The 144179-nt window shown below is 38.2% G+C and overlaps 1 protein-coding gene across 1 annotated transcript; it reads right to left on the bottom strand.

Annotated features, from left to right (window-relative positions):
- Positions 1-33670: 33670 nt before the first annotated feature.
- Positions 33671-111702, bottom strand: cdh2 (cadherin 2, type 1, N-cadherin (neuronal)). The gene is made up of 16 exons (XM_014989009.2): positions 110897-111702; positions 108486-108594; positions 64246-64454; positions 60001-60168; positions 57218-57373; positions 55764-55908; positions 55323-55495; positions 54156-54293; positions 53524-53709; positions 52248-52501; positions 50154-50296; positions 48956-49189; positions 47799-48032; positions 47420-47559; positions 39522-39686; positions 33671-35304 (listed from the first exon to the last, which is right to left on the bottom strand). Exons 1-16 carry the CDS (start codon positions 110954-110956, stop codon positions 35098-35100), a joined length of 2721 nt encoding a protein of 906 aa, XP_014844495.2. The 5' UTR covers positions 110957-111702; the 3' UTR covers positions 33671-35097.
- Between the last annotated feature and the right edge of the window lie 32477 nt (positions 111703-144179).

Genomic DNA, 144179 nt, shown 5'->3' with positions numbered 1-144179 from the left:
TCACAGCAACAAAGTTCTAAACTGTAAAAATTCATTTTTGTACAAATACAGATATTCTTGAACATGTATAAATTTTGTTAGAGAAAATTAGTAAATAAACATCATCAAAAAAGTCCAAGGGTCAGGAATAAAAGTGTGAAAATGTTTAATACAGGTTTAGGTTATAGGATCATATTGCAATCTCAGCTGGAATACTAAAAAATAATTAGTGATCCATCTTTGGAAAGAATATTGCAAAATTGCAAAGTTTTATAGAAGGTAGTGAAAAGCAGTTCAGTCAAAGTCCAGATGTAAATCTAACTTAGAATCTGTAGCAAGATTTGAAAAGTGAAGCTGAGTTCAAAGGTTATCCATCCTGAGCCTGAGGTATTTAGCAAAGAGGGTTGAGCAAAGAAATTAGTCTCTAGATGTGCATAGTTGGCAGAGAAATATGTGCAGCTGTAACTTCAGCAAAATGTGTTTTCTTTACTCAGGGGGAGCTGAATGCAAATGCACATCACACTTCCCAGACTGTTTTGTTTGCAAATAAAAATTAAAACCCATGTATCAAACTTCGTATGTGTGCGTGTGCTTGCGTGTGTCTGTCACATACAGACACACTAATAAATTACACTAATGTTTATAGCTATAATGTGAAGAACTGCCAAAAAAGTTCAAGATTTGAACAACGATGCTTGGATATTTCTGGTTAACATCAGAGGGAAGCATTGTGCTTTCAGTCCACTAGAACGCTTCTTCTCAAATTGTCACCCATGCTGTGCTCATTACATCACAAATAATTCAGTCTCCCATAATAAAGAACAATCTAATAAAGCGCTCTGAAAAGGTCCATTGTAGAAAATTTATTTATTTTTTTTTTACAGTAAAGCAGATTTTTCACAGTCCCACTATCTGCCCTTCAAATGGCTTCAATATTGAAAGCATTATCTCCTAGCTTTCAGTGGGACAAAACCACACACACTGCAAATGCAATTATAAGGTGTGACTGTGCCAAGCTTATCATTTTTTCTATGCATATTCTGACTCAAAACTGCGTACATTTGACTGCCTGTTATATTCAATAATGTGTCAGTTTAATAGTGTTTTTAACACATTTAACTCATAAAAGCTTAGTGCTTTTAGCATTTTTTATTTCAAAATAGAGAATTAACCTAAAAAAAGATCTGGCAATGATTATTGAAAAGCTTCTTTTAGATTGATTTCACCGTGAAATGGACTTGTTTCAGAAAAAAAAAAAAAAAAAAAAAAAAAAAATATATATATATATATATATATATATATATATATATATATATATATATATATATATATATATATATATATATATATATATATATATATATATATATATATATATATATATATATATATATGCAAATTACAAATGCAATCAATTAAATATTTTCTACATTGCATACTTTAAGAATGTTACGGTTTAGGAGAACTCAGATCTGCCTTGACAATGTCCAAGACTTATTCTAAACTCCTTTCAAGTTGTATTCGGAAAATGGTTTGGAACTCAATAAGCAAAAATATGAATGGAAAGAGAAAAGTTTGTTTAAAAACAGAAGGTCAGAAGGACAAATTTTTAAAACCAATCCCGCTTCAATTCACCTATTCTGGAGACGAACTAAATAGTTGGACGACAAAAGGCACATTCTGCAAATTTTGCATCTAACGACTTAAGCCTATTTTGTACAATAAATAAAATGAAATATAAATGCATAAGAAGGGAAATAAATAATTAATTTCCTCTAACTGCCTAACATGCAATAACATAGCATTCCTCTAATGCATGTGAAAAGATGCATTTGTAGCAAAGAAAAAAAAAATTCTTCTAACATCGACATGTGAAAAGCTCTGCTCTTTCTGCTTGATTTAACATTAATACAGTGTAGGACTAATCTGGTGACAATGTTTTTTTGTTTTTGTTTTTTGTTTTTGTAACCAACTAATAATTAAAAAACAAAAGGTACCAAACAGGATTGTTCCTTTTTTCGAGAATCTGAACCAGCAGAAGTTAAACTGTGCCCCTTGAGGAGTTCTGTGCAAAGCATTTTTACAAAGATTGTTATTTTTTTGTTTTTTTATCATAAATGCAAAACATATATATCTTTCTACAGCTTTAACTTTACTGCTCCGTGGTTGTTGTTCTTTCAGTAAATGCCATGTTTCAGACTCTGTACAATTCAGTTGACAGTTATTCTATTACGAAATTACTTGATGATAATTTCCATAATCAATTAGTCATGATTAAATGGATTAATTGTCTCAGCCATAAAAGATTCACAAGATGATACTTCAGGAACACTGCAGAGATGAGAGTTTAAAGGTTTCCTGGCTCGAAGGAAACACAGTGAGGTTTGTTCCAGCAGATCGATCAATAAAGGACTCAGAACGTCTTACCTCACCGATAAGAGGAGAACAGTTTGGAAATAGCTTAAAAAGATTTTCCTACATAAATATTGTTATACTGTCTGTTGTACGCTCTGGTGATTATGTGACAGTAACACTGAACACATCAGGGTAATGTGCCAGTTAGAGCAGGTTTAGCATAAATATTGTCCTAAAGTTTTCTTTACCACAAATTTGACCTCTCCTCTCATGTATTATTGTCGGAAGTTCAACAAAAAATGAGAATAAATAAATAAAATAAAATAAAATAAAATAAAATAAATAAATAAACAGTGAGCAAATTTTAGGAAAAAGGGACAAAAATTCTTACAAAATAATTTCCAATATTTAAAAACTGAAGAAAAAAAAAATCATTGTATCCCAAACATTCTAACTGTGATGTATTGGCCATAGCTGCTGCAGAGAACAAAGAAGAAATACTTTAAGTACCAGTGGGTTCCACTTCTTTATTTCTGCCTGGCATTAGTTTCAGTGGCAGCCGGTGATCATGGCAACGGCTAGTCTTTGGCGGGACTGCTCAGGTCTAGACTAGTCCAAGCTGGAATAGTAGACTATTGGCTGCGGTACTGAGGCACTGTGTTTAATTAGGCCCATGCTGCTGAGCTGCTGCTGTTTATTTCCCCTGTGACACAATGCTGATCTCCGCAGACCGGACAGGGAGCGCTGGATATAGAGTCATTCTGCACACATTTCCGTGCCTTCACCGGCGGTTCTATAGGCACGAAAGCTGCTGAATACATACACTTAATCTGTATGCTGTGCCAGCACTTCTGTTTGTGGTCATTCACATTTTGTTCACACGCCACCCTTTAGCAGAAAACAACAATTACACCTCAGCATGTTCAGTCAGTGTTCTCTTGGTCTCAGCTGCATTTTCCAAAGTATCACCTTGTTTCACTCTGCACTCCTTTCACATCTCTTTGGAAAACTTCCAAACTTCTTGAACTAGAGACAGTTTATTCGTTATATACGATTTTTTTTTTCTTTTTCGTTATTTTGACAAATGATCAATGATTAAATTAATTGACTGAGTGTCATGCTTCCTCTGAGGAAAGAAAATCATAAATGAAAGGTTTCACATTCTGGGGGAGTTTTTGCTTTTTAACTTTCTCTCTGCGATTTAGGTGACAACATCAAAACCACTGGGATATGAGTACACTTTGTGAAACTGTAGCCTGCAGCCACTTATCTTGGATTAGTGCAAAGACTTCAAGGGAAAACGTCAGCCTGAGGGGTGTACTACAAAGCGAGATTAATAGGTTTGTGGGGAAAGTTGAGCCTAAAACCAGCGCTTTCGGTGTCACAAAGGTGGCTCTCTTTTAACCTGGCTTGAGAGCCACGGCCATGCTGGATGTACAAAGTCCTCTGTGCTCAGATTTTTGGATTTGAATCAGATTGAAAACACATCACTCTCTCAGTGGTTCTTTCTTTTTAAATTATTATTATTTCTAAACAACATAGGTGCAAAGATTTATTCATGACCTAATTTAAAACTTTTAGTTTGTCTTTGTTGCCAATGACAAAACATTGGGCTTGAAATTAAAATACTGACAAATTATCTTTCAGATACTAATTATAATGATGGTTACTGCTTTCCAAGTAGAAGTGGCAGAATATTCGAATATTTTATTTTCCTTTAAGAAAAAAAAAGGGTTTGTTTGCTTTGTGTAACTGGCTTATTTTCAGATGCTGCAGGCCAAGGTGTCAACGCAGTGTGAATGAACTGACAAGAATACCTAGCTTCATCGGGCTGTCACTATATCAGTACCAGCGAGAAAAGTTCTGACACTCTATAGCTGATGTGTGGTCTTACAGTGTCCATCAGTATTTCCCAGCAACTCTGAGCTGTCAGTCTCTTTGCATGGGTTTTACACAGACATACTGTAGCAACAGTACTGACGATGCTGAAATTATCTAACTGACTTCTTCAAAATCATTAAATAATTTAAAAATATCAAATGGAAGTGTCCATACGCGTTTTGTAAAGAAAGCAAAGAAACGCTTTAAGGTTTAAGGAGGATGAAGATTTATGCATTTTTAAAGACATCGCTTATCATTTGCTGCATGCATTGAGTAGATTCAACCTCTGACATTTTTATGAGGCAGTCTGTGGTCTGCTTCCATCTAACCTGATGATGGGATCTGACTTAACCATAAAAAGCTACAGTTTGATTTTTGTTTTTTGTTTTTTGCTTGTTCTTGGATGGGTCACACCCCATCAACAACAGGCTTCTATTGATACTGTGATCACCAGGACATGGAAATGACTACATAAATTGATTTAAAAAAAAAAATAAAAATAAAAAATCACAATAAATAAAATATGATTTGCACCTAATTTGTTGACCACAAAATGAAGTGGAAGCATTTTTTCTTGCCTTAAATTTCCAGTAATCTGATGCCTTATGACTTACATTTCTGAGCCCACTAAATGTCTATGGATGCAGGTCTGCTTGTCCACAGAGGGATCTTTTTTTTTTTTTTTAACTGATCCATTCATATTGAAAACATGGGTCCATGGGTGTTTGCCAATTGTAGATGGGATGGCAATATCTTTGAACAAGAAAACAATCTTATGATAAAAGATTTAGACCAAAGAGCAGAATATCTGTCATTTCAAAATGCAACCTTGACGTAAAAGACAAAATATGAAATGTGCTCAAAAGTCTGCATGCAAATATGATAATCAGATACCTGTAGTGGTAGATAGAAATATAAGAAAATCTTAGCAATATTTTTCATCAAACTTACTTCTAAAGTTTGAATTATGGAGGTGAGTCCTTTATTTATCTTTGAGACTAATTTTAAAGCAAGGCAGGAGGTAGTTTTTTTTTATTGTTTTCTTCTTGTATGTCGGAAATGACAAATGGAATTGCTTGTTGGACTGACTGACACTAAAAAAAACAGACATCTTTTTCTCTACCCTGCACAGTAAAGAAGCCTCAATCAACTTTAAATTGTGTTTAAATTTAAAGTTGATTTTAAATCACTAAATCACTCTTTTAAATCACAAAATTTATTTAGTGATTTTAAATCACTACATTTATTTAGTGATTTAAAAGAGATGGAGCAAAATAAAAATCTCTAATGGTACATGTAAAGGATGTGAAGCAATCAAATTCATTTCAAGCTGAAACTGCCTATGTTTTGTGTCTTGTGAACAGTCAGGTTATGTGTAGCCACCCGTTTGTGTTCAGTATGTGTCCATAGTTATGATAACAACACTAACTTGGAGCTGCAATCCAGCAGAATCGCGTTTACCATGTGGATATAATAAATCACATTCTCGTCTATATAAATCCAAGGAGGTGCGGAGATGAGCTACATCTCGTACTGTTTGTGTGTTGAATATTGTATAGATTTCAAAATGTTTTAAGGGCATATATCATGACATCAAAAATGCAACACGCAAACTGAAAATTGAGGGCATGACACCCGGGAGAAGAGTTTCCACATCTCCTCAGTAGCCTCTAAAAATCAATCCTAGAAAAAGGCAATAATGTTGACAAAAGTTACGTCGAGTCTCAAGATCGTTGTAGGGCATAAGCTCTAGTGAGTTCTTTTAAACAATATGTTTAATTTAGAAGTGAATTCAGAGAACTGTTTCTTATTTATTCCTCTCAGTGGAGCAGAACAGAACATCAGGTCAGTATAATACTACGGCCAAATGGTGGCACAGAGTAAGTTAGACTGTCGAAATATGTCAAAAGCAAACATTCAGTTTAACAATTTTAGCCTAGCAAGTCTGAGTGAAACTTCGATGAAGGACAAAGTGCTTCTACTTTTTTTATTTTATGCCTTCAAAAGCGGTATTTTAAGAACAATCCAAGCCCATGGCATGACAGAAATCAGTTTGACTATCCTGGCACTAACTTAACAGTGAAAGTAGGCCTGGCAGACAGACCATATGGCATGCGCCAGATTTTGCTTTTTTTTTTCCACACTCGCAACTACACAAACAGATGCACAAACGTTGAGGAGGAAATGTGATTCATTTCCTGCTTTTTGGACCTTCACTGCTGAATGCCCTCAAGCTTTAATGTCAAGCAAATTGCTGGGTTCATATAGATTGAATAACGATGTAGGCCCTTTCTCGCAGTCCCAATATCATGGCATGATATCAATATCAAAGTCATTTAGGTCCTTTCTGTTTAGATGAGTAGCCCCTCAAATCCATATTTCAACACCAGACACATAATTGTTGGCATTTTAAATTACATTCCTGTTTTCTGCCCTTTTGCAGACATTTTTCCTTTCTCATAAAATGAGAGGGACTATTTTTCTTGGCAAATGCCACCGTGTGTCCTCTTTGGACTGAATATATTCAAAAAATAATTCATGAGACACACTTTTACAGTGAGAATCCTCTTTGGCTTGTAATTCTTCTGCCATATGGATCCATTGTGTCTGAATGATGAAGTGAGTGAGTGCAGCCAAAAGGACACCCAGAAACTCGTTTTGAAGTGCACAGCTGTGTGCATATCAGTAGTTTGTGAGGTAGGTAATGAGGGATCTTCTTGTCACAGCCACCAATAATAAACTCAGCTGCCTCCAAATCACAGGACTAATGGAGAGATTCTCCATTTGGATGCAGAAGAGAAATACTGTTGTTCGAGGTTACACTAGTGGCATGAGAGTAGCAAAATGGGATGCATAATGGCAGATTTAGTCGTGGTGTTAATGTATCTGAGAGGAGCTCATCTGTCACTGTGTGTAATGGGCTAAAGGAGATGGAGATAAGTTGCAGAGTCAATGTGACATTTCTGTCTGTTTTTCCCTCCTTTTATGTTGGTATCTGTTCTGTTTTGTTTTTTTCCCACACATTCTGTACAGGGTGGCCATGAACTTTTACATTTAGCCATATCTGCATTGTGCCTCAATGCTGACATTCGGAGTAAAAAAAAAAAAGAATAAGGTACTCAATTAAAAGCAGTTTTTTTTCCCTTTAATGTTTACCTAAAATTGATAAAAACTTTAGCAAATGCCAATACACCTTCAGCAACTGTCCACTTTATTAAATGCATCTATTAAATTGCTTACTAACAGAAACAACAAATCAGTCAATCACAGGCTAACAACTCATTGGATTGAGATATCTTGACATGGAGATGACACCTTGTTCAAACGAAGCATCAGATTGTCCAAGAAAGGAGACGGTCCTTCGTTATGCAGAAAATGCTAATCACATAACTGCTGTCCATAGCAGTATCCATCATGTCTTTCTGGGTAAGGTTGGTATTACAGTAATGGTGTCAGGACTATTCTTCTTGTAACACTTCTGGGCCCTTAGTGTCAACTGAGTGTCATCTAAACAGTACAGTATTTTGGGGTTTTCTGTGATAATGCTCCTTCCTTTATGAACTAAGTGTACCCTGATGGGTACTTCCAGAAGAATGACAAAACTCAAGTAATCAGGTAATGGTTTATTAAACATGACAGTTTCAACTGTACCCTCCACAGTCACCAGATCTCAGTCCCTTAGAGCACCTTTGAGATGATGGAGCAGGAGATTCACATCATAGATGCCAATTAATCTTCTTCGATTGAGTAAATATGAACCAATATCTCTGATAAATACACTCAACGTGTAACAGAGAGAAAAGCTTGTGTGTGTCTGTGTGAGTTTTGATCTAAATGATTGTAGGGTTGTATGTGTTTGTGAGATTTTTGATCAATGCGTTTGTTTGGAGCCACCTAGTGGTGTGATTAGTAACTGCATGCAACGGGTCCATCAGGCACTCTCGCGGCCCCACCAGAGCGCTGGTGGAGGTAGGTCCGAGAGAGGCAGCTCTTCACTTCTTTTTTTACTTAGGGTCATATTTTTCTAATTCAACAATTAGCGAAGTATTGTAAGAATATTTAACATCTACAAATATAATGTGTAAAGCCACATTGTGAAGAGTTTTTTATTCTGTATTGTACTAGGTGACCGACAACTAAACAAGAAGACTTACAAATGCCTTTGCATCTGTTGTTATCTCAGAGAGAAAACAACATGTATTTATTTAGTTTGAAATAAAGGGCTTCTTGTGTTTTTTAGCGTTAGCATGTGAGTCAAAGACAAAAACCTCACAAATGTTAATCTTAGTAGATTATTCTCTTTTGGATGTCATCATCAGAAATCAGCATTGATTCCAAAGAGCTAAAGTAACCTGTTCTTAGTGTTAATTTGGTGTATTTTGTGGTTTCATCCAATGCTGCTTCAAATTAGCTTAGTTGAACTTTGGACAGTTTTGGCAGTCTTTGTGTTTTCTCACTGTCCAGCAGACAGACACACTAATGATGATTGTCCTTTCTCAGTTTTCTTCTTGGCAGCAAAATAGTCCAACATCCAAAGCAATAAAACGATAACCAGACGCCCAGCATATCAATGTTTACATTATGATTTGGGAAGACTTGCGTTTTGGAAAACAGACTCTAGAATATGAAGCCAAAAGAAATACATTACTCAAAGCTGTGGAGCCAAAAGTCAGTTAAGCCACACTCCAAGGAACATCTTATTAGCAGCTCCCACTTCTTGGTTCTCCCTCTTTAGCAAATGCAGTCCATCGGCATTCCTTTTTGTCTGTTTAGTACAACTCTGTTGGGTTGGGAATGATTGGAAGACAAAAAGAGAGCTGTGACAGATTAGGGCAAATACTCACAGCAAGATCAAAGCTGCTGAGTGGAGGAGAACACTGTGTATGATAAATGGGGAGGGGCCAAAGGAGGGTACTGTATGAAAGATTTCACTGACACTGCAGTTCATGGACTGGAATTGGGGGAGGGCACAGTTACAACCCATTAATCATAGCAACTAAAAAGCTTTGTGTTAGCATTAGTGTTTTTATTGGCTGATATAATACAGCTTTGAGAATTTTAACTGTTTACAACAACAACAAAAAAACACTTCTCATTTATTATCTCAGAATACCATTATCTAAAGTCAGACAACAGGCTGTCATAGGAAAAAAAAAGACTGTTAAAAAATTATATTAATGTTGGCAAAGTAATAAACTCTATTCTGTATCAAGCTCAAAACATCCCAATTTAAATATATTTGTCACATTTTTTTTTTCCTGTAGGGACTACAACAAGTAGTCTGTGCGGGAATCTAAACATGTGATACCAACCACTGTAATTACACATCAAGATCAGCGTATAATGTCTGGTGAAATAATTGTATGTAGTGTACGGGCAAAGTATTGATAGTGATTGTTGAACAGCACAAAGTTGGAACTGATTTCCACTGATTTTAATGCTGAAAACATTATCTGTTGCCCCAGTATTAGCTTTTGATCAAATCAGCTACGAAATATATTTTAAACGATCATTTTCTTATGTCTCTTGTTACCAAAAACTGCCTGTTCTGTAAACAACCATCCTCCACTGGCTTGGAGTTGTTGAGCTGAATGAGGCGGCTCTTAAAGTTAATTTAGTATTCAGAAGTGAACGACTTTGTTCACTTCCTTCACTGTGATTGCTAAAACTACAGCAGGCAACAATTCTAAAACAGCGTAGAAAATCAACGTCATCGTTCACAGCTTCTCCTTCTGTTCACTGATTGGTCTGGTAGAAATTCTATGGGAGGAATTCAAGTGAATGAGAAAAAAGCCCAAGCTGTGCTGTGCAGTGAGATTTGAATCCAGCATAATAGTGTAGGAAGGCAGTGGTCGAGCTAGCTAAGCACCTTAACAGGGATAATTATGCTCCCAGTGTAGCGGTGTTGCAGAACAAAGTGGATGAAGAAAATGATGTGTTAGATGAACGGTATAAGAAGAAAACAACAAAACTTGTTTTAAAGAAATACAGGTACTATTTCTGTTTTGTGAAACCTATTAAGCAGTGATTTTAATTTGGACGAGCACTTACTTAAATTACTTAAGCCTGTCTGGACATCGTCGCACCTCCTGATCTTTGTTTACCCTTAGTGGTAATGGATAAAGTCAAGATGCACTGATTGGATTTTGTTTTTTGTGAAATACCTCTCTGCTGTTTTCCCTGTGTGGATAAGTTAACTCTTTAGAACAAAAAGGATATAAAGTTTAATTTGATGTAGAGTGAGAAATTTCTATTCTTTCTTCTTTTTTTTTTTTTTAATTCTTCTCTTCTCAGTAAATTGCGTCTGACCCAGTGCATCACTGCTCCCTATCAGGCTGTAGAGAACACAGTAATATACATTGTGTTTATTTGGATGACCTGCTATAACTTGAGAGGATATTGGGAGTGACATTATCCCAAAGAGGTGTAGTTTAAACTGAAATAGGAGCTACAAAGGATCTGTACAGTCATCCTCTGACATTACATTACATACAAACAAGATGTATTTCTTTTAAATATGTTTGTTGCTGTATGTTTTTACTCAGCCTGTTAAAAAAATGATAAATTGATACGTATTCCTGTAAAGTTTAACTGTGTGTAAAAGTTGTTATGTATGCATCCAAGCAAATGGTGGACACTTCTGGGTCAATTGTAATTTGAATCTGTTCCCTCAATGTACAATTAAAGCACTACTGAGGAGCGGTGTGCTCCAATTATATTTTCCCTAATGTTCAAGCATTTCAACAGTGTGTACTTCGCTCCCACTCAACATCTAGAGTTGGGTGACAGGCCTTTGGAATACTTCATCTGTAGAGCCTTTCAGAGTGCCCCAGATCTATCATCGCAGGGCCATTGAGGCTCATTGTGTGCATCCATTAACTGTATCTGTGGCAGACCTTTACAAAGGGCCAATCTGAAGGGGGTCACTGGTGCATGGGCCCCAGCCATCATAAATCTGGTGCAGACCAGAGATGAACCTCCCCTGTGTTCGACTGTGAGTGGTCTAATCAGTGCTACCACTTCTTGGGTGGGATGGTGGGGATAAAGTAGTTGATGGGAACTCAGGGCACAGAAGGGGACAGGGTCCATAAAGCATCACTCATTTTTTTTTTTTTTTTTTCAAAGTTCATAGAGTAATGACTGCAGACTAATCATTCAGCATGTGTGTACTGCTTGAAGGTCAATTAGATTTCAGTTCTGCTGGGCAGTCCCATTACCCATACAATCTTAATGTACACATTAATACAAGAAAGGCTGTTGGGAACTTCTGCAAAATTTCCATTATCTTTGCTTTCTACATATTTTAATAGAGTGTCGCAATTTGATGTACCATAAAGTAGAAGATGGTACAGAATGTTTTGCACATGACAACCAGAATCTTATTTGATGTTTTCCATATGCAGCCCCTTTTAATTTGATAACCCCAAATAAAATTAGATAACCCAATTCCCTTCATATGTCATCCGATAAGTAAACATATTCCCCCTGTGGGTAATTTAATCTCAGTATAATTTCAGCTGTTCTGTAAAAGCTTCAAAGGGAGAGAGCATCATCAAGAAACACACCAGAAAGGTCATTGATAAAGTTGTGAAAAAGTTTAAGGCGGTTAGAAAACAATATCCTGCGCTTGTTTTGTGCACTGTCCCATCAATCATCTAGAAATGGAAAGAGTATTGCACAACTGAAAACCTTCTAAAGTATGGTCCTCCACCAAAACTGACTGACTGGGTAAGGTGAACATTAATCAGAGAGGCCAAGAGGCTCACTGTAACTCTGGAGCTTTACAGTTCGGGTGGGGAAATTGGTTGATAGGACAACTATTTGTCATGCGCTCCACAAATGTGGTCATCAAGGAAGAGTGGTAAGAAGAAAAACACTTTGAAAGAAAACCAAATAAAGTACTTTCTGTAATGTCTGACAGGTCATGTATTGGATACGGATAACGTGGGAGAATGTGCTCTGATCAAATCAGACCAAAATGTAACTTTTGGAAAAAAGCAATATGTGATAGAAAACTAACACTGCAAATGGCCCTGAATAAACCATCAGTGGTAAAACAAGGTAGTGAAGGCCTGAAGCTCATGTGGGGAGAAAAACTGGTCAGAGTTGATAGGAAGAAGAAAGTGGAGCTAAAAAGAAAAATAAAGTAGTATGCTTTATTTTAGTTCTATTATGTTTTATTAAAGCTCTGTCAAATTAAAAAGACTTGTGCCAAAAATCACAACCACCATTTGTAAAATTGGCATACATTGTTGCCTTGCTAGATTTGCTTTCCTGCTCTTGGAATGCAGAGCAGTATTCCAGAATGCTTTGGCATGCTTATAAAAGTGTCCCACTAATTTGCATGCAAGGCCCTGGGAATAGCTAATTTCTACATGCAATAGATCATTGTTTGAGTTCAGTTGTTCTAAGGAAAATCAGCAGGATGAATTTTCCTTAACACTCGCTATCTAACAGTTTGAGGCCAATAATTTACATTTTATGGCTTTGCCTTTCTTTCTGCTCGCTACCTCCAGATTTGTAGGCATCTCAGTCAGCATATCTCCCACTGGAGTCTGTGGGTGTCCTCTTAAGCGAAATGAGCTCCTATTGGTCTTCCAACTGCCTTCTACCCACACACATCAAAACGCTCCCCTCTCATCTCCAATCGGTTCCTTGTAAATCCTGGCAGACATTACAGTGTCTGAAACACAAAAGAAACGTTTCTACCTTAATACTGTCCCCGGGTGCACAGAGATGAAGAGCGGGTATTGGCAAAAAGAGGAGAGTGCCTCTGCAGAAGCCCCTGTCCTCCTCTTTTTTTCACATTGTGAATGATCAAGCCTCAGAGGAAGATGCGAGTCAAGTGTTTGGAAGTCAGTGGCTTCTTTTGCTTCCAAACACTGTGGGGTTATTGATGAAGCACCCAGTGAATTTCTCACATCGGTTACACCATTCATCATGTTTGGTGGTTGATGTCAAATAATGGTTTAAATAAAGCTCTAATGAGATCGGTAATAAATAAATGAACAAGACCAGGACTCTATAAGCATTGATGCTAAATTCAGGTTAATGGAATGTGGTCACCAAACCGAATCTTCTTCCCAAAATATGTGCTCCAACAAGCATGTTTTATCGCTGCTTTAAATCAGTCTTAACTCTGAAATTTGTAGACGCAGAACAAGAAGCAGTTTACCAACAGATCATTCTGGGTGACACTGCGAGTTGCATGCAATTTTCTAAGAAATTAGCAAAATGGGATATCTCTTTCTTTTCTATAACCCAAGTCCTTCGATGAGTCAGAACATGTTGCCATTGCTGCTGTGCATCGCAATGGATGGATTATGAAACAGTAAGCCTCAAGGCACAAATATGTAAAAACAAACAAGACCCCACCTCTTGTCCCCCAATACACTTGACCAAGATGGAGGCAAACAATAACCACCATGCATGCAGATCTGCTACGTGGTATTTTCTTATTTCCAGGAGTATCTTGCAGCTGTCTTCCAACATTATGCATTCCTTTGTTGTCAATTTAGATCTTGGTGTTTTTGCATTTTAAACATTTCTTTGCCACTCATATATATTAATCTTGTATCTATGAAGTTAGTTTCCATTTCTTAATGTTTTTTTATCATTTGTTTATTTTTAGAAACATTTTATCTAGCCAACCAAACTCTTTAAAATAGTTTTTATGCTTGATTCGTGTTATTGTACTGTCTCTTTTTTTTCTGATTCTTCATTCTTATGCTCCCCTTGATGTTTTTTTTTTTTTTTTTTTACATTTTGGGTCATATTGTTTTGTGTCTTTTTTCCTAATTACTTTACTGATATATTTTATGTAGTTTGTAATCCTGCCTAAAAGAAAAGAGAAAAAAAAGACACATGATAATATGTTTTGTTACATTTGAATTACAAAAAACTGCAGGTATTTTTGGATGTTGTAGAAAAATTCCACATTTAGACAAGACCGCAAAGACACTTTTATCTGCTGTAGTTGTCATGGTACTGTGATTTTAGCTTCTATCTCACAAGTTTCCAATAACCGATCTCAGTCTCCAATGAAGTTCTTATGTAACACATATGTGCTAGGCTGAACAGATTAAGCAGGGCACACTGTAAACTGGTGTACTGAAGTAGTTTATTTGAATGCAAGTATATTCTAATTTTCAAAGTAGGCTACTGGTTACTATAGGGATTTTATCCAGGGACAAATGTATTGTGAAATAGACTGATGAAACTCCAAATTTTATTGTTATCACAATAAATGCCATTGTGATAATTAATGTCTAGGTATGTAGCACTAGGTATTGTCCATACCTAATGCTACGTACCTAAGCATTGTTGAAGAGCATGTACACTTTCATGGGATCTGTATTTTTGAAGACTGACACATCTTTTAGCAAGATAATCTGCCCTACAGCAAAGCTAAACTGGTTTAGGAATTATTTGAGGAGCACAAGAACAAGTTTGAGGTCCCAGCTTGGCCTCCAAATTACCTAGGAGTGAATATAATGGTGAATTTTTGGGACGTGCAGGATAAAAAGACTGACACATGGATGCCCCACTTATCAAGTTACAGGACCTAAATGATCTGCTGCTAACATCTTGGTGCCAGATACACAGCAGTGTCCATGACCTAAAAACAGCAGTAATCAAACCACTGCTGAAAGACAAAACAATCTGGACTAATCACTGCTGAAAATTGCAAGCCAGTCTCCAATATCCCATTCATTGGCCAGGTTAATGAAACAGCTGTGCTCCAAAAAGTTAAATATCTTCTTAACAATGACCAACCACTTTCCTGTCTTTCATCCTGGTTTTTCCAGACTGAACCCAAGACGCTCAATCTTGTGTTCCAGTCTTGTCAAAGAGTTAATTGACATTTGCATAAGTACAGGCTGTTACTGTGTGATTTCAGTGCAACATTTGATGCTATTGATGGCATATTATTGAAGTGACTGGAGTGCTGGATTAAACTCTACAGTAAAGTATTTATTTGACTGTTCAAGTTTTACCTGAAGAGGGATTTCTTTGTGTCTTCGTGAGAAAACATTCCATTGCAATTTACAAAAATCACAATCAGAGTATCTCAAGGTTCCATCCCAGGGTCTCTCTTTTTTTTAATTGTAATTGCAAAGAACATTTTCTTTGCAAAAGAAAGGCAAAGCAGTCAGCTGACCTGGGGTTATTCATCCCAGTTCCACAGCAGCCAGATTTTACCTTCTGGTGATGCGGAGCATAAATTGGACAAAATATGATCTGTTTGTACAGACGACTATATTTTTCCCATTATTCATTTTTTGTGTTTGTAACATTTATGACTTAATAAGAAGAGGCAGAGGACATAACCTGCACAGAAGAGAAACAGACATTATGCTTCTGTGGAAATCAAAAAAACATACATAAAGACAAACCCAACATGGCTTCCTGTTTGTGATTGTTTGGTATAAAATTTAGCTTCACTCATGCATAACAATGTGTTTTATTAAATGGGAGTCATATCTGGTGTAGTTTAAGGAATTTCCCTGTGTGCATTCAGTTGGTGATAAGATTATCCCTACTGGTGTACAATGGCTCATTTTACAGCTAGTAGAGATATTGTCAAAAGAGATTATACATGTAATCCCTTTTCAGACTCTCTTCTGTAAGATCCACAGAATATACATTGTGCGCTAAAAAAAATGAGCAAACAGATTCAATTTTTTTTTCGGCTTAGCAACTTAAATTTGAATTACACTGCTTGCTTACATGCTGTTGTCAGTGATATTTGGAATCTTCATAAGAAAGCTGAAGTGATTCTCTCCCTCTCTCTCGTTCTTTGTGTCTCTTCTTGTGTGTTTTTTTTTTTTTTTTTTCAAATAAAAATGCTGAGTGACATCTTTTCCCTCAGGCTTTTACTTAAAATGGACCCGCTATGAAGCTACGCTGGGTTTCAAAAGCTGTACAGTGACAGGTCTGGGTCTCCAAAATGACACCAGCTACAGCGGAGAAGCACTGTTTGCAAGAAAAAAAAAAAAAAAAAACGTATAGTGAAACAAAGCAACTGGAAGAGTTGTAGTGCATGTAGGAGAGCAGACAGATAAACAGCAGAGACGTCTCAAAGAGGGAGAGCCAATCATCCAGTTTTTTTTTTTGTTTGTTTTTTTGTTCTTTGCTGTGCTGGTTCGCAATGCCATGCCATTTGCGATGTTGGAGCTTAGATCTAGAAATCCAGCAAAACAAGGTCATTCTGCAGCACTCCCATGCAACTCTGCTCCATGACAAGTTGGGGACATAAATCGTTGAGAAGAAATATTGCCTTCTTTTTTTTTTTTTTTCTTTTCTGTCACACTTTTAAATTTTAGTCATCAAGATAATTGTAAGAGGATAACTTGTGTAATTACAAAAGGTTGTTTTTAAATGATTATTTTATTTATATTTAAGAGAAAACACTTTAAAATAACCCCGTGTGAAAAAGTATTTGCCCCTCAGCTTACTGCTGTGTGCTGGGTTAACCGGTATGTTTATATAAAACAATAGTCTGTTCAGGGATTTACAATTAGCTCCCTCTTGGAAGGTGAGAGGTCACCGGATAGCAGGCTGGGCTGAGAGCGCTGCTAAGATAAACTGACGGCCACTTTCCTTAAATGAAATTCTGGTTTCTAAATGTAGTTTTCTACATAATCTATGGATCTGTGCTGATGGTAGACACATTTAATGATGAGCAGATTTAGCTTTAAAACACCAATTAATTTGGTGCAACTCACTAAACAGAACTACAAACTTAAAAACACAACAACATTAAGCAAGCAAATTACATATTAAGAAAACATAACACTATAAATGAGCACAATTACAAATCAGGAAAACATGACATTTCCATCACCGGTAGCAATCATATTTTCAACAAACACGCTAAACCCTTACATTTTGTTCATGTTAGTGTGATTATTTTTTGGTTGTGTTAACACTGTGTTGGTTTTTTAATTTGTAATAATTTGTAATTGTGCTTAGTTAATGTTGTTATGTTTTCAAAGATGTTGCTGTGTTTTTAAATTTGTCGCTGTGTTTAGCTAACTCTTGAAGTGGTTCGCACTTCCGGCCCACCGTGAAATAATCTGAAGCGATGCTTGTTGCTGTTGTACTGTGCGCGGGTGAAAACCAGGCCTGAGTGCGAGAGTGCAAGACGGTGTGACTGACATCATTGTCTGTAAATGTTTTTGGTTTGCATTAACATGGAGATGATTGCAATCTAAAAGGTTTCACTTGAAAGCCGGGTCAAAATACCACTGCCATGTAAATCATGTTGTCCAGGTCGGTTTGGACCTTCTTTTTCCTTTGAGAAATTTGAGTCAGTTCTTGGCTTCCAATTTAATGATAATGAACTTTGCTTAAAAAGGGACAATGTACAACTCAAACATAAATGTCACCATTTGGCACACTTTACTAGATTACAGCTCGAGCTAATTCACGTCTGCAGTCCTCTGACTAGTCATGAAAACGGATACTCAATACAATAAAAACAAGAGAGAACACACACCACTACAAATTCCTTTCCAATCACAACACGCACACAGTCATGCAGTTAATGTTTGCACTTTCCATTTTACGCTGTTATAAAGCAGACGTGCATGTTTAACTGTCACCGTACACCAAGAAATTAATTGGCATTGCTCATCCAATTATTGATTAATGTGTCCTAATGATGTCTCACTGTTTTCTATTTAAGGCACTAATGGATAGCAACAGAACCCAAACTTAGCATGTTGATTTTTTCATTTCAATACCAGAGAATCTGCAGACAATTAAATAAATATCACCCCTAAAAAGTAGCCTAAAAATGCAAAAACAGACAAGCATTTTCAAATAATTAGGGCCAAAATTGTTACTGAAATAAATTAAATCAAAATGTTTTATCCAGTGTTGAGCAACTCTTGGTGTTGAAAGGTGGAAAAAAAAAAAAAACTAAACTTCTTGTGCACTCCATAACTGGTTGCCATATTTTCCCCCTCATCAGAACATATATGTGTTGTTGTTTAGTCTGCATTATTGAACAAAAAAATTGTAGACATGAAGGCATTCATGAGGCCGAGCAGCTTCTCATGACATTTGCAGTTTAGCATTAAACTGATGACTGCCTGAATCAACGGCCACCTCTTTTCATTTAACGCTTTCGCTTCCCACCCAGGAGCTGACCCAGTTGGCACGTCTGCACTCACTGCACTTCATCACTGTGCATGTCCGCACCTTAGAGACAACAGCACTGAAAATGATTGGGCACACTGCAGGCACGGTCTCTTCTTTGACGTGTTATATTGTTCTTGTTTGTGTCCATGACCGCTTCCCGTATGCAGAGAACACCGATAATAAAGTCGCTTTGGATGTCTGAGCTCTCTGTTTGGGGCTTTGAAAGCATGAAGATGAATTATTCTTAATTGGCAGCCCTGCATTTCTGCTTGCTTATAAGCCGAAGCGTTTATAGGTTTCTTAGTTTTGGCACCTCTGTCCTCATCTGTCTTTTTTTGTTCTGCTTTTCTTTACGCAGATGAAGTGATGCTTATAAGAAGGGAAACATCACAACATAACGCCAGGGTATTTAGGGGAACATTTTTGTATGCCCTTATCTTAGAGCAGGTGAAACCAGTTTTTCTGTCTGGTCCTAACCGAGCAATTGCTCGGTTAGGACATTATAGAGCAAGACAAAAAGAATATATGACTTGTAAGCAATGGAAAATATGCTTTCAGCTGCAAAGCTCTGTGCACGGAAACACACTAGTGTGACACAGGAGTCGTAGACAGGTCTGCAAAACAGAACTCTCGTGACATATTTTGCTGTCATGCCTCCTGCCTCTTATGGATGTTGTTAGTTGCTCACAAGACACCATTTGCTCTGGCATCAAATGTTGCTGTAGTCAGTGAATCACAGTTTTTGCACCGAAGGACACCTTGTACATACCTCAGAGACGGTACCAGCTGTGAGAGAACAGCAGTATTTATGCCCTTGGGAATGAGAACAAGTTGGCCTTTAAATGTCTTGAAAAATATGTGAAAACAACGCCGCGGCTTTAGAAGCTTCTGACAGGCTCATCAGCATCATTTGAGTCAACCTAACTTGACCTACATAAGTCTGGTTCAACTTTGAAAACAGTTTACAAATGTCTCGGGGTACTACGTTTATCATTGCAAGCAGCAGCGCGTACCACTGAACTGTCAATTTCAAACACATCTTGATGATATATGTGAATAAATCACAAACGCTAGGATAAAGGAGTATTTGAATGGATTTTATGTCTGCTCAAACCCAAAAGCAGCTAAACAATATACCAGTGCTTCTACCTGCAGAACCAGTCTGCACCAATTTCTGCAGCAACTTATACAGAAAAAAAAACCTGTTTTCACTTCCTCTTTCTGTGAGCACAAAGGTCTTTTTTTCCTAAGTCAAAACAGAAAATATTCACACCTCAAAGGTCAATTATTGCAGGAATAATTATTAGTTATGTATAGATGTATGTTCTTGAGACACCAGCCCACAAGTTGGAACTCTTGAAAGTGGCTTTGATATACAGTATAATGACTCCTTGCACACTGTCAAAGCTGTTGCAACAGAAGCTGAAGATATCATGGTCACGTTATTGAATGTGACATTTTAAAGCCCCGACTCCAATTCAAATTAAAATTTCTGGTTGCACTTTGAAAAAAAAAAGGACCTGAGAGTGAAGATGTCCTGCTTTCAGACTGGCTGAAAGAACTGACCCAAATGTCTCATCCACAAATGGGTTAGCAAAAAATGAGTTTTTCATTCTTGTACTTTATTTTTTTTTTCCATTCTAGACTTAATTCAGTATTTGTATTATGTCGTCATGTCACCGTTTTTATTAAATTAATAGGATTTTAATGTTCATAAATCAAATTTTATAATCTAAAGCTATGCAGCAAGTCTGGTCATTTTAATTTTACAGCTAAATAGAATAAGTGGAGTATTAATACATTTAGATGTATCTACTAGTTTGGAATTGTTTGAACTTGTTAAGACAATCGTGGTTGCTAATTCTCAACTGAATAGTAGACACGATCAGTAGGAAAACATTATGGTCAGGCAAAGATAGCCATAGTAAAAACAAAACAAAGTTTTCATGACATGGTTTCATTTATTGATAATAAAAGGGATCCAAAACAACATGATTGTATCTAAAAAAACATACAATTATTGTTAAGCCATGAATTAACTCATCACTGGAAAGCTAAGTTCAATTATACACTGCCAGCCATGATTACTGATAGATATGCAGAATCAAGAAATCACTTCAATAGTACCTGCATGGCAACATGAAGCAGGCTAAAAGAAAGCAACACGTCATGCGTTGATCTAATGAAATGCAAAAACAGACAACAACCCTGACATCTCCAAAATCGGGAAAATTTCGCAAAGCTGTTTCTATGGGTTTGGGACTCCAGTGAACCACACTGAAAGGTTTTATCCACAAATAGAGAAAACATGGAACAGCAGTAAACCCTCCTAGGAGAGGTCGTAAAAGATCCCAGAAAAACACCCAGAGCACTGCAGGCTTCACTTGCCTCAGTTAAGGTCAGTGTTCATGGTTGAACAAAGTAAAATAAACTTTTCAAAAGTGGCAAAGTGGCATTCATCTCAGAGTTCCAAGATGAAAACCACTGCTGACCAAAGAGAACAAAGGTTTGTTTCATATTTGATGAAAAACAAACAAAAAAACAAAAAGACATCTAGATGATCCTGAAAAAAATATATTCTGAGAACAAAAGTGGAAAGGTTGTGCCTCCCATTTTATCAGACCAACTTGGTGGTCAACATGCAGATGTCATAGAACTGGCCACGGGGTGCTTTGGGACTTGAGCAGTGTGCGGGAACGTAGCAATGAATGCTGCTCTCTTCCACAAAATTTTGTCAGAGAATGACCAGTCATCAGTTTGTCACCTTAAGCTCAAGCACACTGATGTAGTGTATCAATTTTTGGAAACACCCTCTGAATGATGATGATTAAGCTTTTGGATTGGCCTTTTCAAAGTTTGCACTTAAATACAAATGAGTTGCTATGATATGACCTGAAGGAGACTCATTTTGAGTCTGAAAACCTTGAAAAGGACCTAAATCAGTTTTGCAAACAAGAATGGGTCAGAATTTCTCCCCAGTGACTCGTAGTCGGATACTGCATACACTTGATGGCAAATGATGCCACAAAGGTGGCACAACTAATTGTTAGGTTTAGGGGAAATTACATTTTCATATAATTCAATTAAATTCACTTAGCGCCAGTTTACATCAGATCCTGTTACTATGCACTTTACAAACATGCAATTTCAATTCAGTTACACATACATTGCAATCTTCACAAAGAACTTTATCTATTGCAAATGTAGTAAAACATGTTTACAATATTAAATATGGTTATGAGTTTACAACGCTCAGAAGCTCTGAAAGACTGTTTTTTTTTTTTTTTTTTTAATTTTGGTACTAATACTATTCAATGCTGAGCAGCTGTCTTGCCTCCCAGCTTTGTGAAATGGGAGCTGTTTCAAATTTATTTGTGTTGTCGATGAGCAAGCAGCGTCATTCCTGGAGGTCCTTCAAGGGCAGGTATGTCGACAGTTTAAACAGCAGCTTAGCTGCAATTTTGACCTGCTGAAACTTTATTTAAATTACCTGCTCTCTGAGCTTATGTTTCTTTAACTAATTCTGCGTTAATTGGTTATTCATAATGTTCCTAAAAGAAACCTAAGGTAAACTTCTCCTGTTTCATTTTTATTCTGCTCTACAGAAACTCTCTGGTTCAGCTAACCTTCACGGTACAATGGAGATGAATTGGAAAATAATAAGCCGACATGTTTTCCAAGTTTTTACCTTTTTTTTCTTTTTATTGAAAGCTGAAGTTATTCTGTTGTCTGTTGTAGAGTACTTCAGAGCTGTTATGCTGTTATTGATTTTTTATTTATTTATTTATTTATTTTTATGTAAAGTTTTATCTTCCAGCAAATGTATATTGCAGTGACGTGCGGTGAGGTTCATTGCTGGTGAGGCACTGACTTATGACTTAGACACCACACATGTTATTGGACGTACGGAAATTTCGCACAAGCATACAACGCTGGAGGGCAAAAAGACTAATCAACTTAGAAATGTAGGTATTGATTTCGTGCTATGATCCACAGCAAAGTGATCTGTATTCGTTAAGCTACGCAGATTTGTTGCCATAGCAACTGACAACAATGCCACTTCATGTTTTAGGATTTAACACCAAAAAACATTCAAGAATTTTGCACACAGAACAGAACATTCAGTCTGTTGTTGTAGTATGTTTTAGTCTTAATGTTTAATTAATAAATAATTGCTGTGGTAGATTAGCTACCGCTTCTACTTTACTGAATTATTTAGACATACAAACTGTAGCCCACAAAACGCATATTTCATAAAAAAAAAACCATCTTATTGCTGTCTTACCTTTATCTATCAATGAAATCCATGCACCGCTAATTCTGCACAAAAATATCCGTTCATCCAAAGCCAAGTTTATCCTTGGGATGTCTTTTCTACTCCGTTTGAGAATCGTCAAACTCTCGAAGCAAAACTTTCAGCTCTGGTGCTGTTCTTCCTTTAGTTATTATCTCATGCTTCAAATGAAAATCCACTTTAGAAAACTGTTTAAGTGTAGAAATGTAGTCTTTCATGTTTACGTCGGAAGAGAGGAGAAAACAAATATATCGCTGTACTTTACTTATTTACTGTATGGCTAGCTCCATGGCTAGCTCACTGTGTCTTGCTCTACAGTTACTCTACAGTTGTGCAGTCACAATATCTGGGATCATGAGCGCCCCCTGCCATGAGGCAAGAGAACTGCCTGGCTCCCCTGGAGTCAGTTTTCTGCCCTTTCTGATCGCTCCTCCGCACACAAAACACGATACACACACAGTTGGTGACAAAAAACACTGTACATTATATACATAAGTGAAATTATGGAAAATCAGTCCATATATTAAATGTTTTTTAGCCATTTTATTATCTGCGTACAGACAGGAAGACATGCTCTCATAGAATGGCAGCCAGTGCAGATAGCGAGAGGTTGCGCAATCCCAGGTGAGGCTCAGCTTCCTGCTGCCTCACCGGCTTCGCTTCTGAGCATTTGAATGGGAAAATGCGAAAATCCAGCGATTTTGAAGAAAAAATCAGCAGAATTGGTTAAGCTAAGTAAAAAATACTTTATAGTACAAACCACAGGGTGAAAATATCAATATGCATGGTTTTATTATTATTATTTTTCCATGATGACAGTGAGGCTCAGCCTCACCTGCCTCCCCTGACCGCATGTCACTGGTATATTGGATGTAGATTTGTCAAAAACCTTAAAGTCATCCAGAAACCTAAAAGTTTTGTAAACTTCAGTTGGTAAATTGTTATTCACTGCTTTGTAGCTTGTCCAATAAATTAAGCAGAATAACATTTTTATTTTTTATTTCCTTTTATTTTTTGGATTAACTACAAGCTTGATTTGTTTAAGAAACCAAATTGCTGCAATTAATAGAAAGGACCCAACTGTAAAATGTGTCCTGTAATTTCCATTGTCTGTGTATATTGTTTTTATTTTTTCCTATGAATAAATTTCTTTAACGTCATGCATTTTTGGTTAGTTTGCATAAATTCAGCTGCAGCAACATGCAACAAACCTACATCAGCCCTGTCGTACGGAGCACCAGCTGGTCTCTGTGTCTCTCTGTGAGTATTTGTTTGCCCATAATAAAATTTTTCCATGGAATAAACAAGTTGAGCAGAGAGTCCTCTCACTGTTTCGGGAGAACATTTTCCTTTGTGCTGTAAGCCACTTTTACTCTTTGTTCTTTGGGCTAAAAATACTCACTTGGACAAAAATGGGGAAGGAAAAAAAAAAAACAGGAATTAAAATTATTCTGATAAAAGAGATGAATGTTGTATGGAAAAGTTACTGAAGATTTATTATAGCTTTAAAAAGTACAAAAAGTGTGTTTGACTTTTAACTTTGAAAGTTTTTTTAAGTATAATAATATTAAGTTTCTGGTAACATTTCTTACAAGAAAAAAAAGCTAGAAATCAGTACTGAATTGTAGAGGTATTTCTTTTCACATTTAGAGTCTGAATATTGTGCCCTTTACAAAATACTTCAAGTTTAGACAGATTTGAAGAAGAGTGTCTGTGTAGATCCAGTGTTTGTGTAGACTACTCTAACACGTGAATATTGTTTAACCTGAACCATTCCAAACGTAGCTCTGGCTCTTGACTCATGTCCTGTCAACAGATTTTTCCCCACTGAAGCTGTAGTTCTCTCCAGATCCTCCAGCTTTGCTAATACCCTTTTGGTCAGGTTTAGTCGACAGCCATATTTGCTAGCAGTTACATTTCTTTTTTAGAGGGATTTAAACTTCTCCACAATCCTAAGTCTGACCTGTCTGCTGCGCTCTTTGTTCTGCTTGTAATGTTTTAATGTTTGATCACTAATTTTCTTTGACAATCCTCTGAGGCCCTCGTGGAACAACTATGCTTGAAATAATATGGGTCCTTAATACAAATGCAGTCAGGTCAGCAGTCAGGGGCTACTGTGAATCTCCGTATGCTCGCGTGCTTTGATTAAGGAGTTCAAAAGGACACTAAACCAGGAGTAAAACTAGCCCCACTGTAAGCCGCCCTGCTTTTGAAGCTTGTCTCTACTCAGCACCGAGGGCAAAGAGTGAAATCAAAAAGAAGCAGGCATTTGTGAAAATGTTGATCTGAGGAGGAATTAGCCCGTACAGGGTAAAAACTAATTTAACATCATCCAGTCACGGTGCAAATCTGCTTTACACCTTCTGAGAGCCTTGGAGTCAACTTCAGCAGAGGGGAAAAAAAAAAAAAAAAAAAAAATGAAAATAGTTAAAGCTATTTATTAAATTATGGGAATTTGTCGAATTAAATTTTAAAGTCAAGCAGACAAAGGGAATCTTATAATTACCAGTTTATGACTGCTTACTGTTACCAGCTGACATTTGTCAGAGCTGACTGATGATTAGTAGTTGCTGCTTTACAGCAAAGAGCTGTTATTCACTCAATGACAGACATCTTACAGATGTCAAACTAATAATAGGGTGATTAATGCCCAGTAAAATTGATGTATACCCTGCAGTATTTTTGACAATCTGCGAGTGAAAACTGATGGTTCTTTGAACTGACTAAGCTCTGGAGTTTTGTTCCCCACTTGGCTGATGGCTCGTCTCTCCGGCTCTGAGCCATCCGCATAAATGGCTGACTACAATGGAGTCAGCAGACGGGAAAGTCAGGACAACCTAGTGCCCTCTTTTCTCCTCCGTACAGACAGTTATGTCGCTAACACCCTGTGTAATCAGCTGCACATTGATCTGAGAACCATCTCCCCCATCAGCGCATTTATAAACCACCGATCACGGAAGTCCTGCACTGCAGTCGGCACAAGACACCTTAGCCAATTTGTTACCGGTTGCGAAAAATGATCCGGCTATTGTGAGAATTTGGCCAGGAGGGACTCAAAACCATAACGACAGCAGGGTGAGATGGGATGTCAAGTGTTTAAAAGCATGAATAAATCTCGAGGCTCTCACTTGTTTCACCACTATGGCCTCCCTGCGTTGACTTGCCTTTTTGCATATTCAATTTCACAGGAGAATAGAAATATCAAAAGTGTTTCTTAGGAGCGAGCAGCTGCTAAATGCGAATGCTTTGCTTTAGCCGTTTTCAGCTGTGATAAAGGAAAGTTAGTGAGTTTGTGTGTGAGTAAAATTAAATGAAGAAAATAGATGGTCTGGGTGTCTTTTAATGCGTTTCCATGGTTTATGATTACACATCCTTTTGTGGAGCAGCTCAGCCATTCATGCAAGAGAAACCACAGCGAGATGAGAAATGCCTGGTGAGCACTCACAGGCGGCAGAAAATGACATTGAACATTGGCGTACAAGCTGAAAATCCCCCCGCTTCGCTGATATGCATCTTTTATCATCATATCATTTTTTTATTTATTTTTTTTGTCTCAGAGTTTCTCGCACCGTCAACCTGTGCCCTCTCTGCTAGCTGTGTGACCACACCGACAGGGGCTGTGTATGCACGGAGACTAATGGCGGGAATGGGTGGGCCCTGATAAACGAGAGCTGATGAATCAGAGAGAGAACAATATCAGCTGGAACGGAGGGTGAGCTGCTGGGGAGACATACGGCTGAAATCTACAACAAGACAAAGCAACGGGAGGCAGCACAATGCCCTGAAAAAGCATTTGTCCTCCAAGGATTTATGTTTTTTCCTTTTTTAGTTACTCTTAAATGTTCCAGATGATCAAACAAAGATAATAGGATTAAATCCGCAAAGTAGTTTTCAAATGATGATTTCATTTACACAGTAAGTAAAGCTGCCCAAGCCTTCTTGGTCCGCATGAAGAATTATTTGCCCGTACACCATATATCTGGTTACGCCATAAAATAGCTGGATGTTTTCCGATGGAATTTTTATGCAGAGATCAGAATTCATGGTTTCATCATTTAGCACATTTTGCCCAGGTTCTGATATAGAAATGCAGCCTCAAACCATCATACCGTCACACCACCATCGTCTTGTGATCTATCTTATGTTAGTTTTGCGGCAGATGTAAAAAGAAGCATTTCTTCCAAAAATGTTCAGCTTTTGTTTCGACACTCCATGGATGCCACTGACTTCCTGGATGAGTTGCTGATATACAGTTGTTTGTAGACCATCCACTCCTTAAAAGCTTTTCCTCTGTTCCGTGTTTTCTACATTTGTGGATAATGTCTCACTCTGTAGATCTCTGCACTTGAAAAAAATCTTTTTAATCAAGTCCAGAGGACCCCAAAGTCTTCTGGACTCATCGATCCCTCATCAAAAGCATACCTGAATTGTTGCTTTGATTCTTTCATGCACGTTTGAAGAATCCTTGGGTCTCCCATGTCAGACATTCAGAGGTGCCTAAGCATTTGCTCATACACAGCACCTTTTTCTCCAAACCTCCTCCTTGGAGCTGCATCCTCCAGTCGAGCTTTCCACTCCACACGACCCCCCCCCCTATACCCCCCGATCTGCACTCAGATCCACTAGTGGCAGCAGCAATTAAGAAACACCTGGTGGAACTGTGCTTGCTGAGCTCCGCATGCAAACTACTTCTCAGTCCAATGCTGCTAAAAACAGTTTAATGAGAAGCATTGTTGTGATGACACGCTGAAGGTGGAGCGTCTCAAAGAGTTGGCACTTCTTAAAGAGATAGAGGCCCAATATCACGGCGTCAAATTTCAAGGTCAAAATTCTTTTAAGTCATTTCTGATATCATTTTATAACAAATGAAGTTTAAATTAGCTATTTTATTGTGTCTAGAAAGCCATTCGGGAATAGCTTTCGAGACTGATAATCTCAGTGACTTTGATTGTCATCGGTTCCTGAATTTTTAGATACATTTAAGACTTCAAAAGTGGTTGCATTTATGTTTTCACATACAGACAGGCTGCTTTACCTTGTTGTTTTTTTTCCTCAATAATTTGAACTCAGACAATTTTTGTGTGGTATTAAAACTGAAACATTTTAGTGTGACAAAAAAAAAAAAATCTTTAAGGGCCAAAATGCTTATTGACAGCACTGTCGATCAAGGATGGATGGAAGAAAAGCTTGATTGAAGAACAGGCCTCCTTTCACTCCTTGTGCAGAGGAAATGCAAACACTCTGATCTAGTATTACACTTGGAGGACAGCTGTGTAGAAATCAAATTGATTGATTTTACACAAGTGACTGGGTCCATGCACAAATGCATTAAAGAGTGCATGTGCCCTGGTAAGCACTCGCTGTCATCCAGACTACTTACTTATTCATTCAAAGGTAGCACGCAGGGGCTGAGAATTCATATGAAATATGTTCTCGCTGCTCAGGGCCAGAAATTTCTATCGATGGCCTGGGCGGCATCCATCTTTTCAAAGTCCACCAAAGGTCACAGGCAGCATAACTCAGAAGCTGGTTTGCATTGGACTCTGGTTTGTATTCTGCATGTTTACCGACACCCCCACCCTCACCCACCGAGGCTGGGTGGCTCTCGCTGTTGTACTTGCTCAGCCTTCCACGCACTCACACTTCCTCACAGACACACAGGCCGGGTAGCCGAGGATGGCTGTCTTGTAAATCTGCTGCGGTGAGGAGTCGCCGGTGGAAGCATTGTTTCACAGTCAATAAAAGCAGCCCTGGGGTGCTTGTAAGAACAGGCAATCTGCAGCCATTTTCCCCTGGAGAACATCCCCGGAGTGCTCCAAGCATTAGGAGCCGACTTTTTTCTCGCATTTGAAGTTAATATTTTGAATAAAACCTGGAAAAATAATAAAAAAAGAAATATCTACCAGCACATATTGCAGCATCTAATGAAAAGATAGAGGAGTGAGCACCAGAGCCAAGTTTCACTCTAGGAGAGACAACAAAGCACAGAGAGAGAGCCAGCAGCTGATAACACATTTATTATTTATTCATCGTTTTGTATTACTGAGGTGTTCGCTTTCTTCTTTTTTTTTAATTCTTTTTTATTATTGTGCAGTTTGTATGTAGAAGGTATTCACAGATATTGGCTGAGCAAAATGGTGTCATTCCTACCCGACTTAATTAGCTTGGCAAATAATTTTCTGCCTATTTAAACATGCTTGCCGTTTACTATTTTTATCCGTTCTTCAGCGGGCTGAAATGTGTAAATGAGACACCGTTTTGTGCAATTATATCACCCGACCTCACTGCACCATCTTGCAAATACACAACGAAAACATGCCTCTCACACAATGGTCATTAATTACGGCTCAGGCTGTCAATTTCAATGATTATTATCCACAAAACATTCCACATTGTCCCTTAATTTCCTATGTAATGCTTTGAAGCAGCACTCCTGACTGAAGCAGTTTCCACTCTTGCCTTATTACAGACTCTCCCAGCACATATCTGTAAAAGGTAGAGAGCTGTATGTTTTCAGTGCGGATATCGGGGGAGGTGTACAGCATTCGCCTTTATGTCCTGGACTCTCTCAGATTGCCGGCGTACCTTCGGGGATAATCCATGTTGTGAAATTGAAGTGGGGGGCAGGAATATCAATTCTTTTTCTCCATCCTCAGCAGGTGGAGAAAAAGAAGAAGAAAGAAACAAGACCTGACTGCCTGGTGGATTTGAACCAGTTGGGGCAATCTCAACATCATGATGACAATACAGCGGGGCGGGAGATCTCAGAGGCGAGTTACAGCAGATGGAGTTTTAACCATGCTGCGTTTCTTTGCATTTCCACGAAAAAAGTTTAGCATTTAACACTGACATCAAAAGAAAAAAAAGATTCTCACATGCAATTTTTTTTTTTTTTTTTCATAAGACCATCTCATTGGTCAGCGTTTGTTTCCATGTTTTAAGGAAGATTCTGTATTTTTAGCCGGTACAACACCTGTTGTGAGATTATCTTTTCAATTATCATGTTCTGGGTTGCAACACCTTTCACATTGAACCTATTTGGTATGGGAATGCTGGATAATTATCACAAACCTCTCTGTAACCCGAAGAAAGTGACAGCGATAGGAAAGCGGACTTTGCACAAGCTCGGTGCAATTTTAAAATGAGGAGCAATTTGACAAATGTTTTCTTTAGAAACCGAAGCCTACGTAGCAAATCCTTCTCAACGCAGGCCTGAACTTTTTCTTGTCCTGCTCCAATTTAGGCAGGATGGATCTCCTCGTTCTCCAAGGCAGCATGAGGAGCTGAAGGTAGCTCCCACTGTAAGCCAAGAGGGAATTTAGAGGCAGTGAGTTTGGTGCCACATTATATCCATTGACAGCAGTGTTGACGCCATTTGTGTAAATATGTACAATTGGGGCATGTGGGCGATGCAAGTAATTGGCTTGTAAAAGAGGGGCATATCTTTACCGCCATTCTGTTGTAGAAAGTCACTGAATAATGTTCTCTGCAGGAAAAATAACGCAGGGGACGGGCTTTGTGACCAGGTGCATTATCCTTCTGCAGCTAACCATCAGAAAACGGATACACTGACGCCATAAAGGTATGAAACTTGCAAGCCTTGATACCTTGGTAGGCTGTGCATTTACAGATGTTAGATCAGTACTGGGACCCAATATGTAGCAAGAAAATATCCCTACTGCACTGAAACTCCAGGTACAACCTAATCCATCCTGCCTTGTATCATGCAGGATGGATCAATACTGGTGGATCATTACGTTTACATCAAATTCTAACTATGCAATCTGAAAGTCACAGTGAGTGTTAGAGTCAGGGAATGCCTTTGTACTCAAATATATTACAGTTTTGGTGAGCCTGTGTGGATCAAAGGCCCAGTTTTCCTCTCTTAGCTGTACTTCAATGTTCTGTTGCAGTTGCTTATCTCCTGTTCATGAATATTGCAGAAGATCAACAGTTTCTGAAATACTCAGGAAAGCCTGTCTGGCAGCAGCAACCACTTATTGTTAAAAGTCATTGCGCCCCATGTCTGAGAGTCGCTTTAAACGTCAGCAAGTTTTCCTTTCCAGACCTGGATTCGGAAGTGCATTAGGTTGCTGCATTGGATAGGCTGATCTGCTATTTGGGTTATCAAGCAATTAAACAGGAGGCATGTGACTATCCTCTTCTCTGGAGGATGTTAAGTATATGTTGGGGGATCAAGCTACAGGTATTGACACTTTGCAATTACATCACTTAATCATTTGAGGAATCATGACTGACATTGGAAGTGAGTATTGAACAGTCGAACGACTGAGATTGTTTTCCCCAAGTTGTTGGTAGCCATGGTGTCTACTTGTTGAAGTCAAGCTAATTTGTCTGTGAATGTAGCACACCTAGCTAGGGCCCATAGATGGCGGAATTTACAAAAATTTGAAATTGCTAACTTGAAAATGGACTCATACCTCCTCCCTCCTGATATGTTAATCAAATTACCGACTTTGTCTGAATTCACACCATGATTTATGTCACTATGTCATAAACAGTGCTAAGATGACACGCTAACCAGTTTTGTGTTTTGCACCTGAAGGGCATTTTCTCTATGGTTACTAATGATTAGGCATGTACCTTCTCCATAATGCAATATTTGATATCTTTGTACACTTACTTATAAAGTAGGCGAACATTAATCTTCATACCTTGTAAAGTGTTCACTGCAAACCCTCGATTACACTGAGAGCTGTCAGCCATTATGATTGACTACTGCTATCTATCACCCCCATATCTTTCCTCATTAAGTTATACAACAAAATGACAAGTTTGGTTTGGATCCTTATCTATTTGAGGAGCCAATGGCACAACAAACTATGACCATTTTAAAAAGGGAAATCAACTAAATAAAAGCGACATTAGGCTACCAGATGTCTGTCTTTTGACAGGCTTTACAGGAGTGCATATGTTGTTTTGACGCATGTCATGGCGAAGTGGGCAGAGTTCTGAAGAGTGAGGCGTCACGTGCAAAGGGTCAGCGAGTAGAAGTACCTGCCACTGCCTTGGATGCTCAAGGAGTAGGGGGTCTTGGATTAGCTATGAAATTGACTCCTTGGTCAGCATTGTCTCTATCAATCTTAGTGGTAGTGGACAGCTATACTGGCTAGCTCATGGCGATAGGTCCTACCACACCCATTTTCCCCTTACATCAGGGGTCCCCAAAGTCGGTCCTCGAGGCATCCTGCATGTCTTAGTTCTCTCCCTGGTGGTAGTAACAACCTTTTCAGCATGCCAATGTTCTTCTTAGGCCTTCTAATGAGCCATCATTTGATCCAGGTGCACTAAACCAGGGAGAGAACTAAAACACACAGGATGCCGGCCCTCGGGGACCGACTTTGGGGACCACTGCCTTACATGTTGGCTGTAAGGAGATGTAAGGAAGGATGGTAATTGCTAATACTGCTAGTATGTCCACCTGCATTCAGAAAAAGCTGCAGTGAACTCAGTCAAAAACAATGTCTATCTTGGCATACTATGTGTCGGATGTGTAAGTAATCAATTTTATTAACCAAGGGACTAACATTAGCATTGAAAACTGTCTACATCCATCTACATCTACATTCTTCTTGATATTATCCTGTATCATCTTCCACATATCAGTAAAGGTCCTCCTAACCACCACTTCAAGATAGAATAAAAACCCTTTAAAATGCAATAAATGAAACATTTTATTTCCGGAGCAAAAGAGGCTGCTGTGAACAAGAACGTACCACGAGAAGATACTGGTAAACTAATAATAACTCCAGGTTAAATAATTTTCGGTATGACTTCAGGGTGTTAGAAATGTGATCCACATTTATTTTCTTTTCCATTTCCACTTTTTGTGTGTTCTCCTGCTGCTGCCTGTTGTTCTGCAATGGACAGATGTGTGTAATTTAATAGCCCCCCTTTACTCATCTAGGCCTCACAAAGCAAACAAGCAGATGTCTAAAAATGTCAAACTACTTCTTTAATGGTGCGCAATCTACTCAAAGTATGTCCTGCTTCAGTGCACACGTTGGAAACTTCATTAAAATGTTGAATCACTAAACATGTCTGCTGGCTCAAGATCAAAGCCAGCAAAAGAGGTTAGTCAAAAGTTAACCCCTTCCATTAAATGAGTGGAGACAAAAGGAAAGACAAAGGGAATTGCTTCTGTTTGAAAACCTCAAGGTAAAAATGGAAGTGGCTCGATTGAGCAAATGTGAATCGGCTGCAGTTGAAACAGAACCTGCGGGTCAGACGGTTTGTTTTTTCAACATTAAATCTCACTCTGCAGTGTAACATTTTGTGTCAACTATAGGAAATGGAGTGCAGAGCTGTGGACACTCAAGAGATAAGCTCTGCACACCACAAGGTCACTTGAAAACAAGGGTTCAGTGACTTTCGGAGGAGTCCGATGAGGATCTTTAACAAAAAAAACAGCAGGATTTGCTCAGTCTCATTTTACTTAGTCTTTCACAATTGAACATAACTAAATGTAAGAGAACCTAAAGCCTGAAAAGGAAAGAGGAAGCAGGGGATTTTCATCATCCAACAACTGAAACGATTTCTCCAAGTGATTCTTGTTTTCTACCCCAAGAAAATACAAATGGAAGTCTTAAGAAGCGGCGTTGGGATTAGCAGACAATCTTCATCTCGAGGTCAAGTTTAATCTGACAGTGCCCAACAGAACAAATCCCATATAGCAGGTAGGTGCGGGGTGAGTTTGTTTTCAAGTTTCTGCCCTTGACTGGGGGACACACTGTTACATCTTGAATTTAACGCTTAGTTTATATCCCCAAAGCAACAAAACTTCCATGCAAAGGTTTACTTTTTTATTTTTCAGTTTTGTACATCTCTGCAAACAAGAAAAAAAGGTATAAATGATTTATCTGCGCCTTTGGGAAAATGTCTTATGGAGAGCCACTTTTATGGAAAGGCTATTGTTCTCAGACTACACAACTCAAAAAGTAATTAAGCCTCTGAATGCTGTGTACAAGAAATAAAGAAACAGGGGCTCTTAGCTCCAAAATCAGCATTTTATTTGGATGATTGGGGGTCAGAGATGTATAATTTGTGTTCCAGTACACACCGCTATCCACAAGGCTCAAGTCCAAAACCTTTTCCAGTCTTAAAGCTGAATCATTAGTCAGTGCCCATTAGCATGTTACCCAGCCCACTCTCCCTTTTTTGGTACAAATTCAAATGTTGTGCTGACAAGATCACTACTTTGATTTTTTTTTTTTTTTTGTCATTTTATTTTTTTTTATTTCTTTTTTATACAAAAAAAAAGATACAACAAAAGAACGTTAACTTCTACACATGTAATGTCACCCAGAATTGCATTTTTTTTCACTTTTAAATAAATTTGGAAAACATTTTTTTTTCTCAAATTTGTGTCGTCATGAAAAGATAAAAACATGCAAAAAACTTGAATTTGTTATCAAATTATACATTTACAAGTTTGGAACTTTTGCACTGCTTCATAATACTACATCCAAAGGAGAAAAAAAAAAAAAAAGAGAAAGTAAAACAAAACAGTATGTACACACACACAACTTTTTACATTGAAGTAAATGATGAAAATATGAGATCATGACTAAGGCAAATTAAGTGTACATAGTTCAGACCAAAACAGTTTTTGTTGCATTTGTAAAGTACTACATCACCTCAAAAAGAAGAAAAAAAAAACTTGAAAAGGAAAAAAAAATGCTACAAAAAGTGTGATTTATAACTCCCTTTATTTGCAACCAGCTGCATGATTTTAATTTTTTAGTGAGAAACTCTAAAGGTCTAGCATACTGTACAGTGCTGTTCTTAATTATTTTCCTTCCAACTGAGATTTATTTAAATATTCTTCAAAACAGGAGCATTGGGTAATCAAAAAAAAATAAAGAAAAGAAAAAAAAGCACGTAGAAGCATACCAGAGTGTAACATAATTTGTCTGAAATCACTCCAAAAGTCAGTACCATTAAAGCCTTGAACATAAAACTAATCATTTAGATCCAAAAAAATGTACAAAAAGGCACATTATATCCCAGTGCTTCTGTACTGTGAAATTCAAGTTTAACTGAGCGCATTCAATACCGACAATCCGAGTGGCGACAGTCCACCGAGCGTTATCTCCTCACATCCTTCACACTTGGAGCACAGGCTATGCCTAAGCTTTCGACAAGCATATGTATGCGTAGACTACAACAATAAGCCTAGGTTGGTTGTTGTTTTTTTTTTTTTTTGTATGTGTGTGTGTGTGTGTGTGTGTGTTTCGTTTTTAGAAAAAAATTCTGAATCAATGTTTATTATTTGTATCTTTTCAGTCACAGTTCTCTATCACTCATGGGAATATCAGAAGCTGTATGTGTCCTTCAGTGGGAAATCTTTCCTTCTCTTCGTTTAAAAAAAAAAAAAAAAAAATCGTAACTTTTTATCCGTCAAGGTGAGCCTGCGTCTCCTAATCGTCGCTTCCGCCGTACATGTCTGCCAGTTTTCTGAAGCGAGGGCCCCAGTCGTTCAGATAATCGTAGTCCTGGTCGCCCCCGCTGCTGGAGGAGTTGAGCGAGCTTAGGGAGCCGGCCGTGGAGCCGCTGCCCTCGTAATCGAACACTAGCAGGGAGTCGTAGGGAGGAGCAGTGGGGTCGTTGTCAGCTGCCTTCAGACCCTTTGCAGAAAAAACAACAAAAAAAACCCCCATCAAGATTTATATTTAACATACAATGTATGAAAAAGACTTTCCTTATCACTGCCTGGTAACGCAACTAAATAATTCCTGTTAACATAGCCAAAATTATTTTTATTTGCTAAATGTCAAGACCAATTTGTTGAGGTATTTTATTCCAGTACACTCACAAGCTTATATACATTTCCATAATATTTGATATATCTGCTTTAAAACTGTATGACTTGGGTTAAATTGTATGGTTATGTCTCCAAAAGCAATTTCAAATGTTTCTTAAAATATTTCCACACAACCTTTCCTCATGATGCCGTCTATTATCACAGCACTAGTCCATCCAGCACAAACACACACACGCACAACATAATGTAAATACGTCAACAGATCAATTATTGTGCTGTTCTCCGGCTTCAACCTTGTCAAATTTTTCGTCCAAATGTCAAGAAAATCATTATGATTCAACACTTCCAATTTCCTTTCATCATACCACGAGACATGTGTCATTTATTTCAATTAATGGATTCTTCCTCTTAGAGTGGCCTTGAAGCTCATATTGGGGTGGAAATCATTTCACTGTAGACGACAACACTGTTCTTGCTGCACAGCTTTTGATCTGTGCAACACTAAACCATTCATCCCAGCACTATAATTGCTGGAGAATTTCCCCCTGGGTTTTTATTTTTGCATAAAACTGTGCCATCTTTAGGCATCTTTAGGAAATCAGGCATTTGTTAAATTCTGATCAGTAGGGCATTTTAACTCCTAATTTACAGTAATACAGTTTTAGAGGCAGACTAGATTGCTTGGATTTCATTTTCAAAAATGCTTATTTTAGTCACATGAGCCTTAAGTTGGCCTTGTGGACATCTCCGGGTGCTGGAAGTGAAGATAAGACCACAGAACCGCCTGCACCAAGGATTGAGGCCACATAAACATTGCGCTCTCTCTCTCCCTCTCTCTCTCTCTCTCTCAAGTGCTACTTCTCACAAACAAGCCAATTTACCGTAAAACCTTTCAGCGGGTCTCTCCTCCTCTTGTTTAGGAAATGAGGTTCTTGCTAAGATTCATCAGACTCGCCTGCTCCTTTGAGAGCCCTCTGCTTTTACTCAGATCAGACCCTGATGTTTCTAGGATGTAGAAAAATCTGCTTCTTGATCAAAAGCATGACTGGCAGCTTCAGATGCCTGGTGGAATTTTTCTCTCTCTCTCAATAACCCCTGTGACTGAGCCCCTTGCCCTCCTCTGCCATGTCAGTACAGCTCTGATAGGATGTCATCTGCCGTCTAGCTCAAACATCTTTAATATTTTATAGATACCCAGCTCTGTAAACCATAGACCCAAGCAGAGACGAGGGAAAGTGGGTTGTTTGCACACGCATGCGCATATCCAGTGTCATCTCGAGGCTCGCGGTGCTAGTTGGGAGTGGTCTCTGTTTTGAAGATTGTACTTGACATTCCCAGAAATCCTCATAGCAGCACCAGAGGTCCTTATGGATTGTTATTGATTTCCAGCCTCATTCACTAACAGGACTCTGGAGACTTGATGGATTGCTAATCTAGGAGTTGAGATGTGCTTTGGCCATGAATCACTTTTGGATGCAAGCCTGGTTTCTCCCTCTTACCACTGGAACCGAGGACACTCGACAAATAATATGTGAATTAAAAGAAGTACATGAACATAACAGAAACGAGGCCTCAGCTCATTGGGCCTTGTCAAAGATTTATGGTTTCCGCTATACAGCCACTATAGTGCTGAAATGCCCTCAAATAAAAAGATGGAGTGTATTAAAGTGCCTGGGCACTTAGCCATTATTTTCCACTTGTTAGCTTTGGTTAAGTATTTGCTCAGGGCTGTGATGCTGATCATTTTGTGAAAAAATATGACAGATGGATAGTTCATTTCAATTACAACCGTAATAGCTCTGCGGGATATAGCCCTCTCCATCTAAAAGTGGCAGTTTCATAAAGTTAGTCAATAACTGAACTCAGCATTCTAATAAAAGATTTCATTATAACAGAGTTATTCCCTGTTGTAGAAACAATCACAGCCCGTAAGTGTGAAATCATGAACTGCCCTCACATTTTGGAGCAGCTCCGTCCTGCAGATAAAGAGAAGTGCAATCAAACCCACTTCTGCCACAGAAAACCTTGTGAGGGCTGAAATGAGCCACTGTGTGTAAAAAAAAAACAAAAAAAAAACCATGAGTGCAATCACTTCAACTTCTCCGCCTGTGTACACCTGTGAGCTACAGAGATCTGAGCAAGTTTGCGCCCTATGTTTTTAATTTTGCTCTCCTCTGTGAGACCAGGCCAAAAGTTGACTAATGGAGTACTGTTTGTCCAGCTAAGGAGTTAACGTCCTTATGGTAAACATATGCTTGATGTTTTTCCCTGTCCTTCTAATTTAATTAAGAGGCCTGAGGTCTGGGGGAATGTGCACGATTCAGGATCGAGATGAGACACTCTCCCCCTCACTCCCTCCCTCCCTTCCCGACTCCTCTTCTCCCCTCTCTCTTGGCAGGCGGCCCTATCAGTTAGGTCATTCCAGCTCAATGAGTGTGCCGCAGCTACCATGGACTTAGCTTTAGGAGCTGTCAATTTTGAGACTCTAAACCGACCAACGCTGGCTGGTTCAAGTGAACGCTTCTTACACCTGAATATGCTGTGATCTAAACCGGCTCATTATTGCTCTGGCTATGTGGTTCGGGCTGCTGTCCACCCATGAGGTAAACATTCCTCAGTCTCGGGCTTTTCCAGCATTGATATGCATTTAGTGCCATCAATCATCTTGCATCAGCTCCAATCACCTTCCCTTTCCCTGCCAAAGAACTACAACTCCACAGTATGATGCTGCCACTACCATACGTTATGGTGGGCACTGTATTTTGACATCGACAGTTTTCATAAAGGCTCACAAATAATACTTGACCTGTAAAGAGATAATATTTACAGGAAATCTTTGCAGCTCCTCCAGAGTCATCAGACTTGTAGTTTTGCAGTTGTGCCATACACTTTCTATTTTTAGGTGATGAATAAAACAGTGCTCTGTGAGAAACTCGAAGTGTAGGATGTTGAATTCAAACCAAGCCTGGTTTAAAGTTATCTAAGGTTGGACTCTACAGTTTTTACTAATTGGGAGAATATATATATATATATATATATATATATATATATATATATATATATATATATATATATATATATATAAAATGTCATTCTGGATTTAGAGGAAATAGGGGGCAGAATATATAAGCTTTCTGCACTTCTGATTTTTATTTGTAAAAAATTAAAACCAACATGCACCTCTCCCTTCACAATGATTCACTACTTTGTGTTGACACATCACATTATACAATACCGAAAAGTTTCCTGTTGATAAATTAAATCTTTGGGCCAAGTAAAAATTGCTTTTCTCTTTATATGAGCTGTTAGGACAAGTTTATAGCTTGTTTTCATGACTCACACCCGGTTGGGGGGGGGGGGGGGCGAACGGCGCCCGGTTAAAGGGAACCGAGAGATAAATGGTTAGGCAGCAGAGCCGAAAAGAATGAGCTCTAATCTAAAAACATGGGCGCCATCCAAAAACTAGGAGCGAACTTCATTTGTAATGCAGTGAAACTCTTGTCTGTTGGAGCTTGTGAAAAATATATGACTCCTCTTTTCATTTTACATTCTCCCTTCATGCCGGAGTCAATGATGGCCTCAGGCAAACGAGGGCACTCTGAGCTGTGCATGCCGATAGAAAGCCGATGCACTGCTGCTCTCATCTTCTATTACTATGCTGACACATCTCTATCTCCACTTTTCAGGAGGAGGAAAACAATTATGTCCAAGTGTGTTAGTATCATATACATTTTGGGGTTTATAAGCGGCGCAGCGGTGACAAAATTAGAAAGGTTTCTTGGTCTCTGCTGGGAAAACAAACAAACAAACAAAAAAAAAAACAGCTCTAATAACTGAATTCAAAATATCTGCTTTCCAGCTAAAAGGCAGCCCTTGATGCTCACTCATAAAAAAAATAAATAAAAAAAGTCTGACTGTTTACCTAGGAAGAAATGTCATAGGAAACTCATTCAACTCGAAAATGAAATTCAAGCTTTTCGACTGCATTGCCATCTTTGGTCTCTTCCTCGGATTTAATTCCACCTCGGAGAGACCCGGGCGTCAGTTGTTAGTAACTGTATTCAGCTAATGTGTTTTTACCTCATTGATGAAGTCTCCGATGTCTCCTGGATGGGGTGCTGCTGACCTCATTGGATACTGCGGCTCGGGGTGGAGGGGTCTCTCGTCTAGACGGCGGATTCCCACCGGCTTGATGGCATCGGGCTCTAACGTGTCTGGCTGCTGGAGCTGACTCAGGTCATAATCCTGGGGAACACGCAAACAGATGGAGCTTAGCTGAGCTGTGCGACAAGACCCTGAACTGAGTGAGATTATTTAAACAGATAAACACATCCTGTGCTGCAAAGAGCGTGAAGAAGTTCAACTCGGGGGAGGAAAGATTTTAAAGTTAAATTGCAGCATGGAGAGTTGAGAGAACATGAGGGGGGACTTTAATCTTCTTTTCTGTAAAGGAACACGCCAAGGAACGACTTGACACATAAGAGCAGCCAGCACTGAAGGGGTTCAAGCTGAGGAGCACATCATACGCCGCAAACTCTCTGTACTCGTGCACGGTGCAGCAGGAAGGATGTGCAGGCAACTATTTCGCTCTAATCAATGCCCAGACACGGGATGGTGGATATGCATAAGCCACTGCTAATCCTATTAACATTACCAAGGCAACCTGAATGGCTCGCAGTTTGTGCAAAGTCATGGGCAGCAAGACAGGACGAGAACAGAGGGAGGTAGGGGGGGAAAAAAGTTGGAGAAAGAAGCTGTGAAGGAGAGCAGAGCGGCTGAGCTGAATGACAGCTGGATGGTATGAGGGTGACGGCAGATATGATAAAGATAATACCATTTGAGAGGCAGTGTGTGCCTAATAGGCGTGCATGATGGATTGTCCCTCTTTAAGAGATTTTCAGTAATCCATCCATCTCTAATATCCCACTTGAAAATTATCTTTGCTCAGTTGCAGACGTACATTCTCACAGTCACTCCCAACGGAAACAGGGATGTTAAAATAAACATGAGTGCCGATAAACCTTATGCAGAGGAAACTCAAACAATGCTAAGTAAGTATGCACCATTGATCATTATATTCATACATGAGGTTCACTAAATTATTGGATGAAAAGCTATTCCCTTTATAAAAAAAATAAAAAAAATGTGATTGTTAATACTGTTTAGTTTGTCTCTTGGATGTGTTACCAGCTTGGCAGATTTGTGGACTACTTAACTTGTAGCCAAAGGTCAGCATATACTCAGCCGGACAGCCAAAATAAAACTGGGATTTATGCCTGAAGCATTTTAATAGGTGTCTGTTTATTCAGAACGATCAGTTGGGTAGATAAGCAGGTACAGCATCCTTCAAACCCTCTTCATAAGAATGTAAAGCTTATAAACAATTCTCTCTTATGAGAGATTGCGATAGAACCTGTAGCGACATATCCTAATGTGTATGATAGCAAACAAGTCAGGAATGGTACAGTTTAAGCACTTCTGCACATTCCTGCTCGGATACGTTTTAATGTTTGGTGAGTTGTCTTATCGGATGATGTAATAGTTCTGTTAAGATGGGGTCTTGCATGTCAACAAACCCTGCTCTTTTAACCTGGAACATGAAATGGACACTTCTTGTGAACGAACACTAGACCTCAGAGATTGAAATGTCATGATCTTTCTTTCAAAAGCCCATTGTACCCCATAGGTTAAACGCCAATGAATAAATAACACATGACATACCCTCTCCGCCATCTTGTAATACATTCCTTTGTTTCAGCTGCCATGTTGAGAGAAAACTAGGGTGGTCACATGGATATGAGAGGCATTTGGAAAAATCCTGTTTCACACACACCCTTATGCCCCCACAGTTTCTCACAGAGCTGATCATCTTGTAAAAGAAAATGTAGTTAGTCTTTGTTGCTCTTCATTCTATTCTGCTTTTTTTAAAGAAGTAGTTATAACATGCCCTGTTATCTATTTTTAAAAAGTCCTCGAGTTCAAACATCAATTAATCTACCAATAGATGTCGGGTCTGTTCAGAATGTCGCACAGAGGCCAATAGACATGCATTACTTTCTAATAGCTAGACTTGATCCTTTGCTGCACAGCATTAACGGTGCTCTATAAGAAGCATACATATGTTAAATCTGAAGTACCATAGCTTCAGCATTTTATTCACTCATAAAAAACAAAAAAAAAAAAAAACAGAATTAATGTAATTGTTCTGTGACATTTAATGTAGGGCTGTTGTCAAATGTGTTCAAATTATAATTCCCTGCTTGCAAAAACAACCTCAATACTATTGATGAGTGGTGAGTAATGCCCCGCAGACAGAAATTAGGCAGTTACTATGGGTGTGACGAGATCTTTTGGCACACGATCTCACAATATGACATTGGTTTTATTGCAAAGCTCTATTTACTTGGTGTCAGCATGTAACTTCCTCTGGTGAATTAAGTAAGTGATTATCATGAGCTCAAGTTATTTCAGAGTAAGAGAGAGTAGTTACAGCTTTGCCCCGGTTGTGTGGATAGATCAATTTCACACAGTCCAAGCTGACTGCAAGGAAACAGTGACTGACCGACCATTAGCTGCTAACAACACTAAATGTGGAATGTGGTTCAGAAATCATCATCTGAACTGAAGTGCTGATTCCTTAAAAAAAAAAAAAAAGACAAAACTGCTTACTGCTCTGGTTTGTAATAAAAAAAGTAGACCTTCAATAAGTCTACAAGGAAAAGCAATTCCAAAAATTGTACACAACAATAAACTCTATTGTATTTCTTACATCAATCATAAACATTTGTCTATGTAATGATGATGGAAAACTGAGTAGACATACACTTCAAGAAACTACAAGAACTTCAAGAAACTACAGCTTGTTTTAGTACTGTCCAGTCATAATATTTCATTTCATAATCATGTTTTTAATAGTTGCATTCCAGTTTTCAATGTCCTTAAGATATTACTATGAAACGGTAACATTATTTAAACCAAACAATTTGAATTACTGCCATCTTCTACATCTTCCTGAAGCTATTTTACAGCAACTGAAGTAAACATCATAACTGTACATTTGAAGGTGCTAAATTCTAATATCCAAGTTGCATACAAATCTGCATTCATTACAAAATAATTTAAAATGTTATCAAAATCAATAACACCAGGGATTTAGTTTTCATTGGGAAGGAAAATGGGTGAAGATAAGTTGGGAAATCCATTTGTCTAAGCCGCAGTAAAAAGCTGGTTGTCAGCGGTGCTCAATCCACCAAACCAAAAATGACATAATGACATAGTAACTCTCTGTGGGGAAGTGGCGTCTCAAACATTCTGTTCTGCTGAAATGGTTGCCCATGGCACTCATAAACCACACTGAAACATAAGCATCTAAACATCAACATTCCATAAACATCATTTGTGGCGAGACGTATTTAAAAATGGGATCAAGTTAAGTGTTATGGGCTGTTATAGCAGCATGAGGTTAATTTCAATAGAAGTTTACTGAAATGCAATTAAAGCAAGCTGCAGAAAGAAGTTAGCATTTGTTAGTTTAATTTTAATGTGTGCCCAAAAATACAACATTTATGAGCAATTAGCCATATTGATTGCTGTCATCTTAGATTAAGTGCATACAAAAGGCTTAGTGATCATTATGAGAGGAAAACAACTTCTATGCCGTCAGACTTTCAGATCCAACATAAACCTTACAAAATAATTTTGGATGTATCCAACTTTGGATGCTATTTGTAGTGGTAATATTATAACACAATTTGAGGAGAAGCAAAGCAATTGGTGGTCATGGATTTGTTAAGAACTACCAAGAGTAGAATTTGATACATTACTGCAACACAGCCTTATATTCATTCATTAAACATGCACTGTTTAAAGCTAAAGCTCAGCCATGACATCAAAACCTCAACAAGCACCACCATTTCTACTGTTTTATGCACCTCTAAAAAGAGGCCACAGAAAGAACTGGTGTGACCAAAGCCATCTCCTGATATATGAAACCCGTAGTAATGACCAACAGATTCCTTGTTACTGCGCATAGGCACTAAGCTTTGCTGAATGAACAATGCTAAACATTTTCCTTGTTTTTTAGATAAGCTACTTTGGCTGTTTGGAAAAATGTCCAATTAACACACTATGAGTGATATCCAACCCATTGTAGGCAAGCAACCTGGAGGAAAAAAAAAAAAAAAAAAGCCCACCAACACCATTTTATTTCTCTTTAAAGAACGAATCCACCAAAAGTTATAACCACTTCAAAACTACTTAATATCATGGGTATTTTTGCCTACATTTATGTAAAATAAAATAAATTCATACATATTACTCTTGTAATATTCTTACCAAGAGTAAGAATAATTGTTCATTGTTTTGAAATGAAATTAATTAGATCATTAAAAAGTTATTCCAGTGTTGGGTAATAATATCCAAAAATAACAATAATATCACTATAGTGATAGTACTGTTGTGAAGAGCATCAATAATATTCATTTACTGATATTTAAGGGAGTAAATAAATACATTTCACAAATGTTTTGAACATACTTTTGTCTTTTACAGGTTTATCAAAATTACTAGAGCTATATGTTGTCGTTTGCCTGGCAATAGAAAGAAGCCTGAGAGGAAACAGCTGTGAGCGTGTAGGACAATGGAGAGGCTGAAAGGACACCATTATCGGTACAACAACAAACTGCAAGGACTATCTTTCAGCAGACAACTGTGGACTCATATCCTGTTTAATCTGCCAGCCAAGTAATTTCATCACTTTACCAACGTCGCAAATACACATGAATGCTGCTTATGCCTTCAAAAGCTGAAGAAAACCAAAAAATAAACTATTTCATCATAATACCATTCAAAGTTTTTGCATGTCTAGGTAAAATAGATTTTGGTGTTATACACTATACGTTATTTGAGCATCCAGCAAGGCACACTTTTTGCGTAGAATGACAAATGGAAACATATGTGCCGGTCACCAGATAGTGTGTCTTTTGGCAAACTGCTCCCCCTTTTCATTCTGGGGTTAAGTAGCTTAAATACACAGTACCACCTTTCTCGTTTAAGTTTCAGTAATAACATTTGGATGTGGACGAGGTAATTACTTCCTTTGGTTCAGTGCTATTAGAATCAAGTCATGACGACTGCGAAAAGCAAATCTTGTGTTGAAGCAAAGTAAGGACGATTTCTTTTAAAATATTACACATGTAATGACACGGCCTTCTTTTCTTTGAAGGGAGAAAACACTTACAGAGAAGATTTTGATTTGATTCACTTGTTGCAACAGAAAAGGGGGAGCGAGAAAACTCTGCCTTTTTCACAGCATGTCTCCCAGAACCCTATCAAAGGTAAATATGAATCAAATCAATCTGAGGTCATTTTAAGGAGATGAATCACCTGTGTTTTTTTTTTTTCTTTTTCTTTCTCCTTTCTCTAAAGGGAAGCTGTGCACAACCACTTCTCATTTTGCAATTATTTCTGTTTTTTTTATTTATTTATTTATTCTTTTTTACCATTTCCTGGGAGCGAAAGCTGATCACCTGTCTGCCTTTGATGAAATGAGGTCTATACAAAGCCGTACAAACCGGGACGATGACAGCGGCAACTAAAATCACATTCTGTGAGAGCACCCAATGGTCTGACACTTCAATTTCCTCCCCCAGTGGGAGATAGGGAGAACAGAGGTGGGCATTATAAAGACTACATCGCTGGGAAAGTCGGACCCATTTTTTACCCAACACTGACTCCGCTTCCCATTCCACAGACAAGACCATTTTCTCCTGACGCCCTGGCCCCTCTCCGCCAAACGGGAAGCTTGTTTTCCCTCAATAAATCGCTGCACCCACCCATTTGCCTTTGAGGGGTGTTATGTGCCACAGTTTCCCTTTTCAACATGTTCTGGTCCACAGGTTTGTGCATTTTATGAGTGAGACCGAGAATGTTAATAGACAAATGGGTGTTCTCCCTCCTGCCTAATCACCGGCAGATGTGTAATGGCTTTCCAGTCATATTGTTACCTTAGACGGGGCTTCATTATTGCACCCCAGCAGATGTCTGTCTCTAAATGACATCAGCTCACCAATTACACGTCTCTGAGGCTAATTTGGCACTGCGATGGGTCAGGCTGGGGTCTCCCGCACATTTCTGTTATACCTAAGCCACCAAAGCACTTCAGCCAGCAGCAGGAAAATAGCCCATTTGGTAAAATCCTGCCTTTTTTTTTTATGAAATGATTCCGTTCTGCTAACAAGGGGTTATTAGGACAATTGAATTCTGTGCGTGTCCGATCAGCACAGGAGGATACAGAGATGAGACATTATTGATGCCTGTGGCACTGCATTTCTATTGTTTGTGTGTGCATTAGGGCTGTGAAGCGGGTAGCTGTTCCAGTTGACAAAACATTTCCAATACTTCCAGAACCAATTGGATCAAAATGTATTTGCCTTATTGATTCCAGCCTTTGATTCCCAGCTTCCTTTGAGAGAGGAGGGAAAAAAAAAAAAAAAAAAAGTCTTCCATTTTCAATAAAGAAGTATTGTACAATAGAAAAATGTTCTTCGATGTGAGTGATTCAGAAGTGCATCTTGGAGCAAGAATAAAGCAGAAATATTACAAGAAAGAAACAGTAAATGTAAACGTGCTTGCAGAAAGTTTCTAAGAGGTGTTCTTTGTTCCCGTGCCGATTCAGCCTGACTGCACGTGTGTGTCAGAGATGGAACTTGAATCATTCTCTTCAACAACAAGAGAACATTTGCCTTGTATTATCTTTTCAATAGCGGTTTGAAGCGTTGCTTGGAATGGTATGTTCAAAGAAAACACTGAAATAACCTTACAAGCTTTCTTATGCCAATTTCAGATTAAAATCAATGTAGGATTAGGATTATCATGGATATATGTTAATCTTGAGTCTTGTTTAGGAGCGACTCCTGAAAAGCTTAGTTGTACTAAAACTTTAAGTGGAAGTGTGTGCTTTTCTCACATAAGACTTAGATTTAGCTTTTTAGTAACAAACAAGTGATGATGTCAAGCGTGCATGACATCATAAATTAAATTGCCATGATATTTTATATGAGCTGCTGGACTCTGCCACTAAATTGAAAACAAGTCATCAATAGGTAGGAAGATAGCTATGCAAAGTTTTTAGCCGCATCAACACTGATCATCATTCTTCCATGGCCATCTTAGTCCCAGACCTTCATCTTAAAGGGGCATTGCTATAAAATGGCACTATGCAAGCAACTGTGTTGCCTTCAGTTGTTACAAAAATGACATGTATACCAAAAATGACTTAAACAAGCCAATTTCAAGGTGCCAAATTTCTTTTAAGAAGCTCCTGCTCTGACACTCCACCTTCAGAGGAGTGTCAAAAGTGTTTCTCTATTAACCCTTTGACAACATTTTTACCCAATGATTTCACCAGAAACCAGCAGCAAACTTCAAAATCAAAGTATGTGTATTTCCTCTTCATTTTTTGACTGATGCAACAATATGTAGAGGTGTGCAGTCTGGAAAATACAATATTTTTATCACAATACATTTAGTCTAAACTCCTTTAAAATCTTTATCAGCATTGCCAATAAATTTTGTCACCTCCATTTTTTTCAATGCAAGTTATATACAATATGTGTTTGTGTCTTTCTGTAATTTTCAAGTGAATTATGTAGATAAAATGCATATGGAAAAGGTCCTTATAAAGAAATCACAAGCTTTTATCAATAACTGCAGCATGTTTGGCCATATATTTTATGGAGAGAAAAAAAACGAATAAATCAAACAATTTAATATAAGTTTCATCATAAGCGGACTCAACTTTTATTCAGTTCTTGCTAAATTTTTTTATTTTTTTTACTTACAGATTCAAGACCATGCAGCAAATGTTTCTGTATCAATAATACATTTTATTTCTTGTTTACTACCGACCGAGTTGAATAAAACTGATCTAAGAATCAACCACTAAGAGACTAAGAATAAAATAGAACAGTTGTCCTTACTTGATCCTCTTCTCCACCACCTTCTTCGTCATACTTGAGAATATTGTCCCTCACGTCGTCTTCGGGGTCGATGAGCAGCTGTTTGGCCTGACGCTCTTTGTCACGGCGCTTCATCCACACCACAAACATTAGCACGAGAACTGAATGATAAAGCAACAGAGAGAGGTCTCATGTTACAGTAAGGAAATAAACAATTTGCAAATTGTTGTCAAAATTTAAAATCGGATCTGGTATTTCAGGACCTTGGATGTGGGCCTGATCAAGGCCATCTATTTGGTAATCCGACAGTAATCTAGAGATACTGTGGATATCTTCCCTCATAATCCCTGTGTTCGCTGGTGTGATGTGCAGTTTGGGAGGAAGACGCAGGGATACTCACTGAGAAGGATGATGATGCAGAGGAGGATGGATATAATGGCTCCCGTGCCCAGACCAGCGGCCATGATGTGCTGCTGGTCAGTGCAGTCTCCGTTCATGTCGCACTGACACACTTTAATCCGCAGGTAGGAGGTATTAGACATGGGCAGGTTGCCCGAGTCTGTGATTATGATGGGGACCTCATAGATCCCACTTTCCAGGAAGCCAATCTTCAGGCTCATCTGAGCATAGTCACCTAAAAAAGGAGGAAGAGGAAAAAAAAAAAAAGACTGTTATATGATTCTAAATGTATCCTTAAAGGAAAAACATTTGGAAAGGTGACATCCAAGATTAAGCAGCTCAGTGCGTTTTAATATAAACTAATATATTTGTTTCGGAGATCAGGTTTTTCACAGGGGATTTACTCCTAAACTCAGAAGTTGTTTGTCTAGATGCTGTTCACACCATGATTACACTCCTTTTATCATAAATATGCAGCATAAATTCCTACCTGGAAGTTGCATCAGCATATCTAATCCAAAACATGGTCAGGATTTGGATTTGAAGCTTATAAATCTTCTGAATACCTTTTGATAATGCTGCTTAGGCTAAATTCCCAGCTGCGATAATCCAAATGCCATTATCCTATTAAGATTTATTCACTGCGTTTCATCTCCCACTATCTAATAGCTGAACACATAACAAATGAGTTTGTCTGCTCATGGTTTTGTTTTAAATTAGCATAAATAATTAAAAGCCTATTTGGTAAGATTAATAAATTACTAAATAGGTCTGACACCTCCAAGGTATGCTTTTACAAACGGCTAAACATGTTTCCCAAGTTTTGCTCAGGCTAATTGAAGATTAAAATCTTAAAGCTTTAGACTGAAACTGCTGAGCGATCAACCTTGTTTTTTTGTTTTAAACTTTTATGACACACACATGCCACTTATTGAAAAAAAAGAAGAAAAACACCACATTCTTTTCTGCTTTATTGTAACGACTTCAAAGAGCAAATGAAAAAAAAAAAAAAAAAAAAAAAGCTGACTCATCATGTCTGACATTCTGGGAATTGCAATTTGAAGATTAATTTAATCTCATTATCCCAGGGGGGTTTAAACTAGCATGAATGGCCCCTATATGAATCTGGCCAGGATTTGAAATGGTTCCGTATCTCACCGTTGAGTCTCGTTAGGGTCCAGTTCCTCTTGACGTCCTGGGGCCTGTGAGGCAACTCGAAGGCGAAAGGGCCCGCATTGGGGTTCAGGTCTCCATCCAGCGCAGTGATGTTAATGGCGTTTGGCTCGGGCTTTTCACATATCTCTGCTTCATGGGGGTACACCTTTGGCGCATTGTCGTTGATATCCACCAAGTAGATCTGAAGGGTCCCTGTGCCGCTTGCTGGGGGTTTGCCTGGATGGACAAACACATCTTTAATCAAATACGGGAAGGATTTCTGAAAAAATACCTAAAACTTTCCCCATTTTCAGATATATTTGTAAACAAACTGGCACCTCTCGTTATCAGCAAAGAAAACTAAAGTATAGGGTTTCTTCATTGGCACATTAAAGCACAGTTTACTCCCATAGCCCCATACAAACATCTCAGAGTTTAATCTCAAGTGAGGAGGTGCAGAGACAGAGGTGGATATCAGAACGTTTGCTGTGTGTGTTTGTGTTCCTGAAGAACGTCTTCCTGACGAAGGACTCGGATAGGAATACTAAAGCATTCAAACAGAGCCCACTGTCGCTCCTCTCAGGCTCCTCTATGTATTCACCCAGCTAAGAGGCTTTTTTGCCATTCAGGCCACGCTCAAAGGAGCTAGTCATCCAATCCTGACCCATTAATGCTGAGAAACCTCTTTATTGGTAGAGTTTTTAAGCCTATTGGCCTAAGCTATGCCCCATAGAACAGGGTAAACCTGAACAGAGGTAAATCCTGCCAGTGCAAATAGAAGGTGAAAACATCCACATGGTGGATGATTCTGGGGATTGCTAACATATTAACCTCCAGCTAAAGCGGTCAGTGCTGCTGATACGCCAAGTGCCACGTTCATGATAGTGCTTCAAGCTTGGAGAACATCTTTGGGGCTTGTAAACAAGGCAGCTGCTCCAGGTGAAAAGCATTACAAAAAGCAGTCAAAGGAATGCTGGGTGGAAGACTGACCCTTGAGAGCTGGGCTACATTAGACATCCACTGGGCTTCTGTCTGAAAAAAGGAGGCATTAGCTTCCCTTGAACACACTGGCAGTAATGGCCTTAAAAAAAGGTGCTTGTGTAACAGTCTGAGTAAAACATCCAGACCATAAAACCTGTGCATCACATAAGCTCAACAAGGTATTTTTGGCAACTGCAGAAGCACTTGAATGCTTACATACCGTTGTCTGTGGCCAGGAATGTTGCGTTGTATAAACTGTTCTTCACATAGGGCGACTCTCTGTCCAAAATGGCAATTGTTGAAATCCGACCAGTGCCGGGGTCAATCCTCAGCCAGTTGGCCAGATCTGAGAGCTTGGAATATCTGAAGCAAGAACAGGAAAATACACAGATGTTTCATTTCAGTTTAGCCATCAGCTCTCATCTCTTAGTGTTGTAGAGATGCAGGTTGCACAATTTCTCTTGTAGAATGTTAAAACAGTTCAAATGTTTTTCTTAAGCAAAATACTTCAGACATATTTTGCATCAAGTCTTCCAGCAACTTGCAGCACCCAAACAAAACAAGCTTTTTTCTCATTGCAAGAAAAACTTAATTTCCGGTGGACTACTTTTAAGCTGAAAAAAGAAAAAGAAAAACTTGAGGTGAGAAGTTATAAACAATTGCAAAAAAAGAAAAGGCTTATTGAAGAACAAGACAAGCTGGCTGTCCAGTGTCCTTTTAACCAGAATCACAAAAAAATTTAAACACAAAATACTAAACACTGTTACTGACACATATTTCGATTATGGTGTTCTAGCCTATAGTAAGGAATATATATATATATATATATATATATATATATATATATAATATGACCAATACTATAACATTTGCAAGCAAAGAGTAAAACATGACATCCGGTGCCAAGAACACAAATCTACTATTTTTTTTTTCTTTTCCAAATTACAACTTATCAAATATATAGATCTAGTACTATTTTAAACCATACAGTGATCTTCAAAGCAAGAAACAATATTTTTCCCCGAGCGATGTTCAAAATTATTTAAAAATAGATACGGTAGGTATGAAATGAGAGGGAAATGCAATTTAAAGCATATGCACATCAATTTGGGGAATGACTTTGTGGAATGACTTAGACAAAGAAACTAAGCAAAGTAAACATATTGCACAAATCAAAAATATACATTAGGAGTAAATAAATGTTGGGCAGAAAATCGGATGATATGAAAAGCATTTTATGTACTCTACAATAGCTGAAAATGTATTTCCTATTTTTTTTCTATTTTTTACTTAAAAAATTAAAAATGTCAATTTATTTTAATCATATAAACTAACTTTGCTTCAGAAGACCATATGAAGGCACACATATGGTCTGCTTCCTACATAAACAGACTTTTTTTTTTTTTTTTTTTTTTACAAATCATTATTCTTTGCTATCACAAAAATAAAGTGGTCTTAACACTGCATCTCATTTTAAAATTGGGACAAAAATCATTAAATACATGATATAACAACTTTGTGCAGATTTCAACCAATTTCACTGTAACAACATTAGAAAATGATGTCAGCTCAATGTCAAGCTCGCTCAGAGCCGACACATTACACAGTGACACATGAAGCCATATTTCTAATGGAGAAATTATTAAATCATTTCAGTACATCCAACCATGCTTTAAAAAAAAAAAAACTTGACTAATTGAATTAAGAGTTTTAACTGAGAAAGAGAATTGTAATCAATCTAAAAAAATATATGCAATATGTAATAAGCTTGTTTTCCACCAATGAACTTCCAGCTCTACATCAATTAAAGGCTGAGACTTTAATTTAACTCAACTGCTTAGCATAAAAAAAGCTTAGAAAAAGACAGAACTTTAATTGCACAGCAGATTTTATAAGAAAAAAAATAGGATTCCAACATAAGCCAGAAAAGGCCCAATATTAATTCCATTTTAATTGCATAACTGATTAATGCTTAGTACAGAACAAAAGAGTAGTTGTATTTTTTAAGGTTGAATTAGGAGAAAGAACTAGATTTACTTTCTAAAGCCTCCTTTTCTCAGAAGAAAATATTAATTTATCATAAATGGTGCAAAGTTGGTTAAAGCAGAGACAGCATTTAAGTCAATTTAGCTCCTGAATTATACCGAAGCCCAAACACAAGAACAGTTTGAGAAACCCTGTTAATAATATAATGGGTAGTCTTAAGCATTTAAAGCTGATTTTTATTTATTTATTTTTTTGGAATTCAACGTCTGTGGAGGCTTTTAATGACATTTTAACAGTGCAGGCTTTATTTTATCCGCATACTGCCTACCTAATGGTTTGCTGCATGTATCGATCTGGATCTTGTGCAGTGAACATGGTCAGCGTCGACTCGGGCAACATTCCCTCTTCCAGCCTGATCAGCTTGGGGTTGGGATCAAAGTAAGGACTCTCATTGACATCCGTTACTCTGATGGAGACGGTGGCAGTGGACTGCTTGGGAGGGTGAATGCCTCTGGCCAGGGAAACCTCATTTCTCGCTTCCACTGTCAGCACATACATTCTGCTGATTTCATAGTCAATGGGCTGGAAAACAGTGAGGAGGAGAATAAAGACTTGGACTTTAGAGAAAAGTTATCACATTAGAGTTGCGTTTGTGTGATATGAAGTACAGAGGGGGACCTACAAAAGAACATTTTCATCAAGCCTGAAAAATATTAGGACAGCCAAGAAATGTGAAAACAGATGCTATATCCTGTTATAATTAGTTCAAAGAAACAAAGCTGATACGAGTTCAACCATGTCAGCTTGATACGTGACCCGACCTTCAAAGTGCTTTACATGATGCATGTTTAAGGCTTTAAAACTGTAACGTTTTAATTCTTTCTTTGCCTTGAAATTGCCACTTAGAGCTGACTGAAACATTTAAATGAAAAACAAGGATAAACCATTAAGAGCTGGATTTTATGTATTTACAGGTAAGTCCAAAACTAATCATACCCTTATAGAGATCAGATTTACACAAAATATATATATATTTTAATTATACCAGCATGTTTCTTCCAATTGCACAATGTTTTGGAGGGACCTAGCCGAAGTTTTGACTTGAATCTTATGGGGAATCTGTAGAGGGAGCTATACATTAGGGTATTGGCAAGGAGATATTTTGACAACAAAGATACGGAACCTATTTCTAAACAGAAATCCTCAAAATACCAGTGGAAACATGCAAAAAGGTGATTAGCAGTATAATCTCTGACGTTACGTTCCTATAACGTCAGAGATTTCTCCACCGATTATGAATAATTTGACATGACATGCGTAAAACACTTTTTTTTTTTCTCAATTTATATTCATATTTTTACAATTCAAGCATGTCTTAATGTCCAACCATAAGACATAACTTCTGGGTTCAATTAAATTCATTTTAAATTAAAACCTGTCAGGGGTAGGGACACTTTTAGCATTAACTGCAAATCCCTCCACATATGTAAAACACGCGCATGAAAAGATGCTTTACTGCAATTATTTAACCATCAACATTCTTGCAGCAAAATATTCAGTGCATCGATAGGCTGAAAGGGTAGAAATATGAAGATGTCGCTCACCTTAACAACTGTTACCAGACCCTCATTAGTAGTTGGATCGGTGGGCACCGAGAACCTGCCAGTGGGGTCGCCCCCGGTGATTTTATACACCGCATTCCAGGCAGGTGTGTTGGGCTGGTCCTTGTCAGTCACTGTCAGGTTGGCCACTATAACATTCACGGCATTCTCGGGCACCTCCCCAAAAAACTGCATGAATAAACCATAAATGTAAAGGAGAGAGAGAGCTGTTAGCGATACTATGCTGTGCCCTGGCTCACGAAGTACAGCAGGACCAATCAAGGGTAAACAGACATCTAAGGTAACTTATCATCCGGTCACGGTGTTCTCATTCCCTGTGCTTCCCTGATAGCATAACAGCAGCATTACAAATTTCTGTGATTTGCGAGCCCGGTAAGTGCCTCTTTCACTGAGGCAGACATCCCCGTAGTTGTACGTGTCAACATTTGGAGTAGGATATAACACTTTACACATGGCTGGCGACTTGCGTATGTGTATGGTTGCAGAAGTGCAAGGCAAGCAAAACCAGGTAAGTGAGCAGAACTGACGGCTGAGTGCATTCACCCAACGCTCGGATGAAACGGGGGACCTTAAGTCTATTCTAGTGGAATCTCAGATAAGAGCTTGTTTCTTACCGTCTCAGCAGTAAACTCTGGCGGATTGTCATTGATGTCAGTGACTCTGATGACAGCAGTGGCTGTGTTGGACAGGCCATACATGGGGTTACCCTCCATGTCAGTTGCCTGGATGATCAAAGTATACTGAGGCACTTTCTAGAAAAGCAGGAAAAGGAGAAATAAGGAGATAATTGGACAGTTGGCACAAAACGATTTCAAATTAAACTGTATTTATAACTTTACAAAGACATAATTTCCATATTACTGCACTATGTTTTATTCTACCTCACAACTATCCTTAATAAGATAGTACTAGCAATGTACATTCGCACCGTGTTAAATTATTTCTACAAAGATGAAGCAAATGTGACTCGTCCAACATCTTAATTATGATGATAAATGACAAGTTTTTCGCACGAATTTGACTTCATCCTCTGGGGCTAATGAGCGTTTGTGTGCGTGCGCGTGAGACGCACAATGAACAGTACCGTAAAGGGGACAAATGACTCTCTTCACATTAAAAACCACTCAGGTGATGGACCAGTTGCTAGGTAATGAGAGCCAGGCAAATTACTTTCATGGTGGCGACTTGCGGACATAAAACGGTGGCCCCAGGGTGGGAGTGATTGAGAAGCCACCTCAGCCAGATTGCCCTCACAAGGCTGCGGCTACCAAGCTCCAGCTGTATACATCATTTTATTTATTTTCCTCAAACAGGCGTGCAATTCCAATTTATAGAGAGAGCAGCAACCTTTGCAACAGGGGTAATGGAGAGAATAAAATGCAAGAATAAAATGTTTTTCTGGGAAGAGAAAAAAATAGATACAAGTAAAACAAGATAGGTGGATAGAAAAACTGTTAGTTGCTTAGTGATGCATAGTGCCTCCTTGTAAGAGTAATAAGTGTGAAACAGCCAAGCCAACTTCTACTTCTCATTTCGGTGGTAATAAGCAAAATTTGCTGTGGCTCATTAGTTCCTAGGCAGTTTGAATATTAACAGCTAAACTCTAACAGCTTGTTTAAAAATGCAGCCCTTTCATGCAGACATATGCACACGTTTCAGTGATAAAGAGCGAGAAGCAATTGGAGAAAATACTATCCATGATCACTGTGAGCAATATAAAAGATATGGATTTTATCATTAAATGATTTAGCAAAAAAAAAAAAAAAGAAAAAGTTAAATACCTCTCTGTCCAGGCCTGCGGCCACTGTAATGATGCCTCCAGTTTTATTGTTGATGGTGAACATATTTGAAGACGGACTCTCTGGATTCTGAGACAAGATCTTGTATCGAAGCATGCCATTTGCTGTTTTGGGGTCGTCTTTGTCGATAGATGTCACAGTCATAACAAATGTTCCTTTGAGACAGAAAAAAAAAAAAAAAAAAAATTATATATATATATATATATATATATACACACACACACACACACACATATATACATATATATATATTTTTTTTTTTTTCCCATGTGACCTTCTAATGTATTAATTGTCAAAAAAATCCCAGTGTTCATCTTTCAAACTTTAAAGTACCAAATGAATAATAGCTGCTCTGATAATACTACAGCAACATTAGAGCTGGAGGCACATGCATGGAGGGGGGAAGATGTGCAAAAGCCTCACCTGGTTTGGAGCCCTCTGGAACCGTTCCATTCCAGATTTGGTGAGTGAACTCTGGTCGGTTGTCATTCATGTCAATTACGTTGATCACAATATCTATGGGGTTTTCCACCTGGTTGCCATTCAGGTCTACTGCATGAGCTCTCAGCTGAAGGAGAATAAAAAAAAAACACAAAAAAAACATATGGATTGTAGAATAGTTTAAACAAGCATTTTCCAGGTGTAAATCTACTGATTGGGAGAAAACAAAAACAAACAAAAAAAAAACTACATTATATATTGCTAAACAAAAACAATACAAGTATTTGAATCTTAACACGCAAATCCTGTTGTGTTGTAATCTCTTATTTAGGTGTCACCTGCTGTGTTCTTCACACCCAACCTTTTTAAAACCTACACAATTTTACTGTGCACAGCTTGCAAAGTTGTAATTCAGGATGTGCAGATTAACGTAATATTGTTGATAAAACAGGTTTTCCCAAACAATTCCTTTCAGAACAATTTACAGTAAAAAAGACTGAATTAGGTGCTGCAGCTCCCATTCTGTCATGTGACCCATTTTGTGTGCAGCATTCATATATCCTGGTTTCCACTTGGAGAGCAGTGGAAACACTAACATTTCACAGCAATGTGTCGTATTTAAGCTCAAGAGATTTTAAACCTTTAAATTTTACATCCACACGAATTACAAAGTATAATCTAAATACAACTGCTTGAGCTGTGTAAGCCCCTCGGATTTTTTACCTTGCCATATGACTTAAGCCATAAATGTAGTTGTCATTTTAAGTTGCTGTTTTTAGATTTTGGCAATTAAATACAGAGTTATTACACCTACATGTATCCATCTTTAATGTCTTGAAGGTAATCTGTAACAGGTTTTGGCCGACCATGAAAACCCCTGTAGTATAAAGCCAAACCTCACTAAATTATACACTTTCTCATAAGCTAGTCGTGAATAATGTAATGAAAAACATGAAAATTCAATACACCAGTTTACTGCAAGATGGATGAACATGCCAGCAACTATAGATCACAACCAAGACTCATGTCCACCACTTTGTCCTGAAGGGCAATTTTTGAACATTCTGACAACATGGAAAAAAAAAATCCCAATAAAAAAAAAAAGCAGCTTGGGAATTACAGGTCATGTTCAAGTATCTGACTAACGTTTCTTTTTTCCCCCCACTTCAAAATCCTTCAAATTCTCAGACGGATAAGAAAGATTTTCCTGAGAGAATCTGGTTTTTATTGAGTCTGAGGAGATTGTTTAGGCTACACATGACCCTTGAGCACATGCCAACTGGCTGGAATGTACAGCATGCTAAGGAGAGAGAGCAAGAAAGACAAAGAAAGAGAGCTCACATTTCTCTTGATAAAGCAGTCTGCAAAAAAACATTGGTAAATCACATTGAAAGTCTCCAAGATGCTTTTTTTTTTTATTGCCTTGTCTTACTTACATGAAAGCTAGGGATGTGTTCTCGATCAAGTGGCTTGTTGACAGATAGCTCTCCAGAAATGGGATCGATGGTAAAGATTCCAGTTGGGGGCTGGTCAGCACCTGGACCCGTCACACTGTATCTTAGGGACCGGTTTTTATCATGATCTGAGCGAATCTGTTGGCACAAGGACACAGTTTGAGATTCATTACTTGAGAACCATTCGACATGCATTCAAACTCTTCAACATACTGTTGTGACATTTTACATTTCCAAATTACAAACTTTTCCAATCTCAGTTTCTTTAATTACATTCTTGACGTTTCAGAGCAGCTCAACTTTCAACTGACACGTTTAACACATTTTGTTCTTTTTAAAAGCAAACAAAAACAAAAAAAAAATAATTAAAACTAACATAGTATCCCACACCAAATACTTTTAAAGCATAGTTTAAGCACTTTTTCACTAGACCACCTCAAACCGGTTCGGTCCCGGTCCGCCCCGGTCAGGTTCATTTTCCATTAGCAAATCCTGCCTGGCTGTTCTTGGATTTTCAGCATCGAAACGATATGATTGACAGCTGACCACATTTACTGATTGGCTCGTGTTTTACGTCACTGAAAACTGCAAACAGCATTTAGAGTTTAGCTGTGAACCGGGGCCATGCCGTCTGCCAACAGAGAGCTGATCAGCACGGAGGAGTAATTATGAGTTTAATAAGGAGCAGCAGCAGGAACGCATGTGGTAAGTTTTGTAGCAGAATGACCATGATGTAGCAGCGCTGCTAATAGCACTTTGCTTCGAAGAACGGACAGTAATGAAGGAGAGAGAAACGGTGCAGCAGTGGGTAGCTTTTCCACCAACAACGTGAAACACTGGAACTACATAATATTAGCTTGTGATGTTAATTTTATTTTTCATTTGGATTTTAAAAAAAATTCAGTTCTGGTGACTGGTTTACATCTTTTGACTGGATTGCGTAGATCCAAAATGTTGCACATTTAAAAAAAAAATAAAAAATAAGTACGAGAATGTGATTGTATTTATATGTGTAGCAAAATAATCTGCTGTCTTTATCATTATGCTTGAGCCAGTGATAAATTTCTAAGACAAAATGAAGTATCTGGTTTTATTCGAGTTCATCAGAACCACAACCTCGAGGTTCTCAACTGCTGACGCTGCTACTGCTCATGTCCCGCCCACAATAATGAGGAACAGACATTATAATGGAAAAGCTCGCTACCTGGGGTGAAACTAAAAAGCACACCAACCAGTTAGTGCACAACGTGCCAGTGGAAAAGCGCCTTTTGCCAACAACCTTTAGGGTAACAACTGTTTTAGCGATTTGTTTGTTTGAACCAGACCCATTTTAAAATCCCAGGTTCGTCCTTATTCACCCCACGCTGAATAGCATAAAGCACAATAAAAACCTTGAGAAATAGTATTCATCTGTTTTTTTTTTTTGTTTTTGTTTTTTGTGTGTGAATGAATTTTGCCAGCGAATAAAAAAATACATTAAAATGGGTCAAATAGTTGTGATGTAGCAAATCTAGATGAACCATGGTATTTCAATATAAATCAAAATCAGCTGCATTTATTGAGCATCAACAAATTGTGTCAAGTTTGAAAAAAAAGAAGAAAAAAAAATTACTCTAAAGCTGAGATATGTTTGTACACTTTTTTTCTCGCCCCCAGTCTTACTCAGACCTGGAAACTGATAAGTACAGAATTATCTGGGACGCATTAGAACCCTTGTTAACATTGCATTAAATCCCAAATAAAATCCCTTTTAGAGAAATAGTTTCCATACTAGGTCAGTTTAAAGCTAATTGCTGTTTGAGAACAAACATGCATGAACTGGAGAGTTCTTCCAATAACGGACTGCTGAATCCTAGGTGCACAAGAGAGCGTTACTGGAGATCCTTGTTCCCAGCAGCTGTTGGACTAACAAAAATATAGTTCACCGCTCCCAAAAAAAAAAAAACTGAAGTGTTTGCATCCCTGCTGGTATTTGCACATTTTTATTTTTCAAATGGATACTGTAAATAGTCTTTTTTTTAATGCACAAATACACATTTAAAAAAGCAATTGTATTTTTTTTTTTTACAATTATTCTACACAGCTGTCACTTTGCTGTTCTTCCATCAGACAATTCCCACTTTGGGACAATAAAAGAAATTCATATTTTTTATTTCTCTAATGAGTTCCTACATAGTATTGAAGTTCTGTCATAATTGGACTTTCTACCCTGTTTTCCATGTAAGCTGAGACCTTGTGTGCCTCTTGAGCCAAGCTGAGCAAACCCTTTCCTCCTGCTGTTATCAGCAACTCCAGCCCAGAAACCTCCTTCACATACAGCCGGATTAAAAATAAAAACTTACATATGGCAATCTCAGGATTTTTGCACTGTGTACAAAGTACACTGCTAGAAAAAGGACTCCACTCCTAAGCTGTCAGAGTTGTTTGTGCAACAGCTAACAGAGGACTGAATGGTTGATAAGAAATTCGGCTGAACCTGTCCTTGAGATGTGGAAAAGAGGACTTCAGGATCACAACAGTCAGCCAACAATAATTATCATTTTGAGCTCTTCAGATTATAAATGCTTCTAAATAATGCAATACTTCACCAGTGCAGACTCCTCTGTGCACGAAAAGATGATACAATCAAAAAGATGACAAACTTCAGAAAGTTTGTCATCTTTCTTTGCAGGAGTCTATGCAACCTGCAAAGTTGACTTATCAAAAAATTACAGCTGAGAGACTGGCGTCTGTGTGCATGCATCTGGTCGAGTCAAATACATTACCCGGACAAGCTCCTGCGGGAATGGGCCTCTGGAGTTCTCAGGAACATTGATTGGAGGGATGACCCAGTCTCTCTTTATGCGTTTCAGAGTGCTGTCCGCATTTTGTGGTGGAAAAACTATTTCCTCGAAATTTTTGGACATGACTGGAGGGACAGCGAGTTCCTGGACCTGTCAAAAGGAAATGATTTAGTGATCATACATATGCAGTGGAGTGTGAGTACAGACATTTTAAACAGCCAGGAGGAATAGCTATGAGGCTGGGAGTGCCGATCTGTGGGTTGTGGCAACAGACAAAAATAGTTCAACAACATTTTCACAGCTGACCAAGGAATTACTAAAGACTTTGGTAATCCAGTGACTAATGCCACTTCTAATACCAATATGACATTTGTGGTCTGATAAAACATTATAAGATATACACATTCATGTTCCAATCACAACGAACAGTAATTTTTACGCTTTAGATCTGAGCAAAAGCTGGCGAAAGAAAATTAATGGAACAAGGAATCAGTTGGAAAATGGAATAGGTTTTCAGGTTTTCAACTCAACTTTCCACATACAAACTCACACATCCTGTACTCCTTTTGAAGAGCAGTGAACACACCTTTCAGTGTTATTAGAGAAAGTCAACCACTTTCACAATCAGTGAGGCGTTTAAATAAAGTTAGAAGCAGAACAAAAAGTAAGAAGTTGATTAAGGACATTACTTTGTAGAGGACTCTACAAAGTAAAGCATCTTGGCAACAAACAGGCTTGTTTTAAGAGTTATTTGGTAGTTATTAATCCTCATTTAATCAAACAAGACCATCTGTTCTGGTTTTCTTTGAAGTCTTAAATTCAAAACAGCACATATGTGAGGGTATGCATTGAAATTGCTTCTGTAGCCTCACACTGGACTGTTTTAAATGGCAGATCTCTTCTTATGTGCTGATAAAACACACCCACACAGATATACCAGCTTCCATAATGGATCTGCCATCCTCCCTCAGCAGTAATGAAAAAGATTTGAAACAAAGGAGGGTGGTACCTGAAAGCCAGACACTATGCACGCACATAGCTCAAATTGCCTATGCTGCTCCAGGGACTAAGACTGCCAGAACAACAACAACAACAAAAAAGTTTTAATACCCTTGAATTGAATAAGATGGGACAGAAAACAAAAACAACAAAGTGAATGTATAAAGTCTGAAAAAGAACACCATCTATTAACATTAAAAAACAAAGTCAATACATAAAGTCTGAAAAACAACATCATATCCATTAACATTGACAAACTGTCGCTCCCTCTGAGCAACCTTCCTCTGCATCGTCTTAATATCTGAACACTGACAGCTTGTTAGGTAGTCAAGTATTCCAAACTCCAACGAAGCGCCTTGTGCAAACACGGAAATTAATTACCACTTTTTCACCTTATAACATGAGTCACGTCCCACACTCCCCCTCCTCTAACATCTGGGGAGATGTCACAGAGCTTCCACTAATCATGTTTGAAATCCGATTATGCCGCTTTCACACACTGAAAACGCAGAGAAGGCAAGCGGACAGATAGCGAAGGAGCATGCCTCCGAAATATCTATTACCCTATTAAAATGGCTGCAAGTGAGACCAGTAATTATTTGGAACTTGCATCTGGAATGATGAATGGCGTGGAGGATGTGTTCGGCCCAACGCACAACAGATCCATCTCTGGCGCACTGGAGGTCTGCACCCATCCACACTTAGCCCGCATTCTCCATCTTCAGATTAAAAGTCTACTTCAGACTCCCAGAGAGTGTTGGGCTGAGTGATGGCCTGAATGTTTGTGAGTGTGTAGGAAGGATTATGTGTGTGTGTGTGTGTGCGTGTGTCTATTTGCCCTTTAAGAAAAGGGAGGAAAAAAAAAAAATCTGTCTTCCATTTCCTAACCCAGCCTGTTTTCTCAGAGTGTGGTAGAACTAAAGTTTAAATAGCGATGAGATAGAGGGCAAGGAGGTATGCACTCATATTAATGAGGATATTGTTTGGTTGCCATTGATTAAAATGTTTCCCAAGGCTGGCAACATTAATTGCGTTATTAAAAAAAAAAAATGCAATTGCCGATATGATTAAAAGATGTGATGATTTATGACAATAATAAGAGTTTGGAGGTGTGTGGGGTGGTTATTGAGGAGAGTAACTTCTTATAACCTCAAAAATGGAAGAGAGGGAAAAGTTAGACCCCAATTTCATTATTAATCAGGGTATATTCAAAGATACAGACTACCACAAAGTCAGTTACCACATGCAACAACAGTGGTATTTTAAATGGTAGGCAAAATTCAGAACTTGTCTCTGGCATAAAACAGTCAAATGTAGAGACGGGACTAGATATAAATCAGAAATGGTCAAATTTCCCTTAATTGGTCCCAGTTGGAGTCTGGTGGGTAAAATAATGAAACATCAGAATTTCCTTTTCATTTAATGTGTTAAAAACTACGAACTCTGAAAAATTCACCAGCTAAAAGCTCATACCACCATGCCTTTTATGAGTTAGATGAATTCAGATAGAACATTTGAAATTATCTTAGAGTTCCGTAATTTCAAGTTTCACTCAAAGCTACATACAACCTCTATTAAAAGAAGATGGAGCTTATTTTCCTTTTTGCAGTCATTAGACAAAAAAGTGCATATACAAATCCAAACTGTCTGAAATTGATATCAGCAGATTCAGACTTCAAAGAAAACCAGAAATTTGCATCAGCCAGAGATAGCTTGACTGAGGCAGAAATTCACATGACACTTACCAATAGGAATGCATAAACTAAATCCTTTTCATAACTAATGGGATAAAATCCCAACCTGAACCAGTTTCATTTTTCGTCAAGCAGAGTTGTGTCTACAGCACTAAAACAAACCATCAGTGTTGTTTTTACTTTCACATCAATGTAAAATTGGCACCCATTTTTGGAGATGATTTTATTACAGTTCAAACAGACATTTCTATAAGCAGCCTGACTTATAGAAATGTGTATAAGTTGTTCCTTTAAGCACAACTTTTGATGTGCTTTAAGGAAAAGTACATTGAAAGTTTTAAAAGAAAGCAAGATTGTTAGGACACCACATGGCCAATAATTTAGAACCCTAATTAGAGGTGTACTGATTTATTGTCCAGATGATTTATTGGCGCAGATTTTCTTAATTTTGGGAGATCAGTGAGCAACTGATAGTTACATGTGAAGCAGATATTAACCCCGGATCTTATCTACTTCAATAAAGGTTTAAAAATCAGCCACTGTCCTCTTCTGTTCTCCCCTTACAAACTGACAGACCTGCCCGCTAGGTTGTGTCTGCAATTAACAATAATTAATTAATAATTAATCAATAATTAATCACCGTTACCAACTCTGCGACTTTATTGCTATATTTGGCAACCAAAAGAAATTGGCATCAGCCAAAATCTGAATTGGCAGGTCAGGCTTTTTAAAAGATTGGTGATCGGCGATCGGCCAGAAAACTGTAATCGGTGCAGTCCAAAATCTTACAGCAATAATTACTTACTTATGCAACTTAATGCCATCTCTTTCCTTAGAAGGAGTACGAATACAGCAACACACAAATGAAAACATTATGGCTGTACTTTTATGTCTATCATTGCTTCTATGAGCAGCAGAGATTGTTAAATAGGCATATTCAGATATCCACCATCTTTAAAGAGAGGTTAAATGTCTGGAACGGAGCCGGCCTTTAGCTGCAGCTTTCTTTCCAAGCTTCAGCGCAGACAGACATGACATGTGCTGGGCTTTTTTTTTTTTTTTTTTTTTTTGTCAAACTCCACTCATCCTCTGCCAAATACAATGCTGACATGCGGAACACATGGTCACAGAAACTAACAGATGAGCTGCTTTCTCCAGCTCACACAGATGCTTCCCATATTGCGCTGCTTAAAAAGAGGCGTGCCCTCCTCGGGAATACAAAGCTGTGACCTCAGAGTTAAACTTTACTTAAAGCTATTCTGCATCTGATCTTACCCTTCACTGACCATGCTGATATAACATTTGTGCTTCTGGTAAATTGACACATTCAGTTCTAATTAAGCAAGCATCCATCCTGTCTCGTGGAACACCTGCTGCAATTCAGGGAAGCAGTCATCTGTGAATGTACAGGAGGCGTAAAATGCATTATTTATTTGCTGTAAGAGCAGGAATCATCGTTTTGCATTTCCAGAGCATTAATATCAGGCACGGAAAACAAGTGACAGAGCATTACAGACAAGCTAAGATTATTCACCTGTGTGGGAGGCATCATTTTGACTTGTGTCACCCATTGCTGCTGAGTGGTGGTGTCTACAGCCTTGATCAGCAAGGGCGAAGCAGGGGCTGGAGTGCGCTGAAGAGTCCTTGCAGCGTAAACTACTCCGTTGTCCTCTATCCGAAAGTCAGATGGATTGCTGCATTCAAACCGCACCAGACCACCTCTGCCACAGCTGACAAACTTCACTGCAAGAGAAAGCAGCACAAGGATTTTGGTTTAAAATTAGACAAACAGAGGGAGAAGCTGGGAATATAGACAAAAGGACTGAAAGAGAGTCAGTGAGACAGAAAGCCCACAAAGGTTTTCTGATTCTTCTCCTTGCTTATACATTATTCACTTCAAGCTGTTGCCCAAAGGTACAGATCCAAACGGGTGAAGTGGAAGAAAAACAGAGGAGAACAAAGTTAAGGTAAAACAGGGAGTGTGCTGTTTAAGGTCTATTAAATGTATACAAACTCCCCCTCAAAACAGTATATTTAAAACATGATGTGGACAACGCTAAATGCCTTGTAGTCTTAAGCTTTGTAAAAAAAATAAAGTTTGAATATTTTAACATATGAAATGCTGGAAAGGTTTCAGTTTTTTTTTTTTTTTTGCTTCAGGAAAGGCCATCGCATGCTAGTTTTATCCCCTGTGACATACAGGGACGACTACGATCCTCGACTCTTCGAGATACAAGATTGGAGTTTGATGTTTATTTCATAAAGAGCACACAGAAATCTAAAACTTGGGGAGCACACATCCAGTCACAGAAGACAGGTGGCTCACGGGGGGCTCGTGTCCCACAGGTGCCACGGTAACAGGGGTACATTGTTGTTTCATGTTACGACTGAGTGACAGTGCAACACATGCCGTGTACATACACACACACAGCATCCAACACACACAAACACCTCAGCAGCAAAGAGCTTCATTTACATGTACGGAAATGTTTTGTTGTGTTGCTTAGAAAGATTATAACATGACCATATATCATTTATATCAAGACTACACTGAAACTGTCATGAATTATTAAACAGATATGAAACTACTTAACAAAACAAAAAAAAAAAAGAAAAGAAAAAAACAAAAAAAAGCGGTGAATGTGGGCGAATCATCTTCTTGGGGCCAATACCTTCGGGACCCAGTGATGTCTACAGAGTATCATCTGCGCTTTGAGAGCGTAAAGTTTCTCTGAGCTCCAGGAAAAGATGCAGCTGACCAGTTTGGGGTCGGAAGAAAACCACAAGTACACCACATCCTGGAAGTATTACATTTTTCAGTGATGTGGGCAACCTTAAAGTCTTTGCTGAATAACAACCTGCAGGTTACACAAAACTGCCATTCAGCCAAAACATTGCCTTACTGCACACAGAATAAACTTAATAAAGCTAAACTTTCGACAATAGAAATGCAGGGTGGCAGCGTTTTTATTTTAGACTTTAATACCGGCCGTCTCCTTTCTGCCCATTTCAGTTCAATTACCCTTGACCAATTAGCTTTTTTTTTCCCTCCCCCCTTTGAACTCGGCAATGCTGACATCAGTTAAATGACTCTCTTTCTGATGGTTTGGCTTTTAAACCAGGTGCCTGTAAGCTCAAAGCCCTCAGGCAATCACCAGCCATCTCAAGTCAGCAGCAGATACTCAGACGGAGGTAGAATACAGAGTAAGGGACTGTCAAAATAACTCAATGCAGCAGAAGGCTGTCAGAAAATTTAGGAAACTTCACAATTCTCAAAGTGGGCAGAGTCTTAGACAATTTTGACTGGATCCTTAAGAGCTTACTGCAAAAAAAAAAAAAAAGAAAAAAAAAAGTGAGGCTGGCAATTATATAACATTAACATCCCCAAAAAATAACGAGACACATTGAAATCAAATAGTTACAAATGGCATTAATACTGACTTTTTTTTGTTAAAAATTGAACTGCCTGCTTGGATTTTAATTGATTCATTTTTTAATACAAGAAAATACAGAACAGAATATAACTTGTTTGTTCTAGCCTACTTGCTTTGACTGGTAATTAATTCTTTATAAGAGAAGCAAAGAAAAAAAAATCACTTTTGTGACAGCAGTTTTTTCTAAAACAAAACACAAAACAAACAAGAAATCCGCATAGATAGCATTCTAAAAAGGGTATTCATCCATCTTCCAATGGAAATAAGGATAATTAAACTCAAAGATTTCCAACACCCCATGTTCCTTCACCACCACCTTCCACTGAGGAGTGTTGCTGTTACTGCAAACAGGACTATTTTAAGTACTGTGCATTAACTGATTGCAAAATTAAACTCTTTAGGTGTTCCGGCTTACGAGACATGGGCCAAATTAGCTGATTTCAGTCATCAGTCAATATCACAATACATTTCTATAAGGAGAAATATCAATTTTAATTTTCTGTTGCCATGGTGATCAAAAGCTAAATATTTAAACGACAACATATGTCCATCGGTCTTAAATAGGTCAACCAAAAGAAATGGCCTCATTCTGTTCTTGTAGTTTTAACTAGATTTTGACAGTGTGTTCAGTTTACTTGCTTTGAAGAGGCTGCTCTATAGCCAATGTTAACGGTAAAAGCTACAATGATAATGTATAGGAATGTTCCACGTGCAATTATTCGTTCCTTGGGCTCTGGTGGCTTAAAAAGCCACATAAATGCCAAATGAATGATTCAACTGCAGGTTATCCATCTCCAGATGAATAGGCTCCCTAAGGTAAAGTGTGAGAAGAGATCTTGGTTGCCACACCCTGTTACACATGTCACCATGGGCAGGACGATAAAGGCTCGATTTGGGCAGAAATGCCGATGCAGCACAGAGAAGAGCTGGGGGTTGGGTGTAGGGAAAAAAAAAAAAGAAAAAAAAAGAGGGAGTAAGAGGGGGAAACGGGCACGTCAGCAGAAAGGACTGTCCAACTAATGCCCTGAACCAGAGCCCAAAATTACCTCCAACTCAATGATCCCATTCACAGCTTGGACGCACCCCCCTCCAAAGCCCTCCCTTTGCTGGACAACACAAAAACCCCCTGTAACCTCTCCATGGTCCAAGAGTGCCTCTCTATTGTCCGCACATCACGTGATAACGCTAACTCAGACAGACACAAATAGTTTGCAGAGAAAAGGAGAGGGCAAGACATTTAATTTGGGGCACAGAATGTGAACTCTTCGGCTCCACAGAGGCAAAGAAAATGTTCCAGAATCTCATCTTTAATTCCTGCCTGCCAACTGCACTCGCTGGAAGCCAGCATACTCAACTTCCACTAATGTGCCGTTAATGCGACAAGACTGAAACCTCTCGTGTGAGATCATCGCAGTATGCCATCATTTCATCTGAGAAGTGAGGTCACTGACAGTTGAGAAATACCCAGCCTAGGTGTTTCATCAGCAGCTGCAGATATACGTGTACCAGTGCAAATACTCCGGTGTCAATCTCCTGACCTAACCCTAGCAAATCGCTCTACACTCCTGGACCGAATGCATAATTCACAAATGAATTTGACCAGGGTTAGTAGAGTCGGTCTGAACCTGGCAGTGATACAACGGAATATGAAGCAAAGGCTCACACTGAATGACATCTAAGCCAGCACCACTGTTAATTCAATCCTGTTGAGCCCCAATGGAGCTTGCTCTGTGCTATCTCAATTCAAACTGCTGTGATATGAAATTCTAAGCTGCTCCTAAACTGGGGAGAACACAGCAAATTAAGGTCAGCATTCTCCAGCTATGCACAGACTTTTAGTGCAAACCACAAAAAAAATATCCCCAACAGCATATTCTGTAATCGGCCAATTATTGCTTGAACTGCTAAAAGCACAATGTGCTAATGGAACACAAAGCAAGATTGCTGCTTGCTATGCGTAATTGCTCATGCATATGTTCTTTTTTAGCATGGTGTTTTTTTTTTTAGGCTATCATTATGAAAGCATATTTTAGGGCTGGTAAATAAGACCACTGTGCAACATAATTTTTCCTATTCCTCTTAATTAGAGATGTTTTTCTAAAAGCGCTTCAAGTATGCTTTGTTTGTAAGATCATTCCATCAGAAAAATACTGGAGTGACATTTGATTGAATACAAGTCATAATATAAGCCTCTCTTATGAAAGACTCTGGTATGAAAAGCTATGATGAAGGTATGGTCGCGTTTTCCATAAATAACATTCTTCAGAGCCAGTAAACAGTTTGTAGTCCAAGCTTTACTATGAGAATGATGATGGTTAATTTTGCCAGTCTAAACACTTGAAGGCAGGGCCTTTCATGTGCATGCATTCATAAAATGACATTCAATATGCAGGGGGATTTGCATGAAAAAAAAAAAAAGAAATCTGTTCTTTGTGCAATGCTGCTACCAATTAAGATAGCTGAAGAAGAATAGCAGTGCTTACAAAATATAACGAGCACCCAGCTCATTTCTCTAGCTTGATTGTAGTGACCAATCCTCAAGCACGTCGTTTCCCTCTTATTGCTGAAAGATCAACTGGTGAATTCTGGAAAGGCTTTCAGAAACATATTGGTACTGTACTGCTTTATCACCAAACACACATGATTATCCAAACCGGGGAGAATAAGGCCATAAATAAGAAATGTATGTTTTATACCAAATACAGATTTTTTATACTTTAAGGGTACAACAAACTGGCTCTGAGGATAAACAAAGATTCCTAATTTGCTTGACTGATACGTTTTTTTTTCAAATGACATCTAAAAATGTACACAATTTTTCTCTGGGTTAAAATCGTCTAATTTTAATAAATGCCTTTTTTTTTCACCCTCAAATTGTTCCTTAGATTTGCTACACATCTTTACTAGGCCATCCTAAATGCTAGAAAAGCTATTTGACCACTATAATCTTCCCATACATGTAGTTTCCAAGTACATTTCATTCCCGCTCGCTTAACAGAAAATGTGTTTTTGTTTTGTTGTTTTTCTTTTTTTTTTTTTAATAAGCAGCATTTGTCATTTGAAAATTAGCAGCCTCTTTGGGTTTATAGTGTATATAAACATCAGAGGAAACATTTAAGGGCTTTGTTGAGTAAACAAAATGATTCTGTGTTTTCCATCACGCTGACAGTCGGGCATTGTGTGGATTAACATGCCACTGGAGCCAAAAACAGATAAGGTTAAGCAACATCCTTCTGCAGTTATCAGTGCATAGCTACCAGGAATTTGTTCTGCAGGTTATTGAGATCAGCGACTTGATAGAGAGGCTTTAGAGAAGCATAATGATCACAATGCCAAGATGTCAACCGCTTAGCAACTATGATAGTCATTTTTACTTCTTTAAGTCATGCATTCATGTGCGCATACATATTTATACCGTTACTTCACTGCACTAACTGGGCAAAACTATTATACAGCATACGAGTTTAGAATAGCCTTAATACAGTAATACACAGCATAATCAAAATTCACATGGTTCTATTTTATCTCCACAATCTTTTATGCTTTTTTTAACATTCCAACCTTCTTTATTCCTTCAACCAAAAATACTTCTAGTTTTTAAATTTGAATTTGTCAGCGTAAAATGGACGGTATAAACAATATTAATATGAGAGGTCAATGGCCAGAGAAGATTTAGGATTAAAAACTAGAACTTCTTAGGTATAATAAATGCATACATTATAAATTGTTTCTGAATTTCAAGAGTAGTATCTGTAGACCAGTGTTCACGGTCACACCCACGGTGGGATTCAGGAAGATGAGGGCTCCTGGTCTAGTGCTTGTTAAAGTCAACATTTTTAAACAGTTGAACTCAAGACACAAATATATGTCATACAAAAAAAAAAAAAAAAAAAATCCTGCAAACTGTAAACTGTGCACTTCCATATTAATCAGGACCTTCGTTCATTTATATTTCTAGCATCGGTCACAGACATCTCCACTGAAGTAATCACTGTCAGTCTTTCGGTGTAACGCTCATGTTCTTTTTCTTTTGCCATGGCTGACCGTTTTTACTCTCTGTGTGGAGAGGAGAGCCAAGTAGACCCAAACGTCCCCTAATTAAGTAACGACCGGTAGGTGCTGTAAAGCTTTTCCCGTTCTGAAATATCAGCAAGTTCTGGGAAATTCCACGTTTCATTGTGGACTCCATTGAGTCACGATGCTCCATCGTGCATTTTGTTTAAATTGCACCATTCCATCTGCGTTGTCTGCATCATGGAAATCATAGTGTCCTATATACAGTCTTTAGTAAGTTAAATGGGTCATTCATGCAACTAGCATCACAAACAGTTTCAGGAAGTATGTTATCTGCTGGGTGGGATAAGACTAAGAACTAAAGCAAAAATTCTTGACCCGGATTTGAACTCTGGCTCGGATCAGCAGTGCAAAAGGGCCGTTAGTTTCCAACTAGTAAGTCACAACTCTAGGCCAATAAAACTAAAAATGTAGTCGTCAGCCAATATGTGGCTACATCTCTATTTTTCCAAAACACTTAAAACGTACGTCGAACAGTCTTAACAGAGTAAAAACACATGTTTACTGTTCTGTTAGTTTAGATGCCTTAAACAATTTCCTTACACTCATCTAAATTACATTATTTCAATCAACATTGAAGATTTAATTTTCTGAATTAAATCTTTATCCAAGACGTATCCACACATTTTCTTATTCAAACAAAAATACGACACAAAATGTAATGTTAACCATTTCAGGTCAGCATTATGTGATGCTTAATCTCAGGAACAAATAAAAATGGACTCCACAGGAGCTTATATAGAATAAATAAAACATTGTAAGGCCCGTAAAACCTCGAGGCTCTGGCCAAAGTCCAACAGAGGTGATAATGCTAATTTTAGAAAATGCTCCTGTGCTGTGTACATCCATCACTGCAGTGCCATGGGGTTGTCGCGGTGCCATCTCAGGCATTTTCAGCAGGACAAAAAGTTAAACCTCATTCCTGAAGTCCTGAGGGGAGGAATATGCAACCATAAATCACTCACTTTCCTCTAACAAAAACTTAGAACTGTTTAAATAAGAGGAAAAGCCTTTACTTTCAAATTATTCAGATTCTTAAAATAATCTGCAAGAGCACAGGCCGTTCCATTTTGATAGGGTGACGTGTGGAATACATTAAAATAAATGCTATGCCTAAATTAGATGACAAAGTAGGTGTTACATTACTTGATCTTTTATTTGGAGGTTAATACTAAAAGGGCTAAAGACAAGTCTTCAAGGAAACCAGCCAGCTGGTTTATTAGCTTGTCACCATGAGCCCCCATGCCTGTGGTTTCAAGCTGAGCTGATGTTTTCAGAGGAGGCTGATCATGAGGGCCAGGCTCTAAAAGTGCCTCAATGCAACCTGTAATGTCACATTATTGGGCTCTTTTGATCTCCAAAGCATAGACTCAAAGCTATTTAGTGCCTCCCCTTGATCATTTGTGTCAAAATACCATCACCAAAATCAAAGAGGCAGAAAAACATTCGGTGACCAGGGATGAGATAACCTCTACTGGCATTTTCACCGTGTCTTGCAAGACTTTTTAATGGCAGTAAGAAGATGTTTTTCAGACGCCGAGTTGTTATGGAGTGGAAATGTAGGGATGGGCTGCATGTTTGTGCTTAGAACTGTACCAATTATTGTTTCTTAGAAAGCAAAAACACAATAAGTGAATGATGCTGCATTTACTGCTTGCAAAGTGTGTATATTATATATATATATATATATATATATATATATATATATATATATATATATATATATATATACACACACACACACACACACTTTAAAAAACACAAGAAAAGTAAGCGTGTGATTAGAATGTGGTGGGTTGCAAGACAGATGTGTGTGCAAAAGCATTACAGGGTTTAGCTGAAGCTTGGAACATATTGTATCAATCAAATCCTGACCACTAACATATTGGCTGTGCATGCAGCAAAGAATTAACAAATGGCCTCATTTTGGGATTAGGCAGCATGAACAGCTGATGATAAATTATTCTACAGGAGTGGCTTAAGAGAACGTGGAAAACCTCATACCACTATTATATGTGAAGAAGAAGCTTACCAAGCTGTTGTAACCGTGGCTGCAAAGACGCAAAATTTCCCAAACGAAAAGTGAAGCTATTAAAATGTTTGAGGGTGGGGAGTCAATTTCATCTCTTCAAGGTAAATCAGTCTGGACCATTTGTCCATAAAAGAGAGAGAGAAAAAAATGGCCGAAATAAGACTTTGACATTGAATAAAGACAGACTGTGTTGCATCTCTCTATATGCACATATTAAATAAAATACGCCGCACACGTTCCAAGACAATTAACAGACAGACAAGACCTTTACTGGGAGACAACAAGCCACACACTTAATTAAAACTTTGATTTGCACTGGACAAAGGTTTCCACAAATGAACGTTCAAGAAGACAAAGCTATTTCCCAGGAGATTGACCACAGAGCAACCCATTTGTACGTTATCAGTTTTGATAAGATTAGCACAGTTGTTTATTAGAATGTGATTAAATTCTGACAAATTGCCTAACCTCTTGTGTCAGCACTTGACAAGGAGTTCATTTAATGCTGAAAGGAAGCGGATTCAACCAATGCGAGTAATGACCACAGGGCATGATGGGTGCCGGTGGCCTCTCTTCGAATGAGACACACCCCCCCGTACCGTGTCACTCTGCCCCCAAACCTTTACGCATTCATTACAACAACAAGAGTAACCAGCCAGAATAAACACGATGGTGAAGATAGGCAAAAGTCAATACGGTGTAACGGGACAAGAATAATATTCAGTTTTATATGCACCACTTCCCTCAGCCTCTTTAATGAGTTGTGTCTACTAGGGCTGTTGTAAACGAATATTTTAGTAATCGAGTAATCTATCGATTATTCTTACGATTAATCGAGTAATCGGATAAAAAAAATTATAAAATGAAATATTGGTAAATCTGGCATAATACCAATGTTACTATCAGATATCAATATCAGTCCAATTTTTCATATTTGAGCATCCCTAACAGTTGCTTTTTTGTAGTTTAGAAAACTAACCTGTAACAATAATAGCTCACTTTCTAAGTAAACCAGAAGAAAAGTTATAGAAAAATCTGAAATTATATTGAATTTAATAACAAAGAGGCAGGCTCACAAATATGCTTATAAAAATGTCTACAATCCAGCTTTTAGTTTATGTATTCATCTTCAGTGAGTTTAATAGATTAATTAAACTCACCTTGCCACCTAACCTGTCACGCTTTGGGTTTGAAAATACGGGAAATGCCGCCTGGAGTGGAAGGAGAGGGCGAATGAACGAACGTAAGATGGGGTGGAGGGGAGGAAATAGACCAGCGGACTGACGAACCGTTAGACCGGGGGACGAACACGGGGGGAAGCAATACGGGATATTTACGACACCTTCACTGGTCACACTCAGAAACTCATCTACCAGCCATGTACGATGCGCTCCGCCACCCGTTTCTTCAGACCGGGATATGAAGTTTATTGTGCGGTTCGTCGGTAAAGCTACATTTACACGGTAAGCATCAGCTACTCAGCCGCCCGCCCTGTTCAGGCTATCCGCTCACCTCAGCGCTCTTCCCGCCGTTCGCTTTCAACCAGCAGCCCCGGAGGAGAAATGCTGCCGTACTCCAGGCATTCCCCCAGTCATTTTAAGGATGCTTATTGGTTCCCCAAAAACGATAAAAAGTCGGGCATTATCATCAATCAATAAAATCCCCACGGGCCAATCTTGAAGATTGGACTTTATGCCGCTGAGACTTAGCTTTTGTCAACAACTCAGAGGCGGAAGTGAGAGCTCCGCGCAACGCAAATGAAGTCCCGGCCGGAACACGGTGCGCTAACTAATAAAACATAAATTAACGAAGCTTCGAGTCAGGTAAATTTTCCTCGAGGAATTTTAGTAATCGAGGTACTCGAACCATTCGAGGAATCGTTTCAGCCCTAGTGTCTACACATTCACACGTGAGTGGAAGTTAAGATGGCCTGCACAAATAGGCACAAAAAAATAAATGAATACAGCTAGATATACGGAAACTAGAACAACTAGGCATAAGACGTAGTTGAATTTTGTTTATATATAGAATAGAGAAGGCTTTCTATTCCAAAGTCTCTATTTTCATTTGACCATTTGCAATGTTAACTTTGGTTGGAGAGATTCACGCTAGAACACCTCAGGACAACTGGACACACTGGGAAGCAGTCATTATTCACCGTTACAAACCACTTCCTAATGCACCCACAATGGCTTAAGAGCGAGTCACACAAAACTCTAGCCCCTTGCAGATGTCCTGAAACAAGAAAGTGGCCACAGTTACGATAAAATGGGTGGTTTCTGTTGAGTTTGAATTTTAATACCGACAGTCTCCATTTTAAGATTCCATACTGCTCCACATGCAGGTTGCTGAAAAAGAAGGGATTTTCTTGTTTGCCTCATTAAAAGAAAAGCAGCCATGCTTTGCTTATTATTTTAGGCTTCACTCGCAGGAAACGAAAAGTAAGGGGTGAAAAAAAAAAAATCATATAGTCAGTAATAGCAGGATTTGGGTCACACACTCTAAAAAACACTTGCTGTATTTCGCCAAGTTTAAATAAATTAATAATACCAAAAACAAAACATAGATGCATCAAAGTTTGCTATCGAGTAAATCCCACAAGGAGATGTGGTCCTATTTACTGTAAAATTAAAGCCTGGTGATTAAAATTCAAATCCTTGGTGGGATGCCAATCAATTTGTCTGTATTAATTTTGCAATTTCAGAAAAGCCTCCATATGCATCAAACACCTGTGTTGTTGACCATATTTGTATCATTCTTAATCTCCGCTGGCATAAAAATCTTTCCAGGGGCAGCTTATGGCCCCCAGCCAGCACTTAATAAATAAATAAAAATTTACCTACATGTACATTTCATCATGTGAGCATGTTCATAAAAATATTTCCTAGAAATCTTAAGTCTTAGATAGAAGCTCATAAATGCTCACTAGACTTGAAAAGTGTTAAAAATCAAATTCAATACCTTTTCTGACTTTTCAACACTGCATACAAACTTTATACAGAAATCCAGTTAGCTTGATTCTCTTTTGATCCACTCCCAATAAGGATGAGCAGGTTTTTTTTATGTACATCTCTGTACTTCCAATTGTCAGGCAGGTTGTTGGGGTCATCATTGCCGTTTAATTGTTTGTCTCAATTTTATTGAAGTTCTCTCCAAGTTTCTTTAGTTCTTAAGACGAAAGTTGAGAATTGGTACCCATCCATGCAACCAATTAAAAGTGTTCGACTTCAACTCGCCTGACAAAACATGTATTTGCTTGCTTTGTCATAGTATTATGCATCGTTTGCGTTATTTTTGACAGTTAACCTCAAAAACCATAGGACTATTTTTCAGTTGTCATTTTGGGTCTTGAAAGCAGAAGAATGATCTACTTGGTAGACAACCTACCATTTTAGATATCTTGATTGTTCATCTTCACCTGCTTACATTTCATGTCTGTTAAATCATTTTGTACTCCAAATTTGTGAATTTGTAAAATATTTAGCTATTTTACAGTAATTATGGAGATAAACCTTTGTATAACATTTCTTGATGGAGTTCTATTCCACCCAATTTCCATAGATTTGTATTCTAATTTCTAAAATGATAAAATAGCATATATAAATATAAAATAAAAAATCTTTTTGAAGACATTCTGGTCTTTAATGAGCTGTTTGTTGCCATTATCATTTTTAGTCCATCTTGAATGGCATTCATAAAATGTATTAAGACAAATTTAGAAGTTCATTCATTCAACAGCTGAGATCTGCTACATACAAAAACTTCCGCACTTTACCATATGCACCCCGGATGAATATGATTAACATGTCCTTAGGCAAAATAAATTGCAACCATATTCCAGTCAATGATGACTCAATACTAAAGTACATGCAAGCGACTGCTGATGAAAAAGACCTGATGTATGCTCTCTGTCTTAATAGGAAAGAGAAGTCTGCCTGTTTTGCATAGCTCTGTCAATCAAGCACAAATGCAAATTACGAGCTCAGGTAAAGACTGACACAGTTCACTGCATCCAATCACAAACGTAAGCACACACACACACACACACACACACACACACACACACACACACACACAAACATCTTGCCATCTTTAATTTCTACTTTTTTCTTGAAAATAAAAATGGATTTGAACATATACTTGTAATTCATTCATGCAGCCAGCTAACATACTGGGTTACTGCATTTAGTTTGGATAGCCCATGAAATTCCTTCTCTGCCTTCTCCTTTCAAGAAGTCAGGGTATGGAAAGAAAACAAAGGGGAGGAATGTGAATCCTGCTTGGCCAGGAAACAAAAGCGGCAGACAAAGGAAGATGAGGCTGGCAGTCTCTGGAGAAGACTATAATGCAAGATCTATGCTGCTTTTGTGTCTCTCAAGCTAAAGAAAAATGATTTGAGTTGCACACAACAAAAAACATACTGAATTCTGTTTTTTTTCTTCTTCTTCCTTTATACCGAACTGAATTGTTCAGATGTATAATGATTTGGAAACTGGTTTACCTTCTAAATTTAAAAAACAAAACATTAATGCATCTAGGTGCATTTTTCAGAGGTGTGAACCAAACAGTGTGACAAATGCTTACCTATTTTTTTCGTTTTACTCGCATGTCCTACACCACTCATCACAAAGCACATCAATCTCTCAGAAGCACATTTATAAAAGCAAACTATATGCTTTTTTTTGCCCTATTTTTTGAAATTGAAAGTTGCAGCAATACAAAGTCAAGAAAAATCCATCATCGGAACACTGATAAGGGAAAAAAATTGCACAGAAGGGTTAGGCTGCCAATATTCAGAGAATCTACATCTGTAATTCCACTTTTGAATCAATATGTGCCAGATTCAGTTTGGCATGCAATTATCAAATACTTAAAGACAAAAATGAAAAAAAAAAAAAAAAAAAATCCAAAATAAAATAAAACAACAGAAGGAAGACTAAGGCTGGGTCCAACACTTCAAGCAGAAGCTTTCACATCGGCCCCTGCATGGGTTTTCAAATATGTGACAGCTTGTTACTAAAGGAAGTAAGCAAACACAGGAGTATTCAATTATTTGTATATTCATACAATCAACGTCTTAATATGTTAAGCAAGCTGATTTTTTTTCTCCCATCTTTGTACTTGGTTGATTTCTGAAAAGATAAAGCCAGTATTTGATGCTTCTGACCGCTAACTCACTTTGACCTGAGTGACCCTCCCCCCACATGTAGTTTGTGCTTAAATAGATAAGCTAAGTAGACTAAAAACATGGTTTATTCTTTAACTGACTGCGAGAGTGATATTGATCTTTGGCAAAGCAAATAATCTGTGCTCCAAGGCTGAACATGAAACCACAAAAACAGAAAGAAAAAAAAAAAAAGAAAAAAAAAACTGCTTTTAAAATGAGATCTGCCAATACTTAGGTATGGGGTTGTCTGTACAACGTTCAGAGCTTGGCCCACAGTCCTAAATGATTAAAGATTGTTTGGAAGATGATTATTCTTAAAGGTATTGTCCTTTTATAAAAGAACACCACCCCAACTGCTCTACCACTGAACGGAGATGCATGGGAGTTATCAGTAAGTGGCTCATATTTAAACAGACAAAATTGTTCTGTCTCACCCAGGGGGATTTAATACTACACTTCTGTAGACTCTGCAACTTACTTGACCTTTTGAAATTCCTCAAACAGAAGGATGGCTTCAGATGCTTCAGCAAGTTTGCAGTGCACTGCCTGACGTTTCGGCTCTCACTCTGTAGGATAGCTTGCCTAAGGACCTGTGGATGTGCGCTGGTACTTTTCTATACATCTGCCTCAGTCAAAATACCTCCAAACCATGTTTTTGTTTTTCATCTAGAGGGTTTTCTCCAGATGCACAGTAGTTTTAAACAGGCAGCACCAGCTGATGTTTAACCACTTTTCTGATCAGCTTTCACTGTTCAACTAAGCCGCCACCAGGGCGGAGAGAAGGACCGGCAACGCTGCAGTGTAAAGTTGTGTGCCTATTCAGGAAGGTGAAAAGAGATAACTTAAAGGGTTTTGGCATAAATGACTTTACAATAGATGCACTTTTTAAAGAATTGATTACATTGAAATAGATTTTGACATCGGTGGTGATATTTCTTAATTTAAATGTTTATATACTGTGAAATTCACCATTAGAACAAGAGCCCATACATAGCTGCAACGTCTCACACTCTTATAATCTGGTTTAAGCAGCATTAATATATTTAGCATTTTTGAGATCCTAAAGGCAAGAAATACATTTTTGAATGTTTCAAATATCTGTCTGAAACACAACCTCTGTGCTGCAGTAGCACTTTCATGTGTTAAAGAACAAGCAGGATTTTTGAAAATCTGTAAACTGATATTTGCAGTCTTTGCATCATGACGCTTCTCAGACTAAAAACATCAGATGGCAGCGATTAAGCTTGGAATCAGTCCAGCACGAGAATAGTCTGTCTTGCGTGCATGTTGTGTTGCATGAGCATTACCATGTGTGGAGTGAGGCTGTGCGAGTGGACTATGTGAGCCGAGAGGCCTCTTACTTCGATGTAATCAGCTGAACTGAATGGCTTTAGAGAGGGGATCTGCGCAGCTGTGCTTTATTCTAGACACAATGACTCCCAGATTAAGGAAACTGGAAGGAGAGAGGAAGAGAATAAACGATCACAGGGATGGAAGGAGTTGGTGGTGGTGAGGGGAGGGGAATCCAAGCACATCTGTCCTCAGTTTGTATGCAGCTATAACAAAACCACAAGTAGGCCCATGTACAAATCTGTCTGTGCTTGGAAAGGCCGCCTGCAGAAATGTTTCCAGACTGTGGCTTTTTAACATGAGGGCTCGTGGGAATACTCTGTCGCCTCTCAGTGATAGCACTGTTAGTCAGGGTCACACTAACATTGACAGTGGTGGCACAAAGAAGCAGGTGGCGCAACATGTGAATCAAGGGAGGCAGCTTTCCATGCTACCATGAATCAGATTCAGCGTTGTAAGATGCAACAGAAATATGTGCTGCCATCCAGTTTTAATGGTTTAGAATGTCAAAACAACGCATTACAGAGCAAGAATATTCTTGTCCAAATATGCAGCTCTCTTTCAAATCTTCCCTTTTGTACACGTTTCGGGCTGTGAATTGGGTTTTTGAACTTTCAGTGTGCAAGCGATCATGTTGCCTCCACTTGTCATCCTTACCAACCAATTCAAAGATAATAGGAGACTATCTGGAGGGAAGGGAGGTGTTAGGTTTGCTTCGTGGCGTCCCATCATTCTGCTTCGGTGAAACCTTTCAGACTAACAAACAACGTGCAGGTTCACAGAGTGTTATGCAAACAGAGCAGAGATTCACCAGAAAGACAGCCCACTAATGCTGGGAGTCATTCAAAGGACTGTGTATTCCCCACAGAAAGTAAGTGATTAAACAGTGAACCACACTCAATCACCCGAATCCACCGACCAGTTCTTTGGGCAGCCTTATTTTCTCAAAAAGAATGTTCATTTCTATGCATTCAATAATTGGTTGAGAATCCCTTAATGTATCAATGCGACGTGGCATGGAGGCAATCAACATGCGGTTCTGCTGAGGTATAATGGAAGCCTAGGCTGCTTTGATACTTGCCTTTAGGTCATCTTTATTGTTGGGTCTGGTGACTCATCTTTGTCTTGACAATACCCTACAGATTCTCTGTGGTTTCAAGTGTTCCCGCCTTTTTTGAATAAGTCTGAAAAGTGTGGGATGCACCTTTTTCCAGCCCTGCCAAGACAATTTCATGCAAAAGTTTTTTTTTTTTTTTTGGCTTCAATTATTACTGCAAGGACTTTGGTGAATTGTTTCTACAAATCTGGAGATCAAAAGGTTTCCATCTACTTTCTTTGTAAAATAGATCAAACACAATCCAACTAGAAGGAGCGCCTTTATAAACATCAAATTTAAAGTCTTCAAGTAGATTTAACTCTGGACTTTGATTCCCATCAAAGAAGGTTTTACATTTAGGGTCATTAATCTGCTGGAAGATTATCCTCTGTCCTAGTCTCAGATGTCCAACAGGAATCCACATTTAGTTGAACCTCTTGGCCTACATGTGTTATCTATTAACATAAAACTTGTTTGTGACGCATAAAAACTTGTACATTTTTCATCTAGAGAGGTTACCTTTTTTTTTTTTCCTCATGTGCAATGTATGCTGGGTCAATGATGCAGGTAGGTTACAGTGGACCATCACTTTGAAGTGGTAGTTGACGAGAGCATTCCATAAAATATCTGTATTGAGGCAACCAAGAAGATTCCTTCTGTGGTTTTAGCGCACAGGAGGATGATGCAATCATTGACTTTTCTTGGTGGGCTATTAGATTTATTTTAAAGCACCCATGTTACAGGTGTGCATTTCAAAGTTTAAAATAATATAAAATAAAAATCTGCAAATGTTACAGCACTGACACCTGCAGCTAATAGACCAGCGTAGCCTGTATGTAATTTTTTTATTTATTCAAGATTAGTGAAAACAGCTTATATTCAGGTGTGTTCAATAGTCTGGAAACTGGCAGCTGTGCCATGGTTTATTGTTGAAGGCATTTGGTTGCACTGGATTTCATTTAGGGGCATCAGGATAAAACAGTCAATACAAATATACAAAACTATTCCGATTTATTTGTTTTTTAAACCGCTGTTTTTTTTCCCCTTCTTTTACCCATTTCATAAGCTACATTGTTTTGGTCTTTCACACCAAATCCCAATAGAATAGAATAAGGTTCATGGTTGGAATGTGTCAGAAAGTGAAAACATTCAAGGATGTATGAATATTTTTTTTGCAAGGCATTCAACAAAACAGGAACAATATTTTACTAAATATTTCCAGTTCTTTGTTGGAAATAATTTATTTTTTCCAGGTGAGTTCCTGCATTCTGTAAAACTACATCGCTTGGCCTGCAGATACAAGTATAGCAATTTTCAAGACTTGAAATTGATCCCATTTTTTTCAAGAGCATGAACAGCACAAGAGGAGTGATGGTGCCCGCATCTCCTGGTCTGCAGTTTTTTTTTAAATTATTATTATGATGTGCATTGCTTCTTATGTGAGGTTGTTCTCTTCACTTATCCGCCTTCCTTTGACTCAGTGCATGAATTAAGTTATCTTACCAGTCCATTCCCCATCAACTTAATCTCATTATTTTCATCGGCTGAGAAAAGTCTGTACAGATAGGAAGATGGTCATCTATTGTCTTCAAATGATGTGTGCGAGTGTGTGTGTGTGTGTGTGTGTGTGCAGGAGATGTGTGAGCATGCTCAGATGAATCTAGCAAATTAGGAAAGCTGACCAGGGGTGATAATATACACATTCATTTATTCATCCGTTTCATATCTTCAATGGTGAGGACACAGGTGCCCATGAACTGATATTATCCTAGCTTCACCTTCATTTTCTCTTGGACCAAAGAGGACTTATGTGCCAATATAAACAGACAATCAAGATGTATGACCTAATATCTCAGGTTATACGAATTCAATAGCATGTGTCTATTGTGCTGCTTTGCTGCAGATGAGGGGAGTAAAACAAACTTTAATATCCCAGTGTGTTAAAACTGTTAAGGATGAGAACGGAGAGCATTTAAGGTCGTAACTCACTGTGTCTACCTCTCTGTGGTTGTGCGCTGTAATTCTCATGCTAACTTCGGATGAGGGTCTGAAAAAGGCTGACACAGCAACAATAAATAACATTCAGTTGACACTTTTACAGCTATGCTCATTGCCACAATGCCAGCACAGAATTCGCAAATCTCAAATCCTTCCCACAAATACTTTTCTTTCTTTTTTTTTTTTTTAAGCAAAGCATGACTGTAACCAATTTTGAAGGTTATTCATCAGCAATAATAATTGTTAGAAGAGTTGAGGTTTTGACAAGGGTGATGAAAGCAGCAAAATATGGCAAGTATGTCATGCTATGAGATCACAGGCCGCTGGCCAGCTGTGTCTGTTGATGTGGGAGGTGAACTGCTCAAGCCTATTCAGCATATGGTTTGAATCAAGCAAATCTGAGACTTTCTGAGTTTAGAAAACAAAAGTCTCATGTATTTGCAAATACGCCGTTCATTAAAACAGTGAAAAATCCATCTTGAAATCTATTTCGACGTGGAACAAAAAAGCTGATTTACTTGTGCAACCACATAGTTTTAGTTAGTGGAATAAAGAAAAGATGTCATGAAACCAAGCAACCATTTTGACCTAAAGAAAAAAAAAAATATATATATATATATATATATATATATATATATATATATATATATATATTACAATGAGTGCCACGAGCTGTATAGTCCTATGAATATTGAGTTGTTTGCTTGATTTTACAACTTATGCATCATTCTTGTGGCTTAGATTGCTTCCACAAGATGCCAGAGAACTACAGCAGCAGCTTTAGGATATCCATCTATCTATAATATCTGAAACAAGTACCAGAAGAGCAAAGCATCCAGTCACCTTTAGATTAGTCATCCGACCTCAGTTTTTATGTGGCAAGACACGTTTTTTTCATATCTAGAGTACATATATTAATTGGTACAAGAGCAACACTTCAAAACTCCTTGCAGAGACTCAAAGTTAACAGGGTGCTTATACAAGAGTGAAACATTTCTCTATATATGCACACAATATTTAAACGACAGCCACAGATTAGAATAAAAAATTACTCCGTGTATAAATTTAAAACATCAGCCAACAAGCTAAAACATCAACCTGGCAGCTGCCAATCACGAAGAGGTAAAAGCTTCACTTATTGAGCATGAAGGCCATTCTTACTTTAAAGAGCATTATTCTGTTAATGCTTTGCACAGAGCAAAAAGCAACACATGTGCAGGAAAGAGAGGTGTTGAACTACTCAAAAGGTGAAAGCCATTATGTTCAGCTGTCCAACCTCCATTACTGAAGTGTCGCAGAGGGTTCTGCTATGTTCATTAACACTACACGTAAAAAGACACGAGGTCAGCTGATTAAAGCAAATAAATCTCATACTTCAAAGTCTTTGTGTTGGTCTTTGAGAGGAAGGAATCCTGGTTTCCCTTACACATTTGCAAATTTGTTTGCTCTAAATCCTTAATATAGGCCATGTTGGAGTCAGTGTTGAACTACTTTAACCTTTAAAATACACAAAAAAAAAAAAAACATATATATATATATATATATATATATATATATATATATATATATATATATATATATATATATATATATATATATATATATATATATATATATATAGGCAACTTGTTGTGACCATTTTCTTCATTTTTCTCCAGAGATGCCAGCAGTCAAGGTAATGCAGCTAGCGGGTTATTATACAAATAATGCTAACCATTCCCCGTCTTAAATGATGAATGGGAATGCACTTAACTAAACTACTATGCAAAGTAGTGTTTATATCATTTATAACGACAGAGTAGTTGTCCGAATGTGACCATATACATTAAAGTTCTGGTGGAAAATACAAAGTATATAAAACCAGAAAATGTTAACATACGGTTGGATGAAATACGGGAATGGGTGTTGCCCATGAACCTCAATGTGTTGCTTCATCTTACAACACACATCCCCCAGCCTTTGTGCACAGGGACAATAACATCATCTGGGGGTTTCAGGGGGGTTTGCATGCCTGAATGGATGGCTCTGGTTACCTTCTCAACCTCTGCTGTAGCAACTTGTAGTTGCATGCAAACAGGTTTATTTTCTTACACCTGACCTAATGTCTCAGTTGCATAAATATCTCAAAGTACTGCCAGTTTAGATGCAAATAGAAAAACATACAAAAAATGTCAAAGTATAAAATTCCACTTTATCATATCTGGAATAAAATATATATATAGATATATATTATTTTTAATAGAAACCAAAAAGCAAAAATCTGCAGTGTTGGTATGGAACAAAAAATTAAATCATGTCTGTTTTTTGTGCACTAATTTACATGATGTGGGTGTAAAGAGGTCAAAGATCATCCACATCACAAATCCCTTTGAGTTCAAGCTCACAATGGGCAAGAGCTGGATGCTTTTAGCCTAGCGGCAAAGGGGAGAGTGGCGTTACTCCATCCCAATTCCCTGCACCTCCACAACATCCTGTTATTCACAGTGGTTACCACTTGAAAAGAATCTCACAGTGTGCACTGTAACCTGAAGCGGTCTGCCGCGTATCAGGTTTTCACTGCATAAGGAGAGATGGAGAAATCGAAAGAGAAGGAGGGGGGGAAAGAAACGTTCTGAAACAAAGACAAAGGGATAAAAGCTGAGCTCGGCTTGTAGTCGCTTTATTGTGTTGTGGTCCATAGTGATCTACTGTGGGGCTCTTTTCAGGTGTTGCACTGAAAAAGCTCATCCATTAAAAAAATAAAAAATAAAAAAATATGTCCTGTTCTTGCAAAGTTGTAAAGAAGGAACATTTTGCTGTGACTTGTTTAAAGAGTATCGGCCAACACAAGCATTCAGGTTAATTGTTAGCTAAGGGGGTGTTGTATGCAAAGCACTGAAGTCAGAGGCCAGAAACTCCAGGTGTCCCTCAAATGTTCAATATGCTGGTTTGTAGTTTTTTGTAGTTTTCTTTTTTAATGGAATAGACATGCATGGCTTATGCAGATGGACAACCAGCAGGATAATCTAATGGTGACGCTTCTACTTTGTGTTATGTGCAGGAAGGGGATAAAATGTCAGCTGTTGAAACCATGGGTACCAAGAACACCTGTGGGCAGTGTCGTGTATGAAGCAAACATAGAAAAATATATATTTGTTCCTTCTTTTTCAGTTTTTCTTTTGAAAATGTCTCATTATATTCGATGCGAAAAATGTAACAAATGCGTTATTCTCATTTTAACTTTAAGAAAAAAAAAAAGAAAAGCAACTTGTGACTTAAAAAAAAAAATAAAATAAACATTTCAAAATTCTAATTTTACCCACATTTGAATTTATTCAGCGCAACTAATTCAGTGGGATACAGTCTGCTTGCAATCTCAGTCACACAGCACACAGCCATGGAGGGAAACAATAAGGAACCAAACATGAATTGGGTGTTATAAAACTTATAAATGTGTGGCATTTCTCATGCTGGTCACAAATCAAGCTGGACAGAAGAGAAAACTTTACACAGTATCCCACTGTTCAGGTGGAAACTGCAAAAATATTTATCCATTCATAATAAAAGGTCCCTGCAGGCCGCTCAAACCTCATCAGCTGGAAGCAGTGATGGCGGTGTTTGTGTGGAAAATGCGACATTTTTTTATTAACCGTGGATTATATGAACTGCATCTCAGAGACCTTTAAGCTCAAACAAAGGTTTAATAATATCTAAATATGACGAGGGAAAAAAAAAAAAAGAATCTCACCTTGGATTAATGAGTGAAGCTCAATAGGAAAAACAAGAAAACTTAAAAATTATATTTATTTTGATCCAAACTAAGAAAATGTTTCACAAATCAGCCAGGCGATTCTAATGCAGAAAAATATTTCTATTTATTATTAGGAAATCAATATCTGTTTAAAAGTTAATGTACTTTTTCCTCTCTTAAAATCTCTGTTAGTGAAAAGTTATCCACTTTATTATTGGCCAGTCTATATATTTTGGATACATTTTAATCCAGATTCATTAGGACAACTAAAATCCTTCATTTTTATGATAGGAAGATGTAGATGCCAACTTTAGTATTAGTGGGCAGAGGAAACCTAAGGGCTTATAAATGCAAGTTCATCTAGATTTTACGTAAATCCACTATCCTTCCTTTTCCAAACCATAAAACTGATAGATTGAAAACGCCACTCAAACATAGTGGGTTGGTTTTTTGAAATAAGTCCACACACCAACTCACATTTCCTAAACATGAGTTTTGGGAACAAAAAGTTGCTAGACTTTTGTGCCCATATTTACCAGTCTGGATGAAAAATACAGTGAAGACAAAAGAATGACTTTGCCTCACCAGTTGAATCATTACTTCATGTCAGCTGCTGGAACGTTTTGCTGTCATTGCTTATGTCAAATCCAATTACGCTCATTTTCCTGTTAAAGTGGCCCAGTGAGAGCTGAGTATTTTACATTAATGCAACATATGGAAAACACCAAACTGAGAAATGGCGGCGCCCAAGGTCTGGATTTAAAACAAGGACAGACAGCTGGCCTCTTGAGGTGTGACGGCAGCAAACTCGTATGGAATTCAATTCCCTTTTTATGGCAGCAGAATTGTGGAAAAAATTGTCGAGCTTCTCTGGTAAGAACATTAAAGTATTTTTTTATGGCTCCGCAGGCAGAGAGCAGGTCAGTTTAATGAGAGGCAATGTCCAGCCCTTGCTCCTCCTCATCTTTTACTGCATGCTGACTTAGAGCACACATTGGACCCTCAGCCACATTAGGCACATCTGGCCCCTCCATCTACAAACATGGCTCTTAATAGGCAATTACAAAGTCCAGAGGCAAGGAATATGCTTGGATTTATAGTTCCAATGTATCAGAACCAGGAATCCCCTGTCTATCAAAGGCACATTAGGTTATATGAGACAGGAGGCCACTCAGACCTAATAAGCCTTATCCTTTGTAGAGAATGGCCATTACACTTCCTCCTTCCATGGAAGCCTAGCCATCAGCTCCCAGTCCAGGAATTTAAACAAATGACTGTCATCTTCAGTATTACAATTAAAGCTTAGAATAACATGAATACTCAAGCTCGATAGAGCTAAACTTCCTCGGCAATTGAAAACTGAATTATAAATGATTTATAAGGCAGACATCTCATGTGTCTGTTTTGTTTCACCCTTTCAAAACGAAAGCCATAAGTACAGTCTGACGGTATGAAGCAGCCTTCTTTGTTTGACAGGGCTATTTGAGTTGCCCCAGACAACCTAAAGCCTTCGTCAAGTTGAACCCATTTTATTTAAGTTCATTTCACTCTTCCCTCTCTTTTGTTTGCAGTTGGGGGTCCTGGATTTTATTCTTTTATGTACCCCCCTCCCCCCTTGGGTTTCAAACACAACCATGTTATCTATGTCAAATCCATTGGCAACAGCCCGAGGGAGTCAATATGGAGCCATTAGATCCTCCACTTCTTCTGCAGAGTTCACAGGCAGAAATGGCTTGAACAATCGAAGAATGAAGGGGAAATATAAGAGAAAAGGCAAAAGAGGGTTGCTAATACAAATAAAATCAAATGTTTTCAGCCTGTATTAAAACTTGGTAAAAAAAAAATGTGTCTCAATGGTTCAGTGTGATATTTTTGGATTCTGAGTCCATCTTAATATAGAAAATGTTTGTTGGTACTTTCGTTTTTGGATCTAGAGCATTTTTACTGAAGAGTCTTGGTGTTGAAAGAAATAAGAAAAAAGATATTACATAAATATTATTTGTATGACACAACCCTACCCCTACCTTTAGTTGTATTCCTGTTTTTAAATTTTGATAATTGCATGATAACCTTCAGAATGGCTCTTTTACACCAATACTAACATTATGCTACAAAGCTGCTAAATCTGTATACAGGAACCTGAAGGGAGGTGGGGGCAGTAGTTTTTAAACAGCATCTTAAAAAGGTTCTGAGGGGGGATAACATTAACACTTGCTCAAACAATGCACCGCCTCTTCACCCAAAGCTCCGCCTTGGAGCTTCAGTCCTCAGTCAAGCTCCTGCCTCTCACAGAGCACCCATTAAACAACTCAGGACACAAGTGTCCAATTTTAGATAAAAAAAAAATGCATTAAAAAAAATAAAATAGGAACACATAAACCCATTAGGAAAAAAGAAACTTAGGACTATTAGCCTCGTTTACTAACAAGAGCTGCTCCATAAAATTACAAGATTGAATATATTCAAATCGCAAGTTGAAACCTTCCAACAGGCTATAAACAGTTTCTTAAATATTAATGCTCCATGACAGAAAGAGGATGATTGATGTTAGGAATACATTATGCTGCTCTTTTTGTGCTTTAGAATTTGGTTATTTTCATCAGGTGTAAGCTTGAAAAAAAGCTAAAGTGTGTCCAACTGGCAAAGCTCTTGAAATATTTTAACCAACTAAATGCTGCATCCAAGCTGTCCATTCCAACTGGAATATTACACAAACTGAACTTGCAAATGACTGTTACGAATGACTGTGCAGCTCTAGTTAAATAAAAATCTAAATAAAACTTTTGTATTCCAGTTAGCTCTCCTGCTGAAGCTGCTTACTGCTCCTGTGTATTCTCCCGAGTTTCTACTTTAAAAGGTTGATATAAGTGCTCCAAGTCTGCATAAAGCACACATATTTATTTTGTGTTTTCTCATTTTCAACTCTCAGATATCTCTGAAGATGGCGATGCAGAACGGCAAAGTGCTCACTCTACAGCAGCCGAGTTCACTGAGAGCAGGCTTCTGCGACAGCCTCGACACATCGTTTAAAACTTCAAGTAATCGACAATCTACAGAAAAAAAACAAAAAAAAAAAGATATGTTTTTTTGATTTACAATTTAGGAGATCATATGCATATATTAGTTTGCGAAGGTTTCTGGCTGACATAAAAAATTCCATATCAAATAATACATGACCTACAGTTGTCTGTACTAGTGGCATAAACATGATACGCAAATACTAGATCAGACCCCTCTTTAACATTTGTTTTTGTTTTCAAATTTATTCACTTCTGAACTAAAGGAGAAAAATTTAGGTAGATAGAAAAAGATGCTGCCAAGTACACACGCACCTACCTCATCTTCTCTCGCTTTTCCAGTCTTTTTTTATTATAGCAATTAACACTTGCCAACAGCCTCTCACTCCCCTGTTCTGAGCTGCAGGTGTGAAGAGACCAACGTGTGACCTGATGAAAGACACACTGCCATTGCGCTGCCTAACAGTCATTTCCCCACGCTGATAGGCCTTTCTTTATTTAGCGTAGCCTAAGGAGGTATGCTCAACCACTGTGCAAACCAACACACACACACAGAGACACCCCAAAAATAAACCAGACCACCAGGACAGTCCATTGGTCACACATTAACCACAGAAAACCAGACTTTCCCCCCACCTGACTCGATTGCAAGTCTCCGAACTGGACGCAGGAAGGAAACTGGAGAAGGCAGCGCATAGCATCACAGGTAAAAAAATATGAATCACGACCTGAACAGCACTATTTCTCCCACTCTTCCGCTTTTGCGCCCAGCGGCCTAGACTCCAGAAGTGACAGTGAATACTAACAATACGAGCTTGTGTCTCCTGGGCTCTGGATCTGCCGGCGCAGTGTGGAATCATAAATGAGCGACCCTGACAGAAAACACACAGGCTTATAGAGAAGTAGGGGAGGAAAAAAAAAAAAAAAAAAAAAAAAAATGGGGTGACGGATGAGCGGCAGAGGAGGCAATGAATTTAGAGGTTGGGGATTTTTGATATGACAGGGGGTAGTTATTTGCTGGCAGCAGCAAGTCCTTTACCAACAAAGGGCCTTTCATATTTCCTGTGAACAGACACAGAGACTCCCATTAATCCCAGAGGGAGGCCTCATCCCAGGCTTCTCCCCCACACATAAATTACACTTCTTATGCCCTTCCTACCATTACTGCACAGTGTTTACAACATAAAGAGAGAAGGAAAAAAAATAGGAATTAGGCAAACGGCCTTAATGTGTTAGGGCAGCCATAAAACAGTTATGTGAACACTAACTCATAACACATGTGCCAACATTTGCTTTGCGCCATGCCAGTTGGTGGCTTCCACTGTCTCTTTGTCACTCCTCCGACTGTTTCGCTATGTCTCATTTGGATGCGTCATCCTCATATAGGAGGGGTGGAAAAAGTGTTGCCCAGCTGTCACATTTTTTTAAACAGATGAAACGGGCACAGGACATGCCAATCCCCACTTATCCTGCACTGAGCAGAGTTATACAGTGGCACACAGCAGCCTGTGTACACATGCTTATACCCCCTTGGTGGTTTGGTGGAAGGCATAATAAGCAACTGAGAAAGCATCACTGTGGCTAAGAGGCATGTTGAAAATGGGATTGCGAGAAGTGGATGGGAGAGAGAATGAGAGGTCAAAAGTAAAAAACACACACAAGCAGTGTTTATTCATGCCCCGAGTCTGAACCTCCTTATTTCAAACAGACATGAATCAATGGTGGTGGAATTGCATTTTCCGAGCGCTCTGTGGACAGAACAATAAATAAAAGTCAGAGATCACAGGATAAGCTGAGGAGAGGATACATACTGCAGTGTTCATGGAAAGGTTTTCTTTTTTGTATAAAATTTGTTTCCAACTGTTACAGCTGAACACCTGCTACTGCACAAGTATGTAGACTAGGGCTGAAACGATTCCTCGAATGATTCGAGTACCTCGATTACTAAAATTCCTCGAGGAAAATTTACCTGCCTCGAAGCTTCGTTAATTTATGTTTTATTAGTTAGCGCACCGTGTTCCGGCCGGGACTTCATTTGCGTTGCGCGGAGCTCTCACTTCCGCCTCTGAGTTGTTGACAAAAGCTAAGTCTCAGCGGCATAAAGTCCAATCTTCAAGATTGGCCCGTGGGGATTTTATTGATTGATGATAATGCCCGACTTTTTATCGTTTTTGGGGAACCAATAAGCATCCTTAAAATGACTGGGGGAATGCCTGGAGTACGGCAGCATTTCTCCTCCGGGGCTGCTGGTTGAAAGCGAACGGCGGGAAGAGCGCTGAGGTGAGCGGATAGCCTGAACAGGGCGGGCGGCTGAGTAGCTGATGCTTACCGTGTAAATGTAGCTTTACCGACGAACCGCACAATAAATTTCATATCCCGGTCTGAAGAAACGGGTGGCGGAGCGCATCGTACATGGCTGGTAGATGAGTTTCTGAGTGTGACCAGTGAAGGTGTCGTAAATATCCCGTATTGCTTCCCCCCGTGTTCGTCCCCCGGTCTAACGGTTCGTCAGTCCGCTGGTCTATTTCCTCCCCTCCACCCCATCTTACGTTCGTTCATTCGCCCTCTCCTCCCACTCCAGGCGGCATTTCCCGTATTTTCAAACCCAAAGCGTGACAGGTTAGGTGGCAAGGTGAGTTTAATTAATCTATTAAACTCACTGAAGATGAATACATAAACTAAAAGCTGGATTGTAGACATTTTTTATAAGCATATTTATGAGCCTGCCTCTTTGTTATTAAATTCAATATAATTTCAGATTTTTCTATAACTTTTCTTCAGGTTAACTTAGAAAGTGAGCTATTATTGTTACAGGTTAGTTTTCTAAACTACAAAAAAGCAACTGTTAGGGATGCTCAAATATGAAAAATTGGACTGATATTGATATCTGATAGTAACACCTGTATTATGCCAGATTTACCAATATTTCATTTTATAATTTTTTTTATCCGATTACTCGATTAATCGTAAGAATAATCGATAGATTACTCGATTACTAAAATATTCGTTTACAACAGCCCTAATGTAGACAAACATGTCTAAAGATGCGGAGAGAAACAGGCTGTTGACCAAATTAGGTGATCAGAAACTTTAAAATTTGATCCACCAATAGGAACAAAACAAGCCCAAGAGCTACCAGGTTGCTCAAACCACAACACATCCTGGTGTTGAGGTTAGGCCTGTCACAACAGCAAATTTTGCTGGACGATTAATTGTCTAAAAAATGATTGCAATAAACAATAATATTGTTTCAAGACCTTTTGACACCGATTTAATGGAAATGACTAATAATGCATGCGATTTCCTGCCATAGATAGATGCACTTTATTCTCAAAAGAACACATAACACTGGAACTGAAACTAAATTAACAAAATAACCAAAAACAAAAATAAAATGGATTCTCAGTCTCCATTAACAAAAAACGTACTTGAATAAAAACTAAACAACATAAAGCCAAAGTGGAAATAAATATTGCATTCAACCAAAAGAGTGCAGATTATGAAGTTTGTATGTGCCCTTCAGTAATCACTAGATTTAAATAAAGAAGATGGGCAAATCCGACTACCTAATGCAGTAGTAGTTCATACTACACGATTTTTTGCCCCCATTTTCTCCTTATCACAATCTTAGAACGTTAGCCGATCTAAGATTCTCGCTGGTGATTTCGTAACCGATCATCCTGCAGTGTGTGGTGTGTTACGGTAGATTGTCATGGCCGCTCCGATCTAAATCGGGGTTTCCCCCGACTGGGAGCTTAACGGGGCCTGTTGAATGTGACAGGTAGCCAAGGATTCTCCTCCGTGATTTCTGAGGGGAAATAACGAGGGGAATCCCAAACAGCTGACACAGCGCAACCCGAAGTCCAGGGGACATTGGAGATGATTTGTGGAAACAACATTAATGTTTATTCCACATTTTGTGCAAAGAATATAGAAATGACAAGGGGAGGAGTTGGAGCCAAATCGCTACTGCAGTTGATAAACCTGGTAACTTTTCAGCTGTTCTTCATTAACGTGACATAAATAGGTTATAATGATTTTCATTCAGTCAGGATTTTACGCTGACTCTAGCCACATTGCATTGCAAATAGATTCTAGTAAAGAACTGATTAATGCCTGATTTTAAAATTAGTTAACTGGACTTGTAGCCATTATTTTGTGCCCACGTGGCTAGACACCACATGGGCACAAACAGACAGGCACAATCGAACCCGATTGAACCGTTATACCTAGGATTTCTGTCGGCTAATGTGTGGTCTCTCAGGTTTTGAAAATGGGCCGACAACTCGTGTCGTGTGAGCTGGACATTACACTAAGGAAATGAGGAAGGGAGGGTCAGTGGAGAGCACCGGAGCTGAGCCTTTTTTCATTCAGTGTCATCAAGAGAAAGAAAAAAGGTAGGAAGAGACGATAAAGCCGATAATTAAAATGAGGTCGATAGGTTTAATTTATTGTGCGATTAATTGATTTATCGTTTATCGCGACAGGCCTAGTTGAGGTTTGAAGAATATCCTGAGTTCGGCATTTTCTGTATCATTTATACATTTCAAATCGACACTAATATTTTTTCTTAGTTTAATTCAATGAAATATCCCCCTCTCCCACACATATTTTCTCACACTACTCGTAGCAGGAGGCAAATATTTGAATCTAAAATATGCAATGCCTTAAAGATTTGGATAAAAATGTGGCATTTCAAAATAGCGGAAACAATTATAATCCGTACATATGCAGGGCCTCACTTCTTCAATCTTTTAACAATAAAAACGTACATCAACAATATAAATAGTGAGACAGAACTTGTTAAAGTTGTAAGAGGCACAAAATGTTGATGGATAATCCTCATAACACACTTACTTGACTTGAGGACATAGTTGACTCAGGAAATTCATTTACATAATTGTACTTCATGGCTGCATAATTCAATGCTATAAGTAATTGGTCCAAACAGCAAAACTGTGACAGTGTTGAATGCTTGTTTGGACTGTATGCGTAATCAGAACAGATCCTAAAAGAAACAAAAGTAGTTTTTATTGTTCTTCTGCTTATATCATTAAATATCCACCACTAAGAAGCCATAAATCTCTAGTGTGCTTCTAGTGTGGATCTGCTCCACTTAGATTTTTTTTTTTTTTTTTTTAAACGGTCATAAACACAAACTTCCAGATGCAGAACTGCAATATATTCTAATTACGAGGATGTGCGCAAGTGTCTTGGCAGTCAAAATTAAATAAAGCTAATACACAGCATGACAGCTCATGAATAAATGTTCTCCCTCAATCAAATCGCCAATCTCTCAACAGATGTGGAGCAGAACAATGGGTGCCACTGTTGCCCCATTACAGTCACTGTGCACAAAATAAAGCCTGGTATAAGACGAACAAAACAGCATTTGTGTCTTTTGACCTCAGCTTCCCTTGACAACGCATTCTTCGTAGGACAGAGGGGAGACATTCAAGCAGGCTAACCAGTTTATTTTCTTCTCTTTCTGCCTATTTATCAAATAATATCTACTTTAAAAGACATGATGCATACATATGTGGAGGGATGGTTTGAACAAATACTAAAACTTATACCATCAGACTTTTGGTATACAATTACTTTAAATGATATGCAAGCATCCCTCTTTTCAAAAAGGAATACATAACTTTCTTGAGTTAGAAAGCTGAATTTTGCATAAAGAGACCAAAATCTCTTCACTGTCCTGAAATCCTAATGGATTAAGGTGGCCGACCAGAGTGCTCACTGCACATTGCTGATTGACAGTTCTATCAGCCACTGACAGACATTTTAAATTACATACTACATCAAGCAGAGCATTTGGAGAGTGAACAGGTTAATGGAACTAATGTCTCAATCCATTACTAACACCCATAACCACAGCACTGTTGGCTAGGAAGAAAAAAAAAAAAGAAAAAAGAAAAAGCCTGAAGCTGTGTTTTATATAAAGTATTTTTTCCAAACAACTGAAATGTGAGTTTCTCCAAGTGATTTCCTGTCCTTTTTCACTTCTGACAAATGTTGGACCTTCAAGGGAAGTGCTGCGGCGTGAAGTGCAGCATTTGATTTCAGATCACAAAATGACCCCGCTGTAAAGAGCACAAGAGGTAAGTTGGTGCCTGGATAGAAAATGTAGGACCTATTTTCACTGCTGCCTTTTTGACCATAGGCAAAAAAAAATAAAAAAATTTAAAAATACACAGCTGTGTTTGAGATCCTCATGGTATGATAACCAAGTAAAAATACAACATTTTCTTGATGTCACAGAATTTAAGCTAAAGACAAAAGCTAAAAACTATAAGTCAACATATTTGCAATAATTCAGAGATTATTGCAATTATGGCCAATGAATTACTTAGTTAAAATCAGTATGTTTTGCTAACATGTTTGTTGTATTTAGATAAACTGAAAAAATTAGAACCTATATTAGTTTAACCTTTTTACTGACCTTCATTACAGACACTCTTAAGCTCTTACAGCTTAAAGACAGTTTTAAAAAAGCACCCCTTTTTATTCCTAACCATAAGATTCCTTGTGACTAAAAGTATTTCTAAAAACTCACAAGCTTGTCTTGATTGAAAAGAGAAATGTATAGCAGCCTGCTTTGAGACACGTGAGCGGCAGTGCCCAGCACCATGTTGCTCTGTTCCATACAGCTGGAAAAATCCAACTCCTCAACTTCTCTAGCATTAAAATCAAGTTAAATTGTCTAAACGGTATGATGGAAAAAAAAAATTGCATAGCAATCTTGAAACTTAAACCTTAAAACTTTAGTTTTAGTTGACGCATATGCCTGAAGACATGGAATTAAATAGAGTGGAGTGAATTAAAATAATGTTGCTTACAGAAATGCATTACATTTTCTAGTTGAAATTCAGACTTGTCCCTATAACTCAAGGTACTGGTAGTTTGTTTCAATGGCCAAATGTATAAGCTTCGTCAAAATGGGGCTTTTTAGTATGCACTCCTACTCATATCCTGCCTTATGCAACAACCACCTCAGGTATATATACATTATATATATATATATATATATATATATATATATATATATATATATATATATATATATATATATATATATATATATATATATATATTATTATTTTTTATTTTGGTACAGACTTTACATTTTAATAAGAAACCTGTTTCAGGCCACAAGTAAACTAATCCCGACAAATAAATGAACTCCAATAACAAATAACCCAGCCAAGAATACAATTTTTGAAAAGTAGCCCTCCTTACATCATCTATTTTTTTCTCGCCACAAATGAACACTTCAAAAAATGTTCTAAAAGCTCTTTTGAAATATTACTAAAGAGCGGCTGAAGGAGTTGGTAATTATTTATCCGCTTTCCAAAGTATTAAAAGAAACTACTTCCAGTATGAGGTACATGTATTAAAAGAAAGAAAAAGAGGCAATACTCATGCTTAGTTTACAACCAAAATGGAAAAGGGGCATTGTTAATTATAACACATTTATGTTGGAAGCCTTTAGTTCTTATCTATTGCTTATTCCCATTGAGAGGGGACAGTGATACTGTGTACAAATGTAGAACCACTTTTTTTTGTTCCCACTACATGAGCTAGAGATAACCTTCTCCAGAGTCAATAAAAATGGTTTTAGTTGCAACCCATAAGGGACCGGGTATGATTATAAAAAACAAGACAGCAGGAAAAATATCATCATAGTATGTTGATCCAATATAAATGCATGCCTCCCACCAGGATTTACAGGCTTGGAGCTCTGGGGGAGGACAGAGCTGAAATAACATGGTGCTCAATCTTCTCCGTCTATGACTCCGTTTCTCCGCAGTCCTCACCACATTCTTTACATGCTTTGTTTAATTCAAATGCACCCTTGCCCATTAATTTTCCTAGCTTCCAAGTAAAAGTACAAATACACCTCAAAAACCAACATTTACCCAACTACATGTGATTAAAACAAATGTTATTTCAAGCATTTTAATTGATAATTCTAAAAGTCGGACTACAGGAGATTATATATATACGCATGTACATACATAAATATAAAAACACAAACTGAAATTGAGTAACTTCTGAAACTAGTCTAAAGAAACCTTGCCTATTATCCTGAGTTATGATGAACCACTAAAGACCCATCTGTGCCTCAGGTTGCAGACCCCTTCTCTGCAATAAGAACACAGATTCTGGCAATCTTCTTGAAGAAAGTGTTTTAAAGAAGTTTATTGGGTTTATGAAAACAAGAAAGCTAAAAGGTGTCCAATGAGAACTACATCCATTTTGTCAACATTTCAAAAACCCAATAGAAACTTTACATTGCTATAGAAGCTAGGAGACAGTTGCTGTTAATATTTAAATATTCACCAGAAGTCACAGCAGTCACAAACTGTGGCAACGAATCGGTTTGTTGATGCGTTGAGTATAATCGCGACATGAGGAATTGAAAATATTTTTACAGAGTGCTTAAGAGGAAATAAAGAGTCAACACCTTAAAATGCCTGCAACAATATTTACACCACAGGAGCCAAGAAAAGAGCACATCTTGGCCAACAACAACCGATAATTACCTCCAACTTCCATCAGCTGTAGTTCTGTAGGTGAGGAAATACACAACAGGCAGTGCGCCAAGCCACATCTTTTAAATTTACGTAGACACGCACTGTTGATTTTCTGACATTTCTTATTCCTTTGAGCTGAAACAGTTGTTGATTAGTAGACACCAACTTGTTTGCTTTGCAGAGGACTGATTGAAACAAAAGTTCTAAATGTTCAAAGGATTTTGTCAGTCCATCATCAGTTAATGTCTAAAGCGGAGGTGGGCAATTCGGCTCTCAGGGACCAGAGTTCTTTTTATTTTATTGAAATGTCAAGACACTTCAGAGGTTCATTCAGGCTGGGAAAGACCAAGTGAAAACAAGATATAAAGTGGGTAACAGGAAGGCTTTACAAAAAAAAAAAAAAAGTTTTCCATTTTATTGTTTGAGTGTTGAGCTGACAGTTTTAGTTCCAACACAACAGCTAAAAAAAGACCTTAAACCACAGTTCATGTATTGCAAAAAAGAGGATCTACCCCAACTGATCTGCAGTTTGTATATTAGACAAGACCTTTCATTTCCTCTCTCTTTCCTCTTTGGCATTGACTAGTTAAACCTTTTCTCATTCTTTATTGTCAATCCATTTTTGGGCATTTTGTTTTCTTTATACAATATTAAAAGATGTTTGAACAATAAAATTTCCAGACAGTTTTGGGTACAGTGCTTTTGAAGCTGGTACTACAGCTGAATGTTAATGAATATATGCCATCTGGATCAATAACATTAAAGTATTGAATAACTTCTACAGTGCAGTTTCTCTATTCATTGTGGCAAAGGACAAAAATGTATTTCTGCAGTGTTCAATCATATTCCACTTCAAAGAATTTGCCCCCGCCCCAAAAAAAACAAATAAAAAAAAAACGAAAAAAAAAAAAAACAGGATGTTTTCATCAACCATGACACTTGACCTCACTTTTTAAATTAATCTCTTCAGTCACCACTTCATTGCATCCCCAATTTTTTTGCTCTGTTAAGCTGACCATACAAATTGAGTGTCCTTATGCATTTTAAGTTGGTTTATTTATTGAAACATTTTGAATGAAACCTCATCTTAACATCTGCATTCCTCCTTCAGGCATTCTGCAATCTGTACTATAATTTTTCCCTAAAGCCCTTTATGACTGAATGCAACTGTATCTTAAGAGTCTGTCTCTCAGAAAGCTGGTCAAACACTGCTAAAACGTAATTACTTAAATAAAGAAGAGATGCCAAGAGTAAAGTTGCCTCCTGGGTTTGATTCAAAAAGTCCAGTTCCTTAATAAGCACAATTCATTTTCCTCCAGGGTTTGGCTCTCTCCATCACTAGTGGCAGGCGTGAAAGGTCAATAACCTTTCCTCATAGCCCTCATACGGTTAGCAATGCCATGAATTACTGGTTCAGGCAGTTATTCCAAAGTCTTCAAGTCAGATGAAGGAATCTTATCGTCTCCAAAGGTCACAGTGCTTAGATCACTTAGTGTAAAAGTGAAGAGCTGACATAGGACATATACAAGATTGAGAGAATTATTATTGCGAGTAATCAAACAATGTGTGTGGGGGGAGGATGGGGATGCTGGTAAGCAGCTACAAATTGTGGGTATAAATGGTCTAATCAAATGAAATACAAAGATCAACTGACAGTATATTGGCAATTCAATGAGATAAACCTGTAATTTTGTAGAGCATTACAATGGAGTCAAAACGAATAAACCTAAAATATAGATGGGATAACCACTGCATTTGTTCTTGTGACAAACGGTAAAAGTGAACCAGAAAACATAATGCAAAGTGGGGCTGGGCAACATGACTTTAAAATGTATCACAATATAAGGGTTTCATTGGTCGATAAATTACTGCTTCATTGTTTTAAATATCTGAAATACTACATTTTCCTATGCTAAATTTTAAACAAAGAAGCACAGCAAGTATTAAATTAGACCTACATAAAATATAAGGATTGTCAACATCGCTTCCTTATCACAGTCAATGTGTTCCAATTAAATAAAAAGCTTTCACTTAAGTTTCAAGGAGAGATTATTGTATTTAAAGTGCAACAAATCACTTTTTGTGATTGATTGATTTTGTGATTAGTTCTTCATTTATTAAAAATACCAGAAAAAGTCACAATAGAGATATTCGATTTATGAAAATCTTATAAGGAATTGAGTATTAATTTAAGCTTTAAGCTCTTAGTCACTCATCAGGAAGTAGAACAATTCGACTGTAGTCACAAGAGAAACTCCAGTGGAACAAACATTATGCCACCTGCCCCTATATTTTTTCACCTTACTCGTGGATGTTTTGGTGTATAAAATAAAGATGTTTTGGAAATCAGTGGATCACCAGTCTGCAGCAGGCAGATCCTTCAGTTGAAATGTCTCCCCTCCAGTCACTGTTCTGCTTAGCTTTGCTCTCGGAAATAAATTGCCGATTTGTTGCACGGCCTTTAATGTTCCACTAAATATCGACAGAAGAAGAGATAATATAAACGCAGACAATGCTGAACACAAAGCAATATGTAGCTCCCTCCCATAAATTGTAGAGGAAAATGGAGAATTGAAACCGCTTCAGGTCAACCATAATATCTAGTGATGGCATACAACAGCGTCAGCACAACCCGGTAGTTGTACATCACTTGAGACAAGCAATCAGGAAGGCTACATAAGCTTATTTGAAGAGCTATCAGATTGAAAGGAACAAGAAATCATTGTTGCCAGCAACCAATCTACATCAAGACTGAACCTAGATTAGTTTGAAGTAAATTAAAATCTATGAAATTCCCCTTACTTGGCGTCTTAGAGCTTTCAATAATTACTAAACAGAAAAAGCCATTTAATTTTCTAGTTTTAAAAGGACTACTTTGTGTTCTCTGGCAATTATAAATTTGTGAAAAAATACCATCTAATGTCGAGTTTCACAATGCTCAATAGCTATATGACTATCCCTCTGATTATGAAGTATTACAATATTACACACCCATAATAAAGCTTTATACATTTGTGTAATATATAATCCACTGTCGTCATATTGTATCCACAATATCAATAATTGTTGCAAAAACGGCAAGTTCCTTTCCCCCAAACAATGTAAAGGAGATCAAACAGCTACGGTACGGTGACCAGGCCTTTAAATCAGGACTGGAAAAAAAAAAAAAAAAAAAAAAAAAAAAAAAAAAAAAATATATATATATATATATATATATATATATATATATATATATATATATATATATATATATATATATATATATATATATATATATATATATATATATGTGTATATATATACACACACACACATCACAGTCTACCAATGAAGGGTAACTATTTTATCAATTTTCTCATGCCTTAACTATTAACTTTGAATAAATGAGCATTTCACCGTTGCTCCCTTTATAGCAATTCTTACATTTTTTTATTTTTTTTTTCCATTACCTTTGTTCTTTTCCAATAAAATACATTGGATTACGTTACGTATGGAGGCTACTTTACAAATAAACTTGTTTTGCCAAGGGCCATCAAAATCCACGAGTTCTTCAAAGCCAGCCATGCATCAGAAAAATTATCCACACAAGTAAAATTTAACATTGCATGCATGACTGAAGTCATGAAGCAACCAAGGTCACTACAGGTAACAAATTCAGTTGTGGGAAAAAAGGGGAAAATGCTACAGTATTGTCCTTGAATTACCCAATTACAGCACATCAATCTTTGTATAGCGCCAAGGGGGAGCACTCCCCCATCTGCAAGCCCACATGAAAAAAAAGATAGAGAGAAAAGGGACAACAAGGAAATAAGTAGAGGAAGTGATAGAGGAGTGAATCAAAGACAGGGTGGATTGAGAATGGCTAAAGATTAGTGACATCAGAGGCTACTGTCCAGAGAAAGAAAAGAGGAAAAATGCTGTAGCACTGAAATTGAAGCCTGTGCTGGAACACAATAGTTGGTGTGGCCCGCAGGAGGCAGACGTCGCTTCCCAGGCAGGATATTGGTCTTTGTGGACATGGCTACAGTATCTGGGTCAATTAACATGTCCCTGCATCAAATTTCTCTTTTATAGTCAGCAGAATAATGCCGTTCAAATTTATGCAGACTTTTGAACACAGAATAGCGTTTAGAAAATCGCGACTGTGTTTGTCACTTGCATACAGAAAAAGGTTAAACGCACAAGGCCAGTGCTGTCTCCATTTTCTCCATTGGCACAAAAACCCTCATTAATATGTTCATTGGAGTATTAGCTTGTCTGACACAGAACACAAAAAAAAATGCTTGCTTGTCTGTTTAGATGTTAAATGCACTGCCATATGAACAAAACATGTAAGTGAAAGAGAAAATCAGTGGGGGGGGATGGGAGTGGCTGACTTTTTAAAGTGGCTGCCAATTTAACACTTGAGGATACCGCTCTCTTCACACCCATGGCTTAGCATAATGAGCAAAACAAGTACCACTAAGAGAGAAAACAGTGGGCAAAAATCGAAGTGTTACTGCACCAAACGGTAAAAGACATGGGCAAAGCTTACCTAGTAGGGACAAAAATCTGTGAGAGAGAAGAGGAACCATTCACTTTGCAAGCTAAAAAAAGGCTGCCCACACAAAACCAAATAATCCACAGATCTGCAATGAAAAATGTAAATTATCTACTCCGTAGTGCTGATTTATTGTCTTTTAGGTCCAAATTCTTTATTTTCTTTTCAACATCGGTTCTAGCATTGCACTTGTGTGAAACACCATTCCTAGATACATGAAGGCACATACAGAAAGTTAGGTCAACGAAGTTATTTATAAATAACCTCATTATATAGTGGGGTCATATTATCCACTCTGTGTCCCTCAAATTAAAAAGAAAAAAAAAAAAAGGAGGAAAATAAATCAGTCACCAAGTATTACATTGGAAGCTTATTCAAGCACATGGGAGAACCAGTTAGTTTTGAAGTGTTTCCAGACAAGTGTCATAATTCAGGTGGGGCAATGATGTAGATAACGTATAGCATAAACTCCTTTGAACAATAAAATATCTGTTATTTTCAAAATGATATTCAGACTTTGGGTAGGGCCTCCTGACACGACAACCCACAAGTCAAGTTATAATTATACACCCAACCTGAAACAAGAGTCTAAGGCTAAATTTTGTATTTTAGGTTTTGAACAACATGTTGCTACCTTCACTTTAGGAAGTAGCACACGCTAGTATTAGCATTGTTAGATACTAAACGGTTACCCAGTAACAGCCATCTTTCAGTTAGGATTTTGTTTTTCTACTAAACGTCACAGCATAAACAGTTTTGGAGACTTTTTTTCAGTACTGATGCAACAGGGCTTTCATTTCTTACCATCATTTCTTCATAATGGTGGAGGTGCAACTGGTTGTATAGATTTGTTTCACAACCAAGTTGAACTATGTTTGCAACGTGGAAATCTAGACATTTACAACAAACATAGCTTAAATGGACGGTTAAAGTTTTCCAATGGACGGTCATCCCCCAACCAATAACTATATATATATTAAGTGCAGGCATTGAGGGGAGTGAAAATCTATCCAACTGGCCAAAACGGTCATCTACATACAGAATCTGCATTTATACATTTAGGTCACTTCCTTGAATTTGTCAAACTATATACAACATTAGAGCAGAGCAAAAAGCTACAGAAACAGATTTTCAGGTCTTTGTGGTGGTAGAAAAGGTTGGTGAATAAAAAAAAAAGTCTTTCTTGTAAGTATCGGCTGACAGCTGATCTCTCAACATTGGGACCAATGATTCAGTCCACAACTATAAAACGTTAAATCTACAGTCTGCATGTTGGACCAGTTAACCAATATCATTTGAATTACACTGAAGCATAGTTGACTGCTGGAGACAGGCAGCAGTCCCCCCTCAGAACAACCCAAGGATAAGCATGTTAGATAATGGATGCAGACCAGTTCAAACTAATTCTTTACAGAAAGAGCTTTAGCCATGTTTTGTCAAAGGTTATAATGAGTGCCATTTCCAATTCTTGCATAAAAGGACAATAATTCAAAACTACAAAAAATTGTTTATCATCTGAAAGCAGAAACTGGAAATCTGAATATGCATTTTACTGACAACGCATTGATTTTCTTTTAGTATCGTTACAATGGAACAAAGAACAAGACTGATCAACTGCTGTGCTCTGCTGCACCGTCAACAAGCCAGAAAAGGAGCCTTCTAATCTTTATGTGATCAACAACTGCGTCCGTCCGTTTTTCAAAAAGAAATTTTTCAAAAGACCAATGCTGCCAACCTCAAAAGAACACTTTTATATCCATCTTTCACTTCATCAGCCGAAGTCACATCCACTTAGCAACTGTCAAGAATATACAAGGGTGGTATCATTTTGACCACACACATTCTGTAATTTTAATTCATGAGAACTCTAAACACAATAAAATAACTAAATAAAACTTTTATTTATTTTATTTTTAATTTTTTTTAGTTAAGCCTAGAGTTAACAGAGGTAAACAGCTGCAGAAAATCTGTTACCAAAATATTTATCTGCAGCATCTCTTGAGCTTTCTGAACAGAGCTAATTATATGTCAAGGACAAATGCGCAACACACAAGAGAGGAACACCTCAACTACTGTGCAATGTCAGTGGCATATGGTCAGGCACCAAAGGCAAAGGCCACAGCCTGGCGGTAATAAGAGTGATATGAGCAGAAGTGATGACAAGCTGAAATGTTAATATCTGCCCACCACAAAATATTTTATTATTGACACTTTGGCATTCTACCAACACTTTCCTGCCTCCAAATATGACGTGATAATTGCTAGACCAAGGAACAGGCTGCCAAATGTCAGATAATTACAGTACACAGGTTAAGCTCCTGAATGGGTTTACAAAGGATACACACTCTAGCCAAAGATCAATGCATTTATTATGCAAACATGCTTGCATTATGGGAAAGCAATGGCAACGACCAAAAAAAAAAAAAGAAGAAAGAAAGAAAAAAAAGAAAAAGGAAATTTTAACCTGTGAAGCATCTCTGCTTCCTTGGGATGCTGTAGGCGACGCATACAAGGTTACTTTCAGAGTTTGTGAAGTGCCAAGATTCAATTTGTCATCACAATATGTGCCATTTATCCAGGCCACTATGTTCCAAAGGAAAGCAAAAAGGCTGAGTGACTGAGATAAAAATCTAATTTATGTAATCTGGTTACAGTAAAATATAAAACAAATTTTACCCCACCATGCAGTGATGTCTTAGCTGGGAATTGGTTCACAGCCTTCATTACAACATATTGATCTGAGCAAACAAAGACCCTGGATTCATTGATCCCCTTTCAAGAAAAAAAAGGGGGGTGGGGGGGGGGAGAAGAATGAGGGTGCTGGGCTGCTCTTAGAAACAAACTTTTGCTCAAAGTGCTGCCTAGAAAAACAATAAGAGCGTTAGTATGAAGTACAATAAAACAAAGAAAATAAGAATGACCACAGGGGTTGCTCAAAATGTCCCATGGTGACAAAGGAAATATGTGAGACATGCAGCAGCTGCGTGAGTCTCACGGTGACTCACATCCCCCGTAAATCTTTTTCATGTGTAGCACCAGTGATCCAAGGATATCCTCTAAAAGGGAATGTGAACATCACAAAGGTCAGTTTGAATTTAAATGATTTAACTCTGGTGCACCAGTGCAATTCCAAAACAAGGTATTGAAAGAAAGACATGTTTTTCCTCAAATCTGCTACAAAACCCCCCCCCCAAAATCTTAAGGTTCAAATTAGAATAAACTTGCTACGCCACATCTAAAGCCTTCTCTGCTCTCCCTTTATTTTTGGCCTCCCCTTCTTTCTGTAGGTGATATATGGCCGAGCCTGTAGGTCACAATAACTTTAGGTGACATAAGGTCATGCTTATGTGGCCTGTCTGTTCATATGTCAGAACCTCCATTACTGGCCTCTCGTTCATCCATACTTCACCAGAACTTGTCTCAGTTTACAAGATTGGGTCAAACCAGGTCATGTCTCACCAAATACTGGGGCCTCTTACAAAAAAAAAAAAGAATAAATAAAACACGTGAGTGGGGCCCCAGTTTTGGACAGGATCGCTGAAATCTTGACAGAACAGATAAAAAAAAAAAACTGGAAAAAGTGAAAAATATTAATTCACTTAACCATGTTTATGAATCACCAATGATTGTCTTGAAAAAGCAGAGAAATTTAGATGATTGAAAATGTTTACATAAACAATATATTCCAAATGAGGACAAATTGCTGGATATATTTACCTGTACAGATCTCTCCATTATTAAACTGGTCAACTGTACATTCCCCTCCCCCAGCACCACGCCAAATAACACTAATTTTAGGAACTGCATAACTGGACTCTCTTGCCACCGTCACTTTTAAAACACTTGAATCCAGGCCAAAGCTGACTACAAGCATACTTCCGTCATGGTAAGAGCTTGTGTAATTGTCAGCGATACAAGTAAAAGCCAGGTTATGAGGGGTGGAGGGAGGGAAAAATGAAATCAGAATAGAAGATTGCGGGTAGAGATGGCAGAACGGCGGAATAAGAGGGCGTATTAGGCTCAATTAAGCTTTTGGGCTTTTCATTAACCTAGATTTAGGGAGGGGGAAACCCCCGCTGAATAATGTGCCGACTCTGACTTGCTCTGCTTTGTGAGCTTCATCAAGACCGAGAGAAAAAAAAAAAAAAAAAAAAAAGAGGCACATTGTGTGTCAGCTCTCTAAAGCCACCAAGAATTTCATTAGACACCCAGGGGCAAACCACCCGCAGCTACAGCATACCTTAAATTAAATGAAATCTAGTAAAAGAAGTCACTTTCATCAAACAGCTAAACTCGATAAAAGAAAATGTGATGATGTGTGAACAGTTTAGCTTCTTTTCATGCAACTACATAATACTGATGTTTGGTGAGATCTCGTCACTCTTTAGGAGAGTGGTCAAATAAAAACGTTTTTTCTTTTTTTTTAATAAAAATAAAAGGTGATTATTCTTACTATGGATTGGCAAAGTAAATTTTAATTCACTATTCAGTGGTAGAAATTGTTTTTTAAGGCAGAATAGCTGCTCTATTTGGGTTTTTCTTGGTCTAAAAACTTTCAAACCACTAAATAAAAACCAGGAAGGCCACCATGTGCCCAGCCAAAAGTAAAAATTTAGTTTCCAACCGCCATAATTTGATTACCTCCACTAACTGGCTGCCCACAATTACCATTATCTAATCTACAGGATGTCTTCAATTTAGCACATACAATGTCTTCTGTTTACATGCTAACTGCAACAATTTCCAGGCCTCGCAGGCCACAGGATGTGTATTCCCTTAATCAGCTGGGGAAAGAGTGGCTACAATTAGATGTAGGGAAGATTTCTAACATTTTACCACTACCACATCTACCATATACTTGGGATGAAATGCAATATGATAATATGAGCCAGGAATCATGTTTCTGACATCTTACACAACCTTGTGATAGTATTACACAGCTGCGCGGGCGGATCCTATTTCAAAAGAAGCCAACTGAACCAGCAGGCAATTGATGACTTCTCATCAATAACTCAAGAAGACATGTATGCATGCTGAAATTAGCTGGGAGTGTTATTTATAGCATGATAAAAGCTCAATGTTTTACTCAGGATATATTTAGACTTGAAGACGTCTTTTATTCTGTAGTTGACTCATCATTTACCATTTAAGAAATGGCAACGCTAATGAAAAACTGACCATAAACGGCTGTGTGTTGCTAAAGAAGCTGTGTTTAAAAAAATAATAATAATAATTTTAAGAAAGCCTCCAGCAAATCGTCAAAAACAATACAAGAAAACAGCGTGGTGGAATCAAAGTGGGGAAACTTTAAGAATACTCCGCACGGTGTGGGGGCTTTTGTCTTTCAAAACATGCTACAGGAGATCCTCATTAGAGAATGGAGTTTCATTAACATCAGCCCACGCTGCTTTGCCCTGCTGCATTACAAAGATACAGGAGTGCCCCTCACTGTCAAGGAAATCTCCTCACAGCAACAACTCGCTGGGGGAAGGGCAGGGAGAGAAAACGAGCGAAGGGGTGGCAAACAAAAGAGAACCTGATTACCTCTGGTCACGGCTCATCCACGAGCCAACACAGGGAAATCCATCACCTGAAGGATCAAACACAAACTTAGGCACTAGGTAGAGCTCAGTGAAAGCAGTATCCACCCATTCAAACCACAATCTATCCTCTCTCTCCTTTATTCTCTAGTCTGTGTCACATCCACCCCCCACCTCTCTGACTCGCAATGACGGCAGCATGTAAGTTTTAGGCTCACACTGTGAAATCCAATGCAAGCGGGAATGCTTTCTGGTCCAAATGACCTCAAGGCCCTAACCACTCTAATAGCACACGGGTGATATATTCTAGTTTTTATTACCGTCCAGAGACCTGCATGCCATTTTACCCAGCTGCATCCCTATATGGCAAATATTAGACCAAGAAGAAGGAGGTCATATCTGCTTTGTTGCATTTCATTTATCCAAATGCTTATAAGAGCAGAAAAAACAAAAAGATAATTTTGCTATTTAGCTAACAGTTTTATTGCAACATGCATCCTGAGCACAATTTTACTGTTAGGCTTAGCAGTGTAAAATGCAATTGGGCACCAAATGATTCAAACAGACCCTTAAGGCAAAACAGTGTCAACATTTGGAAAAAGTGAACAGAAAGTGATGCTTGACATTTAAAATCTGCAAAAAAAAGACTATGTTTAATTAGGACAGGAAAATTGCTAAGCAATTGCATATGTTGATAAAAGTAAACCAATGTGCCAACACAAGCTATGAAAAGCTTAACTAGAGTATTTGCTCAATTAAAATCACAGAAATTGTTTATTTTCATCCTTTGGAAAAAGATACATCTCCCCAAAGCAATCAGGAATCAGGAAAGTTTTCTCCTTTTAATCAAAGCCAGAGGTTAATACCACAATGCTCACAATGGTGGAAAAAATAAATAAATAAATAAAATAAAATAAAATGGGGAGCAACCATAAAGTTTAGCCAAACACTTAACAGTCTGCATATGTTTCACCCCGCTGTGAAGCAAAGGGAAGCAAGCAAAAAGGGCCGGCGTGTTGTGAAGCTGAGCCCCAATCGAGCTGCTTTACAAGGCAAACAACATGACTTGCAGTACCACACAACTAAACTGAGGCTAATTGTTTAAATATGTCAGCCTTGTTCAGATCCTCCCCCTGAAATGTAACACATAGAGGCAGGCACTGTTGACACGTATGCCAAGACAAATACACGCTCAAGCGCAGACGCAATAGGCATCCAGCGTGAAACAAAACTAGGAATATTTCACCACTCACCGTTGAAAAGAGGCCATCCTTTCTCTGTGATATCTGGCACCACAACCGTGTACAGATCTTCAGAGAAGCCCGGACTGCATGGTGGGGCACCCCTGGCCTCTGCTGCAATCTGCAATGTGGGAAAAGAGAGAGGGGTAAAGTGGGTGCAAAAATGAGTCGTAAATCAACCTTTACGAACAACAACAAAAAAAAATGCACTCTCTCTGGAAAAAAAAAAACCCTCCTAGTCACATTCTGAACTTCTCATGCTTGTACAAAAGCATCTGTTGTTTTTATAGTGGGGGCCGCAATTAGGATAATGAGGCCAAAAGGGTTAAGCATTAGCCAAAGAGCATGGCTAGGCAAGAACAAGCCCCATTTGTCCAATAGTGCAGGGGCCCAGGAACAGGGTAGTGGTCCGTCAGCCCCTGTGATCAACACACTACCTCTGGACAAACACTCTTTGCTTTGAAGTACAGGAACGGAGGAATAAAAGCAAACAGCAGCAATACACAGAGTGGGGGAATAAACATCTATGTGCGAATGTCTGAGCAAGCACAAGAAAATCACAGTATTTTTCATTTCAAAGAAACTACCAGATAATGACTGATCAATATACTCCTTTGTGTTTTTTTTTTTTTAACTTTGTCTTCACATCGTTTTTACAAAATATTTAGAACTGCAGCTGGAAATTAAAGCACAGAAATAGTCAAAGTAGATATTTTGTGAAGCAAAAATTCAGCGCAAGCTAACAGAGCATGACTGAGGAACATGCTTTGATGTTTACGTAACTTCAACATTAGAGAAGGAATGATCAGGGGTTTTTTCGGCTGTTACCCTTTTATGATTTTATTTTTGAATCAAACTGTGGATCCTTATATTATATATATATATATATATATATATATATATATATATATATATACACGTTTCCCCCCCAGCAAACAGAACATGTGAAAAATGGTAAAAGTGGTTGCAGGTTTTTAATTAGAGTTAGCAGTATCAAATCCAACAGAAAATGAAGGACACATTTATGCATAAAAGCAAATACCACAAACCTTTCCTGACTGTTATAAAGCTTCAAAACATAATGAATGAAGTTGGTTTGATATGTTGACTGGCAAAAATACTGGGAGTTCTTAATTTTGATGCATGTAACATAAGGAAAAGAAAGCCAAAATTGTTCAGAATTTGATTAGCCAATAAATGACAATAAAAGGAAAATCTGGTCTACTCTCACCAATTGGAAAGCACATTTGCTGTGTAAAAATGAATACAATGGAAAACCAGTGTGGATGTTCTTCTAATACTCAAAGTAAAATTTCACCAAAACTGCAATGCAAAGATTTCAACAACAAAAAAATAGATTTATTCAGACAAATTAAATACACTAGAGAGCAATGGGCTTTATGTTGCTACTCAGTTGATTCATTAGCGTCAACAGGGGAAAATGTGCCAATTCCGATCTCTGGCCTAAAGATCAGTGCATCCATAGTCAGCATTAATTCCAGCTCGTTGACACACAGGTCTTGCCATTTTCCTCTCGTTTTGAAATGTACTTTCAAAAGAATGTGAAATGATTTTTTTTTTAAGGGGCATTGTGCCTCTTGCCATTCTTAATCAGAGGAATTTAAATGGGGAAAAAAAAGCCTAAAGAAAGGGAGGGGGAGCAGAGCCTGGCTCCCTATCCAACAGCCATGGCAGCAGGTTGCATATTTCTGGATCTAAATGTTAATACAATAGTCAGACCTTTGAGAGAAGGCAAATTAGGTTACAAGGATGGCAGAAATTAACTGAGCTGTTCTCGTTTTATTCAAGGTACATGAATGCTTAACCCAACTGGAGTCGAAAATCAGTCATTTTCACAAATCATACTGTGGGGTCATTCAGTTGCCAGGTTGTACATCCGCTGAATTGTTCAGTTTTACATTGTTAATGATAAGGACTTCCACACCAGAGGAAGAGCGTGCTCACAATGTATCAAACTAAGCAGAAATAAAATCTAAACCAAACATAATCGAACAATAGAACAATATCTAGGTTATCGTGGGTCTGTGTCATCAACTTCCAAGGCAAGATTCAACCAGAGAAACTCCGAAATTAGGCTGTAAATTTTAAGTCGTTTAGCAGAAATAATTAATTCAAACGTACTCCTCGTTTCGGCTTCTTGCGAGCAATCAATAAAGCCGGAGCCGCTAGCGAGTAATTGCCGCCCAAGCTAGACTCCGGCGACTTTATTGTCAATTTCGGTACCCGACCCCGCGGTGCTTTCTAACTACACGCAATATAAAGTGGCTTCCGAGGAGCTACAAACCCGTCCCGGTTCGTATAACTCAAGAAGCAGCAATGGAAAGGTACAGAGGGGGAAATAAAAGCGACTAAACTGTCCGGTGTATAACTCCGCTCAGAAAACCACTCTGCAATCACATTACCTGCAGTCCTGCTAAGAGCAAGAGCAGAAGCAGCCCGCTACCCTCGTGTAACGAGAACATTTGTACGCCCGTCACTCCTTTTATTTCCCCGCTTCGGAATCCGTGGGAAATATTGGAAAGAAAAAAAAAAAAAGAAAAGATGCGGATAAATAAAAAATAAAAGAATATCCTTTTGGTTCAAGAGTGGCCTCGGAAACGCTCCCTGTGAAAGAAAGGCAGCAGGAGAAACGGTGTCGGCAGCATGTAGGAGCCTCCTCCTCTATCTGTCTACCCGGTCCGTACTGAGGCAGAGCACTGCCTGGTACTGAAGCTGCTGCTGATCCCTCCCTCCCATCCAGTTCGACCGACACAAAAACAAAACGAGTCCCGGCCACTAGGCTTTTAAGACGTCCATCTCACTGTCTCTCCCTGCTGGTGACACGGCCAATTTCTATGGAGAGGCGAATTGCATGTGATAGATTGAAAGGGGAGTCTTCTCAACATTTTTTTTTTTTTTTTTTGTTTTTCGTTTTGTTTCTGTTGTTTTATTTACTTTTTTTCCTGAGCTTTGGGCATTCTTTGGTAAATAAGTCAAAATAAAGGGTCAGAGCAAACCTGCTGCTAAGAATTTAGCGCCCCTATTCCATCAATTGAAATCAAGTATGATGCCATCTTTGAGGTAGAAATTAAATGTCTGCAGCTGACGCGCACAGAACATCACGTAATCAACATGCCCGTCTTTATTTTAGTGTCAGTCTGATGGCTGGCCTCTTTTTGCATATTTTATTTAGCTTCCCTAACATGCATTATTTTTTAATAAGAGTGCCAGGCTCATGCAGAGTTACAAAGAAAAGAGCAAAACAAACAAAAAAGCCCAAATCTCTTTACAACGCTTATATGTGATTCGTTTCTCTCTCTCTCTCTCTCTCTCTCTCTCTCTCTCTCTCTCCTGTATTTGGATATATCATCATTTTGAAATTATTACTTCCAATTGTGCTACATTTTACCCTATATTGTTTTTCATTAAGATTCCGTCCATCAGCTCCAGGCTCCTCTGAGGAAAAATGTGTTTTGAATGTCACAAGCATCAGTAATTCAGGATTCAGTCAGTTGTCTGCCAGCCCGCATAAAGAGCAGCCCAGACCCTATTGATCATCAAGTATACGATTCTGATCACAACCTCCCTTAGGTAATTGCTGTTTACCGCATGTTTGATCTCAAAGATTATTAATTATCAATGATTTGGAGCTTAATCTTTTGCATGCTAACCCTCCTTTTTTGTCTGTGTCCTACTACAGGCACAGTGTTCTGCCTGGCAAGCTGTCTGTTTAAGGAACAAATCAATCACTGGAGTTTTCAAATTTGCATTGTATTAATTTCTGTTCACTTAAGCTCAGAATTTGTAAGTAAACCCTCCTTTGTCATGTTTAGCTAAAATATTTAATGAATAGTTCCCTAATATTGTCTCTTAATGTGATACAGCTTAATGAAGGTCAAATTACCAGGCCTCTACTTCTGACACTTACCCATTGTGAGATGACTCTATGGGATAAATTGCATCTGTGACACAAAAATAATTCTGTTACGCAAATAAGACAAACACACAACCAAAAGCTCATGTTCGCCTCGCCTCCTGGGTAAATCCATTGTTTTCAGTTATTGGCATTTTGAGGTGCAAGCAAGTGTGATGAGAGCAGTGCTGCCCCACTCCTGCAACTAATCAAACTTTCCGCGCCTGAAGCCCTCTTACAACCCCAAGCATACTGTAAGGCATCCCTCTTAAATTTGCAGTAACCATCCGCATGTATACTCACTGAGCCAGCCCAAGATTTTATGGGACCCCTAAGCAGAAATTCATTTGGGGGGCCCCACTTCCAGTTAATTCTGCCAGGCACCACAGTGCTACTAACCCCTTTTATATTTTCCATGCAATACCTTGTATTTATTAGCATTTTTGTATTTTACACTTTGCACTTAACAGCCTAAGTAGAGTTATGGAAGGGGAACCTAGTTTAATTTTGAATTCACAAGCAACCATGGGAAACTCTGATCTCTTAACAATGCAAGCTGCACTTATCTTTAAATGTGTTTTAGGTTATCACTCTGGTAACATAACTTCCAGACTGTGAAGGTCTTTCTTGGTATATCTACTGCAAGGTGAACATTTTTCATTGAAAATGTAAGCATAAAAGAAACAGGCTTAATGTGCTGAGCTCAAACTCAGAATCTCTGACTTACCACAACATTGTTGGGTAATCAGATGAGCTACACGGCTGTGCGTGTGCAAATAATGTACAAGTCCAGGGCAAGTTATGCATTCTTGCCAAGGTTTTTAGTGTCTTTGCAAAATAATTACTGACTCTTTTTTTAACAGTAAATTAAACTCAGATTAATTCTGAGCAGTTATTTACTTAAATGAAAACAAACAGAACATGGTGTCCAGAAAGCATCAAAAATCTAGATATATCTTCTTATTTGCCAGTATTCTCTTATGTTTTAAGAGAATACAAATCCAGAATTTCAACAAAAAAGTTGATATTTGTTGATTTATTCTGAATCAAATTAAGTTGTCTTTAAATTTAAGATTTCGGTGCATCATTTACAGATTTTATTTGTCTTCTTTATGGAATTAATTGTTAAATTGATATTGATCTAATTTATAATGATTAAACTGCTGTGTCTACATGTGGTCTAAAATCAAGTGAATTCTATAGGTCTGAGATTGACTAATCTCTAAACTGGGTCTGCGTGTAATGTTGGAATTAGGTCTACTACCCAAGATAGTGCCCCTAAATACAAAATTTGCTTAAGGCTCAGGCTGCCACTGCATGCATGCAAAGGAGTGACTAATTTCCCATTCGAGTAGAAACTTGTCCCTCATTTTATATTTTAGTGTAACTAAATTTTAATATGGAAATGAATGCAAATGAAAAAAGAAAGAAAAAAACAAATGGCTTAAATCAAGACATAGTTCTCAGGCTGATGTTGTTTCCATTGCATATTGAAACTTGACAAAATCCTCCTTTTTTTCCTTTTTTTTCCTCTATCCTAAGGCAGTCATATTCAGTGTACACCTCTTTTGTTTGCTGACACAGATTTGGGCAAGAGATCAAGATGACTGACCTGATCATAATTGATATAGCATTTTGTACAAATTGTTAAATTAATATAATCTAATCTAATTGAGAGTGGGATCAAAATGCTCCATCTCTTTGATTAATGCAGAGGCGGTTATCTTTCATCAGTACTTGTCTAGGCGGGGTGGGGTGGAGGCGTTTGTGGGAATCCAATTTGGACTGGGTGCATTCAGTCAAACAATATCATGCTGCATGATTCATAACACCAATCAGAGACCCCTGTACAACCTTGCATGCAGCATGTACCTTAATTTGGCATTGTGCAATCAGAGGGGAATTTACCATCAAGGTCGCTATGCAGACTGATGATAATATATTCTCTGGGCTGTCTGTGCACAGACAGATAATGTTGTTCTGTAGGCATGTGTGAGGCCACCGCATGATGCATGCCGGTTGGCATGCTGACACTGCACTTGACTCTCATAAGCACAGGTGTCCGAAAGCTTGTGGCCTGCACGGGAGCCCTCGATTGCAAACCTTTTAGTCTGCACAATTGGATGTGGTGTGAAGCGCTGCGGCACGGTGGCCTTGATGGCACTGGAAGAAAAATGGACGAGGTCAGCAGCACTTTCACATCTGCTGACTTCGTGTTGATACAGGAATATGACACAGAACACCCTTGGCTCCCACACACTTCCCCAAAGTAGTGCTCAGTCATTTCTTTTCAAAGCTAGACAATATGCAGTGAAATTCCTACATGAGCCTTCTTTTTTTTTTTTTTTTTTTTTTTTTTTTTGAGTCTATTGAGACCTAGATGCTGTGTTTTGAAATGGCTCTCAAAAATAGGAAAAATATGTTTTTCTTTTTATTTAACTACAAAAATTTTGACCCTCTTCGAAAGCTGGCTAATTACCTTGTCACAGACAATCCCGTCAAAGTCAAAGGTCGCTTTGGAACAAATTAGTGCGTGGAAAGGAGTAACCCAGTCTTCAAAGCCTTTATCAATTTCAATCAAGCTTCATTGTTATGCATTCAATAAAAGATCTCAGAGGACCACTGTGTTGCTCTGATTATTCTTCTCTCAAGCCAAATCGGCTCATTCTGCCTTCTGCGCCATCTAAACAAGGAGGCCAAACAGAGTTGCGATGTGTATGAGGGAGCAGGTATGGGTAAATCCATGGTTTGTTTCCTTATTACCTTTCATCTTTTATAAGAATTTAAAAGGTTACCTCATGCCGTCTTACACACACCAAATACAGTCCATGCCATGTAGAGGGGGAAAAGTTGGATTCTTGCTAGAAATATCTGGGAATTTGTGATTGTATTGTTCAAAAAATGAAGTGACAAACAATGTTGGTGAATGGAAAAAAAAAGTAAAAAAAAAAACTGAAAAGAGAAAACATTTCTGCTGAGTGTTTCTCTGTAATTTCTTGTGAAAAGACATGTCAGTAAAACAGCTTGGTGCCGCCCCTTTGTCGACAAATGAAGGCAAAATGCTGCTTCGCAAGCAGCTCTGGCAACGTCTACTAAGTCACGGGGCTTTAACATGTGTGTGTCTGCCCCAATTTGTAGACTGTAGCTTTTGCTGGGGGCCACATCTGCCTGCTGTGCACTGGTGTGGCTCACAGATCTAATAGTGATTGATTGCCTGATTAAAGGAAATTGTGTTGAACTCCCAAGCAACTCAAGAAGAGAAGAAAATATATTTAATTATTGCCCCAATAAAAGTGTGGTTATTGATTTGTAGAGATGCTTGTGTGAAAACAGACAGTTGTCTCCGCCGTTGTATCTGTTCTAATCCCTTGTTGGTAGCTCTCCCTGAAAACTCTTTCCGAGAAGCGTTCTCTTTCACGGCTACTTATTTTTCCTTTGGTAATCTTAACTGACCTAAAACCGTACATGCTCAGTCTGAATCAATTTGTCAGAAAGTAAAAAAAAAAAAAAAAGAAACAGCTTTTCAGAAAAAAAAGTAGATGTTGAGTTAAATGTTTTAGATGTAACTAAATTTTAAATAGGGACCATGGTAATGGCCTGGACAATCAGAAGGCTGCACGGAGCCATGTCATTTTGCCCACCAGGAAGTATTTCCAATTTAGATTTCTACCGGGAACCTTTCTCTGACTGGAAATACTTTGCATGTGAATTAGCAGATGGAAATGTACTAAGTCCCATGATCTTCATTGCAATGATTAATGGTGACTCCTTGAATGGAAAATCTTGTTAATAAGTTCCAGCTGTGATAATTCTGGCGAGAACATCGAGGGTTCTTCTACCATGCACGCTCCACCAGTTCATACATGGATTAAACCTCTTTACACCACCAAAAATGAAACTAATCTAAATGGAAATAATTATTTTTGTGTTCAAATTGTATAACAAACTGAATAATTGTTGCTCTGTCAATAGACCACACATTATTTGTTTGGATGCAGATTTGAGAACAAATTTTAGCACTGTGAGGATGAAGAAACGGTCTTCATCCTCACAGTCCACATGCGTCCTGTGACTGGAGAATGCTTTCTCCATCTGGCACAAGTTCTTCATGAGCAGACTAGGCTAAAAGGTTGGAAAGCACCACAGTCAGAGGCTTATAAAATCATACTTGGCCAGAGCTGCTCAGAGTGCCCAGAGGCTCTCTGCACTCTTGGATTGTGCACTCTAGCAGAGAGACGCGCTCAGCTGTGTCTTAACTTTGCCAGAAAGCTGCTAAAGTCCAGTTTCAGTGTCTGGTTAACTCTCTCTCGGGGGAGTTCACAGGTCGTCAGACAAGAAACTCAAAACTAACTGGCTATGCAAAGTTGCTGACGTAAGAAATAGAATATGGTAGATTTGCAAATGCAGGATAATGTTAATTTTATACTTTCACAATAAGTCCCTTCTTTTAAAGCACATACTTTCTGTGAAATTTCCTGTAAAACTATGCTCACCATAGAATCAGTTTGCGACCTATAGAATATAACTTGGACAACATTTATAGTGTGTTTCTCTTGTGCTGTTCAATGTATCCATTTATATTTTGTGGGTGGTTTCTTGTCATATTTTGTAATGTTTTTACGATGCATGTTTTTAGCCATCTGAGGCTACTATGTAAAGTTAGAGGGCTTGGTTTTAAAGGAATCCAAGATTAGTTGAAAATGTTGGCCTAAATATGTTGTAATTTTCCTGTTAACTAAAAAAAAAAAATTGTGATATGTGAAAACCCATAATTTCTTCAAAAAATCTATATCTTTTGTTACATTTTTCATCAATGAAAGTCACCATTTTTTCACCTGCACAATAGATGCTGGGTTGATGATGCAGTTGGGTCTGTTCTTCACTGGAATATACAGAGTGAATGCAGGGAGATTAACTTTACTTGAGTTGTTTATATTGCATTTGACTGGTGTAAATTTAGACAATGCCACACTGCATCATTGTTTGCTGTAAAAAAAAAAAGTGAGGTGAGTCTGGATCATTTTCCACATGAAAATATAGAAGAGAGCAGGAGTGAGTCAAACACAATTTCCAAAGGACAGACATTTGTGCCGTCAACATTTCTCTCCAGAAGACTTTGAGTCATTTGTCAGAGCTGATAAAGGCTCTAAAAGGTGATCGTTACCTTCGAAAGCTAAAACCAAATGCCGTGCAGACAGTTTTTATCTACAAATCGCCTAAAACCCACCGCCAGCGGCTAGTAGGTGAAAGATGCTGGGAGGGACATTAGACAGGCAGTGCTGGAAGCTCTTTTAAATGATAACGGAGCTATTGCTGCTGCTGCCGGTATGGAATGTGAAATGTGACTCAACACCGGACTGAAGATCAGACTCTAAACAGGTGTAACTGGAGTGGGCATAGAGCTACTTACAGAACTACTATACTGGATCACACGTCCAACCTGCTGAAGGTAGCAGCAGCAGCACAAACACCAGTTTCTTCAGCCAACTCTTTCATCTTCCTCTGTTTGGTCCTCAGCTTCATTACCTCTTGTGATTCCTACATTCTCATCAATTTCAACTCGCTGCGGTTCAAATAGAAAAAAGGCTTAACATAACTCATCTCTGTTTTGTCTGGACTGATTTTGAGCAATCGGACCAAGCATATGTCATTTTCCCAGAATGCATTGCAGCGTAAGCAACATGGAGATGTCAATATTTTATTAAAAATATTGTAAATACTAAGTGTATTATTACTATATTGTTTTTACATCTAAAATAAATATTTCCCAGATAAAGTCCCTTTAAAAGGATGGTGTTATTCTGTACAGATTAGTCTTTTAAGTGAATCCAAAACATTAGACTGTGCAGCCTTGACGTGAAAATGTATTGTTTAATTATTCAGAATGACAATTTTGGAATGACAATTTTGCCATCAGTGATGTGCTTTGTGTAAGCATTCGCTTGTATCAAACATAACAATATGCAAGTACATGCATATGAGTGTGCATAGCAAAACAGCACCTTAGTGACAACCTCATGGTGAGAGGTCATTAGTTTCAAAGTGATACATCACACTGTTTTTCCTGCTGGGAAAATATTTTACAGCACAGATCACTCCAAACACCCCAGATTTTATTGCGATGCATCCCTACAGTACAGTATTTGAGGCTCTTTGAAATTTGAGCACCTCAATTGGAGTCATCAACATTTTCACCTTATCATTAGTAATTTACAGGAGAAAAGAGAAGAACTATGATTTTTGATAGAACAGTTTGTCAGATTTTAGAGCTGAAAGACCAAACAGCTCCCTGTAGCTGAGAGCTTGGAAGCGTCTCTATGTGGGCTGATTTTGCTGCTGGTATAAAACTTAAAGTCATTTTTTAATAACATCAGTCATTCGTATAAAAGGTTTAATTTTGCAAGCAGTCAGGGAATGCAGCATAGTTTGTAATGACAAGAGCGAGGAGATTGGAGGTTACCTTAGCATATTAGTTTTTTTTCTTTTTTTCTCATTATCTTATTGTTTTCAGTTGAGAAAATTTAGTTTTCACATTTGCCACATTGTTTTAATGTCATTGGCGAAGTAGCCTGATTACGAGAATGTGTCAGTAATTGCTGTGGGCTTAAGAGAGTGGCAAAAGGTTCACCAGGTCTCCAAGTATGCCAGACTGTTTAAAGAGGTACAGTCTGCTCATGAAAATGATTAAGCTCATGATGAAAAGCATGGTAAGAAAACCATGACTGTACAATTATCCAGGAGCAAATGACACTTGGAAGATTAAGATCCTGAATAATGTGAAAGAAAGCACATGCAAAAAGTCTAAAAAAAATGCTGATAGTAAGAATGCAGATTTTAGCTGTGACATAAGCTAAATGAGGGTAATTATGAATTTTACAATTGATAGTATTATTGATTAGACATGCAATGCAGGCTTTTAATGAGACGTAAAATAGACGATTGTAAATTCTGGAAATTAATAATACTTTTCCCCACACTCCTATCAGTACAGTATGACTTCTATATTACATCCTAGTGTGAAAGAGATTATTATCTGGTATGTTAAGCTATCTACACAAAACATTATGTTTTTTTTAATTTTTATTAACTTAGAAAAAAAATACTATTATTTTCATATGAGTCTAAAAAAGGATAAAAAAAGGAAACTCATGAATACCAACTACACAGACACCATGCATTGCCCTCGCTCCTGTCTGGCCTCTGCTGTTGCTTTTATGTGCCATAAACTAAGATCAGACCTTTTGAGTACAAATGAATGAAATGATTAAAAATATATATTATTTGAAAGTAACACTCATTGCTCTTTAGTTTTCATGGACTGAAAGGCAAGAGTTCAAAGCAACAAGAAAATGGTGATGTATAAAAAGTGGCATTTGTGGCCAAAGCAACAGATGTTAGTGGCAGGTTGCTCAGAGCAAAGAGAGCTTCATTTGGCTCACTCAGGAGGTGATCATGAGACATATTGCTTTTATTCCTGCCCTCAGTACAGACATGTGACTGCTCTCCTGACCAACATAGGAAATGGACATGGGTGAGTTTGATGCTGAGGCCTTCACAGACAATGCTATTTCATGAGAAATATACTGCCAAAACGGTTTTCTCAGTCAGAGCAGAGAAATGATTGGTTAGTGTGACTCAGTTAAAGATTTCTTTTCTATGCTTCTTTTTTGTAAGCTAAATTTGGGATATATTAAATATACCGCATGATTTTTGGACACTCATATTCAATAAATCAACATATGTATTCCAATGAGGCTCATTTGTCAGATTAAAAGTACCTTTTTAAAATGACAACCTTCAAGTAGGTACCCAAAATACGTTTTGTTTGTCTTAGTTGTTCCGATGTATTATTCTAATCAAAAACATTGTTTTCATTATCTGATTGGAAAACCGCCATAATTAAGAGGAAATAAATGCTTGAAAACATCATTCTGAAATGTATTTTTTTATATGTTTGACCTAGTGGAATTGAGTTTCTGAATTAAATGAAATTCTCGATAATAGTGTTATTTATTGAATATGACTGCATATCTAATAAGCAAAGATACACGGCGGACCCTTAAAAACCAATTTAAGTCATATCTTAGAGCCTTATGATCAATTTATATTTAATTAAATTTAGTAGATAAGTAATATAACAAGTCATGAGTAGCTTGGATAATGACATGACACATGGATTCACAAAGAGAATGGACTATTAACAGGACATATATTTTTTCTGTAAAAAAAAAAAAAAAAAAAAAAAAAAAAAAATATATATATATATATATATATATATATATATATATATATATATATATATATATATATATATATATATATATATATATATATATATATATATATATATATATATATATATCTTTTTTGTGGGAGTACATTGAATTTTGCCACTTGTTGTGAACAAAAAAAGAAAAGAACATCCAGACTAACAATGGAACTGAAATCATTGCTTGTGAGCAAAAAGTATATCAGGTGAACTTTATATGTCTTATGTCAATAGAAATACTTTGCTTTTGTCTGGAGATTTTTTATTTTATTTTTTTTATTTTGAGAAGCATAAAAGACTAAGTCCTCAAAATAACATTGTGACAGTGACATAAGCACAATTGAACAAAACACGGATTGCTTACATGGAAAAGATGGAGACTTGCATAATCACTGCATGGCTGACTAGAACATAATAGACAATGTGGTTCAAACAGTTGATGGGATTTCTCCTCACTGGATAAACAACCTTAAATCCTCACGTCATGAACTTATATTTGATTTGAAGCTTTGTCATAGCTATTTTTTTGTTTTCAGTTTTTGGCTTCCTCAATTTTGTTCTTTTACACTTTATTTGTACGTATTTTCATTTTATTCATGGAAGTAATTAGAACTATTGTGAGCTACAAACCTGCACACCAAAGGGAACGAAAAGCAGTTAATGTTAGCATGCATGCCCTTTAAGTATTTACATCAAAAATATTAAAATAGTAATATTTTGTATAACATGTAATATTTTTCAGCAACACAGGTCCTCTCCCACATTCCATGGTGTCTAATTGGGCTTCACTGATTTATTTCCCAATGATGCTAGCTTGGCCATGTCTCTGCTGATCCTGCAGAAAAATATCAGCCAGGCTGACTAACAGGCACTGTTCCGGCTATACACACATACACACGCACACACACACACACACGCGTGCCCGCGCGCACGCACACACAGAACTCCCAGTACAAGCAATGAATGATTATGTCAGTGAGCTGGGAGTCAGTCAATCTGCTGCTGCTGCGGCCCTCACAGCAGAACTGTAGATTAGTGCCACACTGAAACAACATACAGGCTGTGAAGGAGGTACAAGAGAGTGTTTGTACCCATTACACAGGGACTCAAGTGAGATCGTAAAAAAAATAAAATAAAATAAAAAAAAAAAAAAAAAGACGGGATCCACTTCTAGTTGACACAGGTCCAGGGATGCAGGAGATCTTCTGAGCCTGAGTAGCCATATGTCACCTTGGGCACTCTAGTGGAGGTGTCCGGACGCAAACCTGCTGGGCCAGACGGAGTGTGAAAAAGGAGACAGGCTGAAGGGTTCAGAGGCAGAAACGCAGCATCCAGTTTTCTGCATGCGACATCTGGGTTTGAAAAAGCAAAGCAGTAATAAAGAGAATTTAAATAGAGAGGAAAAATTAGATAGAAAGAATTTGCCTTCCGAATTCTGTATGCGGCAATGGAAGGCTTAGGAAGAAAAGGATATAATACAGACAGAGCTTTGAAACCAACTATGTCCTCATTTCCTCCCTTGAAGTCCTGTCCTCCTTTTGCCATGCATTATAAACGGATGATTATGACCATGACAGCTCCTCAGGTGTGCAGTATGCTAGATTTGTTATTCAGCTCACAGGCATTCCTATCCCCCTCTCTCTTACCACCTGCACAGACACACAAACACACACAAACACCCAAGAACAACGTATTGCTCACAGCTGCTGTGTCAGCGGGATTCTGGAACCAGAGATAGGGGATATTACATGAATCAGTCGTACACAACTTGCATCCACGATGCTTTGATCCAAACTCACAATTTAAACCGAGCTTGTATTATTTACTTGTTTTCGAAAAAAATCTCATAGCCTTGGTTTGAGCTTGGACTGGTTTCATTTTGGAAGTGTTACTTGGAGACCGCCTACTACACATTATCTGGGCATTTGCTGACTATGGTTATAGACAGGCTTAAGTCCAACACTGCACAGACAGAACACTAGGGAACTGAAGCACTAAAAATCTCATCACGTGCAGTGATAGAGACATTTGCATTCTCATATTCAGCCCTTCTATATGTAGCCTAGATGTGTTTGGGGAAACAACTGTAAGTGAACAAAGGATAAAATGAAAGGGTTTCTTACACATTGTTGGGGCAGAGGCTGAATCACAAATTGTGAACCAGTTTGTTGGGTGGGCATTTGCAATGAGAGCAGTCAGGTCTAGAATGTCCTAACCATTTTCTTTTAGTTTTGTAGAGTTCATATTTGTGTCCTATTTTGTCGTAGCCTTAAAATTTCTGTTACAGCACACTCATTTCCACCGATAAACCAGTCTTTTGTGGTAAACTCCAGCACTCAGTGCTGGAGTTTACCACAAAAGACTGGTGCAACCCACGACAATAAGCAAAGTAATACAAATCGGGTTGCTTTTAGCAACAATGATTGCAATTATGCTTGAAGGAAGCATTTTTTTTAATTTTTTTTGATGTGCAGAGGGAGACAGGGTGTTGGAGTAGTGGTTGCAGCATATTTCTTATTTTCAATTGAATAAAGAACGTTTTTTTTTTTTCCACATAGCCCAACCTTCCCTGGGTTCAGACTGTACAATGCTTTTCTAGGTCTGTTGCCTGGTGATGTATTATTGCTACAAAATGGCCCAGCTATAAACTATGTGAAGTGAAGTCACCTTGAGATTTTATTTTATTTTTTCCAGATCTGCCAGTGGTGGAAATCTGCAGATGAAGAACCCCTTCACTGAAAACATCAGAGACTTAACAGTTATAAACACTTTTGAATCTTCAAGCAAGGACATGTTCTTTAAAAGCCTAACTGCTTTGATGACCAAGTTATAATTGGCTGGCTGGTCATTTGACTGAAATTAACAAGCTCTTCTGAGATACTGTAAACAGTTTCATTTTGATTTAGTTTATTTATATTTTTGGAAGTGATACATATGAAACTGCGGAATGCCCCTTTAAGGCAAATGTGACAATAATGACCATCAGCTGCTCTATTCAGATATAATTATAATGATTTGGCTTCTTTCTCAGCTTTTTTTATTCTTTTAAAATACAATTGTTTACAAATGAACGAATCAAAGGAGAGGCCATCCGAGAGACACTGAATGAAATAAACATGCAAAGAAATTTTAATAAATGTATAGAAAAACTGTCATTCCTGAAGCGTTCATTTTCCACATGGTATTTTTTATAGAGTGCTTATTATTTCAGTATAGCTCATGGCTGAGCTCACTAATTTGCTCCAGCTTTGGTGTCACTCTTGCATATAACTGCAATCAAGTTGCTGACAAAGTATTTCTTTTGGCAGAGCCGCTTTCTGACTGTTATACATATATATAACAACGAGAATATAAATAAGTTGAGGAACTTTCTAAAAATAAAAGTATCGTATCTTGTCTTGCAGTGAAAAGTGGAAACTTACACAGGGGGATTTTTTTGGGCTTCACCTTTTAACTAATATTGATTTCAATGAGTTGGTGTCCCCATACTTGTCCCAGATATAATTACCCAAATCCAAGTTGACAAGGTTAATTTAGCAAGGCCCAAAGTACACTCATACAGACTGCTGGCCTTTCAACATGCAGAGTCCCAGTCAACTTTAAATTAAGGTTCATGTTCATTTCATTACTTTGCCTTGAAGTGCAGCTAAATTGCAAACAGTAAATATAGCCGTATTAAATGTGATGCAATCTGAGTAGGTTAACTTAGCATTACACCCCCATAGATTAAGACTGATTGCCAAGTCTTGCACATGAAAAGGTTACATCAACCTTCAGCTTAAACTCTCTCTATTTTTCTTCTTTAATTATACAGTGAACAAGTTGTGTAAATGTTTGCACCAAAGCTACAAGGCCAAAATCTGAACTGGGCATGTCACCGTATTCAATTTATACCATCTTCTTAAGGGTCAGAAATTATCTCCCAGATACACATCATTATGCCTGTTTTTCACTTTTGCCTTTAGGGCCAAACAGAACCAGGCATCTCATTAAGTGGTGGTTTCTGTTTAAAATCTTAGTTGTAAAGTTCAGTTATAAATTACATCAATATTTAATTTTTATTTTGCTTACGATTATACTTTTTATTTTAGTAGTGAAAACAAAAATTGCAGTACAATGTAGACGTTGTGTAAATAAGCTCTAAGACAGAGCAATACGGAGTTTTGGCTTACGTTGACAATGAACCTTAGGGATACTATTTAAGCATCTGTTAGTGAGAATGCCAGGGCTCAGACCCCTTAAAGTAAGACTGAAATTGATACTGACAGAGAGGCTCTCATGAATGTCATGGGCCCCTGAATGTGATGACAAATTGTATTGTGGGTAGAGTTTAGGATTCTGGTGACAAAGTGTCATCTTGCATTAGTTTGCTGAAGATTGGCGGATCAGGCTAAACAAGGTGGCAGTGAGGTGGAGAGAGGCAGTCAGCAGATGAGTCGCTTCACTCCTGACAAGCTTACGCTGCTCACGCTCTGGAAGAGCCTGTGGAGCCAAGATTTTTTTTTTTTTTCCTTCTTAAGTTTTTGCCTGTTTCGCTTCTGACTCTGAACTACAGGATTCAACAGTGCCATTTTTAGTTGTTCAATCTCTTTTAGTTGTGGAGACGGAAACACAGAGAAAGGTATATGGTTTTGAAAAAAAGAAAAAAAAAAGAAGAGAAGTACGAAATATGTCATGGAGTGACAGTGAGATGAAATTTAAAAGTTCTTGTATTTATCAAACCTCCTATTCAAAGTCAAAAAGTTCGAACAAGTAAAACATCTTTTCTGTGCGTTGTCATATTTGAATGTTAAAGTATGTTGCAAGAGTGAAGAAGGTTTCCAGCTGAGATTTACATTTTTCTGTCACATGCGCTTTACTGTTGGCAATTCTAGATTTGGCTTTTATGTCATTTACCACACTGCAACTTAATAATCTAACCTACGTAGAGTTCCTTTGAGGTTTGAACTTCTCCACCTTTAGTCAAGTACTAAAATCATTCAATCGGTCATCATTTGGACTTTTTGGTGATTCACCAAAACAAAACAGTACACAACTGAAGTCAGTCTAAAGAAAAAATAAGACATGATTTTTCAAAATGTTAAAATTTTTTTATGAATAAAAGGGAGATATGCATTTGCACTCAGATTTAATCACACGTAGAACCACATTTTGTGCAAATACAGCACATACACTTCTGCCAACTTGGCTCATCCATATACTAAAATGATAGCCCATTCCTTTTTTGAAAAGTTCCAGAGCAATCAGACTGGATGGGAAGCATCTGTGGATACTGCCGTGCCGCAATTATTAGACTTATGTCATGGCCATTCAAACATGTACATATGTTTCAGTTTAAAAAATTACATTTTTGCTTTCAATGTAGATTTAAAGCCAAGTTTCTGATGGAAGTGAACCTCAAGTCCAATCTCAAATATTTTGGTGTACCTCGGCCTCGCCATTTCCCCATCAACTTAGGAAAAGCGTAGTCACTGCAGGTGCTGAGTGTTAACTTGCCTTCACACATAATCGTATGTGCCTACATTGCAAATGGCTAATTTGGGTCTCTAACCAGATGATTTTGTTTCACATGTTTTCCATCTCCTCTACACTACTAGTAAAATGCAGGACTTTGTGTGGATTTCTTTCAACAAGAGTTTCCCCACAGAGATCTATTGCTCTCCTTGTTCAGTTTAGCAGTTAATCAGTTTAGTAGATGAGAATGTTGTAGGTTTCCAGTGGTATCATATAGTATAATTTCCAAAATATTATTGCTGTCCTGTTCACAGCATTACTTGGTCATCAATAGGCTACTGCTGTTTGTTCACGATTTTCTAACGAACCCTGGAGGTCTTCACAAAACAGATGTATTTGCACTAAGATTAAATTAAACATGAGTGCTCTTTGTTTACTAAACAGAAGCTTCTAAACACACTGGTTTTTGTTTAGAGGTATCCAAGTTAAGGGAACTACACAGTTAAACAGTTTCCAGATAATAAATAGTTGAAAACTATGTGCCTTTCAGTACAATGCAGAGTTATGCATTGCTTTGGCTTGGTCTGTCACAAAAGCTATTAATATCTTTGCAAAGCAAGTATCAAAAACCTTAAAACTAATGACATTTCTCTATCAAGGTGCCTTTAGCTTCCTTACTCACAACCGAATTGAATCATTTTTGATCTCATGCAATTCTCCTACAATCAATTAGATTTTGTCAGTAGTGCATTTTCAGTAGCCTATAATCAGAAAGTCACCCTTTTGCAATCACTAAGTACTAATAGGATTAGAATGATTGATCTTTGGGATGTGTTATTTCTAAAGTTTAATCAGAGATTGCAAATTCCGAGAGCTCTATTTGGTTATGAGTCAGATAATGATGGCAGTTTGTCAGACCACCACAAAAACACACACCTCTCATTTCTTTTTATCTGACTTCTTATGAAAACCATGTGTTAAAAACCCAAACACCTTATTACAGTGTTTCCTGCAAAGGGGAGGGTAGGGGGGTGGGGGCGGGGGGGGACAAAACGGTAACTTCAGATTTGCTAAATCTGTTGTAAAAACCGTCTCTATGCCAAGTCACGCCTGGGCATCTCTATTTCCTGTATCGCAGACACAAAAGACGACTGAGATCAGCTCATCCTTGCTGCTGATGCTGCTGGTAACGAATGCTAAGAATGGAATGCTGAAAATTGCCCTTGCAATATTATCATGATAATTTAATTTGTATTCACAATTTACAGTTTGAAAGGACAATGAGGCGTCTCCTTGAATGCCAAGTAGGGAAAAAAATGTGTTATCTTATATGAGCTAATTAGATTTCTTATGCGAACACTGACATCTCAAACAGGCTTCCTCTACCAGTGTCCTTCATGGGACAAACTAATGTTTATGATTACCATTAATCCTGCTAGCAGAGTGGAAACAACGTGTTGTTTGTGTATTGCAATAGACCAACCGTCACAGAAAAATAATTTGCTGTGTTAACCTTTTGACGCTGACTTCACTTTGAGCAAGGAAAAAAAAAAAAGAAAAACTTGCTTAAGCCTCCTAAATTGACAAGATTATAAAAGAACATATTTTGTATCAAATGTCAGACACTCACTAACAAGAATTTTTTTAAATCAATGGTATTTTAATGTATTTAAATGGAATATCACTTTGTTATAGAAGCTTTTTTAAAAGAACAAATAAAGTTCTTTAAAAAAATTTGTTTGCTGTCCTACAGCCTACTCTGTAGGCACTAATTTTCTTTTCTTTCTACTTTATCTATAATTAAACAACTTTCTTCATTAAAGATGGAAAACAAAAACAGAAATAAATACTGTATCATTGTTGTAAAGTAACAAGCATGTCACCAAAACAATAAACCCACAACTTCGGCAGTGGCACATTGGCCACAGGATGATAGGAAGTGCTTGATGAGAAGTTGAAAAATTAGCTGTCAGCAGTATTGATTTGTCAACAACTTTGAAGTCATCGACCCATGCCCAACTCTGGAATGCATTTCCTCTTAATTTACAACTGGAATGTTCTGAAGCAAGATACAGCTAGAATAACCGAGCTTCCACACTCTTATAAACAAATCAATGTGTGCTTGTTAGCACAAATCTAGCTGGTATGTGATCAACATCTTGCTGGGCCTATTAATGACTTCATCAATTTGACCATTTGGTGGTTTGTAATTTATGTGAGTAATTTTTTGTATGCATGCTTTTTATGTCAGTGGGCCTTAAAGGGGACATTTCATGCAAAATTAACCTTTTTAGTCATTGAATATATATTTTTGGTGTACTTTGAGCATCTATGAGTGGAAAAAAAAGTTTTTTTCTGGTGCTTTAAATTCTTTTTGGGTTAGCATTTTCTGTCTGTTAATTTTTCTCTTTTCCCAAATGCATTTGCTGTGGGAACTGCATTTCCACAGCAAATGCAACTGCTAAACAAGGTCATGGATTTCCGACTAATAAGTTTTGTGAATCCGCCATTTTCTTTTCTTGCAGTGATTTTGTAGTTCAAGTTCTGTTTTGCCGAAGTTTCAAGCAGACAAGTCAAAATGTTCAGCGCTAGGGTGTATTAAAACCACATCGTTCCTCTGGCTTCAGAGCCTCCGAAGTGTGGTTAAATGTAATTTTTCTCAGAAATGTTCCCACATCAGTGGGGAAAGTCCGTTTGCGGAGCACTTATGGATGAGTGCTTCAGCAACCTCCGCCAGTATCAAGGGATTTTCCGAAATACTTTGTATGATTAAGGAGTCACTTCTTTGTCTCTAATGGAAACAAGAGACTCAGGAAAGTGGTAAGTTCCATATACCCCTAAAATGACAACAAAGCTTATTTTTGACATTCATTTTGTTTGTTGATAATGAGGTCCTGGCCATTGGTTTGGTCAGCTCCTTCCCACTGTACTCTTTTTTTTTTTCATGTGTCAACATAATAAACAACAACTTGGATAAAGTTAGCCTTCCTGTGTTTACTCTGTAGATTCCAGTACAGAATGGACCTTACCGTGTCATCAACACAGCATTCATTGACTAAGTGAAAAAATGGTGAGCTCCATGGGTGAAAACTATAATGAAAAATATAAGATTTTTGAATTAATTATGATTTTTTTACTTATCACAAGTAGCAATTTTTAGTTAATAGTAAAACTGCAACATATTTAATGTGCTCAACATGTCCAACTAATTGCATGTTCAACTAATCATGGATCCCTATTAAGGGGGCATGCACCTTTTTTACATCTCTGTATATGTGCTGTGACAATTTTGTAGAGTTGATTCAATCACAGTTATCCGAAGATTAGCTACAATGTATCTTTCTATAGTTCTTCAGATGTGTTTGATCTCAGTGGGGTGAAGCTGGGCATGCTGAGTAGTTTCTGGAAACTCTCAGTAGAATATATCTGAAAGAGAAAGAAAAAGGCTAATGCTGGTCTTGTTTTAGCCCATATGACTGCCCCAAGATAAAGCACTGCTATTAACTGCACAGCTACCCTCCAGGTTATTATTTCAGAGCTTTAGAATAATAACTGCTAGACTCAGACTGCAGGCCGATTAAATCAAAGACTTTAACACTGAATCAATAGAGTGTGTTTCTGGATTCACTATTACTTTTCTTAATGGAAAACATCAACGATTATTGGCACTGCAAAGGAGTAGGAGTAGGGGAATTTAGAAACAGAAACTGTAAGCACATTTCCTTGTATCATAAAATGCACTGAAAAAGTATTTGCCACCTTATAGATTTCTTCTATTCTTTATTACTTTTTTTTTTTTTTTACACTTAAATCTTTTAGGTCTTCAAATAAATGTTAAGAACTGACCAAAAATAACTAGAATCAATAGAAAAAGTGATTTTCAAATGATTCATTATCAAATTAATGAAAAATCCAACCAACTTTCAACATAGCTTCCAAAATGTCCCCCTTTTGTTTTGTCCAGTCCACAAACTATTTTTCCAAATACTTGGTAATCATCAAATGTTTTTTTGGGGGGAAATACAAGGCAGGTCTTTATGTTTTTTTTTTTTTAAGACAGCTATCATTTTGGTCATAGGATTCTCCCCTGGATGCTATTTGTGTCCAATTTATTTCCTGTAGTAAAATCAACACTGATATTAAATGGTCCAAGTGAATACTACAGATCTTTAGATGCAATGCTTACTTCAAATTATCAGACAGGTTCAAATTAATTGATTTCTTAATTCTACATGTTTACCAGTATAATTAATCTGGGCTAGGTGTGCCAAGTGAAATTCAACCTAGAAATCGGGTTAAACTCAATGTATTCAGGATTTGACCAGGGGAGCAAGTAAATTTTCCACACAGGTTTCACAGAGCCAAGTTGGTTTGCGTAGTATGTTTTTTTTTTTTTATTAAATCTTCTAGTTTCGACAACTAACAAGCTGAAATGTTGCTAGTTTTAGTTATGTTTTTTTCCTAAAAGCATTGCACTTTTCAGACACAAGTAGTGCAGTCAACAAGATATGTGTAAATCCTTCAGTTTCAGTCATGAGTATCTCTTACAGGCCTTCACTGAAATCTTCTTTAAGAAGCTCCTTCTCTGTCTTACATTCTGTTATCACAACAACATTTTTCAGCTAAAGCATTTACAAATGTTCTTTGGAGCATTGGACTGAGAAATATTTAATTTAATAAGCTCCACAGATGTGCGGTTCCACCAGGTGTTTGCTAATTGCTGCTGCCATTAATCGGGAATAGCTGAGTGGAAGGCTGCCTTTAGGCAACCTGAATGGCTGCCGAATGGCTGTCCAAGAGGAATGCAGCATTTGTTTTGAGTTTGATTGTATTAGTTTGACCTTATATAAATTCTGGTTTTCAAAATCATTAAAATGGTAGCTTGGGTCATCATTTCACCCTTAAGCAAAATATCAAATAAGCCATTAAAAGCCCAAGTTTGTATGACATTCATGCATATGAATAATTGAATACTGTATTTTAAATATAGAATTGTAAGTATTACAAACTGTCAATAAAACAATTGTAAAACATTACTACCATGAAAAAAGACTTAAAAATACCTTAAGCTAAGGTCTACAGAAATGTATGTCTTATATAGGTCTAAAATCTGGCAAACATTAGTCACTCAAAGTACAAAACAAATCCTCCAAAGTAATTGGGACTTTTGGTTAATATTTGATGTCATGTTGAGGCTTTAATTTTAGTTGAAAATGGCAGTTATTCTGGAAGGATGCAGGCCTGCCAGTGCTCCACACGCCTCCACCTTGTTAACGAACACTGTCTTTGTTGTGCTGTTTGTGAAGTTTCTGTGACACACTGTTGTTTCTTGGAGAGAGGTGATTCTTCGTTTCTTCTGACAACAGCAGAAACAAAAGAAACAAAGAAAACTAACTGTGTAAATTGCTGCCCGCTCCAGGTCTTTTCAAGCAGGAGAACTGTACAAAAAGATACAGCACTGCAATGCTGTCACTTTTTGCAGACCTAATTTGAACGCGTATACATCTGGACATAACTGACAATAAGAGCTACAGAGAAGAAAAAACACACACACACACACACACACGCACACACACGCACACACACCCCCACACACACACACACGCACACTCACGCACACACAACATACTGCCAGTTACAGCTTTCTTTTCAGGAAACATAGAGATGCATATTTTCTTACGCTAAAACTCAGCTCCAGAATATCAGGTTAATAGGACACTGCTGTTGAAATGTATTTAATAAAATGTGTATTTACATAAAACAAGACTTTTGCAAAGAGAATTTTACAAAATTAAATCAACAACCCTTCATTTTTTAGTATTAACAAAGATTTGCACACATTTGTAATGGAAACAGAGCTACTGCAAGATGATGTTCTTTTTGCATTGATTTAGGTCACATTTGAATGTGCATATTTTCTGCATAATACCTGTTATATGTAAAGTACTCCTTTGCTAGAACAAAACATTTGATTTTAAGATTTTATTATATGTACGTGTATTAGTGATTCAGCCATTGTATATATCTACTCATTCCTGTTCAGGGTTATGGAGCAAGAAGAGTCTCCCAGTCTTGGCCACCCACTCCTCTGGCTACTCCACTGTCCATTTTGTATTCAGTGTTCACATTCTTCACTGACATTTATTTTCATTGGTGGACAAAGTGTTCGTTTGCTACGAAATGTCTTAATGTTAGAAAGTGCTTGATAAAATTAATAATTTATTTTTATTTAGTAACTGCTTCACCATGATTTTAGCAACTACACTAGCAGAGTAGCTAGGTATTTATTAAAACAATGATAAAAGAGCTATTCATTTCAATAAAATAATACTATCACATGATCACACGATCCATCTGAACTGACATTTTAAACATGTCAAACCTATACAGGCTAGTGGAGGGCAAAGATAAAGCCTATGTCAGCCAATCACAATCCTTCAAAGTGACTACCACTTCCTGTTAGGAATTAAACATGGCACCAGTAGATTCACTTTGGACAGAGAGGTTGAACTACTTTTACATACTGTGTATGCACTTGCTCCTTTGCAACTCAACAAAGCAGTAAAAAGTATGTGAACAAACTCAAACATCAACATCTCTCTGATAGCAGTCGTCTTTCCTCCACTGCAAAGCCAAACGATAACAATGGTCACATATGATGTCAGCGCCGCGCTATTTGTTGCAGACTGTCATGTGTTTCTGATGTCTACACGCAAACGCAAAAAAGGAGAATTCGTACATCTTCACTTTGGCCGGAGTTTTCATTTTGAATAGTTTTTAGTGTTGATAAACGGAGGTTACATGTGAATATAAGGCCAAATTGCATGCAAATATAATCAGTTCATCAGACAGCCAGCTACAAGTGAAAAAGGCCTAAGGTTCCTGTTCATATGACTTCTATAATTGTATATTTTTAGATACTATTTCCATGCTGAGGAGTTGTGAAATCATGGTCTAAATATTTAATTCCTCTCAGTGTATATTTCTTATGGGAATGTGTCAAATAGGACACATTCCCATGCATATAATGATGTTTTTGTAGTGTACCTAAAAGGTCTGACCAAACTTTAGATGAGTAACTGCAAGTCTAACTAACAGCAATGATGTGGAGGTGTTTTTACCCGCTGCACAAAGTATTCTGAAACAGCTGCATACTTGTTTGTTGCTGCAGCGACAGCGTGGTGGGTCATGGCCCTCAGAGATTTAATGAACACTGGGAGGTGACTCTGATAGCTGTCATTCAAAAAGTAAACATTTGTATTCTTGGGCTATGGGATGACTATGTAAAAAAGTGTGGTTTTCTCACCACACATCATTAGTGACATTAATTTCCTGGTGTAGATAACTGCTCATGATTACAGGATTTCACTTATTGAACTTTGCTGATGTTTTTACTAAAGTGAAGAATATACTTGAATATATCATTATTAGTATTGGAAACAATTTTTATTTCAATATCTGCATGCACTTTACAGGTGCAGTATGTAACTTTTGTGTATATATATATATATATATATATATATATATATATATATATATATTTTTTTTTTTTTTTTTTTTTTTACACATTTGTTGAAACTGTCACTATGTTGTGAAAGTATGGTATGACAGGTTAAAAAAGGAAATTAGCTCCTCCTCCTTCCCCCAGTACTAACTAGAAACAACCAATCAGAGTCAGGAGGAGGGTATTTAGCACCAATCATGCTTGAGTACGTAGCACTCATCACCCCTTTTCCGTTGTTCTCTGTGTTGCTACAGCCTCTTACTGATAGCAGAATCTGCCAGGTTCGCATGGCCACTGAGAACAATCAGTTTTCCTGCTAAGTTGTGTTTCAGCCATTAGGACATTGAACAGTCCACATACAAGTCTGATTGGCAGCACAAAAACCTTGGCTCTGATTGGTTGTTTTTGACTGGGAGCCGTACATTTCTTCAGGAAGCAATAGTAGCATGGGGAGAAGATGGAGGAGCTCACAGTTGTATTTCTCATATTATATTGTCAGAACATAGTGAGAGTTTTAAAAAATATGTAAAAAGAACAAAACAATAAAAAGTTAAATGCTGCAACTTTAAGTAATCTGTAACAGCGTCTCCATATTTGGTTCCTATATAAACTATTTTCTCCCACTGTAACATTCATTAGTATTCTTTCATAAATTTGCTTAAAATGAGACAAAACTAGGAGATAGTAGTTCTAGGCAGGTACTTGGTATGTTTAAGAAAGTAACTTTTCTAAATGTAAAGCAAGTTGCCCTTTGATATAACCTCAATGGCACAGCAAATTTGTCATGGCCATACTTACTAGCTTGTAATGCATTGACAGTCTTTGTCATCATCAGTAGCTTTAACTTAAACATATAATGCACCAGGAGATCATCATGTTACTCTTAGGAAAACCTGTTAACTTTTTGTGGCAGGAAGAGGTATAGGCTGCACCTGCTGGCGGGGTGATTGCAAGTGGGCCAATAGCGCCAGAGGGCGCTCAGTATAAAAGCAGAGGTGAGCTCCAGTCTGAGACTCGTTGTTAGCTGTGGACACGTCGCGCACCGCGCTTCCGTGTTGAGCCGTCTGTGCGCAGAGTACAGAAACGTACGGGCGTATTTACCTCCACGTTTGATCGTGGGTGAGGTGGTTCCTACAATAAGAGCCGACATTTGAGCGTTCCCATTTGGGTACAAGTGAGGAGAGCTTGGCCTGATCGGAATCTCCACGGATCATCACACTTAATGCTGCTGCTTTGTTTGGACTGAATTACCGCTTATTTAGCGGTCAAGATCGGCGTGTGGGACACGCCCCCCACCCCTCTTCCGAAATCAGGACAAGGAGAGGCTGATCGCACTGATTTCGGATTGAATTGGACCAGATTGCTCATTTTGTTGTGCTTGTCAAGCACAAGGACTTTTTATGGTTTTATCTACATATTTTTATCTTTTATTGCCTGTATTTTAATGATTGATTTTTTCCTTTTTATTTTCTTTAGACCGCCGGTGGTGCGCTCGGGTCTGGATGCGGCGTCCCTTTTTGGTGTGACTGAAGTGATTAGCATCAATAGGTGGAGGGAATAACAGAGAGTGAGTGACTTCACGGGTGTTTGTTTTGATTTCTTTGTTTTGGAGCCTACCATCCAGGACCTGACCGTACCCACCGGTAAGCCTAGTTGGATTTATTTTGTGAATTTTCTTTTGTTCAGATACAGGTATTTTTATTCTTTGTAATAAATTATTATTGTCTTGAAACTTGTCTCTCGCTCATTGCAAAACCGGACCTGCGTCCCTTTATTAATTCCTGGGTGAAAACCCCAGGTGGCGTTGTTGGCAACACTCAAAATTGTATAGTCCAAACCCCTGAATGCCACATTTGGCGTTGTTGGCAGGATGTTTTTGCAAATTTAAGCGGAGACTGTTTCGAGTGTTTATTTTTTTTAATTTTTTTTATCTGTTTTATTGATTGTTTGGCAAAGCAGCAGCTGGTTAAGTGGTGGCGTTTTAACTTAACTTTTAACTTGTTTTTTTCTCTCTCCTGTGTTTTGGAGGCTGGCATCATTGTATCACCCCTCTACGTGCCAGGATTCAGTTATGGAGGCAGAAATGCAGGACCTGAAAAGCTTAATTGTTCAGTTGAGAGCTGAAAATGAGAAGTTGCGCCAGGAACAGGAGGCAGCCAGGCCTGGACCTAGTGCTGCACAATCTACAGCTGGGTCACATTCTGAGGGAAGCCCTTCTATAACGGAGAGGTTTGTTTTTGTGCCACGTGATAGAAAATGTCCCCTGTTTAGAGGGAAGGGAGGCATTGGGTTAACCGAGTGGCTTGAGGAAGTACAGGCCTGCATGAGGGTACGTCATTTGTCCCCAGCTGATCAGGCCTTCTTTTTATTTGATCACTTGGAGGGAGAGGCACGCGATGAAATAAAGTTTCGACCTACCGCAGAACGTGAAGATCCCACTAAAATTATGGATATTTTAAAAGAATTGTATGGGTGTTATGAATCCTATGTGGCACTGCAGGAGGCATTTTTCTCTCGCCGTCAGCGGGATGGTGAAACGCTACAGGAGTTTTCGCTGGCTCTAATGAGTCTTATGGAGGCTGTAAAATCCCGTGCTCCTAGAGATTTTCAAAGTGCAGAGTCATTGCTGCGTGATCAATTTGTCGAGCATGTGAGTGATGGGGCTCTTCGTCGTGAGTTAAAGCAGTTTGTGCGCAGGAAGCCAACAGCCACCTTGCTTGAGGTCAGGGCAGAGGCACTTCGCTGGGAGCGTGAGGTGCGACCAAGTAGTGTACTCAGTTTAAAATCTTCTGCACCTTTAGCATTTGGTTCGCAGTATGGCGTGCAGAGCTGCCCTCAAGGGGCGATTAGTTCACACAACACCTCTGAACTGAGTGATCTGAGGAGCATGTTGCAGCAACAGCAATCACAGCTTGATCAACTTACCCAGAGTATAGCTCGCTTGCAAAAACCCAGCCAGCAGGGCCGTTCTCGAGACTCTATTATCTGTAGGCGCTGCCAGAAAGCTGGCCATTTTGCTAGGGATTGTGATGGGGTTCGGGTTCCGGTACGGGCCTCTGAGAAATCACCTCAGGTGGCGGAAAACTCTTTCCCACCGAGTCGCTGAGCCACGATTCGGGTGGGGTAGTTATCGGCTCTAGGGGTGGGGTTTTTCAGGAAGGTTCTAATCTGGTGTCATCATGTCCACACATGGCTGTGAGCATGGGTGGAGTCAAAGTTCCTTGTTTGGTAGACACTGGCTCTATGGTGTCTACAGTTACCGAGAGTTTTTTTACTCAATATTTTGAGTTGTGGGGTCAGGAGAAACTGCAGTCTTGTCATTGGCTTCAGCTTAGAGCTGCCAATGGCCTTGCTATTCCCTACATAGGCTATTTAGAGCTGGATATTGAACTTTGTGGTAAGATGGTTCTTCAGTGTGGGGTATTGGTGGTCAAAGATCCTCCTTGTGGCGTATCATCACAGGCTCCCGGTGTTTTGGGGATGAATGTGATTAGTCGCTGTTATGGTGAGCTTTTTAAGCATCATGGTTCAACTTTGTTTAACTCACCTGCTGTTTCCAGAGCTCCAGAGTCCATTAAACAGGCTCTCCATAGATGCCATCATGCCACCACTCAACCTCCAGATGACGGTAAAGTAAAAGTGTGTGGTAAGAAGGCTCACCATATTCCTGGTGGCACACTGAAAACTATACCAGCCACTTGTTCAGAGAGCTATTCAGGTAAAGCTGTTTTGTTTGAGTCTTTGGATTCCAGCCTTCCTGCTGGGCTCCTTATTTCACCTTCTTTGGTCCAGGTCACAAGGGGAACTGCTTATATCCCCATTGTGAATGTGGGAATTACAGATGTGGTTTTACACCCTCGTACCTGTATTGGTACATTGAGTTCTGTTCATGTTGTCAGCTTACCTGCAGGTGTCCAAGCAGTATCGTCAGAAATTGCCTCTATGGGAGAGAAAATTGTTGCTCCTTCAGTCCATGAGCAAATAGATGCATTGGATGTGACTGGACTGTCAGCTGAGGAACAGGGTCGGGTAAGAGCTTTACTTAAGGATTATAGCTCAGTCTTTTCTGCACATGATGGCGATTTGGGGTGTACTAATTTAGTCACCCATGATATCCCTCTTTTGGATGACACACCAGTTAAACAGCGTTACAGACGCATACCTCCTTCTGAGTATGAGGCAGCTAAAGAACATATTCACAAATTGCTAGAGGCACAAATAATTAAGGAAAGCAGCAGCCCATATGCTAGTCCTATTGTGCTGGTTAAAAAGAAGGATGGGACTTTGCGCATGTGTGTTGATTATAGGCAATTGAATGCTAAAACCAGAAAAGATGCCTTTCCCCTTCCTCGTATAGAGGAGTCCTTGGATGCATTAGGTGGGGCACGCTGGTTTTCCACGTTGGATTTGGTGAGTGGATATAATCAGGTGCCAGTATCGGAGGCAGATCAGCCTAAAACCGCATTTTGCACTCCATTTGGCCTCTTTGAATGGACTCGTATGCCCTTTGGCCTCTGCAATGCACCCAGCACCTTCCAAAGGTTGATGCAGCGGCTATTTGGTGACCAGCAGTGTAAAAGTCTTCTGTTGTACCTGGATGACATTGTTGTCTTTTCCTCCACAGTCCAACAACACCTGGAGAGGCTGGAGGTGGTTTTGAGTCGGCTTCAAGGAGAAGGTCTTAAAGTAAAGTTAAATAAATGTGCATTCTTTAAGCCAGAGGTGCGTTATCTGGGGCATGTCATCTCTGCGGAGGGTGTTGCAACTGACCCCAGTAAGACAGAAGTGGTTGCCAACTGGCAGCCCCCCACCACAGTTTCTGGGCTGCGATCATTTTTAGGGTTTGCTAGCTATTATCGCCGCTTTGTGGAGGGCTTTGCAAAGCTAGCTGCCCCTCTTCACAGGTTGGTTGCAGAACTAGGGGGCACCAGGTCAAGGAAGCAGAGTGACCAGAGCATCATACCTGGTTGGACAGGGGACTGTCAATGTAGTTTTGACGAACTGAAAACCAGATTAACAACTGCACCAGTATTGGGTTACGCAGATTTTTTACTTCCCTTCATTTTGGAGGTAGATGCAAGTTATGGTGGTTTGGGAGCAGTGCTCTCACAGGAACAAGAAGGCAAGGTGAGACCCATAGCTTATGCAAGCCGTGGTTTAAGACCTACGGAGCGCAACATGCTGAATTATAGCTCCATGAAGCTGGAGTTTTTAGCACTTAAATGGGCTATGACTGAAAAATTTCGGGATTACCTTTTGGGCCATAAATGTGTTGTCTTTACCGACAATAATCCATTGAGTCATTTGGCTTCGGCCAATTTGGGAGCAACGGAGCAGCGCTGGGCTGCTCAGCTGGCTTTATTTGACTTTGAAATCAAATATCGTTCTGGCAGAGCCAACAAGAATGCTGATGCTTTATCAAGACAGCATCCTGTTGGTGTACAAGATTTGGAAATTATGGTTCCTGGTACAGCTCTCCCTGAGCCCTTGAGAGAGGTTTTTCAGGGGAAGAAAAGGGAGGTTACTCAAGAGGCTGTTATGGCCTTGCCTAACCATACCATCTCTGAAATCAGTGTTTTCCAGCAAGCTGACCCAACCATCCAGGAGTTCTTGGTTTTCTGGAGGCGGAAACGGTGTCCAACTGCAGACGAACGGCAGCAGGTATCCCAGCAGGTTCTGGTGCTACTCAGACAATGGGACAAGCTAGTGGAGGAGGATGGCGTTTTGTACCGGCAAGTGTTCAAACCTGCTGGTGGTGAGTTAATTTTACAGTTGGTGTTGCCAACATGTTTGAGGGAGGAAACATTAAAACAAGTTCACCAGGAGCATGGCCACCAAGGGGTGGAGCGAACATTAGAACTCCTACAGCCAACTCTATTTTTGTCCTATTTAGACCATGGAATTGAGTCGTCGGGACGACGACACAAAAGGGGGGGTAGAATGTGGCAGGAAGAGGTATAGGCTGCACCTGCTGGCGGGGTGATTGCAAGTGGGCCAATAGCGCCAGAGGGCGCTCAGTATAAAAGCAGAGGTGAGCTCCAGTCTGAGACTCGTTGTTTGCTGTGGACACGTCGCGCACCGCGCTTCCGTGTTGAGCCGTCTGTGCGCAGAGTACAGAAACGTACGGGCGTATTTACCTCCACGTTTGATCGTGGGTGAGGTGGTTCCTACAATAAGAGCCGACATTTGAGCGTTCCCATTTGGGTACAAGTGAGGAGAGCTTGGCCTGATCGGAATCTCCACGGATCATCACACTTAATGCTGCTGCTTTGTTTGGACTGAATTACCGCTTATTTAGCGGTCAAGATCGGCGTGTGGGACACGCCCCCCACCCCTCTTCCGAAATCAGGACAAGGAGAGGCTGATCGCACTGATTTCGGATTGAATTGGACCAGATTGCTCATTTTGTTGTGCTTGTCAAGCACAAGGACTTTTTATGGTTTTATCTACATATTTTTATCTTTTATTGCCTGTATTTTAATGATTGATTTTTTCCTTTTTATTTTCTTTAGACCGCCGGTGGTGCGCTCGGGTCTGGATGCGGCGTCCCTTTTTGGTGTGACTGAAGTGATTAGCATCAATAGGTGGAGGGAATAACAGAGAGTGAGTGACTTCACGGGTGTTTGTTTTGATTTCTTTGTTTTGGAGCCTACCATCCAGGACCTGACCGTACCCACCGGTAAGCCTAGTTGGATTTATTTTGTGAATTTTCTTTTGTTCAGATACAGGTATTTTTATTCTTTGTAATAAATTATTATTGTCTTGAAACTTGTCTCTCGCTCATTGCAAAACCGGACCTGCGTCCCTTTATTAATTCCTGGGTGAAAACCCCAGGTGGCGTTGTTGGCAACACTCAAAATTGTATAGTCCAAACCCCTGAATGCCACATTTTCTATTTGTGCACTAACAAAATGTGCTAGCTTGTGGATGGGAACAGCATATACAATACTTGAACAGCTTTGGTTGTGGATGTCATCCTAATAGGGCTAGGCATCACATCATTAAACCTCCACATCTCATAAAAGGCTCTTACTCACTGTCATGTGAGAGAAAATACAGTCTACTCTGTTCTACACTGTAGACTATAATGCTGAGTATTTTCAGCGCTGTCACACTGAGTTGCAGTAGTGCCACTTCACTCTTAGTTAGTGAAGCATTCAGTCTCAGTAAATAATGTTAAACGTTTTAAGGGGGACACCATTTGTGTCCTGGGTGTCACATTGAGGAGCTTGGTAACAGTAACACAAGCCATCCATGTCATGCACCAGCAAGGAATGGTCATTCTAAGGTTGCTCATACTAAAGGCTTGACTTACTTCATGTGAAGTCCCTCAATAAGTTCTGACTGATGTAGCCGTCCACAGGCCTGGACAAAAATGATGACACCTCTAGAAGAGAGTGAAAATAATTTGACCTTACTAACATGTTAAACTGCTTACTCATCTGATCCTCACTGGGAATTGTGTTGTGGTGGATATTGAGATTTATAATTTCTCACAGTAAAGATTAAGTTTAATATTTCTTACTAAAAAAACAACTCTCTCAATTCAACAGAACAACGGCACACAGTTATATGCACAACGGACAGCTTAGCATCCACTGTGTGTTTAAACGATGTGAAACACTCTTTGTTTTGTGCAGTATACTGTATGTGGTCCTTTTCAAAAGCATGGTAAACCATTCTGAAGCCTAAATTTAGAGCTAGATTATCATCAAAGCTGTTCTAGTAATGGAAACAAAAACAACAGGCCGACTGTAGAAAATTACTTTTTGATAAGAGAAACAAAGCTTCTTTTGGTGTCAAACTGTCACCGAACAACAGTGATTAAGTTCTAAGGGAATATTTCTAAATTAAAATGCAGATGCTGACACACAACTGACAGTGTGATTCAGATGAAAGTAACAATATAAAACAATACTGTTTCTCACCTCACATGGAAAAAATGTACTTACTAGTTTTTCCAAGGTGCATACAATCAAATGACGCATATTCTGAAAATAAAAGTTCCCCACCTCTACAAGAGAACAGACAGTTGAGCAGAGTTACAGCTTGTAAAAAAAGGGTTGCATTTTCAAGATACTTAACATTTAGACAGATAAATTAGCATTACTCTGCACATAAAATTAAATCATACTAAAACAATGACATACAGTTTTTTTTTTAATGGAACAGAAAACAAAAGCACCAATTACAAATGATTGCCTTGTGCTGATCGACTTGATCTATGCAAGCTAACCTATAAGATTATTATCTCACTTGGCTTTTGGTTTTAGCAAAACTCAAATCTATACTGACGGCTTTCCTCTTGGAATGGAAAGCTAAAATCTAAATCATGTTCCACCTACTGAACCTGTGATAGGAGCTATGAAACCAGATGGCATTAATGGCCGAGCTTTGAAGAAAATCAGAGTCTTGTTCAGATGAATGTACAGAACTAGAGCGGTAATTACAGTTCAAGCCCTTGAACTCATTCAAAATGTAGGAAACAAGATTAAATAAATTCTAAACATATAAGAGAAGGTGAAATATACACCTTGCATGATAATATCTAAATGTCAGTAGATTTCTATCAGATTTAATTTTGTCTTATAATTTTTTCCACTACAGCTTTATTAGCACGGACATCTTTCTCAAGTTGAAGTTCAAAGCACAGCTTTGACAGTCAACACGTTTATCAACAGAAAGGAAGTGCTCAGAGCTAAGTCATCGGCATGCAAAAATGCAGACGGTGTTGGGTTTAGCGCTAGCTGCTTGATTACGCTGTTCATGGTAAATTTGCTGTGAAAACACTAAAATCAACTGTAATCAGAAAGCAGGTCAGCATGAGCCAGGATCTGTCTCCACAAAAGATTCTTGGTATCCGGCAACAATACCACTTTCCTCTCAAACAGTTGAAAAAGCATTTGTACAAACTGTACCACAGAGTGCTTACCTTTTGTCATCTGGTAGGATTATAGATTTTGAAAGTCTATGAATTCAGTCTTAATCTTTTCCCATTTCATTCACCAAGGACAGACTGTATTAAGTGCATGTTCTTTGATTTTAATTGCTGTGCATCTGGAAACAACGCACACTCAATGACGTGCTTGGAATGTTCAATTATTAGAATATTTTTCTTCATGAATGTGCAACCTTGAGCATGTTACCATTTCTGAAAGCCTTTCAGTCGTTGTTGTTGGATATTGTAACGTTTCAAGTATACTTGAAAATATTTACTTGATCACATCAGAAGTACTTCTTGCTGATGCCACTGTTTGTTACAAGATGGGTTCTCTGAAAAAAACACATCACATCCAAAATATTTTGTCTTTTTTCTTTCTTTCTTTTTTAATGTCATTGCAAGTGTTCATTCATTAAGCAGCATTTGGTTAATGTTAAGGAAAAAAAAACAAACTGAAGGAGAGCTACATAAAATTATTTGATAAAAAATGTTTTTGTCTAGATCTTGAGTCGTTTCAGTTTTGGTTTTTGCCATTATTTGTGTTTGTCTTGCTACTTTCCATTAGTTCTGCATTGTTTCTATTTTTACATCAGTTCCATCTTAATGATTCTAGTTCTGTTTTTTTTTCTTTTCTTCACTCCTCAGCCTGCCTTCTGCTTTCTCCTCTCACACCTCCAACCCGTTAGCTCATTATCTCAGGTCTTTTTTCAGCATTCAACTTCCCAGTACTTATATACCTCTTTCTCAGTAACTCCTTGCTGGTTTCCTCTGTTACTTCCCGTTTCTCTCCGTACCATAGTATGTTATCTAGTTATTGGTTCCTTGGGTTATGTTTGTATTCTGCTCTGACTCCCTATTAACTTTTTGTAAGTTTTTTGTTGCTTGTCATTTTCATTTAATACCTTTTCATAATCTACTCCACTGTTCTGGACTTGGGCCCAAAATCAACCAACAACATACTATGACAGTTTTAGAACATTTAAACCCTCTCCTTGAAAGAGTACTGCGACTGCAGAGTTATTCCCCAAAAACTAGCTAAGCCTGGTGTTAGCAGTGCTAGGGCAGTCATCCAGTGGCCCACCATGTTTTGAGTTTAACATTTTTTAAAGTTGACAGGAAATGTTGAAAATATCACTTCCTAATTATGTGTTACTAGAAGACATTATTAATATCTAAAAACCAACTATATAGTCTTTAAAAAGGCACACCTTAGAAATACCTAAATAAAAAAAATCAAACAATTCTTAGCCTGGTGTGGGGCCAAGTAAAGCCTGATGGCCCGCCAGGCTTTATAATACACTGGGGGAAACCCTGCACAGACTCTTCTGACAGAAAAGATGGCTTTGTGTAGATGGTGACGTATTGTATGTCATTATATCATTTGGAATCAGCCTCCTTTGCTGAATCTGCCTTGTTCCATACACCAAAAAGTAAAAATACTTTCTTTTACAGTAGGTCCCAGGTATTTGTGTGGATTAGGACAGCTAAATACGGCAGAAACCTTCTAAAAACTCCAGAACTTGCCTATTTGAATAGTTAAAAAAACCAATAGACCTTATGCATTAATGCCCACAATGGATATATCTTAGCACTACTGCAGAAGTTGATGTCTACAGTTTTTTCCC

Source organism: Poecilia mexicana, unplaced genomic scaffold (genome assembly GCF_051168715.1).
Source record: "Poecilia mexicana isolate PSO_F unplaced genomic scaffold, ASM5116871v1 scaffold_17, whole genome shotgun sequence".
Classification (NCBI taxonomy): Eukaryota; Metazoa; Chordata; class Actinopteri; order Cyprinodontiformes; family Poeciliidae; genus Poecilia; species Poecilia mexicana.
Note: the sequence above shows the minus strand (reverse complement) of the source record. Positions and strands in the feature narration are given on the sequence as shown.

What these genes read in the sequence shown, in the direction of transcription:
- cdh2 (XM_014989009.2), bottom strand. Translation starts at nt 110,956, where the DNA reads ATGTTCTCGTTACACGAGGGTAGCGGGCTGCTTCTGCTCTTGCTCTTA. An exon ending in TCCAGAGGGCTCCAAACCAG is followed by an intron (nt 55,496 to 55,763) that starts GTGAGGCTTTTG and finishes TCTGTCTCAAAG; the next exon opens with GAACATTTGTTATGACTGTG. An exon ending in ATTCCTGGCCACAGACAACG is followed by an intron (nt 49,190 to 50,153) that starts GTATGTAAGCAT and finishes TTGTCCATCCAG; the next exon opens with GCAAACCCCCAGCAAGCGGC.